Source organism: Cyprinus carpio, chromosome B12 (assembly GCF_018340385.1).
Source record: "Cyprinus carpio isolate SPL01 chromosome B12, ASM1834038v1, whole genome shotgun sequence".
Classification (NCBI taxonomy): Eukaryota; Metazoa; Chordata; class Actinopteri; order Cypriniformes; family Cyprinidae; genus Cyprinus; species Cyprinus carpio.
The window spans coordinates 21,901,327-22,045,505 of NC_056608.1; the positions used below are offsets into that span (position 1 = coordinate 21,901,327).

General features: G+C 34.6%; 6 protein-coding genes and 1 long non-coding RNA gene across 22 annotated transcripts in view; 3 read left to right on the forward strand and 4 right to left on the reverse strand.

Moving 5' to 3' along the window:
* Window positions 1–7,072, forward strand: part of kif5bb (kinesin family member 5B, b) — a 17,384-nt gene extending 10,312 nt beyond the window's left edge. Inside the window, 13 exon segments of the mRNA XM_042735948.1 lie at window positions 17–227; window positions 578–731; window positions 1,019–1,193; window positions 1,460–1,577; window positions 1,728–1,783; window positions 1,960–2,069; window positions 2,147–2,248; window positions 2,340–2,400; window positions 2,487–2,558; window positions 3,057–3,161; window positions 3,243–3,459; window positions 3,982–4,117; window positions 4,215–7,072. Of these exon segments, the coding sequence (XP_042591882.1) occupies window positions 17–227; window positions 578–731; window positions 1,019–1,193; window positions 1,460–1,577; window positions 1,728–1,783; window positions 1,960–2,069; window positions 2,147–2,248; window positions 2,340–2,400; window positions 2,487–2,558; window positions 3,057–3,161; window positions 3,243–3,459; window positions 3,982–4,112 (1,512 nt within the window). The 3' untranslated portion in view covers window positions 4,113–4,117; window positions 4,215–7,072.
* Window positions 7,073–7,773: 701 nt separating this feature from the next.
* On the forward strand, window positions 7,774–13,424 carry LOC109061563 (E3 ubiquitin-protein ligase TRIM39). Its single transcript, XM_019078665.2, has 6 exons — window positions 7,774–8,640; window positions 10,262–10,357; window positions 10,616–10,846; window positions 10,989–11,011; window positions 11,214–11,332; window positions 12,382–13,424. The coding sequence occupies exons 1-6, from the start codon at window positions 8,227–8,229 to the stop codon at window positions 12,915–12,917; spliced, it is 1,419 nt and encodes a 472-aa protein (XP_018934210.2). The 5' UTR covers window positions 7,774–8,226; the 3' UTR covers window positions 12,918–13,424.
* A 3,311-nt stretch (window positions 13,425–16,735) lies between these two features.
* dpysl4 (dihydropyrimidinase like 4) lies at window positions 16,736–30,716 on the reverse strand. 2 transcript variants are annotated; one of them, XM_042735949.1, is made up of 14 exons: window positions 30,303–30,716; window positions 25,962–26,050; window positions 25,003–25,187; window positions 22,240–22,404; window positions 22,020–22,081; window positions 21,380–21,460; window positions 21,190–21,258; window positions 20,999–21,119; window positions 20,739–20,895; window positions 19,536–19,677; window positions 19,117–19,287; window positions 18,736–18,915; window positions 18,406–18,577; window positions 16,736–17,283 (listed from the first exon to the last, which is right to left on the reverse strand). In XM_042735949.1, exons 1-14 carry the CDS (start codon window positions 30,645–30,647, stop codon window positions 17,192–17,194), a joined length of 2,031 nt encoding a protein of 676 aa, XP_042591883.1. In that variant the 5' UTR covers window positions 30,648–30,716; the 3' UTR covers window positions 16,736–17,191. The 2 variants fall into 2 exon arrangements, with proteins under 2 accessions (XP_042591883.1, XP_042591884.1); XM_042735950.1 differs by lacking the exon at window positions 30,303–30,716 and adding an exon at window positions 29,182–29,459.
* Window positions 30,717–35,036: 4,320 nt separating this feature from the next.
* On the reverse strand, window positions 35,037–75,976 carry LOC109107573 (janus kinase and microtubule-interacting protein 3-like). Of its 15 annotated transcripts, none has more exons than XM_042735955.1 (25): window positions 75,833–75,976; window positions 75,506–75,605; window positions 71,017–71,255; window positions 60,786–61,028; window positions 59,765–60,007; window positions 49,939–50,139; window positions 46,570–46,683; window positions 45,405–45,551; window positions 43,879–44,010; window positions 43,694–43,729; window positions 43,261–43,332; window positions 42,252–42,368; window positions 42,049–42,177; window positions 41,370–41,453; window positions 40,504–40,566; window positions 40,051–40,149; window positions 39,832–39,930; window positions 37,942–37,995; window positions 37,751–37,816; window positions 37,587–37,655; window positions 37,008–37,085; window positions 36,636–36,842; window positions 36,307–36,372; window positions 36,047–36,113; window positions 35,037–35,198 (listed from the first exon to the last, which is right to left on the reverse strand). In XM_042735955.1, the coding sequence occupies exons 3-25, from the start codon at window positions 71,149–71,151 to the stop codon at window positions 35,158–35,160; spliced, it is 2,562 nt and encodes an 853-aa protein (XP_042591889.1). In that variant the 5' UTR covers window positions 71,152–71,255; window positions 75,506–75,605; window positions 75,833–75,976; the 3' UTR covers window positions 35,037–35,157. The 15 variants fall into 15 exon arrangements, with proteins under 15 accessions (XP_042591889.1, XP_042591898.1, XP_042591888.1 ...); XM_042735964.1 differs by having other exon boundaries at window positions 36,047–36,144; XM_042735954.1 differs by having other exon boundaries at window positions 37,936–37,995.
* Window positions 75,977–76,978: 1,002 nt separating this feature from the next.
* Window positions 76,979–82,316, forward strand: bnip3 (BCL2 interacting protein 3). Its single transcript, XM_042735968.1, has 6 exons — window positions 76,979–77,273; window positions 78,688–78,856; window positions 78,957–79,035; window positions 79,984–80,090; window positions 80,214–80,363; window positions 81,350–82,316. Exons 1-6 carry the CDS (start codon window positions 77,231–77,233, stop codon window positions 81,390–81,392), a joined length of 591 nt encoding a protein of 196 aa, XP_042591902.1. The 5' UTR covers window positions 76,979–77,230; the 3' UTR covers window positions 81,393–82,316.
* A 1,070-nt stretch (window positions 82,317–83,386) lies between these two features.
* ppp2r2d (protein phosphatase 2, regulatory subunit B, delta) lies at window positions 83,387–105,551 on the reverse strand. Its single transcript, XM_042735969.1, has 10 exons — window positions 105,373–105,551; window positions 105,063–105,137; window positions 97,149–97,246; window positions 96,889–97,054; window positions 96,257–96,369; window positions 92,052–92,229; window positions 91,364–91,528; window positions 89,689–89,858; window positions 89,374–89,465; window positions 83,387–85,588 (listed from the first exon to the last, which is right to left on the reverse strand). The coding sequence occupies exons 1-10, from the start codon at window positions 105,380–105,382 to the stop codon at window positions 85,309–85,311; spliced, it is 1,347 nt and encodes a 448-aa protein (XP_042591903.1). The 5' UTR covers window positions 105,383–105,551; the 3' UTR covers window positions 83,387–85,308.
* On the reverse strand, window positions 93,787–94,611 carry LOC109099709. The gene is made up of 2 exons (XR_002019466.2): window positions 94,532–94,611; window positions 93,787–94,198 (listed from the first exon to the last, which is right to left on the reverse strand). It is a non-coding gene; the product is annotated as an uncharacterized LOC109099709 (long non-coding RNA).
* Window positions 105,552–144,179: the final 38,628 nt, after the last annotated feature.

The following is a 144,179-nucleotide window of genomic DNA, read 5'->3' on the forward strand; positions in this document are numbered from 1 at the left end:
AATCTTTGTGTTGTAGCTGCTGGCCTCAACGCGAAGGGACCATGACAACCTGCAGGCGGAGCTCACCCGTCTTCAGATGGAGAACGAGGCGTCTAAAGAGGAGGTGAAGGAGGTGCTGCAGGCCCTGGAGGAGCTCGCAGTTAACTATGATCAGAAGAGTCAGGAGGTGGAGGACAAGACCAAGGAGTTTGAAGCCCTGAGTGAAGAGCTCAACCAGAAATCTGTGAGGAGAAACTCGTCATTAAAAACACCATTTTCTTCACTATTGTTAAATTCACTTTCACCGAAATGTTGTACTCAAGTTAGATTCAAATCTTTAGAAAACACATACAATCTAATGTTGTTAATAGTGTTAATTATAATAATGTAAATAATATATTTATCATTAATATTACAGTAGAATTAATAAGTAAACTTTATTCTTAAACATTATTAAACGTTGATTATAATTAATATTACAAAAGATAAAACATTTATTATATTTCAAATTATGTAATAATACATGTAATGTGACAGGGTTGATTATAATTAATATTACAAAAGATAAAACATTTAATTATTATATTTTTGATTATGTTTTTTGTGTATATCGACTCTGAGCTGCAGAAACTGAAGGAAATGACCAACCATCAGAAGAAGAGAGTCACTGAGATGATGTCATCACTGCTTAAAGACCTGGCAGAGATTGGCATCGCCGTAGGCAGCAATGACATTAAGGTGAAAAGGCAAAAAACAAAGTTGTTGCATTAGCCTTTCTTTCACATCTATATTTACACAAACACACACACACATAATTTATAAATACATTTGTATATACATAATTTAAATATATATTTTATACATAATTTATATATTATATTTTTTCCCCCTTATTAAACTTTTTTTTTGTACCTTTAATATTTTGTCCTCATTTCTCCATCTCTTCCTTTGCACTCTTTTTTTCTCTTTGTCTTCCTTTGCACTGTTTTAACTCTTCGCCCTCCTCTAACCTCAATTTTTTCTCTTTCTTTCTCTGTGTGGGTCTCATTGATGAAGAGTTCACAGTGGCTCGTCTGTACATCAGTAAGATGAAGTCGGAGGTGAAGACTCTGGTGAAGCGCAGCAAACAGCTGGAAAGCGCTCAGGCTGAGAGCAACAAGAAGATGGATGAGAACGAGAAAGAGCTTGCAGCCTGCCAGCTCCGTATCTCTCAGGTAAATGCAAGAATGACAAGATAAAGCAAAAGTAGTTCATCCAAAATTGAAAATTGGCATTTACTCAGTCTTCTAACATTTCAAACTTGTTTTGGTTTCTTTTACTGAACGTAAAAGAGCGTTTACACAGCTCTTACATTTATTAGATCATTAATGTATGACTGTAGCTAAATGGAAACACCACATGCTCTCCGTTACAACACTAGCATGGCATTTACAGGAAGCTTTAAAAAGATCCTGAGATTTATTTCTGTGTTTGTCTACAGTATGAAGCAAAGATCAAGTCCCTGACAGAGTATCTGCAAAACATTGAACACAAGAAGAGACAGCTAGAGGAGAATGTTGACTCTCTCAATGAGGAACTGGTCAAACTCAGTGCACAGGGTACAAATACACACACATGCTCCTCCTCCTCTCATAAATGCGTTTTAATGCCCATAGAAAACACTGTGTGGCTCAGACAGACCAACTTTTACCGCCCTCTTGTGGTGAGACTGCATTGGGTGTGAAAGAAGTTTATTTTCTCTTGTGCAGAGAAAGTTCATGCCATGGAGAAGGAGAATGAGATACAAAGTGCTAATGAAGTCAAGGTAAGCATTTTATAACAACATATTAATTGCATATCAATGGTTTTTCCAGACATTTTTAGGTGAATGTGATAATATTATATTATGATTTCAATGTATTTTTTTTACAGTTTTTTATAGTTTTTTTTATTAAAATAGAGTTTGTGATTCATCATTTATTTCTGTGCATGATTGGACAGGATGCAGTTGATCAGCAGATTCAGAACCACAGAGAAGCTCATCAGAAACAGCTGAGCAGCCTGAGAGACGAGCTGGAGACCAAGGAGAAACTCATCACTGAACTGCAGGAGTAAGACATAAACATACACATCTTCAGGCACTCAATCAAGGCCACATGGGCTCATTTTTCCTGTTTTCTGGATTCAGTCAGAACCAGAAGATCATGCTGGAGCAAGAGCGCTTGAAGGTGGAGCATGAGAAACTCAAAACCACTGACCAGGAGAAGAGCCGCAAACTGCACGAGCTCACGTACGACATGCAATGAACACGTAGAGGTTTGAGTAGAAACACATACGCCAAATATTTGGTCTGGTATGCTAATGCTAAAATATGTTTACAGGGTGATGCAGGACAGAAGGGAACAGGCCAGACAGGATCTCAAAGGCCTGGAGGAGACAGTGGTAGGTCTTTTTCTTCAGTGCATGAAAGAGGTTTCTTGCATCTTCGTATGCATGTGTGCACGCTCTGATGTCTCTCTTCTCCTCAGGCCAAAGAGCTGCAGACTCTTCATAACCTGAGGAAACTCTTTGTTCAGGATCTGGCCACACGGGTGAAGAAGGTACAACCATTGCGTACACATTCTTCTCTTAATTACTCCAGATAATTAAATAGTTTCAATGTGGATATTTTTTGGAAATTATAATGACTTGAGTGAGGTAATTTTTATATTTTTTTGATTTTATTGTTGATGGTTTTATAGGTTCTTGTGTATAGATGTCTTTTTTTAAAAAACATTTTCTGTTGATTAATTTTCTTGTTTATTTTTGTTTTTTTTGGATTATTTTTTATGTTGTTTTTTTTCATTTTTTTTTTGTTATTATAATATTCATTTTTATTTGGTTTATTATTACTATTATTAATTTTATTTTATTTTTTATTGATTATCTTTATTGATTATCTTTCTTTATTGATTATCTTTTTTTTTATTCTTTTTTTTTTTTTAGGGCTAGTAGCCTTTAGTTTACATCACTGCCTTCAAAGCATCATAAATCTCCAGTTATGGCTTTATTGGCCACTCTCACACATGCCTGAATTATGCATTAACATATTTTTACAGAGCGCAGAGATGGACTCAGATGACACCGGTGGCAGTGCGGCGCAAAAACAGAAGATCTCGTTCCTTGAGAACAACCTTGAGCAGCTCACTAAAGTGCACAAGCAGGTAAACACACACTCAAAACATCACCATGGACGTCCTCTCAAAACACACATGCTCACTGTCGTCTTTCTTTCCTTTGTCCAGCTGGTGCGTGATAACGCTGACTTGCGCTGTGAGCTGCCCAAGCTGGAGAAGCGCCTGCGGGCGACAGCGGAGCGTGTAAAGGCTCTGGAGTCTGCACTCAAAGAGGCCAAAGAGAATGCAGCCCGTGACCGCAAACGCTACCAACAGGAGGTGGACCGCATCAAAGAGGCCGTCAGAGCCAAGAACATGGCCCGCAGAGGACATTCGGCACAGATCGGTTAGCATACACAAAATACTAAAACAGAGAAACCGTAAAAGTTGTTGAATGCTACAAAGATGTGTTTCTCACATCATTTTTTTAGGGATGTTAGTAGATTAAAATGATTAATCGCGGTGCATCTAATGATTTCTTTGAATTTAACAAACAACTTTTAAAACAACTTGTGGGCATCTTAAATGAAACTACTAATTATCACACACTATCAGCCTTTTCAAGTTGTTCCATCAGCTCAAATTATAAAACCTGTTTGACTAAATGGAATCATAATCTAAAGCTAAAAAATTGGAGTCTGTGCCCATTATAAACTAGGTGAAAAACGGTCAACTCTGAATGCCCAAAACTCGCAGACTTGCATTGATTCGTCCAGGATGGAAATCTGTGCACTAGAAGTCTTCTAGTGTATTCCAGCCTTCAGTCTTTTAGGAGCAATTTTTGATTGATAGATTTAGAAGACCAATTTAGTAAGCAATCAAAAGTTGTTTTCTGGCTTGATTAACTAGTCATTTCCTCCTGTCACAGCCAAGCCAATCAGACCCGGTCAGCCCCCTGTCGCCTCTCCCACCCACCCCAATGTCAACCGCTCAGGGGCGGGGCTCTTCCAGAACAACCAATCAGTGGGCATCCGTGGTGGAGGCGTAGTCAAACAGTAAAATAAGTGAGTACATGCTGCAAATAGGTCACATTGGTTATTAAAATGGAAAAGTAACTTTCTCCCTTTTCACCCTCTGTCTCTTCTTTCTCACTCTTTCCAGCTGTTGAATGCTGAATTTAACCCTAGTAGCCCCAGCTGAAGATGATATCACCCCAAAAAGCTGAACAGGCATTCCACAGCACGGAAGGGTTCAATACTATACATATGAAAATGAATATAAGTATATATATGTGTATGAAACATGAAATACTATCCCCGTCTGGGCTGTACAGATGTTCCTCCATTCTTATCTCTTATATCTTCCCTTTAAAAATATAAAGAAAACTTAAAAAAAAAAAAAAAAGAAGACGGGCTTTTTGCACCAGTGGACACGTGTGTAACTAGCGTGTATCTCTTCACTCTTGCACAGTAGGTTTCTGCTCACATCCTGCTCTCCACATCCCTCACTGTGCCAAGTTGAATGTATTACAAAATTAAAAAAGTAAAAAAAAAAGGCAGAAATTAATGAAAAAAGGAACAAAAAAAACAAACAAACTGCTAGCTGCATTATTTTAGCCTTATTTATGTACGTTCACATTTTGGGTTTGTTTAGAGAGTTAGCTTGTTCTCTCTTGCTTTGATACATTTCTGTTGAACATTTCACCTAAATACGTATGTTAAACACTAAAACTGAACTGTGTATATATGAACCATTGAACTAGTTTTTGTAATGATGGACATGTTCAGAAGAAAGATTTAAATTATGATGAAAGGGTCGTCTGAGAGTAGACAAACGAGATGCAGTTCGATGAAATGACAACGAAAAGGCTGCTTAATGTAGATGAATCTGAGCTGCAGGTATATTTAAAGCACTGTACGAACACAAAACGAGTAATCATTGTTACAGCATAAAGACCTGTGTGTATGTCACAGCCTGAGCTCTTAGATGAGTTGTAGCTAGGTTAAAAAAAACAATACTAATGTCATGTGCTCATTTCAATATTTATCTTCAGTTCTCACTGTTTAAACAGGTAGAGTTTGTCGTATCGATGCTGCTCTGTAGCTCAGTAATCATGTGTGTGGATTTTTCCGCGTAGTTTTTCCAACAATATTCCCAGGCAGGTTTGCGGTTACATTGTTTTTCATAGGCAGGGAACCAAAGCTTTTAATTTTAGAGATTGTTGTCCCAACAATGAACACTTACATTATTATTTATTCATCCACATGTCGTTCCAAACCTGTTAGACTTTCCTTTCATTCTACACGAAAGGATATCAGCACTTTTTAATTTTTACCAGGGTTTTTTTTTTTTTTTTTTGTAATTAAAAGGCATAGACATGGACATTTTCAAGCTCCAGAATATCACAAAATACCATTGAGATATTTTATTCCATGTCTTCTGAAATCAAATAGAAAATTAAAGTCATTATTCACTTCAGATCTTGCCCTTCATGCCTCTAAAATCTCATTAGCTTTGTCATTTGATTGAGATGTAATGCCATTTGGCGTCATTGACCTCAAACCTGCCACAACATGACTTTATGCATTATATGAGCAAATTAGTTTTTCATAGGTTGTCTTATTTCTTTGTTATTGCCGCCCCTTTTCACTACTTGTTTTCATTTTACAGAAAAGCTAAATTTATTAGGGTTTGGGACTGCTTGAGAGTGAGTAAATGATGACAAAAGTTTCATATTTGGGTGTGTTAAGCGATTCTTGACTGTGGAAATGAACACATCCCGCCCTTGTCCCCTTTAGAGACACCCTCTTAATGGTTAATTTTACACTTTGTATAGTGTAATTTTGTGTTTTTGTTGGAGCGAGGTTTGTGCAATGGTCAGACAGCCATTGAAGTCACAATATTCCTACACTCCTGAGTGTTTACCTTTTGATTTGATTTGTGTTTTGATACAGTTAAGTCCATTATAGGGTCCATATTTTAAAGTTTTGCGATTGAATCTTCAGTGGTTTGAGCATTGCAAACAACCCAGGAAACCCACACATCATTTAGTTCTGGCGATTGTGGTTTTGGTTGCCTTGTGATTTTGTGTTTGCTTATATAGACCTGCTGATTGGCTCTCTACAGTTCCAATGCTTTTCATTCAGCACAACGTTACTGCCTTTCATTGACTAATGTTAATGGGTGGGGCCTATTTGATGGTGGGTGGGGTTTATTTAATCATTTTAGGTCATGTTTTCATTTTGTTGCACTTGCGACTAGGTAATAAAGTTTTATTTATTTCTGTTATATTATAGAATAGGAATTTTGCTGTTCATTTTCTTTTGTTGATCTTTTTTAAGTTTATGACAAGTATATGTAGATTCCAGTGTACTTGGTTTCCATTGTCCTCTGTTTTTCCATGTATTTGGATCCAGATCCTACTAGGTGTCCTGTGTAAATGACTGTAGTACTGTAGTAGCAGGGGGGTATTGAAGATGGTGTTTTACGACCTTCTGTGTGCAATATGAGTCTGGTGTAGTGCAAGTTTCTCAGTACTGAAGAAAAGCGACGGAGAGCAATTGAAAACCGCACTCAACAGTCCTCCCATTTTATTTCATCGTTTAATGCTCATTTGTCTAACGCTTGTCTTGTTCGCTGAATTTAATCTTTTAAAAGCACTTTAAAATGTTACCATCTCATTTGAAAAACGCACTTGTTGAAAATGGAAATTTGCATCTCAGACATTGAATTCCTCACTGAATTTTATAATTATTGTTAATGAGGAGCTTCTGCAGGAGGTCATGTGATTTGAAGACTGTGTCATTATTGTTTTTTTGTATTTTGTTTTGCCTTGAATCTGCAAAACACTCCATTTAAATGGCTCTAATGGAAAGATGTAATGGTGATCAGAAAATGTGTACAGTTGGTTCTTCAGCGTGTGTAGATTGAATTGCTGTGTATATTTCCTTTAGTCGCTTACTGTAGGCAAGTTTTCACCCCTTGACATGAAACACAAATAAAGTATAGGGTAAAACACACTGAGTTTGTTTGTTTTTGCTCTTGAGAGTTGCATGACAAGCTGTCTTAAAATTATTATTATTTTTTTTTTTTTTGCTGGAATCTATCTTCCGGGAATGACCTTATGGTTGAATTTAGGGATTGTAAATGTTACATATTGCTGCAGATATATTATGAAAGATGTAGAACCACGTGTAGCCATATGTCCACAGGCTTATAGGAAAACAAAAATATTACTGGGACTAATTTCTCAAAATTACACGTAATTTAGTTACACTGATCAATGCATGAAAGGACCATATGGGTCATTTTATATAAAATATATATTTATGAAACTCTTTAGAACTTTAAAATGTTTTTTTTTTTTTTTTTTTTTTTTTAATATGTATTTGGGTAATAATTTTTTATTATTATTATTATTATTATTATTATTATTATTATTTATGGATAATTTTTTATTTGCTGATTTGCTTCTCAAGAAACATTTATCAATGTTGAAGAAAATTATATAAAAGCAGTTTTGCTGCTTTATATTTTTTTGAATCATATAAATTACAAATTCTTCAGGTTAAAAATACAGTGAAATCACTTGATGAAACCTTTACCTTGTACATTAAAAAAAAAAAAAAAAAAACGGGAAAGATTACACAATGAAAAATGACATTTGTTAAGAAAATATTATTCAGTAATGCTTTCTGTTTTCATTAAGTATTTTCACAAATGTTTCAGAAAGGACTTGGCAGATAAACAGATGAACACTTTGCTTCTGTCAGTGTGGTGAAATTTTGCACTGGTGCAGATGAATGTGATTCGGTTTTGACTGATGTTAGAGCACTTGAGGAAAGTGGTATCACTTTACGCTTTAATGCCAGACCCCCCCCCTCACACACACACACACACACACACACACACACTCTCACTAGTGACTCAGCAACAGACTCTTGCCCTACGATCTGCACCAAGTGAAACTCTCCACACAGACACCATTGCATATAAACAACTTGGAGCTTGCTTCAAAATAACTTGCTTATAAATAGACCATCAACTATCCAAACGGGGATTTCCTTTGATACCCAGTGCATAGCAGTGATTGTGTAACAACCAGAGAGCTGCAGACCAGACACAGAGCGAGGAAGGACATTTAGAAGACAACACCATCCAGAAAACTACCATAATGTCAGGCGATCAACCCTCTTCACCTTCCAGCGACTCCTTGTGCCCAGGCTGCCAGGGTGAAGGGTCGCTGCTGCTGCCCTGCGGACACACTCTGTGCCAGGCTTGCCTGCAGCTGTGTCGGGAGGAGCTGGGACAGGACGGGCCGGGCTGTACAGAGTGCTACGGCCGCGAGCTGCTGGACAGCGTGCTGAAGGGGCTGCTCGACTCGCTGTTTCAAGGGCAGCCGCGGCGGGTGGGGAACGGCGTGGAGGGCGGAGAGACGGCGGAGGATGGAGATCTGTGCAGACAGCATAGAGAGAGACTGACTCAGTACTGTATGGAGGACGAGGAGCTGATCTGTGATCAGTGTCAGGGAGCGGAACATGAAGCTCACGAGTGCGGCTCCATAGAAGAGGCCACAGAACACTGTAAGGTGAGAAATAGGTGCATTAAAACATACTTTAGCATTTGAGCTATTCAACATGAGAAGCTTTGAAAAGTGTCAGTTAAAATATTTTATAATATGATGATTGGAGCAAATGTCATCAAAACTTTGCATGATTCTAGTGATGACCTATACGTTGGCCAATACTTGGCCATTTTGAGTTTATCAGGCAATAAACAAAGGGCTTGATAAATCTTCCAATACTTTGCCATTTTGAGGTTTCAAGCATGTAATTGAGTGTAATCTTAAATGATTGTACCATGTCCACTTTTGAGTTCAAATTGTAATTGCAAATGTCTAGTAATATTATAAAATGGTTAAAAGACTATTAAAATATATCTTTAAATATTTATTTAAATAATGTAATATGTATTTATAAAATCGCATCCAAAATAAGTTTTTGTTTACATAATAAATATACACAACACACACACATTTTTTGTTTATATAATAAATATAATGAATGATATATTTTAAGAAAAATGGTACTTTTATATATTAAATATATTTATATATAATATACATTTTAAGAATAGAAATATATATGTAAATATTTTCAAAATATATGTTGTATGTGTGTGTTTTTATATATATACATAATAAATATGCACAGTACACACACATTATGTAAATAACTTATTTTGGATGAGATTAATCATGATTAATCGTTTGATAGCACTAATAATATATAGTTGATATTCTGATATTCAATTTTTATTATTTAGTGAATTTTGAGAAAATATTGTGTGAAAGAAGTATTTTATTTCACACAAAATCACATTCACATATGATAAATTGCTTGTGTTCCTCATTTGTAAGTTGCTTTAAATTAATGTAACTGTTAAATAAATACACATAAATAATAATAATAATAATAATGTCTTGTTAATATTATAACAAATATAACAAACTTTTTATTGTTAATATTATAACAAATATAACAAACTTTTAAATATAGTATACATATTTTATGAGTATTTTAAAATTGATATATATACTTTTAAATATTTCTTAATCATGAGTAAATATTGTGTGATAAATCATCTTCTAAATGAATAAATGTAAATAAATGTTATAGCTAGTGGCCGATATTTGGCCACAGTTTTTTTTAGATAATCATGTCTTTTAGTGATAGACCAATATATCTGCTTCTAGGCTGATTAATCTACCAAAATTTTGCCATATTAAGTTCTAGCATGCAATTTGGTGTAGTTTTGAGCGCAAAATGTTATGGGAGACTTGGTAATATATACATACATCTATATACACATATAAAAACTTATATATGTGATATAAATAAATACATTTTTATTTTTTTTGTTAATTTTGAGTAAATAAATGTATAACACAATTTTAATATATATATATATATAAATATATATATATATATATATATATATATATTTTTTTTTTTTTTTTCTACAGCAGTTTTACAAGTCATTTCTATTATTAACTAACTATTTTATAACTAAATATAAAAGAGTGGCACTAAATTGTAGGATTGAATCCCAGTAGGTTTTGGGTTCTGTTGTATCAATATGTTTTTTTTTTTGCATGCTGTAGTTGGAGATGAACAGCGAGAACTGACAGTAACTCACTTTGTTCTCAGAGGGAGGTGAGAGCAGCTCTCAGACCCCTGCAGGAGAAACTGGAGATGTTGAACACAGCCAAGCAGACCTGCCAGGAAACTTCAGAACACATCAGGGTAACATCTCAGAGTCAAAAGAACAACGCAAGCCAACTTTAACAGGATATTCAGGCTGTTTTGGGACTTTTGCATGTTTTAACAGAACAGTTTAAGAACTCAAATGAATTTTAATGGATAAAATGTAAGCACGACATGATACTGTTCATGTGACTATGCACTAGTTATTTAATTACTCTCTAACTACATTTTTAAACATTTTGCACAAACACATCAAGGTGGCAATATTTTCTGAGAGTCTCTCCACCCTCTGGACAGAGACAGGCCCAGAACACCGTGCGTCTGATAAAGGAGAACTTTGAAAAGCTCCATCAGTTCCTGCATGATGAGGAGATCTCCATGCTGAGAGCCCTGAGTGAGGAAGAGGAGAAGAAGAGCCAGAAGATGAAGGAGAAGATGGACAAACTGACAGATGAGATCATGACCTTAAGAGAAGCCATTAGTTCAACAGAAGAGGCCATGAGCGCTGATGACATGGCATTTCTGAAGGTAGCAAAAGAAATCTATATTATTTTTAATAGTATTGATTAAAAGAAACGTCATATTCCTTTGATTAAATATTTAGATATTACATGCATATCAACTCTGGAGCAGCACATTTTCTGAAAACTCTCTGATCCTTCTGTTACAGAACTACAAGAAGACTTCAGAACGGTAAAAATATCTGTCAGTCAATCATTTTATAACACTAAATAAACTGGTTTAGAGGTTTAGAAGCCTGTAGCCACAAGACTACTTAAACAAAAACTCCGTTGACATGTAACATTAACGTGAGCTGAATTTGTTGACTCTGGCTCATTGTCAGTTTTGGATGAACCTAAGTTTATCTGAAGAAGCTTCTCTGTTTCTGTCCCAGGATGGACTGCACTGTTCAGGATCCAGTGGAAATCTCTGGAGCTTTGATTGATGTGGCCAAACACATCGGCTCGCTCAAGTTCAGAGTGTGGGAGAAGATGCAGACCGCCGTCACGTACAGTAAGACAGTGGTCATGTTCGAGTTTATATTTTTGGAGGAGATGCAGACCGCCGTCACGTACAGTAAGAGCAAATAGATTAAACCTGTCACTGTACCCTTCGTCTCACAAACCCAGAATTTTGACGTGTATCTGGTTATACTGGTCTTTATGCATCCTTTAGTGGCGAGTAATTCTGGAATTGAATAAAGTTAAATAAAATAAAAGTTCCTTTATATTAGTTCAACAGTTCAATATTTCATGTTCAGATATTACTGCAGCAGAAGAGTCCATGAACATTGATATGGCATTTTTGAAGGTAGAGAAGCAAATCAAGAATATTTCCAATTATTTTAGTATTGACTGAAAGAAACTTCCTATTCTTCATATTCCTTTGGTTAAATATTTAGATATTACATGCAATGCAACACAATGCAATAAAAGAAATATACTCAACACTAACTCAGTTTCCTTTAAAAAAAAAAAAAGTTTAGACTGTAAAATTCTATGTTCAAAATGAACAAATACAGCGAAAATTGGTTTCTACACCATTTTCCCCCAATAAGTTACAAAGAAGTGGCAAGTAACACTTTAAATTGAATGTTATAAACACTGATCTTTCTGTTACAGAACTACAAGACATCACAACATTCTTTGGTGTGAGTAAATCTGTAATTGAAAATAAAATAAAATGCCGTATAATATACAGTATAATCAAAGTTTCCATTAAATATAAAAAGTGTCAGCTATATTTTGTTCAAAAGTAGCAAATACACTAAAAATATATAGTGTAAAAATCATTTTTCACAATTAATTACAAAGAAACAGCAAGTGATACACTGAATTAAACATAATATGCTGAAGTATAAAGACTGAATGGTCAGATTGTGCAGAGGACTCAACTGGCTCCTGTGGTCTTGTCCCGGTGGTCGTCTAGGAGTCTAGTTTCACAAACTAGAATTTACGTAGAATTTGCATTTTTGTTTATGAATATCCAGTTTTAATCACTTGCAACTGCCTCAAAACTGATCTTGCCAGTGACTAAACTCTGAATACCTTTCAAACCTTCAGCTCCCGTGATCCTCGACCCCAACACTGCAGACGTCTGCGTGGCTCTGTCTGATGACCTCACCAGCATCCGCTACACGGAGGAAGACCAGCAGGTCCCGGACAACCCCGAGCGCTTCTGCTTCTACGAGTGCGTCCTGGGCTCCGAGGGCTTGGGCTCCGGCCGGCACAGCTGGGACGTGGAGGTGGGCGACTGCAGCGAGTGGGCACTGGGGGTGGTGAAAGAAAGCGTGCAGCGTAAAGAGTGGTTCCCGCCGAGCCCCGAGCGCGGCATGTGGACCATCTGCCTGTACGGAGGAGAGTACCGCGCGCGGACGGCCACCAGCGCTCCTCTGACGCTCAAGAAGAAACCTCAGAAGATTCGGGTTCAGCTCGACTGGGAGGCCGGCAGGGTCATGTTCTCAGATGCCGGAGACAACTCTCTGCTCTACAAGTATAAGCACAAGTTTACAGAAAAAGTGTTTCCATATTTCTCCAACACATGTAAAAGACATCCGCTGCATATTTTAGCAGAGAAGGTGTCTGTGTACACAGAGTAACTCGACACATTTCATGATACACACTTTTCTGAGCCGGGAGGACTGAGGTAGTACAAGAATGACTTAAAGGGATAGATCACCCAAAAATGACAATTCTGTCATCATTTACTCACTCTCAGGTTGTTCCAAACCTGTACGAATTATTATGCTGAACACAGAAGATATTTTGAATGTGGGGAACCAATCAGCTGACAAAAGCTTATTATTATTTTTTTTTAAGTTAACAATTTTCATTTTTGGGTGAACTATCATTTTAAGTATACACTACCGTTTTTTAAGGAAATCAGTATTTTTATTCAGCAAGGATGCATTAAAATGATCTGAAGTAGCAGTATGTTTATTGTAAATTATTTTCTTTTGAACTTATCAAAGAAATCTGAAAAAAAAGTTTTCACAAAACTATTATTCAGCAAAAGTTTTCAACATTGATAAAAAATGTTTCTTGAGCAGTAAATCAGCATAGACTGATTTCTGATAGATTGATTTCACATGTTAAATTGTTATAATATTTTTTTACTGTTTTTTGTTTGTTTGATTGGTGTTTTTTTGTGGTTTTAGTTTATATTGTTGGTGGTTTTTTGTTTGTTTTAGTTTTTTTTGTGTGTGGTTTTTTATTTGTTTTACATTTTTTAAATGTTCACTTTGTCTTAAAGTAGGCTATACTAATATTCTGACATTTGGGATTTTTTTTTTTTTTTTTTTTAAGCATAAGACTTTACAAAAACATAAACTTTTTCAAGGCTGCATTTATTTGAACGAAACACAGTAAAACAGTAATATTGCAACATGTTATTACAACTTAAATAACCTTTTTTTTTTTTGTGTAAATTATAAATATTGCAACATTATTGCAACATGTTATTACAACTTAAATAACCTTTTTTTTTTTTTGAAATTTCAGCATCATTTTAGTCCTCAGTGTCACACTATCCTTCAGGAATCCTCTTAATATGATGATTTGCTGCTCAAGAAACATGTATTATCAGTGTTGAAAACAGTTGTGCTGCTTAATACTTTTTTTTTTGTGGAAACCATGATACTTTTTTTTTTTTTTCAGGATATTATGTTCAAGCGTTTATATGAAATAGGAATCAGTTACAGTAACATTATAAATGCCATTACTGTCACTTTTGATCAATTTAATGCATCCTTGCTGAATTAAACAGCATTAATTTCTTTCAAAAATAATCACCGACCCTATACTTTTGAATGGTTGTGCATCTGATAAATGACTAATTAGTACAAGGTTTGAGAAAATTCAAAACTTCTGAATACAGCTGAAGTATGACGTGGAGTTTGAGCATGTAATGTTTGTTGTTGACGTGGTCTTTGTGCTGAAGCTCTGTGAACTCTGAGTGAACAGTCTCTGATGACATCTCCAGCTGTCCAGCCTCATCAACCCCAGACCATGACACGTGTTTCTGGAGAAAACAGACACTCGCTCCCCTCGCCTGAGCACACAGAAGTCTCTTTACCTTTTCCTGTGATCATGACTATGCAAACTCGAGACGCATGCTTAGAGGAGAACCTTAGATTACGACATCAAGTATATTACCATCTGTAACAACTTACAACAGAAACTGAAGCTTTAATAGTATGTAAACAAGCAAATATCTGTAAATGTAAGATTCTGTTCAGAATATTAGATTGCTGCTTAAAATTGTGCAGTAAAAATAGTCTGCTTTTTTAAATGGAGGGTAAAACAACAATTTTGCAACAATAAAGTTTTCAAACATTGTGTTGCATTTTCATGATTATAACTTTGCCTATCTTTTGCACTTGACCTTCCATTTGCAGTGTGATGAATGATGTCATTACAGATTCTTTAATTGAATTAAAATGCAAAATCAGAAAACATGCAAACTACTGTATGCACATTGCACAATGCTAATATACAGGTACTTCTAATATATAAAAAAAATATATATAACAAAATTGACCAGTGGTTATTAGGAAAAACATTAGAGTTTTGGCAAACAAAGCTTGCTTTTAATAACTATTGCACTGTTGTAGTTGAAGTAAATACTACTACTACTAGTACATTTTATTATTACTTTAAAAGATGTTAATTGACATTAAATTATCATGGTCAAATAACCCCGCCCCTTGTGGTCACACAATAATCATGACAATAGAGACTTTTCACATACTGCAGTGCATTTACCTATATTAGTTTAACAAATGCTTTTTCAATATTTCAATAATTTCGATAACAAGTCTAACAAAGTTTTTATATTTTAATTTTTTTAATTATTTTTGTTGTTCAAATGTATTAACGTTTATAACACTATACATGGTGTTAGTTATAAAACAACAACAACAAAAAACCTAGTATATATATGAATAAAAATTATACATCAAAATGACTTCATGAAGCTCTTAATAACAATAAAACTATAAATGAATTATGAAATTGTCACGAAATTGCAATTTTTCTTTAAACTTTATTTTATTGAGGACATGCAAACCATGCACAAAAATGAAAAACAAAAAATATATTTACAGAATAAACACAAGAAGGTAGAAAAGACAATCCACCGATCACTTTCACCTTCACTGAACTTCACCTTCAACTCTGAAATATCTCACGAAAATTACCTTATGTCTAATATGGAGATTTCCAGCAAATACAGGTTAAGACTACAAAAAGACTGTTGGCAATTAAATGCATTACAGGAATATAAACCTCAAAAGAATTAAAAACGTTCATTTGGGTTCAAAAAGTGACTGTTCCTCACAGTAACACATTGACATGTGTTGATCTATAGATTGAGAGCACCAAACATTGTCTTAGAAACATACAAAAAATGCATCGCTGATTGCTGTGTCTGTGTGATGAGTCTTAGCATTCAAAACTAAACTGTAAATCATGAATGCAGTTAGAGGCAGAAGTCTACAATCCTTTTTTTTTTTTTTTTTTTTTTTGCTCTAGTCTCAGATATAACATGGACAAACCTAACAATAACAGTTTCTTTTTTAATATCTTAGCACTAAGACCATCAGTAGGTAGTTCTTGATTTTTCTTTAAAGCACAATGACAGAACACAATCTCTTTAAGATGAAGTGTCGTTTTTGCATCACTACTGGTGCAGAAAACTGTGAAAACCCATTTCCACCACTGAATAAAAGCTACTTGTGTCTTTCTTGCTGAATTCTAAGTTTATATTTAATAATTCTGAGTTTATGTCTCATAATTCAGATTTCCCCCACACAATTCCAAATTTACATCTCACAATTCTAATTTTATATCGCATAATTCAGTTTTATTCTCAGAATTCCAAGTTTACATCTCACAATTCTGATAATTCTGAGTTATTTTTTTTTCTTCAGAATTCCCAATTGACATTTCACAATTCTGAGTTTATATCGCAAAATTTAATTTTTATTCACTCAGAATTCCAAACTGACATCTCACAATTCTGGGTTTATATCTCATAATTAATTTTCCCCCTCAGAATTCCGAGTTGACATTTCACAATTCTGGGTTTATATCTCATAATTCTAATTTTTTCCTCAAAAATTCCAGGTTGGCGTCTCACAGTTTATACCTCATAATTCATTAGTTATCTAATATAGTATTCTTAGTATATCTATATACTGTATAGTATATCTATAATCCCCAGGATTTCATGTTATCTTCCATTACATTTTACAATTAAAATATATATATTCTTTATAAATTGTGAGTTTATATCTTGCGATTCTGAATTGTTCTCAAATTAAGCTGTTTTCAAAGTTAAATTCTTGCAAGTAAAAAGTCAGAACTGTAACATTTAAACTAAGAATTGAAGGTAAAAAGTCAATTGTGAGGAAAAAAGTTTTAATTTGAATTTTTAAATTTTATTTTGTGGCATAAACAGGCTTCCATAGAAAACACACTTCTCCTTTAAACGTCTCGTCTGAATCTACATGCCGCAGGAGGAAAGCACTGGTCGAAAGGCAGTACCAGAATGAGTTCAGTAGTTCATTCAGTAGTTCACAAACACAACAATCACTAGCCGTCTTTACGCCATCAATGCTACGCTAAAGCAGAATGGATTCTGGGTGACTCTGATAAAAGAGCATGCTACATTATGAGTGAGTCTGACCAGAGGAGAGGCAGATTATATAGTGAATATGAATTCATGGAAAGCTGTACTGAGTTGCTGCATAGCCTATTGGGTTGGCAGAGTGTATGGGTTTATTGGGATGAATATTTGCATGATTCAGGTAATATAAAACTGGAAGCCGGAGAAGGCGAAGTGGCTGCTGTTGGATCCCCTGGTGGACGAGACTCATGAGAGGGATGTGATATTGGATCGGCCTCCAGGTGGCGCTACGATCTTCTGTGACGTACGCCTGGGGATGTGGTCGTCCATTTGAGTGCCTTTGAGTGTGGAAAGAAAAAAAAAATGTAGGATGATGACACACAGAGTTCACTGTAATGAAAGCAGTGTCTGTAATGTCTGCATGAGCTCCAAATGATGTCTACTTGATTTAGGTCACAGTCAGAGACTCACAGATTACACATAACACTACTTTTTAAACAGCATTGTTCTGGATGTACATTATTCATTTTTTTTTCCTCCATATAGTTTTTTTTTTTTTTTTTTTTTTTTTTTTTTTTTTCACTAAATGCTTAAAGCCATAAACCAAACCAACAAGGTCCAAGATGAATCATTACAAATGCAAACGTCTTTTAGTGCTGTGAATGTAATCAAATAAAAAAAATAATGGTACGTACAATATAATACTATTGACTGTTATATGTTTTATATATTACAACATATTTTAAGTCCATTGGCACAGAAAGCTTTAGCAGTGATTTGTGTTTTTAAAGCCATTTTTATAAAACCTATTTGTTTCATGACCACAACAGAAATAGTTTTCTCATAATTAAACAATTCTCTTTTTCTTTTTTTAAAAATAATTTTTATTGTGATTTCAGTACCAGTCCCATTTACAAGGTGCTTAATTTCAAATGCTTAAACATAGCATGTATATATAGCAAATTAAATATAGTTAAAAGTAAATATTGCTAAATATCATATACAAAAAAATTATACTTTAAAATATAGTATAAATATAATTTATAATATAAACATACCAATCAAAAGTTTGAGGTTGGCAAGATTTTTACTTTTTTTTTAAAATTTTTTTTTTTTTTAAGTCTTTTATGGTCACCAAGACTGCAATTATTTGATCAAAAATACAGTAATATTGTGATTTTTTTTTACTTAAGATTTTTCTATTTTATTATATTTTAATACGTCACATGATCCTTCACAAATTCAAATATGCTGGTTTAGTGATCAAGAAATATTATAAGTAATTAATATATTATATTATAGTAAATATTATACAGTTAAACAGTTCAGTAAAAATAAATAAAACACATAATATTAAAATATATAAAAAAATACTTTGTGGAGGAAATGAATGGGATTTTTAGTTGTAGAACGTTGTTTTTTTACACTACAGCAAATACAGCTAAATCAAAGATGCTTACCAGATAAAGTGAACCCAGATTGGTGCAGATTTCTCGCTGGTCCAAGTGGGGTCTTTCCTGGACACGAGGGCCCTCTAGTGGTGGGAGTGGCTGGCACAGATTTGGTCATACTGATGACATCATGAACAGGGCCATCATAGTTTCCTCTAGGAACACCACGAGCATCAGCCATCTGCAAAATAAAAAAAGATTTAATTATGAAAGTGACCCTTGATAAAAAAAGTTTATTAATTTTTTTTTTTACTTTAAAAGTCTGTGAGGGAGTTAATCTGTTATTTGACCGCTGGGATGAGTGAGTCAGCATTCATAATCACACAGAGACTCTCTTACCCTGCCTCTGGCCTTGATCCTCTTGAAGACAAAGTCCGGATAGGCTTTTCTAGGGATGAAGCGGCCTGACCCCTCTGTCACACTGAGTTTCCCGTCCTCCAGAACGATCCTGCCCTGACTGATGACCACCACAGGGAAACCTCGGCACTCCATTCCCTCAAAGATATTCACCTCCACGGTCTGCAGCGACACACGGGTCAGAATAAAGACAGAGAAGGAGTTTGACATTTCACTTTGACAAAATTCCAACTGAATATCACACGGATTTAGACAGAATTGTACTGTAGTTTCCATTCTAACCAACAATGATGTGAGATAAATAAAAATAACATCATTAATGGCTTATCTTTTCTTCCCTGTTGAAAGATGAAATTCTCATACCAGGTTGTGAGATTTGGCAGAGAAGATTTTCGTCTCTTTTGTGTTCCAGATAACAATGTCAGCATCAGATCCAACAGCGATTCGGCCTTTCCGAGGATACAGGTTGAAGATTTTTGCAGCGTTTGTACTCGTTACCGCAACAAAATCATTCTCGTCCATTTTACCTGTTGCCTATGTGACAAAAAACATCATTGGAGACTGCTAATAAAACAATGATCTGTCACGTATGAATGGAAGTTGCAATCATATATGTATAAAAGTAGTTTTTCTGTGGTTTATGTTTGAACCCTGACCTGCAATTTCATGACATAATGGTTAATAGAGGATCAAAATGTTACAAGGAATTCAAACTTTAAAAGCTGTGTGGTTTACAGTGTTGAAATATACATCTTTTACAGAGACTGTATTTTGAGACCGACCACAGCTTTGTCCCAGACGATGCTCATACGCTCCTCGATGCCGTTGGTCCCCTCTGGGATGAGGGTGAAGTTGTCCTTTCCAACAGCTTTCTGTGCCGTGGTGAAGGTGCAGTGAGCGCTGGCTGTCAGCTGAAGATCCCCACTGAAACATCAGTTCATGACAGTCAGTAAGTATAATGCTTTCTGAAGACTAGAGGCCTGATTTTCTACACAGAGCATATTGGACTGCTTTGTGCACAGTTTACTGACAATGAACAAAAAAAAGTACAAAGAAGCAGTAAGATAATTTCTATAATGCCAAATGCAGCTGCGCAAAATAGTGCAAGGTTGCAAACAATCAGAGCAGATGATAATTAGGTGCGAGTAGGCACAAAATAGGACATGCTTTTTGGGGGGTGTTAAATAATGGCACAAATACCAGTAAACTGATGACCGCAAACCTTAGTAAATCACCTTGCATGATTCATTAACTACTTCCCTCCTATGAATTTAGCATCTTAAATGGAAACTGCTACAAATGCATATGCAATAAGGTCAGCATTGAGAGTTATTTTTAGCGCTGGTTTTTCACTTTCTTTAGTAAATCCTAATGGTAGTTTTTTAATGCCAAAAAAAGTTAATGCTGTTAAATCTGGCCTTTAATCTTCAACTTCAAAATATTTAAATAGAGTGCAATTAATATCTCTCTCTCTATATAATATGTATCATATATAATTATTATATTATGATACTTGTGTATATGTATGCGTGTACTGTAAATATTTGAGGTTCATATATATGACAATGTACGGTATATATAAATGTTACAAAATCTTTCCATTTCAAATAAATGCTGTTCTTTCGAACTTTCTATTCAACAAAGAATCCTGAAAAAAAATCATGGTTTCTACAAAAATATGAAGCAGCACAACTTTTTAGCACTGATAATAATAATAAAAAAATGTTTTTTGAGAACCTATTAGAATGATTTCTGAAGGATCATGTGACTCTGAAGACTGGAGTATTGGTGCTGAAAATTAAACTTTATCATCACAGAAATAAATTACATTTGAAAATATTTTAAAATCGAAACAATATTATTACTGTTTTTTCAGCATGTTTTATCAAATATTCACAGCCTTGCAAGAGGCGTACCGACCCTAATCTTTACATGTAGAGTATGTTGCAGAGAAGCTGGTATTTGGCCTGATTTTAGCAGCTCACCAGGACAGCAGTGAGCTGAGGTACTCCGGCGTGCTCGTATCAGGGCTGAGCGGAGGAGACATTACAAATGCAGCAGCTTTGGACCAGTCTTTGCTCCAGTAATGCGATCCGTCCGCACCCAGGCCGGCTGCAATTGATTCTCCGTAGATGACCATGCCTGGAAATGAATCAATGCACATGACACAAACATTCACCGCCTCTTCTCACTGTCTCCTTTGTCTTTCTGTTACAGTATTGCAGAATGCTTTCAACTCTCGTACCCTTTTTCCTGGCCTTGGCGATGACATCAGCAGCTGGTTTGCTCATCACCTTTGTGATGTAGAGAGGGCAGTTGGCCTGTTTAGCAATGGTGACGGCTCGATACACAGCCTCAGTCTCCACCTGGAGAAGAACAGCAGAAGTGATGCTGATGTTCACCAGATGTAGAACAGATCAATCCCATAAGACTAACCTCCTCCGGGTGACTCAGGACGTGTCCTTCTGGGCCAGTGATTCCCAGATCCAAAAGCTTCTTCTGTTCCTGAGGTTACAGACAGAACCAAGAATGCATTTAAGTATGGAGAATAAAGGGAACTGGTATATTTTATAAATGAACATAGTTGGAATCGAAATGCATTAGCAATTGAAGTGCTCTAGGTTACCTCCTCAATGATGTCACCGTTTTCAGCATGAACCTGTGCGATGGCACCCAGTTCCCTCATGGCACTAAACATCTCGTAGATCTACAGACACAGAGAGTGTTAGTTCTTGGGGACAGCATCTAGAAACCTACATTGCTAAATGTTCAAACGGTTTGGGGTCAGTAAGATTTTTTTCAGCAAGGATGCATTAAAATGATCCAAAGTGACAGTAAAAACATTAATGCTGTTAAAAGGATATCTATCTTAAATTCTGTTCTTTTAAACTTTCCTTTCATCAAGGAATCCTGAAATACTGAAAAAGGATATCTATTTTAAATTCTGTTCTTTTAACAACTGTTTTTGACATTATCATTAACATTAATAATAAAAATTGTTTTTTGAGCAAATCTGTATATTAGAATGATTTCTGAAGGATCATGTGACACTGAAGACTGGAGCAATGATGTCGAAAATTCAACTTTGCATCACAGGAATAAATTTAGTTATATTTTATAAGAAATCCTAATAGAAAATGGTCATTTTAATTTCAATGTTATTGTTTTTACTGAATTTTTGTTCTGACAGACGCAGCCTTGGTGAGCCTCATGCTTTTGAATTGTAGTGTAAACATTGTTCTCTTTATTTTTGGCATTTTATTTACCTGTGTATCAGAGCTCTGATATTTGTCCTTATAAGCCATGAAGATAAGAAAGGAGTTGACACCTAAAACAAAAAACAGAATTGTGTTTTTATAATGTCATTTATATTTTTGAGGCTGAATGCTGAATGTGTTTTTATTTGGTTAAAAATAAATCATAAGAAAACCTAGCAAAAACACAGAAAGCAAAAATATCAAAGGCACACCTGAAATCTCACATCACCTTTATCTTTGACCAGATGCTCCAGCTCCTCAAACAGCCCATCATGCCAGCGAGTGATGTCAATGTGCAGAGAGTAATCACAGCACGACCTCTTGTCCGCCGTATCCCTCCACTGGTCATACGTTGCCAGTAAACTAGTTCCCGGTTCAGGTACAGCATGGTCAACTAAAAGATGAGCAGAGCATACAGATTAAAAACATGCTTAAAAGAATGACAACTCTGACATTCAAGCTGTTCATTTCTGGATGAACCATCCCTTTAATAAATTTTAAAAAATATCAAAGACTGTTTTTTACATTTCTGAAAGAATAGCTACTTTTATATGTTTTAATTTTAATTATATTCTTAAATTTTAAAAGATTGTGTATATAAATTATTTTTTCATATGCTTTTTATATATTTTGTATATTGAAATTTGATTTTTTCTCTTTCTAATGGATCTCTTCCATATTTATGCAAAATACAGAGGAAGACACATTTTTTTAGAAATGCATGCAACATTTAATGCCATGAATTTATGACTTTTTGCTCTGATTTGAGACTTTTTTTTTTATAAGGCTTTCTTTTGTGGAAGGGCAAAGACAGACCTTTTTAAAGCCCAAAGAAACCCTGTGAAAATGGAGTAACTGCATGGATTTTGTACTTTAAAAACAACAACAGCAGAGAAATTTTTAACTGTGAAAATGGAGTAACTGCAATTTTATTCAAATAACCATTAAAAAGTAAAGATCATGCTCCATTGAAATTTCCTACCATAAATTCAAAACTTAATTTTTCTATTAATATGCATTTTTAACTTCATTTTCAACTTTAAAGGTCAATATTTAGATTTTTTTTAGCTTCCTCAGATTCCAGATTTCCAAATAATTGAATCTCGCCCAAATATTGTCCTATCCTAACAAATATGGAGACAGATTAATCTCAAATATAATTCTGCAAAAACAAATTCACACTGCGTAATTTCACATGCATCTAATTTTGTACACACAAAAAAAATTATGCTGAAAATTTTGCTTCACAAAATGCAATTCACTCGCAAAATTAAATTATATTTAAAATACATTTCACAATGCAAAACAACAATTCGTAATATACAACTGTGGACAAAAACCTTTTTTTAAATGCAGTGTCTGAATGTACAAACATTTAATGCCATGAATTTACTCGATTTGTGTTGTGTGCTTTTGAGATTTGCAGAGCTCTCTTTGGGTCTTCGTACTCTTTAGCCAATCAGATGCGAGCTTTCAATCATTCATAAGCCACCGAGAGGTGCATTCAAAGCACAGCACCTTTTGCGCAATATGATTATTAAACGGAAAAGCCTTTACATCAGTAAACCCATAGACAGTAAAAAAATGGACACAGCGACCCAATTGGAACTCAATTGAGACAAGTGAAGCCCATTTTTAAGCGTTTTTAGAACTTCCGTTTCTGATGCGCAGATTCAAACTAAGCTTGATGACATCAACACCCTGTCTGACAGATGTAAATCTTTAGTAGCTGTTCGTGCAAACTGCCATCGTTAATCTTGCAGAGACTGCGAGCTTGATCGGGCTGATTTATTTTATGTATAGTATTTTAAAATAACGCCAGGGCTTCTATGGGCTCTCTCTTGACGTCCCCCGATTGCCTGCGAGATCTGATGCACTCCAAGATGATTGGTTGAATGGTAAGCTCGCATCTGATTGGCTAAAGAGTACAACCCACGTAGGAAGAGAGCTCTACCAGGAAAGCCTCAAAACACACACACACAAATCCTGGATTCGTAGTTGATTATTTGTATTCAGCACTCGTACCATTTGAACATTCAAGGTTTTTGTGGACAGTTGTATATCTAAATTGTGTTTGATTTGTCTATTTTATGATATATAAATTTTATTTTGCGCATGTGCTTGCTTTTTGTCATATTTTTTTTTTTCACGCACGTGAATTTTTTTTTGTGTGTACGTGGATTTTTCATGCATGTGAAATTGTTTACGCATGTGTGAATCGTGTTTTTTGCGTGAATTATATTTGAGACTAATCTGTCTCCATAAACAAACCATACATCAATGGAACACTTATTTATTCAGCTTTCAGATGATGTATACATCTCAATTTTGAAAAAAAAGAAAATGGTCCTTATGACTGGTTTTGTGGTCCAAGGTTACAAATAGTTACAGTATTTTCAAAGGTAACTTGCTGTAAAAGTTCTGTATGTCTTGTCTTACTGATACCATTCACATGTCTGATTTACCGTTTACTTTGAAAAGTGCTATATATTTTAAAGTATTATGTTTAAAATGTTATTTACTCAGTACTAACTTCTTTCTTGAACTGTTGCCTAAAAGAAATATCACATAAAAATCTTGAGGGGGAAAATGTTTAGTGTTTATTTGTTAACTATCCCAAAAAAAACACAGATCGTTTAAAACTTCTCCATAAAGTCAAGATTTGTTTTGTGTTTCACTATTACTTGAAATGATGCATTTAAACCCAATGATTTCTGTGTCCTAAATGACTCCAGTACAGCAGCTTATCTGAGGAAAGTTGAGCAGATGAGAAGAGAACAGACAGTGACAGCTCTGTGACCCCAATTCAACTGATTTTATGAGACCCGACAAGCTCTTATGCCCTAATACTGTACAACACACACACTTTTGAGCAGAGAGCCTCCTCTCTGCCCCACTAGATTTCCATTCTGAGTTTAATGATCTGATGACTACTGTAAGTCTTCTTCTCTCTTCTCCTCTGTCCATATAAGATGTTGATGTAATGACATACTGATCATGGTGGTTCCTCCTGCTAGAGCAGCTCTGGTGCCGTGATAGAAGTCGTCTGCCGGGGTCATGCCCAGGTGAGTGGCCTGTAGACAGGTGTTCACATCGATGCCTCCCGGGATCACAATGTGCCCGTAGGCATCCACTGTCTTCACACCAGTTGGTACGATGAGGTTCTCACCAATCTGCCTGCATGCCAGAATAATAAATCAATACAAACTGCTTGGGATGTCCCTCAGCAAATCACCTTGGACAAAAGAATCAACTAAATGAAATGTAAAATATATATGATGTAATCAGGGCTGCCAAATTCAGGGCCTCGTTTAAACTGATGATGTGGGTTGCTTATTTCCTCCTCGTCAGTTAATGGATTAACTGAAAAGCATGTATTGAAATATTTTATATTCTACCAATGATAAAAAAGTTTTAATGAAAACAGATGTTGAGGTATTCATGTTTAAATTGTAAATAACGCATAACAGTGACTGTAAAATAAATATTCTAAGCATGTATCTGGCATGTTTTGAGTATTAATATTTTGGATAGGCAAATATAATTTAATATCAATAAAAATAAATATATAAACTAATTTTAATATTAAGTTTAGAATGTTTTTGGACTATTTTTGATTTTTCGTTTGGGTTATTTTTAAGTAAACCTGGCAGCCCTCGATATAGTATAAATGCAATAAAAAATAAATAAGCTACTTTTTAATGTAAAGTATAGAATGTTTTTAATGTTTTAATGGTTAATAGGCAGATTTTTTAAATAATTAAATCTTAACATTAAGGCTAGGGTCATTTGGCTATTTTTGATTTGCCTTTGGGCCAGTTTTGTTTATGCAGACCTGGCCACCCTGAACTTTATTGCAATTAAAATAAAAGTTTAAAAAACTAATTTTTAATGTAAAGTTTAGAATCTTTTTCTGGCCAAAGTGTAGTTTTAGAAAGAATGAAATCTTACTTAATGGTTCCATCTTCAATGTAAATGTCAGCATAAAATGACTGGTCATCATTTACGATTTTTCCACCTTTAATAATGAGTTTATCACTCTGTGGAGAAAAAAGAAGACATAAAAATGACTTTAGTGCATTGTGTTATTTCAAAAGTTGTAAGTGATGTAACTTCAAAGTGATTATTCATTGCAAATGAATATGCTGTTATCATTTGCTCACCCAGCCATGGAACATGAAAATTAAAAAAAGAAACAAATTTGCATATGCACATTTCTAACTTTAAAACAGGTTTGCCATCACTGACATCAAGAATTTGAAATATTCAGCTTCAAGATACACAAAAGATCATTACATTTAACTAAAATCCTTTGAATTTCATGGAAACCATGCTGACCCAGTTCCAGAGAGCTTTGGATGTAGATATAAAGTGATTTCAAAGCACAAAGAGCTGTATAATGCATGCAAATCCTCTTATGCAATATGCAGCGTTCTTTAAGGAGCTAATCAGAGAGTTTATATCATTCAAAAACCAGACATTTAAGAACCCAGACAGAGAGTACAAAAGAAAGATAACAGGCAGCTCCATTCATCTGTAACAACACTTTTCTATTTACTTTATTATTCATGCATGACTGCTGCTGTTTTGCATGAATTCATAGCGACTGATACTTTCCACTGTCCTTTTTTTGCATTTCTGATAATCCCAGTTACAGGAGACCAATGCCTGTTCACTCACCCCTAGCATGGATCTATGCCAGGCAACTGGGCTTGTTAGGTCACCCAGGCATGAAACATCATTCACGGTACTGTTAGACACGGCCAACCTCAACTCACAGCACAAAACCTAACTCTCACAAAGTCTAAACACAGACATGGCTAAATAAAGAAAGAAATAAAACAAACTTTTTTAGAATTCTGCTCAAGGGTATTTCACCACATTCACTGTGCCGGGGTGGTGTGCAACCCACAGAGCTTCACTTTAATGCAATGTGACAATTCCACGGGCGGCCCATCATTGGCACCACCAAAATCCCTGCCGAGCATTTCCGATTCTGGGCCACAATGTTGCTTGAGGAGAGACGAGACAGACAGCGAGTGGTCTGGGATGCAGCGTGTAACAACAGGACGACCCTTCATCTTACAGTACTGAATATCCAGAGCCTTTAGTAATGAAGTATAGGAGTGTACTATTAAACATTGCGTGAATATGCAATTATTCTTCTCAGTAATTTGTATCACTTGATGGTTTTTTTTTTGTAATGCAACCAAATCAAAGTCATGCTGAGTATGCGTGTTTCTGTGGATTGAATGTGGGTCAGACAGGGGACTCTAGCGGTCAGACTGAAATGCCAAATTGTGCAGAAGGGAATTGGATCCAATTTGGCTGTACTAACAGCGCTCTTTTCTGGGATTTCTCACTCCTGCAGTGCACATGGATGAATCCTTGCTTATTAACATTTTACTGTCTATGGGTCATTGTTACTGGCGAAGCATACACTATAATACCACATCACTTTTGTTACTGGAACCTGACATGGTCATGAACATATATATAATAATTTTATTTTAAATATAAAATGGTTTTTAAAAAAATAACTATGAAAAGTACGCCATATTGACCTCTACACATGGTTAAAAAAAAAGGTATTTTAATATTTAATTTGTAAAAGAATGTAAAAATGCTACAGTGAAAACCTGTTAATTGTCTTTAACATAACTTATTTTTTTATGACAATGTAATTGTCTATTGTAATTGTCATATACATGTAATTTTTACTGTAAAATAATGTTACATTTTTTTTAAAGGGATTTTAGTATAAATTAGTATATTAGTATCCATTTTAAAATATTTATTACCTTACTATATTTTATTATGTGTAACAAGGTAATGCATAACATTCATGGTAAAATATTCAAAAAGCAATTAATTAATGAAATTATGTAATACCCCTTAAAAATACCTACAAAAGTTTATTAAAAAAATACAATTAAAAAAAAGTGTAAAAGAATATATTTTATTCTTGGTCGCAGTTATGATCAGACATTACTTTAACACAGCTACAATAAAGTAACTATGGCTAAATAATAGGATAAATTTAACTCAGTGATGTAAGAAATACTATATAACAGAAAAAAATATTGTTTCTAATATAATACCAATAAAAATATATATAATTATTCCCATTGATCGATCTGTCAAAAAATCCAAATAAAATTAAATATTCTGTATTATTCCAAAATCACTTTGAATGCAAGACTGAATGGTTAAAAAACTGATAGTGTTAATAGAGTTTATATTTTCACTAACAGGGAAACTGTTAAAAAGTACATACAAAAGTTTTTTTTAATTTTTTATTTATTTTATTTTTTTTAACTAATGTAGTTAAACCACCTTGTAATTCATAGGGAATGGGAATTGCCCACACATTTGTTTTATGTGTAAACATTCCTGTTTTTGCCCTCAGTGTTATACTTGAACTGCCTTGTGTTACATTTACTGTATGATGTTTTGTGCGTGTGTGTGTAATGTACTCTGTCTTCTATAATTACTGACCACAGCTGCTGGAGAGGCCAATTTACTGGCCTTTCATTGTAGCCTATACTATTATTAGCATATTTTACATCAACAAACAGATTTTAATATCTAAAACGAGTTAGTAGCTACACTGGCATACAATGATATAGTCTGTAAAATAAACCTTTGCATTAATCAAAGTCCCATCCCATAATGTTTGCCAGGGGCCCGGGCTCATGGGCAGGGCCCCCAGACACACATCTAGGCCGGAGAAAAAAATTTCAACGCTCGCGACGTAAACGTAAAACGGCGTAAACGGTGCAACAACGCTATTAACGTATAAGCCAAAATTCGTATTTTATATTCATTAAGACGTCATACCGAAATTAGCCGACATGAATGAATAAAAGACACAATGGACACAAGAAACCGGGAATATGCCACCGGTTCCGCGGCCATTAAACACATTAACACTGAAGCAGCGTTTTCATCTTCATTTGTCACATCGTTGCATGCATTAGTGCAGCTCTTAAACGATCACCGGCTTTCTCAGCAGCAGTGTTTGGAAGACAGCAGGTTGTTGCCGGCGGAGGCTCACCCTTGACTGCACAATAAAACCATCATCATCCTCCTCCTCAACATCACTGTCTCCGTTACTGCAGCCAGCAAACACTCGCCGGTGCCTCGGGTTTAAATCGCTAACATTTCTTACCGTCACGCGAGGGTTGTTCTTCTTGCCTTGGAAAGACATGGCACCGGTCTGGGAGCAGCTCTGATTTCCGAGAACGCGATCCGGGAGGAGGATGGTGATGATGATGATGGTGATGATGATCGGATCTGCGCTCACGTCAGAATAAAGGCGCAGCGACCGGGCGCGTGGACGGGTGTCGCGATTCGAGGTGTAGTTTAATTTGAGATTACTGGGGTTCAATAGTCACTGTAGACAAAAGCCCTCCAGACCACCCCCCACCCTCTGTCTGTGTCTGCTCACCATCTGCTGCTTTAGTATTCACACCCCATCCTGCACCCAGGGCGAGGCGGAACCTACACAGCAGTCTACATACTTGTTCTTAAAAAAAATAAAAATAAAATAAAAAAATTACCTTCCACAAATTAACTCATTTAATAACTAAGTTCAGAGAGTATGTGTTTATTCTTTGGAGAATCCAGTTATAATAAATAAACAAGTACATAAAAAACTAATAAATACAATTTAAATGAATAAATAAATAAATACGTTTTAAAACTTAATGTTTTATATAATAGCCTATATTAAATTATTGTATTCTGTAATTTCCCACTTGTGACCAAGAAGTCAAAAATCGTTCTCTTTTCAGTAAAGTAGCATAAACTGTTAAAAAGAGATTTTTCTAAGTAAATAAAACAAAGGTTATTGTAGTAATTTTACGTTTAAAACAATGTGAATGCGTTATTTGTCGTTTCTTTTATTTTCTTTTTGTGTGGAATTTACTAGACATTTCAGAGTGTTTCACTATTTTCCCCCAGTGTCCCATGTTTGTTTGTGTTTTTTTATTTTGCCGTAGCAGTGTGTGTGTGTGTTGCTGATGTGTTTTTGTTTTACTGTGCAAGTGGGAGGGGTTAGGGTTAATGTGCATGTGGTACACACCATCACATATATATATGTTTTTCCACACTTATCACAACTTACGTGTCTGAGCCTCCTGTGATTTTATGACAAGTTTGCTTTTTTATAAAGCTTTGACACAAACATGTGAACCGGAATTAAACCAGTTATCATACTTTAAACTGTAGTGAGAGACGTATGAACTATACACTTTAGCACACAAGGATAGTTGCGACGGGAGTGATTACCTCTCGTCGCCCGTTCTGCGCGCGACCCGGTCCGGTGGGGTACACGAGGGTCTGACCCTGTGAGCTGCAGGACGGGGTGCGCTGCGTTTGACTCACGCTGCTGAAGTCACTCACGCTCGTCGTGTCGCTGAAATTGTCCCTCTGATCGTCCACTCGTCCCCGAGGGTTTCTCCTGGCAGAACTGGGGCTGTACGACTCAAAATTCAAGGTCTTGTTTTCGAAAGCTCCTTCGATGTTGCAGAACATCCCTCCGAACTTCACCCGGGGTTTAGGGCTGTCGGTGCCCAGTCTGGACAGCAGGGAACCCTGGTCATCCTCCTGGGAAAGGAGTCTTCTCTCAGCCATGGCTCACAGGAGAAATGGGAAGACTGTTTGAGGAATCTTTGAGCTGGTATTCCAGAGACACACTTCCACTGAGAGAGAGAGACAGGTGCTGTTATAGGAGCTGTCCAGAGCGTGGGCGTTGTGATCAAATTGAAATCCTCCACTTGCTGTCCAGAGAGGCGTGGTGCTGAAATCCTCCACTCACTGGATTAGCAAAGACACGAGCTCCCTCGAGATTAAGGTAAATCGATTATTTTACAAACATTTCTGTATGTGAGTATTTATAGTATGTCATTTTCTAAAAAGAAAGCGGGAGAGCAGTAGAATAGACAATCTATCCTTTTGGAACACAAATATTTAAATATTTTCATTAGTTTAGCATTGTACAAATATAAATATAAATTAATATGAGGTCATGAAAACTGCATGTATTGTGATATAAAAGTATAAGAGTGATAGAAAAATGTCATGTCATAAATTGTGACATTATTTTGACAAACTGACTATGCATTTAAAATAATACAAATAAATTGTTATAGGTTAAAGAGCAGTCTTTATTTATTAGTGTTGCATGAAAATCATATACACAAGTCAGCACCTTATATTTTAGGAAATCATATTGCATGCATGCGTGATTTTCAAACAGCATTAGTACTACTACTACTAATAATTATTATAATAAAAGGAAACTGCTCTAAAACCTTTATAAAATGTATTATTGCATTAAATGTAAACATGTTATTTTAAATGCAAGGTCAGTAAATCAAGATAATGACAATTTATGAAATTATAAGGTTGGTTCAAGTTTAAATTAATTCAACATCAAAACATTTGTTGAAAATGGTATAAAGGTTTTCAAAAACTATTAAACCAGCATGAACACCATAAATTGCACTGAACTTGGTGCATACATCTTAAACATTTTTTTTCTTTCTGTCATTCCCTTTTCTAAGTAATAGTATTTAGCCACATAAGTTCCCCTCAAATATCATTGATCATTGCTTGTCTACTGTTTATGGCATAATGCAGATAGAGGGTATAGTGTAAAACTATTGTTGTGATAAGAAATGCTTTAATATATATATATATATTATATATATATATATATATAATATATATATATATCTATATATATATATATATATATTATATATATATATATATATATACTAATCCTTCAGTGATTATAGGTTGTACTTGGAAAAAGTATGCTAGACATACCAAGTGCTAGCAGATGTCGTTTACAGTGTGTCTGGTCTCATCTGTGCATGTGGAGATCTGGGAAAGTCCATCTGGAGGCTTGAAGATGTGCCCAAAGGAGAGGACTCCTGCCCCATATGTTGAACGCCTCTGGGAGTGAGTGCGTTAAAACACTTTACAGCCGGAATGAATCATATAAAAGCACAATAGCTGCAGTCTAACAATAGCCTGAGGAAAGAGGGCTTGCATTTCATCTAATATAACAGATTCATTTCCATTCATACCTGACCAGAGAGATGATCTCACCACTTCTTACACACGTGGTATCTAAACAGATCTATAAAATATCATCAACTACTGTGCAATGAAACTGTGAAAACAGACACAATCAGTCATAAATTCATAACCAGTTTTAGTAGGAGAGTGCGTGTGAATAAACTAAACATGCTGTTTATTTCCATATCAAATGCTCTTTTTAAATTCACATCATGTAGCAAAAATGGGTTTTCCTGCATGTTTTACTGTTAAGCAGAACCTTCAAAGGCAGAGATCGTAAAAGACATCTATTTTCATTTCCTTATTTCTGAAAACACACAGGACTCCTGGGTATCTGTGAGCTGCAGCCCATATTCCGGAGCCTTCCGCTTCCTGGGTTTCTCTTTGATTGTAAGGCTGTGGCATTTCTTAGTTGCAAGTAACAGTGTAACAGTGAGATGGAAGAAGCAGCCGGAGGCAGAAAACCTAGATTTTACCACGGTCTCCTGTCCTCCTTTACTATCTCTCTCGTCCATGCCAGAGCTGAATTTTACCAGACAGGAAAGTATATGAGCTCAGCAACATGGCAGGTTCATAACATGATGAATTTCTATCAGTTTAGCCTCTTAAAAAAACACTCAGCTCACTATTGCTTTAAAACTTCTTTAATAATCTCTTAATATGTACTGCTAGGAACTAAAATATTTCTCTAGAAGTTCTGACAACTCAGACTTTACAAAACAGTGTTGCAAATTTGTCAAAAACCCTTATAATTGTAAATTATAAACTGCTCCGTAGCGCCCTCTACTGACAGAACTGTTGCTTACATTAAAGACCATCCGAGTCCTTTTAAAATAAAACCTCTTGGGCAAACAGATAAATTGAATTTGCATTCAACAAATAAAAATAATGATGATGATGATGATGAAAATAATAATAATAATAATAATATACACACACATATTTATAAGATCTACATATGTTATCTTTAGTATATCTAAATTATTTCAATACATAACATAAATATTATATATTTGTATTATTATTATTCTAAACAATATTAAAACATATATATATATTATATATATATATATATATTATATATATATATATCTATAGATACATACACACACACACTGATATGACCTCATTTGATGATGCTGCATTAGGTAAAAAGTTTTGTGATTTTGCTATTTTTTATGTTTTTGAAAGAAGTTTCTTGTGTTTTTATTGTTTTTATTTATTTTTTTAAAAATACAGAAAAAAAACTGTAATATTGTGAAATATTATTACAACTTAAAATAATAGTTTTCTATTTGAATATTCTTTAAAAAAATAATTTATTCCTGTGATGCAAAGCTGAATTTTCAGCATCATTACTCCAGCCTTCAGTGTCACATGTAACATCCAGTCTATCACATGATCATTTAGAAATCATTCTAATATTCTGATTTATTATGAGTGTTGGAAACAGTTCTGCTGGTCTAATATATTTGATGAATAAAAGGTTAAAAAGAACTGCATTATTCAAAATAAAAAAAAAAATTCTAATAATATATATTCTACTAATATATTTCCTTTACTATCACTTTTTATCAATTTAACACATCCTTGCTGAATAAAAGTATGAATTTTATTAAAAAAAAGAAAGAAAAAAAATACTGACCCCAAATTACTGACCAGTAGTGTATATGTTATTACAAATATTTATATTTTAAAAACATAGCTTTTTTTTTGTTTTTTTTACTTTTTATTCATCAAAGTATCCTAAAAAAGTATCACATGTTCTGAAAAAAATATTAAGCAGCAGAACTGTTTTCCACTTTGATAATGAATCATCATATTAGAATGATTTCTAAAGGATCATGTGATAATGATCCCAAAAATTCAGCTTTGCATCACAGAAATAAATGATAATTTAAAGTATAATAAATTTAAAAACAATTATTTTAAATTGTAATAATATATCACAATAGTACATTTTTTTTCTGTATTTTTGATCAAATAAATGCAGGCTTGATGAGCAGAAGAAACTTCTTTCAAAAACATTAAAAATAGTAATGTTTCCAAACTTTTTGACCTGTACGGTATATATATATATATATATAATTATATAATTATTATATATATATAATTTATTATGAATATATTAAACAAGTTTCTATAGATATCTATATATATATATATATATATATATATATATATATATATATATATATATATATATATATAAAGTACTGTATACCATATATAGTATTACTATTAAATTTTTTTATTATTGCTATTTATTATTTTAGAGTATTACTATATACAGCATATGTATTTCTATTTACCCGACCCTTAATCTTGAAAAAAATCTAGAAAAATAACTTTTAATTACTGTCTGTACTGCAATGACAGAAGTACTAATATATAATAAATATGTAAATATTTAATTGCTTTACGCACACAACAAAAACATATTCAAAGCATGTACAAGTCAATCAAGCTTACCTTACCTCGAGTTTCTGTTCAGAGGCACGTATGTACCCCAGAATCCTTTGTGTGGCTTTATTTTCAACGAACAGAAAAAGACGCAGAAACATCCTCTTAGTTTTTCAGTCTTCCTCTGAGAAATTTATTTGAAACACTGCTCCTGTACATTAGAAAACCAGACATAATTTTAATTCCAGGATTAAACTTTCAGTTCCACTTCTCTCAATGCACAGGAGCGGGCGAGCGCCACCACGCAAACACCAGACGCACTGTACCACCAGAACCGAAGCAGTGTGAGTGTAAACAGTGGGAGGAAGTTGAACGTAACACCTCTCATTCCATCAGGCTTCCAAAGGGAAGCAGCCTCCAGCACCACCTGCTCAGCAGGGAAAGGAGAGAGCGTTTCTTTTTTTTAGTGATTAATTTAATTACGCACGGAGGTAGGTCAAAGAAAGGTTAGTTAGGTAGGTGAGGATAAAAACAGTTTTAGTCCACAAGGATGAGAGCACCATATTCCATGTCCATGTTCCAGTGTTGATGTGAACATTGAAGTCTCGTATCAGCGCAGAAGAGATGGCTGGGACCACTGATGACACGTGTGTCACCCTCCTCTGGTACAGAAGAACACTTGAGGCCTGTGAGCTAAACAAAAACAACATTTACACTTAGAACCTGGTGACATCTGAATCAAAGATTTTTTAAATATTTTATTGAAAGAAGCCTCTGACGCTCAGCAAGGCTGCATTTATTTGATCAAAAATACAGTAAAAATATTAATATTGTGAAATATTACTACACCTTAAAATAATTGTTTTCTATTTGAATATATTTTAAAATGAAATTTATTCCTGTGACACAAAGCTGAATTTTAAGCATCATTATTCCTGTCTTCAGTGTCACATGATACTTCAGAATTTTGAAAATTATTTTCCCCCAGGATTATTTTTTTGTGTGTGTGTGTTTTTTTTTTTTTTTTTTTTTTGTGTGTATGTGTGTGTATATATATATATATATATATAGTAAAGATATATATATATATTAAATAGAAAGTTCAAAACAACAGCATTTGTTTTAAATAGAAATCTTTTGTAATGTTTTGATAATTTTATGCATCCTTGCTGAATAAATGTATTAATTTCTTTAAAATTTATCGAATCTTGATCCAAAAACCTTTGAATGTTAGTGTATAAGAAACACCACAAAGCTATTAATAGTCAGTCTTTAAATCTTTTTATACTGTCCTCAAACTACATAACCTTCAAAATGTTGTAAACTTTTAGTTATAACATTCAAAGTCTGTCTTCACAAACTTTCTTTATCTAGTTTATGATTTCACTGTAACAATAGCTGCTGTAACTATAGTATTCCGGTGTAGTTTTGTAATTTTGTTACATTTACAATTTCAGCCACAATGTTATTTTAAGTGGAAGAAGGGTGATACAGTATATAATTTCTTATAATCTAGAATGTATGAAGTTGTCATGTATTACCGGAGTCCACTGAGCCACATGGCACCGTTTCCTGCTTTCTGGAAGAGCTACGACCAAAGAATGAAGGCTAAAGAAAAAAATAAAAATAAAAATAAAAACTGAACATGGGAACAAAAACAAATGACAAAAAACAACACAACGGAACAAAGAGGAGAGAATAAATTAAACATTACATTTAGACTTGAGATAAAAACATTATTGGAGAAGATGATTGTGCTGACCTTGACATAAAATGATAGATGAGTGCTCTATATGATTACCTTTTCTTCTAGTTCCTTTATCTGCCTCTTCTGGGCCTCTATCCATTCTTCCAGCTCTTTTATTCTCTGTTGAGACAGGAAAAAAAGATCAGTCAGTAGCCACAGTAACAAAAGGCTAAAACTAAATACTGACGCTTTATAGTCACTGCAGAATAAGAAGTGTTTGTCTGTGTAAAAGATCATGCCATGATGCTAGAAATAGTTAAATGGTTATTTATACATTATATATGTGATTAAATGACCAGAATGAATACGAGACCAGTTAGTACTGATTTAGCATTTTAATCTCTTTAATATCTCTTTCACTTATATTTTCTAGAAGTACATACCACTTGAGCATGTTGTAGCAGTTCCATCCTCTCTCTGAGTATCTGCGCATCTCTCTCTCGTAATTCACTCAAGACCTGCCTCTTCCACTGATCCACAGCCTCTCTCAGCGAATCACGGTCCTGCTCGGTCAGCAGCTCGGACACCTTCCCACCCGTCTCCTCCTGCTGCAAAGCGTCAAACAGCATCGCCTCCAACTCAAGGATGCGCTGAGAGAAACACAGAGGGGTGTGGGCCAGAGATGGCATGCATTCACCACCAGGGGGCACAAGAGGGCAGAACTGCATCTCACAATAGAGTCAAACTCCTCCGCAGTGCTCGAGAATAAAGCATATGGATTATTGGCCATGTGTTATCTGATGTACAGTCCTTACCTTGTGTGCATGGTCCAAAGACTGCTTTCTGTAGTCTAATTCCTCGTCTAAATATCCTTTTTGTTTGCCAAAGAGCTCTTCGGAGGAAAACGACAAGAGGAAATAATCGTTTTGATGCAAAAACACCACATTAACAAAAGTTATTCTGAATAGATTAGTGAGTGATATTATTTTTAGTATTATTTTTAAATTCTATATAAAAAAATGTAAGCCTGTTGTTAGAACCATTACTATTTATTCAAAAAGAGGATATATTTTATTCATGTTATTAATTATACCAACCCGACCAAATTACCATTACCTTATTGTCAGAAATAAAAGAAAATAAAAATTGTTAAGTATCTGTATATGCAATGGGAATCTAATAAGAATCACGAAAAATCAACAGTAAAATGTTTGGAATTTGGGGGAAAACTTGTTTATTTATAAACATTACACATAGTATGCTTACTTAATATCTTACTTATAACATTAGAATTTATTTCTAAATAATAACTTATTATTTTTTTTTATTTGGGGTAAAATAAGTAAGAAGAGCTTATGGGAATTAAAGTGTGTAATGCATTTAAATGCATTTACCTTTTCACTTTCAATGTCCAACATTTTCTGTTGTAATGCTGATTTGGTGACTTCAATTTGCTCTAACCACTGGACACAAGAGACATCAAAATACAGAAACATGAAAGAATCATTAAAACGGCATGAAATTAACATGAAATAAAAATAATAATAAAAAAACATACCTTCTCGGCTAACGTTAATACTGTTCTGGCATGAATAACCACCACTTGCTCCTCGTTGGTCAGATTCTGTGCGTGTCATCCAATGAAAAGATGAGACATCAGGGACAGAGATAGAGTATGCATGTGTACTAAACACACCGAGGCATGTGTTTAAACACACACATTTACATATGAAATCAACATACACTTACGGCGTTATCCCCCAGGATATCGAGTTTCTTCATCAGCTCTGTGATCACAATGTCCTGTGGTGTGAGAAAGACTTTAATTGAGAGATATTAAACCACAGATTCTCCTCCAGACATCAGCAGATTAGATCTGTGCTGGATCACAGGCAGTCTGTTACATGTTTGGACTGATATCAGTTCCATCTGAAAAACTAAATTGAAAACTGCTGAAAAAAATAAAATAAAAAAAATAATAATCAAGAAGACCTTTAAAATAATTAAAACCTATTCAAATATCTACAGTAAGAGTTGTTTTCCTTGGCACTGGTTTTCCTCATTGTCTGGATTTTTAGATGATTATTAACTTAAAATATATTTTTATTATAATAATATATAATATCTTTAAATATCATAATAGCGTTATCATCACGCTATGTGGGGTAAGTTGTTACTATAAGAATCTGCTGTTTATTTGAAAAGGCACACCATATCCGTATTTAAAATGTGTTATAATGTATAACGTACTATAATATACATTTTTTTTTTAAAGATTTAATAATATAATTCTGAAAACATAATAAATTAGTATAATATTAAAACATTTTTTAAATGAAATATAAAATTATATATAAATTAAAAAGGAAAAGAATATCTCTATTTAATTGTTATATGTAAGATTATCTAAAAAGCTTTCTTTCAAAAGATAGAACAATTATAAAAACATAAGGTAACAATATTAAATAATTATTTAATAAAATATAAAATGCTATGTAAAGCAAAATATGTCTGTATTTAAAAGGAGTTATATAGAGCATAATATAATAGCATTTCTTTTAAAAAGATTTTATAGGTTAAAAAATTGTGAAAACATAATAAGGTAATGAAATATTAAATAATTATTTAATAAAACAAAATTATATATATAAATATATATATATATATATATATATATATAATATATATATATATTATATATATATATATATATATATATATATATATATATATTATATAATAAAAAAAACAAAACACAACACACACACACACACACACACACACACACACACACACACACACACACACACACACACACACATATATATATAGTAAAAAGGTAAAACATATTTGTTTTTAAAATGTTGTGTTACATGTAGTATAATATAAAAATATTTATTTTAACAGCTTTCAGTAATTTTTTTTAAAAGGTTAAATCATTATTAATAAAATATAATACACTATGTATATAAAATATGTTATATGTAGGATAATATAAAAACAATTATTTTAAAAGATTTTTAAAGAAGTTTTTTTAATGAAGTTTTTTCTAAATAATTTTTTTTTATTAAGTAAAACTATGTAAAGTATATTTAGAAAATATTATTTATTAAAATTATTAAAATTAAATTAATAATTAATAATATATGAATTTGTTAATTATTAATTGTCCCCATTATGGAATTTTGAAAATTATATTTCATGCAGTGTGTAACACAGCTCTAAGTGAATGAAAACGTCCTAAGTTTTAAATTTGAAAGTGTATGAAGTTTTTTTTTATAAATTTAAAAAAAAATTGTCTCTCAAAAGAAAGAGTTGTCTCTGAATCAATGAAACGAGTCATTTTTAAAATGAATCCCAAGCCATTTCATGTTGACATCAACATGATTCAATCATTTGGGAGTCATTGTGAAAGTGAGGTAAAAATAACTGCATATTATTAGACAATGCAAGTGTTTTCTGACCTTGCATGAATGCCAGTCTGTTGTTGGGGACTCCCAAAACCAAAATATGAACCTTTCAATACCCATAATAGGAGCACTTTAAAATCTTATAGTTACATAATACAACTTCCAACATGTGACAATAAGCCCTGGTCTCTCAATGGAGACATGAGGCATATGGTTCAGAGCAACTCACAGTAACACCCTCTGCCTCACAGTACAACTGCAGGGGACTCGTGCCCTCAGCAAAGTGGATATTCTGGAAGTTTATGGCTGGAGATCTTCTCTCTCTTTCCTGAAGGAAAAAAAAGAGCAACATTATTATTCTTCTGTTCCTGTAGGTTAAATCTGTGTCTGACACACTTACAAGCACTTGACACATTCTGGAGTAGAAAGATATTCAAGTCAGACTCACTTCAAGTTCAAGAATTCTGAACTCCAGGAGTTCGTTTTGGTCTTTTGCATCCTGAATTTCATTTTTCAGTCGCGTCTCCTCCGTGTCCATATTTTTAATCTAGGAACAAAAAACACAAAGTGTGGAGTAAAAAAAAAAAAGAAAAAAAAAAAGACATCTGACAGGAAAACTGTCTGTGAAACAAATGAGCTGCATTCACTGCCTGAAATCGGCTTCGTGAAATTAATTAAAACCACCGCTGAACTACTGAAAGAGGGTCATTTTGGGGTCATTCCTATAATCCGGTGCCTTTGTAACTTGAATAAAGAAGCCTTCTTTGTCTTTACACACAGTTTTCCCAAAGTCATACAGGTCAAACTTTAAAAGCTTAAACTGAGTTATTAATAAAAAAAAAACATGCTCTGATTGTGATATTAGTCTTCTATCAGTCTGATGAACATGAACGTCACCCACCTTTTCTACAAGCTCTTGGTTGCGTTTATACAAAGCTTGTTTCTCCTCAATCCACTTCATATCCTGAAAAATGCATATAATATGACAAAATTCAATGCTAGCAGATCTTATCAAGTAAAATCCTCTCCAACACTCTCCCAGACTTCATCTCTGATCCCAGAACAATTTCAGCTGCGCATGTACCACTCACAGCTCAGACTGATGTATGACCAGCCCTGCTCTCTAGCCGGCTTTCACATTCTCTTCACTCACAGAATATATGGGATTACTTTAAGGGTTGTCATCATGTGTGTGTGTGTGTTGCCACAAAATAAACCTCGATTTAGACTACAAGTGGCCCTCGGGTGGAAAAAAATATAAAGAAAAAAAATTAAGCAGAGATTCAAAGACTGCTGGAAAGTTATATTTAAAGTTATAAAATTATATTTCTTTCAATGGGGTCTGAAAGTTACAGAACAAAAGTTTTGGTTCGCTTTGTATTACATTCTGGATCCTTTACAGTGAATGGGTGCCGTCAGAATTAGAGTCCAAACAGCTGATAAACACATCACAACAATCCACAAGTAATCCACACCACTCCAGTCCAACAGTTAACATCTTGTTAAGTGAAATGTTGTATGTTTATAAGAAACAAATCACTTGTGGACTATTGTTTTGTTTTTATCAGCTGTTTGGACTCTCATTCTGATGGCACCCATTAAGTACAGAGGATCCACTGGTGAGCAAGTAGCATACTGCTAAATTTCTCTGAATCTGTTCCAATGAAGAAACAAACTCTTCTACATGTTTCTTTAATGGAATTATGCAAGTACAACTGTGCTAAATGTTATTTTGGAGTTCTAATGGTAACAGTGCTGGTGTTTTACCTGTCCCTGATGACTTAGAACACACTCCAGATCTGCTATTCTGGTCTGGTACCGGATCAGTTCGGCCTGAAGCTGCTCTCGAGTCTAAAACAGACAAACAATTATAATTTTTGCACATCTGTAAAGAAAAAGAAGAAAATAAATGCCATTTGTAAACCACTTTACTTTTTGTGTATTTGAGTAAACTATTATATTCAATTAAGAAACAAATGTAGGGCGGGACTTGATTTTAATTTTCAGAGTTATTATGATGTTACTCACAAGGGTGCATTTCATTTTAATGAAACAATTACAATGATCAAACATCTTGTTCTTTACAATAATGTGGTCTGTTTTTATTTCATGTTAATGTTTATTTCTTTTTATTTTTTTTTGTCTGTCTTTAAAAGTTAAACTAGGAACAATATGGGGTGGTGGGAGCAAATGTTTTGTGAATCTGGATTTTGTACCAAAGAGATATTATTACAGAAATGTAGACCAAGTGACCAGCAAAATGTCCTGTCACTCGTTGTGGTCAAAAAAGCTTGACACTCTATTGCATTTGCTGGTTATGACACTATATTGCATGAAGAATCAAATTCATATAATGAACTATACAGCCATCTGTTAATAGCTGAGATGTTGCTGTTCAAGTGAGTGAATATAAATGTTTCATGGCTGGGATGTTTAAATGATTTACCTTGAGCTCCTTCTCTGCATCAAACGTTCCTCCCACCTGCTCCTGCAGGAGCGCGTAAGCTCGCTGAAGAGCCTGATACTCCATCGTCAGCTGACGGAAGCGCAGCTCAGTCTCCTCCTTAAGCATTCCCTGAGCACAGAGAGACGACAGGTTTACGGTCATAGTTTACAGAGACACACAAACACAGCCAAACACACACGCACCTCTTCGAGGTCATCGTCTGGCGTGCAGGGTGTTCGGTCTGTGTGGTAGGAAATAGAGGAGCCGTCCGAGTCTATAGAGCCTTCCTCATCATAGCCAAAAAACGTCTCCACCACCGGCTATGAAGAGAATGAGAGAAAAAGAAATATAATAATAAAATAAATAATGATGTAAAAAAATCAAAATTAGCTCAAATTTAAAATAGCAACAAATACTTACAGAGAAAATAGGTTTATATTCTTCAAAAAATATATAATCTAAATATATTTCTTGATCGTTTCTGTGAGATCCACAGTGTTAATGTTCATTGTTTCGTAAATTAATATATTTAAAAAACAAAAAACAAATAAAACATCACTAGGATTAATCAATGGTGCAGTGGTGCTTAATCATAAAATGACAACACTATATAATAATTATATTTTTAGTACTAATATAAAAATAAATGCATATTTAATGCATGATTAAATTATATCAGTCAGTCAATAAAATATAAACAAACAAAACCTTAAATAATATTTTAAAATAAATGTTTCATACATAAAACATGATAATAAAATAAATGCATAATCCATGCATAATTATTAAAAGTATATGATTAGCGAAACTAAACAAAATATAAGCAAATATAAAAAAAATGAAATAATGCAACATTTCAAGCAAATATTCTATACACACTATGATTATAAAAAGAAATGTATAATTAATCTTAAAATGCATAATCATGAATAATGCAATGTATAAGGAAATAGTATATAAGATTAAGACATTACAGAATTATGCAGTAATGTAAAATAATAATGTTTTTATTTTATTCTTTTGATTTTTTTTTTTTTATATTATTATTAATGGGAAAACTACTTTATAAAAGGCCTTGTTGTTGTTTTTACTTTGCCAGAATGTTTGTGATTTTTTTCACCTTCATGCTTTTACGTGCACTTCTTTAAAAAAAAAAAAAAGTGTGTTTACAATGAATGGTGCATGCATAGTTCAGTCCTGATGTCTGCGTACCCTACAGGTTCTGAAGGGCTTCTTCCTGCGTAGGCTGTCCTGTCTCCTGTATCTCAGCAGCATGTCTCTCTCCTGAGAAACAAGATCAAAACAAGATTAAATTAAAGAACAAAACACATGAACTTGCATCACATTCTCTGTCATACATAAACATCTCATTTCTATTCTAAGTACAAGGTGCTGTTTCCACTACACTTCCAGTTTTACAGAAAAAAAGGAATGCATGCTGCTGTATTTACATTATGTCTGAACCTCACATACAGTACATTACTCACTCATTTCAGATGCTAATTTCATTCACCCTTTGAGAAAACTGATATTTTCGCAGACATTTTCATCTGGGTTTTGTTAGGTATCATGTACTGTGCTCATATGCAAAAACATATTTTAGCATTTCAAAGTGTGAATATTTCCCAGAAGCAAAATGACTCACTATCACACTCTTCACGTATCCAGCGGTTTCCAGCGCCTGGAAATGAAAACAGACCGATCAGAGAACAGCAAGACACAGTTTGCATGTATAATTACTTTTAGAAAATTGACCCCATGTAATTGAATTCCTAATTGTGGCTTTCAAAATACTTTCTTGTGCATCAATGTGAGAAGAAATGCTGATACCTTGGACAGTTCGTCGATTATGTTCTGTTGTTCCAGCACTTGAAGTCTGAGAAACTCAATCTCTCTTTCCTCTTGACTCTGATCAAGATCGTTCAGAGAACTGGGCCGGCGAATCGTCTCAGCCTTCTCTCGCTGCGAAACAAAACATCAAGTGACCGGATGTGTGCACAGAGACTGCGGACAGATAATTACTCATGTCTGAGGAGCTGTCATAATGATCAGATCATTTAGACACAAGCAGTAACAAGGCGGTGCACTTGCTTGATGCTGAACGACTCAACTGACAAATTCTTTACATGCAAACACGGCCATGTTACATAAAGATGCTTCAGTATTCAAAGCTAATGTTTTATGCACTTCATCTGAAAAGACTACTTCAGTATCAAACATATATAAACAGGTTTATGCAGTAGAATAGGCAGATGGATGCTTCTTTTGTCTAGGGAATCAATCAAAATAATAGTAATGTGCCTGAGCTGGAAATAGCCAATTATGTCTAATGACAGTGAAGCAGTTGTTGGATAAAAATTGATCAAAACAGAACTGGCTCGACCAGCCCCCTCAGTATGCATTTACTGCAATAACTACATTTCCAAGAGGAATCATTTTGATTTGTTTTTTTTTTTTTTGCAAAAGAGCAGGTGCATTTACTTAATACAAGCAATAAGACTGCATTAGCAAACAAAATACTGATGCCTTCAGGATAAGTTGGGGGCAGCAGGATTTATTATTTAAAAAAGGAAACATTAAATTGATGAAATGGAACAGTGAAGACTTCTGTAATGTTACAAATGATTTTAAATTCAAATAAATGCTTTTTTTTATTATTATTCAAAGTATCCTGAATGTATCAAGGTTTCCAGTAAAATACTAAGCAGCTCAACTGTTTTCAACATTGACAATAATAAGAGATGCATAGAAATGTATAATCAGTATATTAGAATGATATCTGGAGGATCATGTGACACTGAAGACTGGAGTAATGATGCAGAAAATTCAGCTTTGAATCACAGGAACAAATTATATTTTAAAAGATTTAATAATATTTCACAGTATGTCTGTTTTTATTCTCTAATTGTGACCCTGGAGCAGAAAAGCAGTCATAAGTAGCACAGGTATATTAGTAGCAATAGCCAACAATACATTGTATGGGTCAAAATTATTCATTTTTCCTTTATGCCAAAAATCATTAGGATATTAAGTAAAGATCAAGTTTCATGAAGATATTTTGTAAAATTCCAACCGTACATATATCAAAACTTAATTTTTGATAAGTAATTGCAATTGACACTTAAAATTGACACTTATGACTGGTTTTGTGATCCAGGGTCACATTTTTGATCAAACAAATGCAGCCTTGGTGAGTATACAACATCTGTTTAAAAAAATAAAATAAATAATCTTAACAACCCAACGCTTTTGGTAGTTTGGATTTCATTTAACTGTTTTAATCAACATCAGTATTTTAAGAATTGAAATTAAAAAGGGCTCATACTATGCAAATACAGATATGTTCACTTCATTACCATTTCAATGTTCTCCTGAGTGACAAAGTGCACTTTGTTCTCCATGCGTCTCAATGCATGAGCCAGCTCTTCATTCTTGTGGCTGAGACGCCTGTTCTTGTCCAGTAATGGCTTATACTGGCTCTCCGCTTCACGGAGACGCTTTAACTGGGCACAAACACACAGAAACAGAGGGTAACTAAAAAAATTTGAGGTGGCAAAAGCATGCAGTAACCCTAAATAATATTTAAATACTTAAGTATGCATGAATATCGTTCCTTTAGGAAGGACGGCTATACTAGTATTGATTTCAGAAAATACTTTTACAAATAAAACCTGCAAAGTTACTTATTTTGAACACAACACAATCTTTCAAAATGGGATCAAAGTTGGAAAATTTTATTAGTATTGATTTCAGAAAATACTTTTAAAAATAATATTTCAAAATGGGATCAGAGTTGGAAAATTTGTTTAAGACCTAAAATCTGTATTGTTGGTGAAATTGAATTGATTGTTGAGGACTGTATTGAGTGGTAAACTGAGTCTTAACCATTGCTGAAGGTTTGAGCTGCCATGTTTAAATCACTCTGTCTCTATATTGATCTATAAGACTGTCCGGGCTGAGAGGAGGAAACACTGAAGTCATTCATCACTGCTCACCACCATTACAGCGAACATTCACACTATTACATAACACATAGAAAGGCAAAAACACTCTTTAATACGGTATGATATTACAGTAAACATAATACAGATGACACACACTACATATACAGTATGTGCCCTTTTGTGCCCAAAGCAATCACTATTTGGAAAAGAAAATTTAAAATTACTTATAGCCATTTTTTAAGAAGGCTGAATTAGTTTTTGGAGAAAAGTAAACAAAAAATAGATAGATAGATAGATAGATAGATCTATAACAAATAAATAAATAAGTAAATGTATAAAGATTTTTACCATAACAATAAATTAAAACAGAACAAATATAATATAAAATAAAATGAATCTTTTTACCATGAAGTAAAATATTAAATATTTTTCCCATAACAATAAAATACAAAATAAATAAATATTTTAGCAAAACAATAAACAGAAAAGATAACAGAAAATAAATATTTTGCCATATATATATAAAATAAAAAAAATAATAATAATAAAAGAAAATTTCACACTTGCCCAGACTCACCAGTTCATTGCGTTCCTCCGACAGCAGTGCATTGCGGTCTTCTAGTTTGCGGATAATTGCACTCAGTTCTGCGATTTTCAGTTGGAAACGTCGAGCGTCTTTCTCATCCAACTGCTGCATCTGGAAAACAAACCAACTGCAGGTAACTGGAAAAAACACTCGTCATTCGTACATTTTTTTTAATGTTGATCAATCAATCAATCAATCTATCTATCTATCTATCTATCTATCTATCTATCTATCTATCTATCTATCTATCTATCTATCTATCGGATATTATATTTATCAATCTATCTATCTATTTTTTTTTTTTTTTTTTTTATCTATCTATCTATCAAACTGCAAGGCTTCCTTAAACATCTCTGACAAACATCAAAGTCTTGATATATATACACTTTTTATTTATTTTATTTCAATTCCATTTGGTGTTGCTGTATTTAGGAAATATTCCATTATGTCAGGTAACCGTAGAAACAGTCGGAGGAGGGAATAGAGTCAGAGTGCTCTGGCGTGGCCACATCTGACAAAGAGCTGAAAGGTCACTGATCAAATCCAGCTTTTCTCCTGCAGAGAAAATGAAAGCAGCAGCTCCACCACAGCAGAAGCAGACATCAAACCCACCCACAGCAACACAAATACAGCCAGAGACACGGATGTTCTGCTGCTGGGAAACAAGCCTCGGATAGAAACGCAAGACTGAACGTGTGAATACCAAGTGTGTGCATCCATGCGTTTCCTGATATGTGGGAAAGATCACACTCACGCTCTCACCTTCAGCTGTCTGCTCTCTGCTGCCTGATGACAGAGTAAAATGCCCATCTCACAGCTAAATCTATTTTTATAACTGTATATTTATATCATTATATATTTTACTAAACAACCCTAGGAGAGTTTAAACTCATTGGAGTTATAATTTTTTAAACATTAGTTTGCTGCCACACAGCTGCTTTAAGACTAAACAATGATTTTCTTAGTACAATTAATATGTTGATACACCACACAGGTGAAACAAGTCTGTTATACAGCGCTCAAATTATATTATATATTTTTAAATAATTATATTATTTGTCAAGGATGCATTATATTAATTAAAAGTGACAGTAAAGATACTTATCAAGTTACAAAAATTGCTATTTCAAATAAATGTTGTTCTTTCTGAAAGAATACTAAAAAAAGAATATTCAGCTTGATGAATGTATCTTGAGCAGCAAATCAGCATATTAGGATGATTTCTGAAGGATCCTGAGACACTGAAGACTAAAGTAATGATGCTGAAAATTCAGCTTTGCATCACAGAAATAAATTACATTTGAAAGTATATTCAACTAGAAACAGATATTTTAAATTGTAATAATATTTTAAATAATTGTAAATACTATTAAATTGCAACAAATGATAAAGAGCTGCTTTAAAACTAACACTGCTTCTCTCAGTAAGTTAATTTCACGATACACTAGATCTGTTGTTATGTGTATTATAGAGCTTTAATTTCTTTTGTGGAATTTATAAAAAATTAAAAACTAGACAAAATATATATATTAATAATAAACATAATACATAATAGACATAATAAACAAGACATATATATATATTATATATATATATATATATATATATATATACCCAATTTCTATATATATATATAGATATATATATATATATATTCCTACCCAATTTCTGTAGCTCAATAAGAAGCCTGGTGCAATCCCAAGAAACACAATTCCTTAAATGAAATTTAAGCTGCTTTGGATGAAATCCACTGTAAAGACTACGGATATTACAAGTTTCTTTGTAAGACTACAGAGAAAGATTTAAAATAGAATATATGGCAAACCAAACAGGCCCTTATTCAAGTCACAGCAGGAGACTCTGCAAATAAAGTTGTTTTAAATACATTTTTTATCATGTGTGCAGGGAAATGAATAAAAGCTCAAACCTAACAAGCACAAAGCCAAAACTGCCAGGCATTTGGCATTTAGAAATACAGAAGCTCATGCTATTAATGGTTTATTTAGGTGCAGAATATTAAGTTCAATTAAGACAATGATTATGGTAATGTTGTGTTTGGTTTGATCTTTCTTATACAAACATTACTAACATAGTGAATAGAAACAATATGCATTAAGAAGTTACTGCTGTTAATGAAAATCTGTCACTAATGTCAATAGAGGAGTTTGCGCAGGCAGTAAGAGGTGTAATAATGTGTGATGTAGGAAAGAACGGGACATTAGAGTCATGCTGTCAAGTGCGGGGATCCCGGGACAGATCTGTGTTTACTCCAGCAGATGAAACAAGCAGCTGGATCAGCAATATTTTCCTCAAACCCAGATCTATTATATTCATTGAACCTTTGCACAAAACTGTATTTACAATTACAACCTGTCAATTAATCAAACACCTTTTTAAGGGCCATACTGCACACTTTTTATAATATTTTCTTTTTCTTGAACTCAAACAAGGACAGTCTGCAGTGTATAAAGTTAATACCACATGCACATTAATGACCTTTTTGATGTTCTTACTGTAGATTGATTGGAATAAAAATCTTTTTAAAGGTTCTTCAAGGACTGATGCTGAATAACAGCATAGCTGATAAATATTAAACAGTAAAGTGCAACAGTCATTGACCACTTTTCCTATCGCCTTTGTTTCTGTAAGTGTTTTTCCCCTTTATTTTCTCCGTAGGCATTTCAAATATTTCCAATAAAAAATATAAGCCATTAACCCAAAACTAACCAGCTCCAAAATGAGTAACAAAAACAATGTTTTTGAAAGAGTATCCTATGCAAACCAAGGCTGTTAAAAAATACAGAAAAAACAGTAATATTGTGAAATATTATTACAATTTGATATAATTATTTTCTATTTGAATATATTTTTAAATGTAATTTAATCCTGTGATGGTAAAGCTGAGATTTCAGCATCATTACTCCAGTTTTCATTGTCAAATGATGCTTAAAAATCATTTTAATATGCTGATTTGCTGGTTCTTTAATTAACAGATACCTTTTGTAACATTATAAATGTCTTTACTGTTCATTGAATGGGTTTTTTGATTAATAAAAGTATTAATTTCTTTCAAACAAAACAAAACAAAACACAAAACACAAAACACAAAACAAAACAAAACAAAACAAAACAAAACAAAACAAAACAAAAAAAACAAAAACAAAATCTGTCTTGGAGACTTTACATGTTATTGCTCAAAAGCAGTTTATGGAGAATATGAATGAGACTTTTTGAAAACAGACTGTTGTGCTTTATTTTGCTCTAAATCTGGGTTGAGGAAAACGGATCCGAGCAGGTGAGCAGAATGAAAGCAGAAGTGCAGCAAGCGGCGAGGTTTAGTAATGAAGGAGAGGTGCTTACAGGGTTAGCTGTGTTCTCTGCTGCGTCCCCTGCAGTGGGTAAATAAGGGCCCTCTCGTCTGGGGCTGGAGTCTCGCAGCAGGGCCAGCTGAGTGTCTACAGCCTGTTTCTGCTGCTGTAGTTTCCACGTGTGGCCCGCCTGAGCGCTGAGCTCTCTCTCCAGCCCACAGACAGCACGCTCCTTTAGTTTAATCTCATCCATCTACAGGACAGAACACAGCAGAGTCACACACATTCTGCCTTAAACGGGACACAGTCGCAGTAAGTATATATAAAACATGACCGGCAGACCGCAGGAGGAAACACAGTTACCACGTTCACTCAGGACAGAAAATCACACAGCAGTCCAGGGTTATTTTATAATCACGGAGATATTGTTATAGACTTGATTTTGAATTAGTTTTTATTTTTATATTTTCCATTTTAGTTAGTTTTAGCATTTTTAATATACTACAAATATATATAGAACTAATAATATAAATATATATATATGTATATATATATATATCTATATATATATATCCTTAAATCGTATATATTCTTTTGTTTTGTCTTCATAGAATATTTTTATTAATTTTAAGTTTTTACTGTCAGTAAAAAAGGAAAGGAATTTTTTTGGTACATCTAAACTATGATTCACTAAGGATTAACTATGATATCAAAAATGAGACATTTTTAAATGTCATGAATATTGTCCTCCTTTGGCAACTATCTGAGCTCAATACACACACACAGCACACACACGGGAACAACACCCACATACAATAACAGCTGGAGGACCAATGTTTCTTATTAGGTATTTCAAGTAACAGAATTTTTATAGTTTATTAATGTAATTCATTAAGTCATTCATCCCCCCTAGGAACCATTCCCCCATTTAGTATGCTATTTTAGTAAATCAAAGAAAACTAAATGAAAATAAGAAAAATGTTGCCTTGGTGACTAGCTGACAAAAAATAAGAATAATGATGATATATTCCATATATTATATTCCATAAACATATGGAATATAATATATGGGATATAGGCCCTTTTCCCAGCTTATTCCAATAATATATAATCCAGTATCACAGAATGGGCTTTTTTTATTTTCTTTTTATGGTTTAAGTTTTAATCATTGGTCTATTTTTATTTGCATCTTTATTTCCCAAAATCCATAAACATGTCCTGTACAGGTTTATATGGGACCAAGGCTCATTTTTATGGATTTTTTCAGATTTTTTTTTTTTTTTTTTAGAACATCACGCCATGTAACTTACATGAAAATGAACCCAAAAGCGCTCAGTACAATACTCTGATGGTATCGGGGGTTGCAAGAATATGGCATTAGTTTAATGGTTTAGTCTAGGGCCACCATCAATGCTGGAAAGGTTTATCCAAGCTCTAGGAACAACATGCTGACCATCCAAACGTCGTCTCTTTCACACCGACCTTGCTTTTCCAACATGATTAGACTGTTTTTACTAATCATTACAACATCACATGGCTGTGTAGAAGAAGATACAGGTACTGAATATGGCCAGCCTGCAGGCCCCCAGACTTTCACGTCACCATAGACAACAGTTGGCCCTCATAAAGAGGAAGATGCGACAAAGAAGACCTAAGACAGTTGAGCAACTAGAAGCCTGTATTAGACAAGAATGGGACAACATTTCCTATTCCTATACTTGAGCAATTGTCTCACTCAGTCCCCAGACGTATATAATATATAGGAATATATATACAGTATAAATATGAATATGTACCAACTTTTTGAGATGTGTTGATGCCATGGATATAAAATACTTATTTTTTTCCCTTAAAATGATACATTAATCTCAGTTTAAACATTATATCATCTATGTTGTATATGAATAAATATGATATTTGAAACTTACACATCATTGCATTCATTCCACAACACAGTGTCCCAACTTTTTATATCGGGTTATATACACTACAGTGTCCCAACTTTTTTGGAATCGGGTTTGTATATATACATATATAAGTGCACCTTTAAGATTTATTTCCAAAAGCTGTCAATGGGGAAGAACTCATTTTAATACCTAAAGTGTACATATTAGTACCTTTTGAACAGTTTCAGCGGTCTTTTTTTTCTTTTTCTTAGATTGCATAAATGGTATAAAGTATAGGAGTCAACATGCAACATAAATCCTTGTAAAAGTGCTTCTACACACCTACACAACCTGTAGAGAATCAGGCGTTTCTGTGCTATTGGATGTGTTCTGACACTCAGAGCACGCACCACGTCTTTAGGAACAAAGTGATCCCATCGAACTTGTGTATCAGTAAGAGAAAGTATAAATCCATTTCATAAACTCCTCACAGCAACTAAACAGCAGCAAAAAGAAGCACCACTACAAGAAATGAACTGCGCTGCTTGCTTCTCTGCCTTGATGTTCTCCCTCTCAAATAAGCACATCCATTTATATTATAGCTACTGTACCAGTATTCAGTTCTCTGTGAGTGAACTATTAGACTTTTACAATTCCTTTTACGTTTGAACATGCAAATGGAAAATCTTTAGGCTGACCTTTCACAAATCACAGCTCTAATAAATCACCTAACTGGAAAAATGGCCTCATGTACGGTCTAGAAATAGTTCACACAGACATTGAACAGCAGTTCAAAAGAAGCATTACATTCCAGTTATGCACTGATTCAAACACTGCATAAGATTTCTAAAACCGGCATGGATATGGTAATTAGCTGAATATCTTTGACAGTTAAGTATAAAGTGTGAACTGATGAACTGATAAATTCTTTCAAACTCTTACTGAAAAGGAAGAGACTGTGGCTAGTTGTCACACTTTTTACTCCAGTGAATATTTTTCAGGTTTATTTTCAAAAATCTATTTTTGTACAGACACATATCTTTCTACAAAATAACCTAATGAATATTTATATCCGGAGAGAAAAGGTACCATTCACTGAATCGCACTCAACTTTAAAAACAAGAATAAAGAAATTAATGTTGCTGTTTTTTTTTTTCAAGCCAATCAATCAAACTTGACAATAAAGACATTTAAAATGTTACAGATGATCTTAATTTCAAATGCTATTCTTCTGAACCTTGAACCCTGAAGAAACCTGAAAAAATTACGATTTCCACAAAAATATTGCGCAGCGCAAGCCTGTTTCAATTCTGACTTCTTTCTTGCATTTCTGAGTTCACATCTTACAACTCTTACTTTGTTTCTCACAATTCTGAGATACAAAGTTGCATGGTAAAAATAAATACAACTCTTACTTTGTTTCTCACAATTCTGAGATACAAAGTTGCATGGTAAAAATAAACAACTCATAATCCAGAGGAAAAAAGTCAGAATTGTGAGATATAAACTGTAATAGGCACAATATGGTTTACTGTATTTTTGAAAAAAATAATAAAATAAAAAAAAATAAACGACTGCATTTTCACCAAAATTTAAACAGTAAAACAATGAAGAAACAAAACAATCAATGAAACAACAAAGACAACATTGTGACAACTAGCTATACTGAACATTCAAGCCCCCTCAGTTGAAATCTCTGTAGAAACACTATATATATATATTATTCTTCACCATACTGAAGAAGAATGAAAGTACACATCTTTTTATCTCTTTCTGGTGTTCAGCGACTCATTCTCTCTGTCAGGTGACTCACATTGACACGCCCACTGTAGGCGTTACCACGGTGATCAGAGCATCTCACAGGAACTCTCAGTGTGCGTCTATGTTTATCTGTGTTATATAAAGCGCTACATGGCTCGGTGGGAAAATTAGGTCCTGTTCACTTATATGGCATCCCTGCGGCTCTAGAGAAAGAAATGCCCATTACACAACACATTAGCATTTTAAACACACTGTTTCCAAGAGCTTCATGAATACGTTGATTATGATGTATGCCATTACACATGCCTCACTGTTTCCTTGTTGATTCATTGTGCATGATGAATTTATTTTAATCAAGAAATATCAGCCGTGGACATTCAGTATCCGGGCTCCGGGCCAGACCGCAGGGCTCCAGACCCGTGAGGGACGGACACCAAACTCCTGCCGGTGCGCTGCTTAACATGGATTTGAACACAGCAAGCCCTGCTGCTCAGTGGAAATGGCCTAATTTTTCAATTTTACTTCATCAAATGACATTATCATAGGGCCGTGCTTTGAATGTGAAGCCAACCAGCAAGAATATGCATTTATTATTACATATCATGCCTACTATACTTGATTCTGATTGGTTAACTGCAGCATTCTGGCTGCTAAACAGTATATTTGACAGTTTGCTGTGCTAGTTTCATAACACTCTCCAGTCTCTTTCGTCTCACATTAATAATTATAACTCAAATAATTATTTCATAAACATTTGAATTTTTTTATAATGATTTTTGTAATTTTTTTTGTTCTTTTTGTGAGTTGATTTGTTATGTTTTTGCACATAATGAATCCTCATTGGACTAAAACAATATTATATTAAACATCAAAGAAGGAGAGAAACCTTTAAATAATTTAGGTTGAGAACCATTAATTAAATGATAAATAATAATAAAAAAAACTATTATATACTATTATAAGTGCAAATACAGTTATTCATTTTTTTTTTATTGACACATTTGTCATCCTGTAAAAAAAAGGCCAAAAAAACATATATATATGCGCATGCACACACGTAAAGGCCATGTTTTTATGGCCTTTCATACAGGATGAGAAATGTGTCGATACAAATTAAATATATATATATATATATATATATATATATATATATATATTATATATATATATATATATATATATAAAACCTTTATATAATAATTTATTCATATTTTTATTAATGTAACAACAACAACAAAAATAATAACGATTATTATTATAATAAAAATAATCATCATCATGATAATTGTGGAGCATGCACCAACAAATATGTTTGCATATTGGAGATATGGTGGTATTGGTATTGGATAATGTCATTTTTAACTCACTTTTGTTGATGGGATCACTTCTGGACTAGTGTTACTGTGCATTGTGCATTACTGTTAACATAAAACTCGAAGAAGCTCACTTTTTTGTTTTTCTGAGAATATTTAATGATGTAAAGCCTCTCCAAACAATACACCAGGCTGATCCGAACTCCCTCAAATGGCCGAGGCACAGCTATCTCCTCAGAAAAGGCGGGACAGCTGTAATCCACCTTCCCTCGTGAGCGTCTGAGCCCGTCTCTAATTGACATCTCAACGCCTCAGACGACTGAGTCTATTTTTTATTTGTTGTGTTGGGTTTCGTTTTCTTCTATGTAATTATTTTTGGCCCCTTATCCACACACTCAATATTATTTACCCAGCCTTTAAACACGGTCCATTCACACTCACACATACTTAATAATCTGCAAGCAGAGGATTAATGCATTGGAACTATGAAGAGAGTCTCACTCCAAGTTTCCAAGGCACTAAAATAAATATTGCCATGAATTATTGAAGTTGATGTGCAATTTTCTACTCAGTATTACATATTAACATGCATTATTAGTTCTGCCATTACATCTGATGATGCTAGTGGCAGATATTACACACTTTATTAAACTCATAAACAAAATCTATCTTGTATAAAATGATAAGAGAGAAACTATGTTGAAAAATGTGACTTATGTTCACTTATGTAAAAACAGACTGCCATGTTGCTAAAGTACCATGGGGGGTTGGCAGTTTTGCCATATTCAGAATGTTTTTAACATGCTGCTATGAGCTTGCTAGAGTGTTATGGTTATGTGGCAGTTTACTGTAAAAATTATATTATCAGTAAGTCATGGCAGCTTATGTTTTAACATTACTTTAACTTATCAAAAAATGTTGAGCAATTTCAACTTCAGCTTTTTATTATTTCTTTTTTCAACTTGATTTTTAAGTCAGTTTAATGTCATTTCAATTCAAATGATTTGCACAACCAAGTTGATTATACTTAAAAATTCTAATTCAGCAACTGAATTAAAGCACTCAAATTAAAATAGATGGAATTTATTTACATTCTATATGATATATATGAATATAAATAACTAAATAAAAAATAAAAGTAAAAATAAAAGTATAAATGATTAATTGATAATAATTAAAAATAATTAATATGGTTGATATGTAAATGAAAATAAATAATAAAAATAAACAAAATGAAAATAAATGAAAAATAAAATCTTTCAAAAAGTGTAAAAACTCAAATAGATTTGCTGTGTATCCAAAAAGGAATTACATGCTGAGATACTAGCAATGTTCTTTTTATTATTATAAAGTGCAAAATACATAAATACATATTAGGTATTTATGTATTAGGTATAAAGTGGTATTTGGTTGATTTCTTTTTTGGTATTTATGTATTAGGTACCACCCCGTATTAGGTAGCTTTCTTTATTAAAGAGTCATTCTCATGTAAATATAACATTTTTTGAGAATTATAACTTTTTTGGAGAATATGCAATTTTTCAGTGTCCAGCATTCCCCTGTGGATTGCATCAGATGCCCTACCAACAATTTCAGTATTCAGTGTGTTCCTCACATCACTCTCAGAGTGTGTACTAACAACGCATATAAATGAACATACACCAAGGCCTTCCACATTCACATAATATGAGAAAATGACCTTGATTGATGTTTCACTTCAACCCAGACCAGAATAAATCCCATTATTTAATTTAACCGTGATCCAAACGTTTCTTTCATTTCAAATCACACAGGCACAGTGTCTCTCTCCTTCCATTCAGATCATTTCTACAGCCAGCTTGGCATCCTTTCATATGGTGCTGATGTCATCACTGCAGCAGACCAATCAGGAAACACCTTGTGTGATTCATCATTCTGCTATTTCATTCTTTCATTTTATTTTTTCTTTATTTTTGTTTAATGTTATTGCTATCTTCTTTTATTTTTTTTTTTTGTTTTGATGTTGGGTTGCTAGGACGTTGCTAGGCGGATGCTGGGTTGTTATTGACTTCTAGTAGGTGGTTGCTTGCATGCTGATTTTTTTCTTTTTATTCTACCAGATGAGAATCATAAGTCTGATTGCTTAGAAAACTGACATTAGACCTTTCCTCAAACAGCTGCATGGCTTGAGGCATCTTTCTTGTTGGTAACACAAACAGTGCTTGCCTCAGCAAGAATCTCTAATGATTGGCTTGCTTTGTTTTTTTGTTTGGGTGGTCTGTCCTGTCCACGAAGGACAGTCATGGACTTGTATCAGCAAACATGTGCGCACACACACAAGCCGTGTTCACCTTGGCATGCCCTGCCACCCTGCTCGCTAAACGTGATTATGTGATTAACATCCCCAGCCGGCCCTGCAATACAATAAATAATCTAAAGATCAATACATCCTCAACACACAACGATGAAGCAGGCCTCTAATCGCATACAGACCTTCTGCATTCACAACTCACCAGATAATACACCAGTAACATTTATTCAATAGCTCTACAATGAGTTAATAGAATGGTATAAGATTAGGGACAGACAAGTGGACATAAATGTTTATGGGGGTGAGAAGTACTACCAAAATCTAATATCATGGTAATAATATCATGTTTAATTTTTGGATTATTGGTTAGATATTTTGACTAGTAAACGACAGGTTGTGGGTTCAAGTCTCGGGTCGGCAATACCACGACTGAGGTGCCCTTGAGCACAACCCCAACTGGCCCCAGGCGCCGCAGCATAAAACCCCCACTGCTCCCCGTGTGCGTTCCACCGCAGCATGGGTTAAATGCTGAATTCTGAGTATGGGTCACACGTCTTGGCTGTATTCACGTCACTTTCATAAAAATTACTACAATATAACAAACGCAACTGATTATTATATAGCAAATATAGTATAAATATGTATGGAAAAACAAAAACATTATAATATATATAAAATTATATATATAGCAATATGTAGTATAAAAATTTAATGAAAAACAATATATATTTATATTTATTAATATAACTTTATATAATTACATTTCACCATAAATAAATATATATTAGGGGTTGACCGATTATCGGTATCTGAAATTTTTTAAAGCAAATTTGAACAAATTGGAGATATTTTAAAATCATTTAAAGAAAGTTTTTGTCAAAGCCTTTTTATTCTGAATTTTTTTCATTAATTTTCATTTTTACACTAGACATATAAATCAGTTATCAGTCCACTTGATTAGTAATAATCGATATCGGCAGTGGCCCTGAAAAACACATATCGGTCAACCCCTAATACATCAATTAAATAAAAAAATATATATATATTTTTGGCACAATTTTGTTCAATTGACTTGAATTCAATAGAATAGAACAATTTTCTATTTACTTGAATGACACATTATTTTTTTTATTATATTATTCATAGCAAAATATGTAAAAACAAGCATTGCTCAATGTTTTGTTGCTCTGTCATGTAAAAACGTAAACCTATAAATATATCTACCATATACACAGCTCTAAATATCCATACTTCTCAAAAAATAGTGAAACATCCTGCATCTTCTCCATCACTTGGGTCATCTCTACTACACATATCATCTATAGTCCTGACTCAGCGCTGTGCTGTCTTTCTCACATTTAGTAAGTCCTGAAGCGATATAGAGTAGATCGCTCAGCCACACGAGAGCGATCGATACCAGCAGCCACTGACTGCAGAGATATTTTCATACTCCAGGAAAAAACAGATGGCAAAAAGCCCAGAACAAGAGAGGCTCTGAAGGGAAGAAAGCAGCTTCACTTTAAAGTGTAGTACACAAGGACACACACTGCCATTTTGAGATACACACGTAAGGCTAAATATAAAATGTGAACCAACTGATATAAAACTTTGAAGCTTTAGTGGTGGATTTGGAGGGAAAATCTTTACTTTAAACCCCGCCTTAGAAACATTACTTGCCAATACTACCTTAGCAACTGTTGTGGCCCTCCATTTCAGACAACTTTTACGCTTTCTAATACATGTCTATGTACTGTAAAGCTTGTGTTTTCAGATCATCTTGAATGGATTTTGACAGAAATTATCCAAAGATACAGTACTGGAGCATTTGTACCCAGAGAGAACATAAGCAGCATTTTTTCTGCTATAATACACAGTGCATGGCAGGGAATTACACTCAGTTTCAACATCAGTAAAAACACCCACATTTGCTCCAAGGTAAATTATGGTTTCCTTGATACTGATTTGCAGTGTTTGCTGTTTTTAAATCACTTTACTGCATAATTTATTTATTTAAAGTAAAAACGTAAAACATAAAAATGTTTCATAATTCCTTCCAGCCCGCACAAGAATAATAGCCAAACACTTTATAAACACTGAAAATCAAGCTTTGCATTAAACTCTGTAGTTGAGGTGGCTTACAAAGCTTGTCTAAGAAAAAAATAGTCAAAGTGGACAGGGCTTAACAATTGAGGGGCGGGGCTTCAATAACTGATTTGAATTGAATGGAACTTGTAAAGCAACTTGAATTCTTACAGAAGTGTGTTGTAATCATTATGTGAATTTTTGCTAAATAAATGCAAGTTATTATTCCTTTCATCAAATTATATGACTGACCAATAGGAACTTTTCCAGTTTCCTGTTTCCATCATGGCAACACCCATGTGGTCTTCCCATGTAAACCGTGTGAAACTCTGCCAGTTAACAAAAGATTTTCTTTCAGCACATTAATTGCACAGACAGTCCCTGTGGAGAAACCTGGGGTAAGTGTTCTGTTCAACCAGAACAGCTTTTCTTATCAGCTGCCACCCAAGCAAGTATATATAAAGGTATGTATTTAGACTGACTGAGTCATTTACTGACAGATGAATTGGTTGATTAATAGTGCATGTGCTAAAGCGTATTACGCACCAGTCTGCGGATCTCTCTTTCACACTCTCTCTTGATGCGGTTGATTTCCTCCTGGTGGAGATGGTAGACGCTGCGGATCTTGGCGGCTTTGATCTTGTCGGCTTGAACGGCTACGCTTAACGCCTCCTCCATCTGCCTCTTCACCAGCTTCAGCTCGGAGATCTCCTGCAGCAGTCGCATGCGCTCCCCTTCGAAAGTCCTCCTGCACTCCTCTCGCGCCTCCGCCATCAGTGCAGTCTTCACCTGCAGCGGCAGAGGTAAATTATATTCAATATCGGTACGTTTTTCTAATATTAACAAAGTTCAATTCAAAACATCCAATATGTTTTTCTAATATCAACAGTTTAAATCAGTTATCATTTTTTTAATATTTGGAAAGTCTCTAAAAAGTGTTTAACAACTCCACTGACATGGACAGCTACTCATTTAATTAATTGTTTTGGCCAAAATCGTAATAGCAAGCATTTCAACTAACATAATATACTACTATTACTAATAATATTTCAATCATAGAATATTATTATTAATAATATGAATAATATCACTATTTATTATTATTAATATTGTAAACAGAATTGCCATTTTAAAATTCAGCTGCATAACACATACTAACAATAATGATGATAAAGATGACGACGATGATGAAGATATATTTCAAAAAGATATCTGTAAAAACATGGTATGGGTAATTCGAAAATCCCAGTATAATGGACAAATGTAATATTAAAAAAGATTATTTACTGATGTTATAAAATCTTAAAAGTCAGGCAAAACACATAATAATATTAATAATATTTTTATTTATTACTTATTATTATTATAATAACTATACCTATAAAAAATAAATATTATTTTCATAATGCATGCTTTTATTTTTTAATTTTAATTTAATTTAATTTTATTTGTATTGTGGTCATTTAGTATTAATGGGACACTGCAGCCATTTGAGGAACTGTAAATAAATGATAACCTCCGTAAATATAAAATTAACTACTTCATTTTACTTCCATGCCAATTGTACCTTATCGGTGGATCCATCTCTGAGGGCACTGACGAGCGCCTGGAGCCTCTGGATCTCTCCATCTTTGATCTTAATGACCCGCACCAGTTCGGACTCGTGCTGACGTAGGAGTGTTTCCCGAACACCGTGGAGCTCCCGAAGTTTCTCCTCGTGTAGTTTGGCTTTTAACTCAGTCACCACCACCGTGGACTTGTGCTGCTCGTGACGGACCTCCTGAGACTTCTCCCTTTCCAGCTTACTGACCTGAGGAAATAGATATGAACTTCACTAAAATAGAAGGGATCACTCTGAGACCTTTTGACAGACTTTAAACCCTGAAATCAAACAATGCATTTAATTGACAGTATGGTGCTATATATTTGCATATATTTGTAAAGTTGAAGGAATATTTTATATGTAGTATTCTAAAAAAAAAAAAACCATGGAATATAAATACTTGGAAACAATTTATTAAATGTGGTATAAGGTATAATGAACACTGAGTCATTGTTTATGCAATGCAACACTGCACTACAGCTGTGGGCAATGTTACACAATTCAGTGCAGTGGAGAATATATTGAGTGTGTCCTAAAAATAGGACAGTTATTGTGTCAGGACGTGACCCTACAAGGGGATTACATCAGGACATGTCCTCTCTGTTCTGACACAATGTGACACATGCTGCCACAAGCAAGCAATAGACAACAACGTTAGTAACAGAACAAAGACATGCCATCTTGAAATTCAGACACAAAGCAATATTTTAGGCCCTGCACTTATGAAACAGATATAGAAGAGAAGGTATTAGTGAATTAAAGGCAATGAGACACTGAAGGATGAAATTGAACCTACATCACTCACTTGAGCTCAATGTCAGCAATACATAACCTGAAAAACAGATCTGACATTTTTTTTTTTTTTTTTAAAGAGTATTGATTCTCAAAGGCAAAACTGATGCAGTTAAGAACATATTTACAGAAGAAACAGCATTAGAGGATGTACCAGAATTTGATAATAACTGCACTACGGAGGGCTCGACAGTGCAAGCTTTTCAAAATGTGTGAGATTTGTAAATTGAAGATAAATATTGGTTATTACTGGTATTTTGAAACAGTATTGTGACATGTAATATAATATATGCTACTGTATATGGCATTCAATTCAATGTAAACTCTTTTTGCTTTTATCTGGCCTGCCCTATCAAAGAAAAAAAGAGACTAAGATTATTATGTAACATTTGTGACCCTGGACCACCAAACCATTCTTAAGTGTCATTTATCCGAAATTGAGATTTATACATCATCTGAAAGCTGAATAAATAAGCTTTCGATTGATGTATGGTTTGCTAGGATCAGATAATATTTGGCTGAGATACAACTGTTAGAATATCTGGAATCTGAGGGTGCAAAAAAATTTAAACCAGAGAAAATCCCCTTTAAAGTTGTCCAAATGAAGTTCTTAGTAATGCATATTACAAATCAAAAATTAAGTTTTGATATATTTACAGTAGGAAATTTTCTAAATATCTTCATGGAACATGATCTTTACTTAATATCCTAATGATTTTTGGCATAAAAGAAAAATTGATAATTTTGACCCATACAGTGTTTTTTTGGCTATTGCTACAAATATACACCAGCGACTTAAGACATATTATTCAATATAACTGTTATAGACTATAGTTGTCACTAGTATCGGCTCAGTAATCAGTAAGCTTATTATTACTATTGTATTCTAATAAATTAAATCATTATTCTTGTAAATGTTTCCTTGTAACCCTTTATTAAAAATAATAAACATTATCAATGCGGAAGTAAACTCTTTTCTGGAAATGTGCGAGACTTCCGGTTTATTAGCCGCTGTAGGGAAATAACAAGAAGAATAACAAAGTGCAGTAAACGGTCAAAGGGTTTGCACTACAAACCAGTGTGTTCATAATTAATATGGTAAGAAACACCAGTTTGCAATATCAAGCAGCAAAATGAGCTGTTCTGTTCAGCTAAAAATAGCTGGAAGAATGACACCGGAAGCCAGACAGATTCAGTTTACAAATGCCCACTCTTACGGGAAAAAAATAAGGTGGATACAGTTTTTTATATGCTCCTAAATATTTCAACTTAGGATCACAAGCTCCTTTGGGAAAAAAAGTATGTGTCAAACTTTGCTATGACATTATTTTGCCAATTTTATCAAGAATTGTAAATCTGAGCACATTGACTTTTCCTCCACAAGCCACATAATTTTAGGTATATCTGTAGTACAAGCTGTGAAGAAGCTGAATACTTTCCTAACCCAATAAGCAGCAATAATAATAGACATGCTTGCCTTAGCAAACACCACTAAAAAAAGCTAGGTTGGAGTCTGAAGGGAAGTCTTTAATGTTGAGAGCAGAAAAAGTCTCTACTCCGCTGCCTTTTATAAATCTATCTCTGCTCGCTGGCAGCCAGATGGAGGCAGTAACCCTGATGTGAAATTATATGGCTGACACCACACCACCCTGGACCAGAACTGGGTCAGATGGTCGCTGGACACCTTGGCCTGTTTTCAAAGGATTAAAACAGCAAAGAAGTAATTTTGGGCCAACAGGGAGTTTGCATTTTAATGCAGCGTAAGAGAGCATGTGGAGACGATGTTCGAGTCTAGTGAGAGTCAGCGAGATCCCATTAGCCTCTGGTGAAGAACCAGCCTGCCGTGACCTTAAATTAATGCTCAGGGTTCAGTATCAGTTCATAGCGCTATTGACAGCATGTGATAATTTATCATTTTCAAAATGTAGTCATTTGAGGTGGTTTTTGACCAAGGGTTAGTGTGAATAATGGGAGATTGAAATGCATTTTATGAATAAATTCCTCCAAGCGCATCAAAAAAGTAATGTGACTTTGCACTATGGGACAACAAATCCTGACTAACCAGCAGACCGATCTTGTTCCATAGCATTTGAAATGTTGATATATGGTCAGTCGGAAATGCCCGAGCAAAGTCTATCAAAGTATTTCTGTATAATTGCCTCCCAGAACTGTTAAACGACTGCGTTCCCAAACATCAGCATCCACCTCTGAAAGCAATAACCGTATTAAAAATGAATATATTCAGTAGCTTCCCCTACTTTTTTTAGTGATGTATAGTGCCAGTTTATCAGGAAGTGACAATTTAGTTCTCTTTGACTCATTGGATGGAAACGGTGCTTGTTCGCAAATGTTTTGTGCAATATTCCAATTTTGCGCATAAGTTAAATTCGCAACTTTGGATGGAAACCTGGCTATTTTCTGACTTACAAAGTGTGTATTCAAAAATTTGAATTAATTTTTATCGTAAGAAATTATTAACACCATAAAAATAAAAAAGTACCGTTTTACTTTTATTTCTTTTTTTAACATTTCATACAATTTTATTTTATTTCATGAGTAAAGCAAAGGCAGTAACACAATTTTTCATTAATATGTTTAAAATATTGACTAAAATCAATACATTTATTATTATCCTAATAACTAGTGGTAGAAAAAAATGAGAGGTACTTTATTCAAAACTAGTTTTATACAATAATAACACTAATAAAAGGAGCAATGAATGAATGATCGATCAATCAATCATATAAATGGTATAAGAATAGTGTGAATGTTTTACGAGCTTCACTTTTCTTTACACTAGATAGACAGACAGACTGGTTTTATGAAAGGGATAGATAGACAGACAGACAGACAGACAGACAGACAGACAGATAGATAGATAGATAAAGACTAGTCAAGCTTCACATTTCTGCTTTTAAACCCACTGAAATTATTTTCAGTGGTAATCAACGTTATACCACAAATGCTGTGAATTAACTCATATTCACCCAGAACAGATCTTTATTTAATGCAAAATAATACATTACCAAAACGGAGCAGTTTATCAGAACAGACTGTGGCACATTATTTGTAATGTGGCCTCTCTATCACAGCAAGATAAAGGGCAAAAAAAAAAAAACAAACCGAATCGAATCGAACCAAGCCAAACCAAACCAAAAACAAAACAAAAATGTGAAGGATCCACAAATGGCCGTGCACTGGAGACAGGGTTGCACTAGGTTGGGAAACTCTTTTATGCCAGTCTTTGATGTTTGAAGGAAACAATAAAACAACGGCATAGAAAAACATCAAAAACATCTGAATCTCAGTCTTCCTTCCCTGACAGACATCATCTTGACATTTTGCTCTGAGGGAGACTGAAACAGGGGTCAGGAAATAGGGGAGGGAAAAAAAAATATTTAATGGAAAAAGTGGCCAAAAAAAAAGCAATTTTCTCAAAAAACACAGACCTCTGTAACATAAAATTCTCTCCCATGTACATAAAAACCATTTCTAAAGCTGCAAAAATGACTTATGACCAACATATGACCAACTACATGTGCATATCAGCACCTACAGTATTCAGTACAAATTTATCCTACAGTTTGAACTACAACAGTATGTGTAGGTTAACCAATCAGAACAGACTTAATTTGCATATATTCAAAGGTTCAAGAGCAAACACCGCCTGTTTATTTCTAATGGTCAGGAAACAGCCATGAACTTTGACTCTTTGACTCATGAAAACTCTTTAGAAGAAAAAAAAAAAACAACCTTAAACTATAACCAACTATTAACTAATTTGATGATGCAGACTCAGAGTTAAAAAAATCTCAATAAAATAAAAATAAAGATTTTTCAAGTTTTATATTTGTATATAAATCCGCTTAACAAAATAACAAACACATTCAAATGTCAAAGGTTTTTGTCAACAATCTACAAAGGATTGAAAAAATATGTTCAAATACTCAATTTAATGTCAAAAACCTTTGCATAAGCGCAAGTTTATGAATAAATAAATGAGCTTTTTCATAAAATCTGTAATTTTTGTCAGTTTAGATAAACAGTTTATAAAACATCTTTGTCATGTTTGTATTTTTTTTCTTATATATATATTTTTTAATAATTCTAACCCTGAAATCAGGATAAGGCATAAAATAATGTCTTCATAATCATCCATACATGTGAGAAACAGCAGGAGTTGAACAAATACTTTTAAACAGATTGAGAGGAAGACAGAAATCATGTCTTTGTCTCAGTTTTTCTGGTGATTAAAGAATAAAACAAGACTTCACCTTGCAAATGGTTGTCGAAAGCAACATTGCTACAAAATGCACGTCATTTTTTGTGAAAAAAGTATGAAGTGCTACAGCAAAACAGACATTTTTGGAATAGCATCCAGAAATTAGCAGGAAACAAGTATTGGATTTCATTCAGCAGATACGGTGCATTTCACAAGAAAAAAAAAAAATATATATATAGGGTCAAGTAAAGCACATTTCTCACTCATAATAGCAATGTGTGTTTCAAAAGAATATGATTTTTTATTTAGTGTAAAGTGAAGTTGTTTTTATTTACAGATGGAGACATGCCGTGTGAGACACCAGCACCGTCTCTTCCGTCATACATGAAGAGTATTGTTCATTCAGGCCTAACAACAGTAGAGACGGCTCCCATGTCCCCTCTTACTGTCAGTCTAAGGAAGCCCATCACAATAGCTGCATTGATGCACGCTGCTAGCAGCAGTCTGACGGCACATCTATGAGAATCTGACAGTTCTCACACAGTGCTATCTCTCCGTCACTGTGCTCACCAAAACCACATCTTTATTTTCATGGGTGTGCATGCTGACGGCCTGAGAAGCCTGTACGTTCACTGTTCATCTCTGAATCACATGCCAAGTCGAAGAAATCATCTTGTGCTTGAAATTGTGGTGTTTATATAAGAGCACTTAACTTGAATTGCATCTTACAATTACCATAAAAGGGATAGTCGGGGTTATTATTATTGGTGACTAAAAACATTAAAATATTTTTGTTCACTGAAATAAGGCTGAAATAAAATATAAATGCAAGAAATATTTATACACACACACACACACACACACACACACACACACACACACACACCACACACAGACACAAACACACGGACACACACACAGAGAGACACACACATGCATGCAAGCAAATATTTTAAAAGAAAATAAGTTTAATGGGAAAAGAAAAAAAAACTCAAAACGAAAATAAGAAGTGGTAACTAACTGAAATAAGTTTGGGATGCAGCACTAAAACTACTAGGAAATATTAAAACAGAAATAAAAATTAATTAAATTACATTTAGAAATTAAAGCATCCAAAAAATTTACAAAAACTATAATTGTTTATAAATAATACTATAATAACCATGGGTATAGTTATAAATAAAAAGTCAGTCATTAGTTTTACTCATCTGCATGTCACTCACAAAAGGAGAAATTTAAGATTGTACTGGTCACTCTTTTCTATCCAATAACAATAAATTGAAACGAAAGCTTTAAAGCTTCATAAAAAGACATACAAGCACCATAAAACTAGTCTAAAATACTAATTTTGTGCTATATTACAAGCTTTGAAGCTTAGTCACTGAAAATCTTCCCTCCAGTGAGTTGATGATTCACTGAGTCATCGAGTTGAACTTGACGAGCAGATCAATCTGATTCATGAATGAATCATTCATATGAGGTTTTGTGAATCAGGTTAACTGATTCACTGAAAAGATCTCACTCAATATATGATTTGTTCACAAATCACACATTTAACTTTCCTTTTCACTCTAAAATACTTCAGTCCTCAATCATTTCAGTGCCATTGAAAAGAACATGGAAACAAATCTCAAAAAAGTCTAATTTTGTGTTCTGTGGAAACAAGAAAGTGTTTGGTACAACAAGGATGAGTAAATAATAACCATTTTTATATATGGCTGAACTTTACAGTCATAACCATGTGTTGTTTTCTCCAGGCTCTCTGTAAATCTAACATGATCCTCAGAGACATCACTCATTCACACGCAGGCCAGAATTCAAGATTCACTTTTGGCTATTTAAAAATAAAAAAACACTCTTTGTTTATCACAAATTATGAATAAATTCCCTCGCTTTCTCCCCAATACCTATGGCCTGAAACACTCCTGAACATTGCATTTCATGTTCCTGCAATCAGAAAAGCAATTTTACAGAAAACAAGGTACAGCGGTGTGTTTGACTTTCGGGACCGGCAGTAATTGGCTTGTTAGAGTGTTTTCTCAGTTCTGCAGTACAAGGGTCAGAATACTAAAATAAAGCTCTCCCACAGCTGAAGGATGTTCACAGGGAGAAAAACACATTATTCCAGATAATTTACACTTTACTTTTAAATCAAAGATCGTACGGCATCAGCAAGGAGAATCAGATAAAAGTCCTGAATATAAACAAGGACAACAGCAGGATCTCTGTAGGTATGTGCACAGAATACACACACACACACACACACACACACACAGTGAGATAATTGAACCTCATTATTCTATCCGCTATACATTGTCTGATAGCACTTACAAAATCAGTCCAACATTTTCTTAGTGCTAGCAGCATTAATATAACTGTGGTTGATATTATGATGATTAATTAGAGTAATAATGATGTACCTTGTGACTGCTTTAAACGATTCAGATGATGAAAGGCTCAAGAAGAAGGGTTGGTACATTAATATCCTGTGTGATATTTAAATGTACAGTACAGAATCATTTCTAAGCATGAATGCTCGTTGGTGGCCATCAGTACTTTCTGGAGTCCTTTCTGGCAGCACCTTGCTGTCATTTATTTTCATCCTGACGTGTGTATTGATCTTGAGAGCCACTGCAGTATATACACACATACTGCAACTTATTGAGCGGACACAGAAACACATACATGGGGTGAGAGGTGAGAGGTACGATCACAATTATATATCACATCCAATATATTTGAAGTTTTTGAGCGTATACTGAAACTTATTGAGCGGATATATCAAGAATGCAGCAAAGACTGTAATATTATATATATGTGGTATTATATTTTATACAGTTAAATTAAAACATGCATTTTTTTCCTGGAAATGTGCAGAGCTGAAAAATTCAGCATGTTCAAAGGTTTGAGTGCACATGATCCTTCAGAAATCATTCTAATATGCTGACCAAAGAACATTTTTTGAAAAAGATACGCTGCAAAGATAGTAATTTGTGGTATGTGGCAGCATTTTAATCCAGGATTCTGTATAAACGAATTTAATTCCTGAAATTGCAAAGCTGCATTTCAGCAAAAACATCCTTTGTCAAAAACCAGATCCTTCAGAAATATTTCTAATATGCTGATTGTGCAAAAACAAAATGAACAAAAACAGATACGATGCTATAGTTTTTGTATTAAGCAGCATTTTTTTAGGATTGACGAACATTCAAAGCCAATATACTGTAAATTGCATATACATAAAAGCTGTAAAATAGCATTCAAATATATTCAGTCTATGATGATACAAAAACAAAAATGAACAAAAACAACAGAGCTATAAATGTTATATTTCAAATGTTCTTTTTTATTTATAAAAAATATATACTTCATGTTTTATTATCATGTCATTAAATGATAAGAAACAACAACTAGTAAACAATCTCTCTTTACTTTTGAGTTTTACATAGGCTGGCCTAATGATGTGTGACTTAAATCTTTACATATATCCTTTATATTTTACATGCATCATTTGCAATCATTGTGCATAAGAATCAGCAAACCTTGATTATGAAACAAGCAGCCCTTGCGCTACCAACGACAGCAAACCAACATTTATGAATCGAAGTTTCAAAAGCCTACGACAAAAGACTATTTGAACTTTTCCCAAACTGTGAACCTCACTGTTTTACAAAATACTTTTAATAGCATTCTGAATTATTCTCTAGTATCTTTTCCATTTGGCTCTCATTTTTTTTTAATGATTTATGAGCAGGTTTAGATCACAGGTTTAACCTAGTACATAGTTTTTCATCTCCGAGAATGTCTTCAGTTCAATGTCACAACAGAATAACTGAGACATTAGTGCATTTTGCTCATATTCGATCAAACAAATGAAGTGTTTGTATGACAGTGAACAGAGGTTCACACCCATCTGTCAATCATCAGGCCATGGATGGTTTGGATACTCTAACGCCTCTTAAACACCATCTTCACCCTTTGAGATCAACAAGACAGTCAACAGACATAATGGACTAAGCTAGATCATTTCCCCCTGACCTGCAGTCAGTCACAAGCTAGCCTGACATTGTTTCACCCTCATTTAACACTGTTTCCCAGTGCTAATGAAGCCATAAAGCAGCTAACAGCACACGCGCAGCCACTTAAAGAAAATAAGCCCAATCCATAAAACATTTGAGGGATTGAATTTTCTCAAGTGCTTCTTGCATGAAATCAGGGTGCTCTGCTTGTCAAAAAAATTAAATATATATTTATGCTCCAATAAATAAATGAATAAATAAATAACAAAAGATTGTGCGTAAAGAGATCAAATAATGATAATGAATAAATTATATAATATGAAAGTGTTTTTATTTTGGGGTGAATATTTGTTTAAGGCTGGTTTTAAACCAAATGAATGTTTGAATGTAAGCGACTACCGTTCCAAAGTCTGGGGTCAGAAAGATTTTTTTCATGTTTTTGAAATAAGTCTCTTATTCTTACCAAGGCTGCATTTATTTGATCACAAATAAAGTAAAAACAGTAATATTATTACAATTTAAAAGAACTATTTTCAAGGTAAATATATTTTAAAATGTAATTTATTCCTGTGATGCAAAGCTGAATTTCCCTCATCATTCCTCCAGTCTTCAGTGTCACATGATCCTTTAGAAATCTTTCTAATATGCCAATTTACTTATATGCTGCTTAATATTTTTGTGGAAACCATGAAACAGTTAGGATTATTATAACAACATATAAAGTCTTTACTGTGACATTTGATCAAATTTCATGTATCCTTGCTAAATATTAATTTTCCAAAATGTCCAAATTTCTATAGTATCCACAAACTTTTTAACGGTAGTTTATATCAATTACAGATTCATACAGCAAGTACTACAAATAACAAATATTTTGTCCTAGGGACTGTGAAACATTGGCTCTGATTCTTCCATCCACAGAGAACAAGAATTAAAAGGCAATCGTTGTGACAAAAGAAGATGAAGTGACAACAAAGAGACTGAACTCTAGAGAAAATAAATCTTTCAAATATACAGAATGAAATGAGGTCAACATTAAAAACTGCCAGATGCCGCTGAGAAGCCATTTCCAGCCTGAATGTAGTCAAACTACATAATACAGAAACAAAATAATACATCTGAAATGGAGTCGTTTAAACAGTATACAGCTCTAGATTCAAACCTTGGTTTTCTCCTGCTGCAGTTCAATTTGGATTTCGGTGAGTTTGGCCCTCAGCTCCTCATTGGCTGCCTGCAGTGCTGCCATGGCATCAGGCCGCTCCCCTTTGCCCCGCCCACTTGGGGGTTTCTTGGACATGTTGGGCGGTACTCCACAGGCCACGCCCCTTTCAGGGATGACCTGAGTTTGTGAACGGTCAAGATTGGTTTCCGTTTGTTCCTCAGCTACATCTTTCCACCCACCTGCAGTTCACAAGAAAACAAGGATTTAAAAAGCTCACCGAGAGTTTGACACTTTCACTAGAAGAAAATCAGCTTGAAATACAAATAAAAAAAGCCCATTACTTATTTTAAATTTGAAATTTTTACAGTTATGATGGGTGTGTTGTATTGTTTTTATTGTTTTTCTATTTTAATGGAATTAATTTTTTAATTTTTTAAAATGTATTTTGTCATCTTTTAGTACCACACTAGATGACATTAAAGCTAACAGAAATGGACTAAAAGCCACAAAATATTTGATATTAATTCAAGTTTAAAACCAACACAAGACATCTTTTACAATAACTTTAAATCCAATAAGGTTTAAAATATTTGATATTCATCTTTTACAATAACTTTAAATCCAAATTCAAGAAAACTGAAAATTTGACACTTTAATATTTGCAAGTGAACAGTCATCCAAAATATCTTAAATTGTGTTCCGAAGATTAACAAAGCTTTTATGTGTTCGGAACAACATGGGGTTAAGTGATTAATGACAAAATTTTCATATTGTGATGGCGTTACCCTTTAAAGTCAACATATACTCAATTAAGACCCATTTTTACTTTAGATGCACAATCTTGGAACAATTAATTTATACATTTTATTCTTATTTGGAATAAATGAAGAAAATGTTTTTTTTTGTGTTATATGTTGATATTCGTTTGTTATGATGTTTTATGTTGTTTTGTGGTTTTAATTTTGGTTTTGATGATTCGATTTTCACAATCCTATCACTTTTAGACATTTAAAAGCATAAGAATATTGAAGTAAAATGGGTTGCAAACTGAGTTGAATGTTGACTTTACAACAGAGAAAATGGTATTAGTGCCATTTATTGATTAAGTCACAGGCTCACAGTTCAGAAAACAGAGACACATGAGCTGAATACCAAATGAGAGTCTGTTCTCTGCCAGATAAAATTTTAATACAATTTATGATTTCCCCCTTAAATATAAACATAAATACATATTATCTGAATAAATATTGTGTAAATAATTTTCTGTAGCCATTGCTCTCTAGAGAGTGGTAACAGTGTTATAAATAATTGAATACTTTATAGAGAAGTTCCCCTTTATCTGAGGTTTAGTAAGATCTGGCAACACTTTTGTGGAGTTCATAATATATTATTAACACCGTTGCCTTGCTTGTCAAGTCAAACTGAAGTGTAATTTTGTGCTTTTAACAGGCAGCACCTTTCTCTTTCATATCCTGACCTGTCACAAACGTGAGGATCATCTTAACTAGAAGAGATAAGTTTCTATAAGCACTGGGAATAATCGCTGTGACATCACACAAATGCTAATCTCTGTTGGCCAGCACTGAATGGTTAATTCCTTCATTTAAATTATCATTGATTAATTAATGATAAAAGCCTCTCATTATAATAGTGATTTTTATCTCTTGTATAAACATCAGATTATGTACTAATTGACATTGATTGCCCTTTTTCAAGTGTTTAACACTTTATTAGTAAGAAGGCTGTGAGAGTAACTGGCTGGCGTCTTACTTCTTTTGCAATAAAGCATTCTTTTCTGAGACTACCTGACTCCAGTTTAATCAATAAATGAACTCAAATCACATCTCAATTGACAGAAATTAAATTAAGTGAAGAGCAAATGGAGCCAAAGTCTCCTGCTTCTCATAACCTCACATCTTCTCTATAGTTTCAGAGGAGATCTCAATGTGCTCCAGTTTGCCAAGATACAAAAGTTTGAAATCCAAATGTATTCTAATCAACTGATCTAAGCAGTATGTCAACAGTTGAGGTATTTTTTTGTGTTTTATTTCCTCATGGAGAAACATCTCAGACAAAGTTTTTGTAGCCCATTGAGCAATGAAATAGCAAACTTTGAGCACCAAAAAGCGCTTTATATTAAAAAGACCCACTTGTTGTTTTAGCAGTCTAGATTCTGGAAAGAGAAACTGGAAGGTTTTCTCTGCTTACCACTATTACAAATCCTAAATCCACATCCAATCCCCACAGAAACATCTTTTCAGCTGTATATTTGACTGATCATCTCAGCAGACCAGAGATGAGAAGAATCTAGCAACATGCCAACTGGCTTGTAGATTACAGATAATCGGAAAAGGACAAAATAGGACAGAAAAGATCTCTAAAACATCTTTAAGTTTAAACCACTTTTATAATCGCAAAAGAGCAATTACACATATGTACAAGCATTTTTAAGTAATTTGTTTGATTTGAAAGCACTCAGTTTACCACATTTTTATTGAGCATGTAATCACATCAGAGATGCACTTTGCAAGTGTCTCCATTAAATCCTTGAATACTTTTGTACTTTGTGGCTCCATTCTAGACACAGCAGCACAGCTACTGCATGTCTGAATCACTTTTGACATTTGACAGTTGTTATATTTTAAAAACAGATAGTTATTTGAAGAAGCATTATAGTTTACTAAACACTAAAATACTAAAAACAATACAGTTTAATAGATAATCATCCTGAACAAGTATCAAATTGTGTTTAAATTAAGCATTAGAACTAGTTATAAACTACATAATGGCCAGATTGACAATGATTTTGAAATTTAAATGAAAATCCAATAACCAGTTTCAAAATGTACTTATAGCCTTTTAACTGAATAATTACATTTTATAAATGTATTTTTGCAATCCTGTACTGAAGTAGGCATCTCTAACTTCATTCTTTAACATAATCTCACTTTAGACGTGATGAAAGACACCCTTCAGCTTTGCCCAGTTGAACTGAACACATTATGTGGATCATTGGGTAAGATAACGGCACTTTTCACACATAAAACAGCTATAATGACAGCTCTGAGGTACAGCTCAATTACTGTCCGCCTCAGCCGGATCTCTTACTAAATTCTCATCACCTTATCAAAGCTAAATAAATATCACAAGCTGTTTCAGATACAGATCTGCTATTGTCTAATGCTAATTCAACACTGAGTCTAAGCTATGTAAAGATCATAACGGGTCAGAAATCCCATATGAGTGGCGAACATGACAGATTTTTGAGTGAATTGTTTCTTTAAAATTCTGGATTTGAGATTACTTGAAGTGTCTAATCGGAGTGAATTTCAGTGACTCAACAGACTTTATGCAATATGCTCTAAAATGAATGATAAAAATGTCTAGCTGCTCTTAAAACTTAAACGGTTAGTTGACTAAACATTTTTGTTACTTGAAATAAAAAACATGATCTGAAATAAAATAAAACAATTTTTTTCATTCATTTTTGTTTAAAATCATAAAAAAATGTATAAATTATGATGTAAAACTATATGGACATTTAAAACAAAACTAAAAAAAAAAGACAAAAATGCATAACAAAACCAAGAAATTAAAGTGAAAACAGAAAATATATAATATAAAAATTAAATCTAATTCAGATATTTACAAAACATATAACAGTATATCAATGATACTAAAATAACACTAAATCTGAATTATTATTGCATATTTACAGGTTCCTGACCTGGTGCAAAAGTATATGCAAGCAAGCATATTCACCATCATTGATTAGTCTATTTAAAAAATATTTGCTACTATCATTTGCATCCTCTCCAATTATATAAAGCAACCTACTGTAGAGGCTAAAACAACACACATTTCTCATGTTATTATAAGTGAATCAACATCATGCAACCTGTTTGTAGAAAACTCGTTTTGAAAGCGACATCTAGTCAATATCCATGCCTTCTTTCAATTATTTGCATCACAGCCAATGCTTAAAACATAAATCTATCCATGTGCATTCATATTTTGTTGCTTATACCAAAACTTCCTCTAAAACTCTCTCTAAACCCCCTCATCTGAAGTCAACGAGTTCATTCCTTTAGGCTGCCAAACACATGCTCAAAAAAGATGCACATTTCGTCATCCTTCGCTTGCATCATAAATACAACCTATGCAACCCGTGCTGTTTCTCTGCCAGGCTTTTGAAGAAAATAAACGTCAAGCAGAACAAGCCTCTTTGCATCACAGATGGCCCTCTGAGAACATTTCAACAAACGTCCCAGTGGGCAGACGCCAGCCTGTGGATGTTATTCCAACCTGCGCAAGCGAGGCTGTAGCTCCTACAAGCATCATTTGATCAGTATCTCCCCTTTTGCACTGGCTTGCATTGACAGCTCTGACAAACATCCCAGCAGGCTGATAACAGGATCATTATATGGTAATGGCACGCTTGATGCCACCCTGCTAGAAAGGAATTCAATGCATAAAGATTGAGACTCACCTTAAGTGCATGGTTTGAGTTGTGATGTTGTTTTAGTCTGCAGGGTTTATCCAGGGAGCTGCTGGTCTGCCATCATTCCGTGTGATTCACAGCACATGCTCTGAAACGACAAGGGATGCATGTTGTCATGCCCTGAATTCCATGCAGAAGATGCTTAAATCCCTTTAGAACCGAGCCGCTTGTGGTCTGCACAGACAGCTGGATCCTCAGCAATACAGACGCCGGATCACCAGGATGGAATAACATAAAAATGGAAGAATGGGAGGTAGCTACTGCATGTTAGAGGAGAGATTTTGAAGCAAGAGATGTTTGATTCCTCGCACTTACCATAAACACTCCCTCACCATCCCTGATGGAGAGTGAGGGATGATGCCGGCAGGAAGGAGGAGGGGAGGATGGCACACACACACATATGCGCAGGCGTGTGCACATGCATACACACTAGGATCTGGCAGTTCTGCGGGATGCGTGAAGCCGGGCTTCTATCCTGGGTTGATATTGTGAGAGAGACAGAGGGAAAGACAGCTACTGTAGCCGCCCGCTGGACAATGCACTGCAACTGCATCTCAGTCCCACAGCATCACGTCATCATCCAGCCTATGTATTAAATAACAACCAACTACACACATGTGGGCCGTGTTACTCCACTCGTTGCATAGCTCTTGTTTTTTTTGGAAGTGATTCAGGATTCACACAGCATGCTGCTCCTTCCATATGGTTGCTGACTGAAACTGCATCATTGTGCATGGCTTAAATAATACTTCAGAACAATATCATCATTCAAATGTAGTGCTGTGATTTATCCTCCAGCCCTGGAGATGGCAACGGAGAGCTAAGATAGAAGGGGAAAACAATGAAATGACTGATGTTAAAGGTGCAGAGCTTCATTTCTAGGCCACTAGTGGCACTAAACAGAATGGAAAAAAATAGTTCCCACCTGCAGTTATGACAGAGTAGTAATTCCAACAGCTTCATTTCACTGGTTGAGCAATTGTTGAGTGCAATAAGTCATCCAAGGAGGCCTATAATACCTGGAAAGAGATCTGTTAGCATATCTCCATTTCACACTTTTAACTGAGATGAAAAGGTAAAACAATTATTATTATTAAATTACATTACACATTTAAATCCTATACCTGTTAACAGATTAACTTTAGTAGTCCTAAAATGCTAAAACTACATATAACGAACACACTAAAAATAATCTAAAACATAAAGGTTCAAGCAGAAAATGAAGCAAATTAAAACGACAATTTTACAATAAAAAACAACAATAAATGTCAAATAAAAACAGAAAGCCTAATAAAATAAATACTACAATAAACCTGTTGTGAACCTTTGTTTGGACCACTGACCTTGAGGAGGATTTTGTACAACCTGGCAACAACTCTGAGGAGGATTCAGGCAATCTGGCATCCCTCGTGCCAGGGTGCCAGTATTGTTGTCGTTCTGTTTGCCCTATATTTCCCTCCAGAGCACAGCCGCATGTTGCGTCACCACCAGCTGTGTGGATTCATGGAATAAGATCCCAAACCACTTCTGTCACATGAAACCACATGCTGTTTACTGTACTAGACGTGCAGAATATATAAATCAGAGCCGTTCTCATCGACAAAGCAGCGCGCGGATAACACTGCGTTTCTGTATCGTATCGACTCTTGATTAAGGATTTATACGGACGCGAATCATCCTCTTCGGGCTGTTTTGTCAGTCAAGGGAGCTAAAATGTCGATTGAAAAACAAAGTGTGTCCGAGGAAAACCTTCAGGGTATGTCAAAACAGCTCAAGTTAATGTTCTTTTATGCATGATTCTACTCAAAACCACATTCATAATAGCAAAATGTATTTTTTTTTTGTATATGTCAGTAATTAGACGATGATCGTTCATGTCATGCATCAAATTCCAGTTTCACATACAAATTAAATGTGGCTTGTTAAGATCTAACGTTATAATCTGTGGTAAGAAGAAGCAGGTGTGTGCAAAAACACAGTAATGACGCATGTGGTCTGCAATAATAAACATGGAAGCTACACGACGTGCGATTTATGAACGAATGATTCTTTAGAGCCGGATCTCTTGAATGATTCATTCAGGAATCGAACTGAACCAATCTCGAGTCTGAATCGCAATAAGATAAATTAACAATCGAATCTGATATTTTCCGGATGTGTCTGATTCATAACCCGAGAAGATATAATGTGTCTGATTCATAACCCGAGAAGATATATATATATTTATTTTTGTAAATGGAAATAACCTTATCAATATAACGTACACACACACAAAATACACACACACACCACACCACCACACACACACACACACCACCAACACACACACACACACACACACACACAAAATAATAAAAATAAATACATGTATAAGTCACCACGGAATGGCGCAAAGAATCACTAAACCAGTGTAACCGGTTCTTTGAAACGAACCGTCTGAAAGAACCGATTCACAGAAAGGAGTCTTCATCACTACTTCAGAGAGGTGGGGTTTACACAGCCTAATTTTATTGGATGCCGAGAGAAAAAAATATTTGACATCATGAGCTATTCATAGCCAGAGCTGTGTTTATTTTTTCTCTGACTGCTGCCTTGAGTCTCAAGTGCTGGCATGTTCTCTGTTTATCTGGATATTTTGGGCGCTGTGTTATGATCACTGATTCATGCCCAGCCCAGTTTTCAATGTCATGTCGATAAAATATGCATGACACGTTATGACATGTGATGCTTGCAATACATTGATTCTTAAGAAGGCCAACAATAGGTGAGTGCACAAGATTAAGTGTACTAAACAGGAACATTTGCAAGCAGTGTCTTGCATACTTATATAAATACAAACAATGCTGCTGCATTATGAGATTGGGGGGCTTTAAAAAAAAAAAAAAAAAAAAAAAAAAAATAATATAATATATATATATATATTATATATATATATATATATATATATAGCGGTACACACACACACACACACACACTATACACATATATATATATACACATATATATATATATATATATATATATATATATACCCCCTACTTGACGGTCTATATATATATTTTTTTTTTAACATTTATATTATAAAGAACTTCTAAAAAAAGCTTAAAAACTACAGCAATTAAATCTTCATGCATCACTAAAGACCTAGATGCTATTTGGTTTTACTGCAGGTTCCTGGGTGGAGCTGCATTTTAATAATGGAGGTGGCAGCACTCCTAAAGGAGGTTCTGAGGAACAGTCTGCCAGCACCGCCCCAAGCGGAGACCTGGAGAAGATGCTGCTGGATGCTCAGCACGAGTCTGGCAGGAGCAGCTCAAGAGGAAGCCTGCCATGTGACAGGTCAGTACAAGCAGACTTTAATTTAGTGCATGAACTGCACACAAGATGTTAGTTTGATAGGATGAGCATGTTGTAATAAATCTTATAATGTTCTCACCAGTCCTCCAAGATCCCAGACTCCTTTGCACTTGCGCAGGGGCTCCGAGGTCCACAGCTCCGGAGGAAAGAACAGCTCACAGGTAGATATTAGCAGCACATATTACCTTGTCATGACTTCATTAAATTCTACTAAAACAGGTATACTACTGTTATAAATTCTTTATAATGTACGATTCAAGTTTACCATGGTCAAGAAATGTAGAATCGTCAGGAAATATAAAATAGCGTTTTTTAGCCCTGAAAAAAATTGTTAATCTATATTAAAAAGTAAAACATATTTAATAATAAAGTAAAATAATAATAAAATAGGATTAAATATGAAATATGCATTTTGGCTTGAATCCAATTTTAATTTAAGTGCCTTTAATTACTTAGTACTGACGTTTAAATGATTCAGTGTTTAAATGGTCAAGAAAAACTTAGACTTAAGGAAATTTAAAATAATGGTTTCTTAGCCTGAAATAAAAATAAAAACAGTCATAAAATATTCTATTAGAAATATGGATTTTTTATGGTTCTAAAATTTTGGACCCACTTTTATTTATTTACTTACTATTAAGAGATTTTAACATCCTAGTATTAACATTTAAATGATTCATTTGATACAGTGCACTTAATGTACATATGTGTTTCCACATTTTCCTTATCTTAAAAAACAAAACAAAAAAAAAACTGAATGTAATTATATAATTAATATGATTACACTGTTGACCCACCCTTAAACCTACCATACCACAAAACCTGTCCCTAACCTTAATCATAACCTCATCCCACCTAAATAGCAGCAAAGGTGTTTTTCAATACAGCATGAACACAATAAGTGCACTGCTCTCAACAATCCATGTTTTTAACAGAAGTACACTGCATTTAAAAACAGCCAAAATGAGGTGGGACCTTTTTTTTTTTTAAGTCATGGCTATTTATTGTTCAAAATCACTTAAGCTCAATGTAATTATCTGACTTTATAAGATGGCCAATAAAATTACTAGAAACAATAGTTAGTCTAATTTTGTTGTGGTCCGGTTTAATCAGAGGAAGACTATTTGGAGAGGAGAAAAGAGGTGGAGATCCTGATGAAGAAAAATGCAGACTGGATCTGGGACTGGTCGAGTCGACCGGAAAACCTGCCGCCCAAGTACCTAAACCTTGAGAAAACATACTGTTTAATACTCTTAATGAACCAGTTTAGCATGAAAATCATCTCTTTATCATAGTAATGAGTAAGATCAAGCAGATGACACAGTAAATGTGTTTGTAGGGAGTTTCTGCTGAGACACCCGAAGCGTTCCAGCACCCTCAGCATGAGGAACACCAGTGTGATGATGAAGGGAGGAATCTTCTCCGCAGAATTCCTCAAGGTTTTCCTGCCCTCTCTTGTCCTTTCACACATCCTTGCTGTGGGTCTCGGGTGAGTCAATTAAACAAACAAACCAGTAACTTGTGGAATAATTCAGTTGTTTTAATTATATTTAATTTTTGTTATTTTAGTACTTCGACCTTTTATGAAAATAGAAATGGCAACTAGCTGAAATAAAATACTTTTTATATTTGATTTCAATTAATGGCAATATTTATGGTTTTAGTTTAAACTAACAATAATAACCCTGATTGTTTTGGCAGCTTACTGAAATAAGTTGAAGTTGAAGTACAAAAATGACAAATTATATACAAATAAAATAGCTATATAAAAAAGACAAAACAATACAAATGACTAAATAATAAAATTATTAAAATATAAAATAAAATAAACTGGAAATATAAAAATACAAAATTCTAAATATTAATATACTATATAGACATATAATAACTACATGGTCAGGTCATATTAATTGTGCCTCTCAGACAAAAAAAAAAAAAAAAAAAACGGGCCCCAAGCCATATCTAGGGAATAGAATTTAGAATAGAGCTGTGGGTGGTTTCTATTGACTTGGGCCAATAAACAACCACCCAAAACATGACAGGCACACCCTAGCAACCACATAGCAATAAACTAACAGCCTCCCACAACTTCACATTTTTTTCAGAAATTCCAAAATCAAAGATTATCAAATTCAAAGCATTATTTTATAATTATTTATCAATATTGATTTTAAAATCCTAGATATGGATCCTTTTATAGTGACAAATCCAGGGTTATTTTTGAGTCAGCAGTGGATGCAGTCTGCATGCTAGCGCTCCACAGGGGTTAGCATGACTTAGCAGTTTTCCGCTGATGGCTCACAGCTCTGCTGACACAAAAACAATCCACTGATTTACGACTGCTTTCAAAGCAGCCGAGAATGGAAAAACCAACCTGGAGGAGAAAGTTGAAAGTGCATCAAATGCATGTTATAGTACAGATCCTAAAATGACCACCAATGCCACGTCTGATTATTAATAATTTTGTCTTTTCAGGGTGTACATCGGAAGGCGCATTACTACTTCTGGCACCTTCTGAGGGAGCAGGAAAAGCCAAGAAACAAGACAAATCTCATATATGCACATCCACCATCTCAGCTGCTTTGTCGTGAATCAGTGCTTGTGTAGACGCAGATAGGACGAGGTCACGTGACACATTTCCTTTCACTGCCTCGCTTTCCCCTTGTGTATTCCACTGGCCTTTCCCATAGTTCCTCTCCCATAATGCCAGTCCATTCCAGGGCTATCAGCACAGGGAAGGCCATGCTAGACTTATGGGCACATGCCGGATAGAATTAGATAATGCATCCTCATAATTTTGTATTAACTCGTACCAAGACTACTGAGAATATTATGAGAGGATCATAAAATAAGGGAAATTAAAGTGCTGGATCTCCAGTGTAACTGCAGACTGTGAATTGGGAAGAGATTTAACTATCTACACCATATCAAAACAGGGATTGTATGTGTATCTTATAGTACATCTCAACATTTGATGATATAACAATATAGCACTTGTTTTACCTTGTCACCATTTCTGTGTTTCTTGAGGTAGTTTCTGTATTTATGATGTTTCAGACACCAAAAACAGACTTTTGCTTTGGGAATCAAGCTGTTCACAGTATTATACAATTAAGCAATGGTCTTTAGTAAATACTAGCCACAAAGTTGAGTACCATATCAACACTTTTCTGAATGTCGATTGAAATCACTATTAAATGTCCAATATAAGCTGCAAAATTGTTGAATCAAGTTTGCCTCACCTGAACTGCAATCACAGATGTTCTTCGTTTTTCTGAAGGGTCCGGGTTTCAGCCGAGATTGCCTTAAAACTGTTAATGAATCAGGCAGGAGTTTAAGGGAAATTGTGTAAATCTGTGCATGTTCTGTAGTCTCTAAAAATTGTATTCAGTGTGTGTCAATAGTGGTTTTGTATCAACAAATAAATGTCTGCCAACTGTAACATCTCTCTTGGATTCTGTCTTCATATTACAGGATACTCACATTTACACTATCATTTATAAGTTTGAGGTCAGTAAGATTATATATATATATTATATATATATATATATAATAATATATATATATATATATAATCTTTGAAAGTAAATTAAAGACTTGTTTGTTGTGTTACGAAATATTTCTATTTCAAATTTGAACATTCTATTCATTAAAAAAATATATCAGTAAATATTATGCAGCACATTCGTTTTTAACATTGATAAATGTTTCTTGAGCAGCATATTAGCAAAAGCTGATTTCTGAAGGATCTTGTGACGCTGAAGACTGGAGTAATGATGCTGAAAATTCTGCTTTGCATTACAGGAATTAATTTTAAAATATATTAAAATAGAAAACAGTTCTTTTTAGCGCTGTCAAATGATTAATTACGATTAATTGCATCCAAAATAATTTTTTGTGTACTTAATATACATGCGTGTTTATTATATTTATTATTTTATTTTTTTTTTTTTTTATTTTAATGTATATTTTTTATATTTAAAAATTTGTTTATATATTTTTATACACTATTAATTATATGAAGATAAATATATACATGTAAATACAAGTACATATTTTCAAAATACATACTGTATGTGTGTATATTTATACACAACAAATATACAAAGCATACACATATATTATGTAAACAAAAACTTATTTTGGATGCGATTAATCATGATTAATCATTTGACAGCACTAGTTCTTTTATATTGGAATAATAGTTCAAAATATTACAAATAAACTCAAATACTCAAATAAAAAGACTTCTTTCAAAAACAAAATTTTGCCTACCCCAAACCTTTAGTGTAGTTAGATATACTTGCACACAATTAATTGTGACTTCACATGCCACTGAACCAAATTTAAGTTTTATAAGTTTATCATTACATATAGTCACATACTTTTATAGAAGGCAACGTATAAACAGTATTTACAGCACAATAAACAATATGCTACTTCTCCATCCCAAAAACCAAATTTGCTAAGGTCACCTGAAATCATTTGAATAAGTGTTGTCCAGTGTGTTGATTCAGATAAACACATTTAAAATTTTATTTAACTTTGGTCAAAAATAATCAAACAAGTGTACACTTTCACAATGTTAGCATCATCATCATTTAACAAGGAACAAGGTCTGTGAGTACGTATCCGACCTGTCAGTTCCCAGATTTAAAGAGCGTCACAATCAGCTAGAACAACAACAACTTTGTATTTGTCAACCGTTAAGTTACGTTTGTCATTTTGACATCAGTTTGGCAGCCGCATGTCAAAATTCAGCAGCACACAAACTGTATGTTGTCACCGGTTTCTTTAAACCGCATCCTGATGCGAGATAAATCCATTTAGATCAACTCCCGCACGACGTACGTCTCTTTTGCGCGCAAGGAGCATCTCGACATCAGGATGTGATCCGTTATCTTTGATTGACTGGAAGAAAGCCAGTTTTGTCTCAAGAGGCACTGAACACATCGGTTTTGATTTGAGTGTTCTGCGACGGTCGTCACCGACCGTACGATATCTCGTATATTAGTGTCCAAATACTAAGCCGCACAAACCATAGCAGCACATGAATGGACAAATGGAGTGCTAAAATAAAAAATAATGCATGTCGAAGATAGCTGGGCGTCGTATGGGCAACAGGTTTTCGAGATCATCTAGTCCTCAAGATTACCGGTTGAGGATTGTTATAGGACATACAGACAGACTTAAGGCGGTAGAATCCCTTTACGAAGTAAAAACAAAAGAAAAATGTAATAAAATGAAAACTCTAAAGCGAAACAGACGGCAATACTGATGCTTTTCATGGCCAATGTCCTCAATCAAACAGTGCAACTGCAAATTCAAGTAGTACAATACGGAGATTTGCTTCCCAACTGGAACATTATGAGGGAATTGCGTTTTCTGGCTTTTTTAGACTCGTCCAACATGCAAGCAAATGCTGCGTTCATAAAATAAAAAATCGGGCCATTTTGTTTTCGTGGAAAGTCACATCAATCGCCAAATTTCAAATGTTTTGAATGGAATTCCCCAATAACGCTGCAGGTTTGGGTTCAGCAGGATGATTTCACATTTTAACCACTGGCGCTCCAGATCTACATATGCAGATTACATGCAAATATAGAACGTAAAAATCATACATACCTGCTCATAATGTAAAAACGCTTTCTCTTTGTAGTTATGTTACTTTTATTAAGTGGTTTGACACCAGATGGTGTAATATATAGATACAGTCAGTGAGTAGATATTATTATGCATGAGAAAACAAGAAAAAAGTATAAAATCAAAACAGAACAAAAATAAAACCGAATGAAAAAAAAAAAAAAAAAAAGTCCACTGACCAAAATGGAGACCTGTTTTAAGTGCTTAAAAGGTAGAACATGAAGGCCTGAGAGTCTGGCCAGAGGAAGGAATGTTAACAGGCATTAAACAAGCGCTCATGAAGGCCTGTATTTCGAACAGCGAGTACATACGATTGACAGCGAGACGTTACTCATCCTGGTGCGTTTCCATACTTTTGGTCGTCAAATCATAAAAACGTAAGGCTCAGCCGAAAGACGAATACATGTATGACTTTTGCGAATGCTGATTGATGTCGGTTCCGTCGCTGGAGAGTTGGTTGATATCGGCCTTTTCTTGTTTTTTATTTTGGTTTGGGGTCATTGTGAATTACTGACGCCTTCCCAAAGAGGGATTTTTTCCCCAAAATATATAGTCTGTCTCTCAGCTTCCTGCTTAACTAGAAGTGCTTTGCTTCATTGTCAGGTTGATAACAGGGCCATATTTCTCTTACAGATTTAACGACTAGGCTTATCATTGCAAAGTACGAGATTTCTTGAGCGTCCTCCGACCTGCGCGGGGGTGGGGGGGGAGGGGAACGGGGAGGAGGGGATGTTTCTTTTTCTTGATTTATGTTTCTTCTTGGTTTTTAAATCACTCTCTCTCTCTTTTTTTTAATTAACTTTGTCCTGGAATATATACAGGTTGTTGGTGGCGGCCACAGCTATGACGTTCTCTTTCGGGTGCCAGGCGGTGTGTAGGATCTTCTTGTTGAAGTCCAGGCTGTCCACGCTGATTTCGTCTTTCTTCCGTTTGCCGCCCGTGCAGACTTTGCGGGGTTTGAGCATGGCACGGGGTTTACTGTTCTCCCTCGACGCCTCCAGTGTGATGTCCCTGCGCGTGTTCCTGTCGAACATCCTAAAGAAATTGTTGTAGGAACCCGTCATAATGGCACTGGGAAGGATGGAAATGCAGGGGCCGATGAGATGAAAGAAAAAAAGAGAAAGGAAAAAAGATTAGCTGTCAATTTGTTGCAAATAATAGGACACAATCAGTTTCACCAGGCTTTTGAATTTTTTTGTTGTTGAGAATTTCTGCACCACTGTTTTCACTTACATACAAGCAAATCGCAATGCACTTAAGCTACTTTTTGTATCTGCATAATAGGTTGGAAACAGTTTTTAGATCTTTTTGTTTGTATCTTAAGTATTAAGCACTTGTTTTGATGCAGGATCAAAAATCTGATTCACAGGTGGGAGTACTTCTACCAAACTACTGGTTTCAACTATTTTGATTCAGTTGAAAAAACCTGATTCAGTGATTCTTTCAATCACATCATTTGTGTTCAAGTACCACTTCATCAATACCAAATCAGAAATAAAATCCTGTTATCATATAGGATAAACACTATTATTATTATTAAAGTAAACAGTATTACAATTGTTCACTTTTAAACCTTATAGAAGATTTTAATAAAAACTGGATCAAACACTCAAGCAAGTTGCTTCCACTATTTCTCTCTTTTTCTTTTTCTTATTTTTTTTTTTAAATAAGGGCTGAGTGGTTTTATCCATCAAAAAAAATTCACAAGAAGGTCGAGAGGTCCCAGATCGCAAGCACATTCGGCTGATTCCTGGTGAAATGTGGCACTGTCAGCTCAGTCTCGGCATCGGTGGGAAGATAATGGACCAGAGCTGTGCCGACTGTGCAGAACACTTCTGACTGACAGACGGCTTTTTCTCTATGAGTCTATCTCGGTTGAAAGCTCCGCACTCTGTGTAGTTGTGTGTATCTATCTTTGGCTCAAGTCCGTTTTGTCACAGGTAACGCTGCTAGCACTAGATTAGATTTTGACTGTTCAATCCTGACACAAATCTACAGTGTGCACGTGCGTGAGAATGTGATGTTCTTCTACTGTCTATGACAGCTTTTAGGTGCGTTATTGGCAGCGCCACCCTCTGGTTACATGAACGCATCGCCATCACATCAGCACCAAAAACATGGAGAATTAGTCAAAAAAAATGCACAGCTTTATATATATATATATATATATTATATATATATATATATATAATATATATATAATATATATATATATATAGATAGTATATATATAACACACACACACACCACATATAATCATACATATATATATATATATATAATATATATATCACAGTGTTACATTTAAACTACAGTGTTACATTTAAACTATATAATTTTGCCAGATTGTTTTAACTTCCCAAAACTGGTATAACATACAATATTTTTTTATTAGGCGCCCCGAGCACCGATGGTGTGAGGACCCTCTTGTATCTGGCTTTTGTTTATTATTATTATTATTATTCTTCTTCTTCTTCTTCTTTCTCCAAAATGAATCGCATTTTTGAGGGCTTAAACATGCTCGAAAAGTCCTGAAACTTTGCACACAAGCGTCAGACCTGGTGAAATTTCGTCTGATATAGGTTTCAGAAGGAGGGTGTGGCAAAATGGCTCGACAGCGCCACCTATCGTAAAAAAAAAATCAACAGCCCTCGAGCTGTGTTTCACCGTACATGCACGAAAATTGGCACACATATGTAAAGCATCAGTACCTACAAAAAAGACTCTTGGAGCAATATCCGAAACCCAACCAGGAAGTCGGTTATTTTTAATTTTATGAGCAAATTTTGCATCATTTTTTGTCATTTGCATGCCTTGTATTTTACGAACTCCTCCTAGAAATTTTTTCAGATAAACACCACATTTGGTATGCCTAATCTAAAGGCCTTTGCGATGTTAAATTGCGAAGATCTTGAGTTTTCGTTAATGGGCGTGTCCGTGGCAGCCTGACGAATTTCGATGATTCGCCATGAAAAAATGAAGGATTTGCTATAACTCAGACATACAATGTCCAATCTGCCACAAACTTCACATGTTTGATAAGACTCCTGACCTGAACAGATTGATATGCCCATATTCAGTTATAGTCATAGCGCCACCTACTGGCAACCAGGAAGTGACATATTTTACGCCGTAACAAACTACCCCGAGAAATTTTATGACATATATATTTTTTTTCAGTCACTCTATTCTAAAGGCCAGTGCGATGTTAAATTGTGATGATCTTGAGTTTTCGTTAAAGGGTGGGTCCATGGCGCGGTCACAAAGTTCGATGTCTCGCCATGGGAATAAAAGTTATTGTAACTCAGGCATTAAATGTCCGATCTTGCCCAAACTTCACATGTTCGATAAGAGTCCTGGGCCTGAACACATCTGAAGGCCAATTTTCCATCGGGTGTGGCAAATGCCTCGATAGCGCCACCTATACACTTTCAACAGAGTGCGCCTCGAGCTACGTTTCACGTACATGTACAAAAATCGGTACACACATGTACACAGCCCAATACCTACAAAAAAGTCTCTTGGTACGAAAATTCAAATCCCAACAGGAAGTTCAGTTTATTTTGAATTTTCTCTGCAAAATTTTGTGTCGTTTTTGCCATTTTTTCAGGGGTTGTACTTTAACGAACTCCTCCTTAGAGATTTATTCAGATCAACACCAAACTTTGTTCAGTGTAATCTAAAGGCCTTTGCGATGTTAAATTGCGAAGATCTTGAGGTTTCGTTGAAGGGCCGTGTCTGTGGCGGCCTTACAAAATTTCGATGTGTTTCGCCATGAGAAAGGAAGTTGCTATAACTCAGACATACAATGTCCAATCTGCCCCAAACTTCACATGTTTGAGAAGACTCCTGACCTGAATATATCTACATGCCAATATTCAGATATCGCTATAGCGCCACCTGCTGGCAACAGGAATGACATGTTTTACGCCGTAGAAACTACTCCTAGAAATTGTATGACATTTTTTTTTTTTTTTTGGTCAGTCTAATCTACAGGCCTTTGCGATGTTAAATTGTGAACATCTTGAGGTTTCCATTAAAGGGTGTGGCCATGGCGCCGTGACCAAAGTTCGATGTCTCGCCATGGGAATAGAAGTTATTGTAACTCAGGCATAAGTTGTCCGATCTTCCCCAAACTTCACAGGTTCGAAAAGAGTCTTGGCCTGAACACATCTGAAGGTCATTATTCCACTATAATCATAGCGCCACCTGCTGACAACAGAAAATGGCTTATTTTTACACTAATTTAAACATGCAATGTCCAATCTACACCAAACTTTTAAATATTTGGAAAGAGTCATGGCCTGAAGATATCTAAAGGGCCAATATTCAGTTATAATCATAGCGCCACCTGTTGTCAATAGGACACCTCATGCCTTATACTAACCTCAAACATTCCATGTTCAATCTGCACTAAATTTCATATGCTTGATAAAAGTGCTGGACTGAAGAAATCTACATGACAAAATCCAGTTATCAACTCATAGCGCCACCAGCTGGCAGCTGGAAGATTGGCACATAGAAATGACTTTGACATATTCCTCTTATATTTACCGCATTAAAAGCATATTTCTCGCTGTTCGCTGTTTTACAAAAGCCACCCGGCGGTGGTGAGCCCGGGTGCGAGGGCCCGTTCATCGCTGCTTGCAGCTTTAATTATTATTATTTTTACTTTTATTATATTATTAATTATATATTAATTTCATATTATTTTGCCAAAATGTTTATCTTTCCTGCACAGGTAAAAAATTTTTCTCTATATACTATAATTAAAAAATATATACTTTAGAAGTACTTGGAACTGGGGAGGGTAAAATTCTGCGCGAATGCAGAATCCACCTTTATTAAATACGCACCTGTCTGAACCGTTCCAACAGCACTCAAACTTGTCGAAAATGCAGTCGTTCTCGTAAAGAGAGCATAACTTGCTACGTAGGTACTCGTGTACCTAAAACAGAGGAGCACAAAAAATGTGAATCAGCAACAAAAACTAACAAAGAAATGGTCATATCATTTGCAAAATTACATTTAAGTGACGTGAGAGACTTTGGGCAGGTGCCGGCAGTATTTGAAGAATGTATTAATTGAAGACGTGAAACACCATGTTCTGAAAACATGACAGTACACGCTCTGGAATGTCAGCTGTTGCAATGATAAGATCTCTACTGTACCTGGTAGGTCTCTACGGGCCGGTTCTCCATATTCAGGTCCCAAACCTTAACGGAGAGGTAATCGCGGGTCATCATGTATCGACCGCTGTGGCTGAACTTGACATCAGATATGGAGGAGATGATTTCTGAGAAGAACGACCGACTGCTGGGATCTTCAGGTTCCTCAAAAACTTTGGACGAACAAAAACACAATATTTTTGATGACATTTCAGATTTGCAGCAGAAACATTAATAGCTGTTTGAATAATAATAATAAAAAAAAAAACGTAAAAACCAGCACATGAATATTACCATTCAAAAGTTTGGGGTCAGAAAGATTTTTTTTTTTTAAAGAAATTAATACTTTTATATAAAGATGCATTAAATTGCAAAAAAGTGACAGTAAAAGACATTTATAATGTTACAAAATGCCCTTGGAGGGGGAGGGGCTGCTTTCAAAAGATTCAATGAAATGTTCTTTTGTCCCAAATCAGCATATTACAATGATTTCTGAAGGATCATGTGACACTTAAGACTGGTGTAATGATGCTGAAAATTCAGGTCTGCTTTACAGGAAAAAAAAAAAAAAAAAAACATTTTAAAATATTCAAATAAATACATGAACATTTTTTTACTAAATGCTATTTTATATATTTGAAAGTTTTATATTACTTAATGATAATAATAATAATAAAAATAATAATAATAAAAGAAATAAAAAATATTTACGATTATAATATTTCACAATAATACTGTTTTTATTTTTAAAGCAAATAAATAGTCTTGGTGAGCATAAGTGCCTTCAATCAAAAACATCTAATCCCAAGCTCTTATCCCATATATATTCCCATTGGGGGGGATTTGTGGCCTAGTGGTTAGAGAGTTTGACCCCTAACCCTAAGGTTGTGGGTTCGAGTCTCGGGCCGGTAATACCACGACTGAGGTGCCCTTGAGCAAGGCACTGAACCCCCAACTGCTCCTCCTCGGAGGCGCCGCACCATAAATGGCTGCCCACTGCTCCGGGTGTGTGTTCACGGTGTGTGTGTGTTCACTGCTGTGTGTGTGCGCACTTTGGATGGGTTAAATGCAGAGCACGAATTCTGAGTATGGGTCACCATACCATGTCACTTTCACTTTCAATGCATTTGACTTGATCTTCCCATTTCTAGTGTGTTGATTTTACCTTTTATAGTAGTGTATAATGGAGATGAGATTGCCAAATGCCAAAATGTTTATCTTAAAATAAATCATACTGTCACATTTCCTTTTTGTAAAGAATCATTTGGAAATTTAATACTAAATAAAACAACAAAAATAAAGGACTGAATTGCATATATAACACTTAACAGGTAAATATCAAAATAAAAGGAATAAATTGGATATATAATGCTTACAGTCCATTAATTCCATCCAAACACTTCAGTTTTATGCACTTGCATTCAGTTTTGTAACTAGTGGATTTGAATAGTGGAAGTAAATGATGAGAGTTTGCCTTTTTGGTCTGGAGTGAGGTCCAAGTTGAGAACAGAGCGCTCGATAAATTACATAATCCATTGATTACACAACACAATACCCTGCTGACATTAAACAGTGGCAAAAACAGTCAAAACGAGAAGTTTCCACTGCCTTTTAGTGAGAGAAAAAAATAGACAACTAAAAGAAAAAAAAAAAGACTGGACTGACTTAAAATACTCACATTTGCTATGTCTATCGCAGAGCGCGGCGGCCCTCATGTCACAGAGGCGGATGGTTCCTTTACTACTGCTGTATACAAAGACGTTACACTGGTGTGGGTGACACTCGGCCGCCGTTATCACCTCCGTCAGCTCCTCCATATTAGCTGGTTTTATATCTACAATGTCTGAGGAGGGAAAAAGTAAAGGAAAGCAACAGAAATAACTTCCAACACACTTTTAAAGTCACTGAGCTGTGTCAGAGATGCAGGCCTTGGTCATTCCATGGGGACTCGGTTTCTGAAGAAATGGTTGAAAAATACGACTGGAGCTGATGGGGTCTCTTTAAATATATTCAGATTGGCCAATGTCTTAATCCACACATACTAAAAATGTGTATGTTTTGCAGTAAAATACAATTGTTCAAGGGGACATATTGTATTGTGAACCTATTGCAGTCTAAAAGATGAATATATTAGACCATATAGACGCAACTATATTACCTCTTCACATGCATAGAGAATTTTTACATAGAAGTCTTAAAAGGTACATAAAAAAAATTAAAATAAAGACAAACAAAAACAGGTATGTGGAATATGGGTTATGAAAATTATAGTACAGACATTCATAGGAAGACAAATTCAGATCAGGCACGTTTCAATAAAAAAGAGGGGAAAAAAAATTTTACTTCACTGACTGCGTAAAGGATACTAAAACTTCTATCTGTGATTTCTAAATGCCAGAGGTTTATTCTGAGGTCGTCTGCAGAAAGGTATGTTTCATAATCACTATTTACTGAAATGGAATTGATGTGATATGTATGTGCATTAGCAAATATTCTGCGTGGGCTTGCTTCCACCATCAAGTCCATCGGCATCAGCACAGGAACCTGCGAAACAACCAGAGAGTTACGTAATGAAATATTAAGCCAAGAAAAAACACACATTTAAATTAAAATAAATTATCTGGAATATTTTCTTTAACTCCCCCTCTCAAATTTTAAGTTAATAATTATATAATTTAACAAATTTGCAGGTTCTCTGATATTGGTTAATGGAAATGGTCAATGGACAAAAATAAAATTAAATCTGTAGTAAGCACAGTAGTTTCTTCTGCTCATCAAGGCTACATTTATTTGATCAAAAATACATGGAAAAATGTAATATTGTGAAATATAATGTAAAATAAAGTTTTTCTATTTTAACATACATTAAAATCGAATTTATTCCTTTGATGCAAAGCTGAATTTTCAGCATCATTACAGTCTTCAGTGTCTATCGTGTGACACTTTATACTGGAGTAATAGCTGATGGAAATTCAGCTTTGCGTCACAGAAATAAGTTATATTTTAAAGGATATTAAAATAGCAACCATTATTATATATTGTAATAACATTTTGCAAGATTACATTTTTTGATCAAATAAATGCAGCCTTGATGAGCATAACAGACTTTAAACATTACAAGTCTTACTGATCCCAAACTTTTGACCGGTAGTGTGTATATATAAGGGGTGTAATGCTTCACAAAAATCACGGTTCGGTTCGATACAACCATAGACTGTATAAAAACATGGACGTAGTGTCCGTGACGTCACCCGTAGATTCCTGAAGATTGTTTTAAGCGCAAAGTGGGCGATCACCATCTTGGCAGCGCGTCACTCCCGGATAATCGAAAATGGGCAAAAAGGCGGGTGCTGGTTGCTGAAGCCACGCCCACCTAGCGTGACAGCAGTGTCAGCAGCGGCAATCCACCTGTCACTCAAGTGGCCACGCCCTTAATTATGCGGAACTTTAAGGCTTAATATAATATAAACGGATGAGTTATAAAAAAAAAAATTCACCCCCTCACAGTTGTCATGAAGGGCAAAATTAGCTATATAGAACAAAATCATTTTCTGAACCAGGCTGTAAACATTTTTTTTCTGCTGTAAATTTGGGCATTTTAACATGGGAAGTCTATGGGACTGACTCTCTTTTGCAGTCATACCCTAGTGGCCAGTCGATGAATTACAGGTTTAGTCACTTCCTTGTTGGCTTCACGAGAGAGAGCGGGAGGTTGCCGCTTTGGATACAACACATTGGTTTCACGGTTCGGTATGTTTTTGATACAGCAAAAAGAAAGAAATGTCAGAGAAATTTCCTTGATTTTTACACTTTTTTTAAAATGTATTTATTAAAACAAACAAAGTATGATTTTTTATTTATTTTTTTTTTTTACTTTGAACAATGATGGAGCTATACTTGACCCATCTTCTGGGGTGTCTTCTTAGCAGCATATAAAACAAAAACCTCCTTATAACCAAAACCAAATAGCTCCTTATAAAAAAAAACAAATAAGGAACACATGTAATACTGTAGTAGTTATAAACAAATACAAAGAAAATCATTTTGTTTTTATATGGAACTCAGTGTTTTTACTCAATTTGTAAGTTTTTTTTTTTTTTCTCAGAAAGACGAGAGTGTCCACATTTTCTTCAGACAGCACAGATCTGCTTGATGAGAATGTCACTTGCAGTGAAAAACACCCTCTCGCTAGGGACAGATGTTCCAGGCACAGCCAGGTAACACCGTGGGAACATGGCAAAATGAGGGTATAAGTGCTCGTGTGCTTTCTACCATTTCAGTGGATCTGCATCCAAGGGAATACAGTCCACTGCCCTGAACAACTGCATTTCCCCCTCTGCCATTCTGGCCACAGATTTGGTGCTTGGCTCATGGTCATGGGTCATGAACAGGCCTCCAAACAGCTCAGTCATGGCCAATTTCTTTTCTTGTGGAGGTGATGTTGAGGGCTCCAAGCCCACTGTCTGAGTCTCTATGGAGGTGGCTCTGGCTCCGTGGTGCCTGTGGCTTGGCCCTGGAGAAATATAAACAACAATAATAATCTTACACTAGTAAAATTAAATGACTAGGTGTTGGAAATCATGTGTAAACTCATTTCTTCTAAGACTTTGACTGATTAAAGAGTCGTGAAGAAAATGCTCATAACCCATAGCTCATAACTACAAAAGGTTAGTATTAATCACACATAGGAATGTCATACACAGGCACATGAAATACAACAATACACAACAGATTATAAAGAACACAACATCAAGATGTACTCACAGTGTCAAAAATATTAAGATAAAAACATAAGTATGCAAATAATTAATCAAAAACATAGTAAGCAGCGAAATATAAATAGTACCTGTGGTTCAGTGCTCACAATCTCTGTGGTGAGAAGATCATAGACTCTCAGGCCAGTGGGAGAATCAGTGTAGCAGTGAGCATTAGTCAGTGGGATAGTAAGTGTAGCAGTGTCTGCTGCAGGTCATTTCTGAAAGCAGTTTTGACATCCCTCACTGCCGGGCTGTCATCATCAGACAGTACCATGGATTTCAGGATCGTCGTTTTCATAGGCAGGACCACCGACGTGGATGGAGAGGACTCAGTTTTCAGGGGTTTCAAAACTGTGATGACACGTCATTTTCAGACAAAGTCACAGTGTCACATTTTTCTTCCCAGCTTTGCCTGTCATTGCAGAATACACTGCTGTCTGCTGCTCAATACATCTTTCAATCATATCGTAGCTTGAAATCGATCTAGTTGGTATATCTTGGATGAGTTTGTGAATAGGAAGCTGCAGCAACTCCTGTTTTGTCTTCAACACATGGGCAGCTGTTGTGCTTCTGTGAAAGGAGGTCACAACCTTTCTGATCTTTGCCAGGAGGCGAGAGATCTGCTGCACTGCCATTGCTTTCTGAGACGCTAGATTAATGGCATGGGCAAATGGCATCCAGCAGCTCCAACAGCATTAACTATATTCCACTGTCAGCAGTCACAGGAATAGGTACATTCGCTCGCTCCAGCTTCCACTGCTTCGGTCATCCCTTTGGCCAAATCCTCACTCGTGTGACTCTCAAGGGGGTGTTTTCATCTCCCATTCAATGGTAAGGTAATGTGCCGTTACAGGTAGCTTTGTGTAGCCCTTGACGTCCAGCTCTCTGATGTCAGAGCAACCGCTAGTGCTTCGGCCAACTGGTTCTCTATTTGGGCCTTTGTTTTTTTTTTGTTTTTGTACAAGGCAGGAATAATGGTCTGGCTGAAATGGGCTTTTGAAGGAATAGTGTTTCGGGGGACTCAATTACGTTAAAGGTGCTGTAAGTAAGTTTTTAACTGTACTAAAGCATAAACATACCATAATATGTTTGCAGACATTTAAGAAACATGCTAAGTTAACATACTTGTTTATCTGAAAAATAATGCTACAGTTAGTTATTCTCCTTTGAAAATGTGCGTTTCCGGGCCGGAATGTCGGTCTCTGTTTTGGTGTCTATAACCCGCCCACTGCCAGTTTACCCAGCTGTATTTCGGCACCCCGGGTTGCCAGTTGGCAGAAAACACAATGCGTTTCAGAAAGTCTCGTACCGAACGGTTCAATACGAATACGTGCGACATTACACCCCTAATAAATATTTTATATATATTAGTACTGCCAAACGATCAATCACATCCAATATAAAAGCTTTTATTTACATAATGTATGTTAATGTATATATATTAATGCACACACATACAGCATATATTTTGAAAATATTTATATATATATATTTACATATATATATATATATATATATATATATATATATAATATATTATTATATATATATATATTCATATAAATGATATCATATATAAATATTTAACATATAAACGTAACATTTTTCACCCAGCATACACCCACTGACAGCTGGGTGTATACTGTGCATTTACATCACATGGCATGTACTCTACAGACTACAAGTTCTGGAAACATCTGACTTTAAATCTTATTAAATATGTATTAACTAAAACCCTGTGCTTCACTGCGCAGCTAACCTTCACTGGCTGCACTCAACTCAAAATATCATCCGAAGAGAAGCGGCAGACTAACCCGTAGTGTTGTGATTCGAAACGGATCTCGCAGTCTTCCGTCTTCATCTTTAAGGTTGTATCCTTCCGCTCGTTTGTCCCTTTCACTGATCTTCCATAGTTTGATGGTTTTATCTTTTTGAGAAAACAAAACAAAAAGAAAAACAAGTCAGTAAGAGAGAAATTGCATATCCAAAGCTAGTTTCTAAAACCTAGTGAGAGGAAATGAAGCCAAAAAGCACCCACATTTTCCTTTAATCAGAGCAAAATACGTCATTGTCTGTCTAGGTAGGCAGCTCAGATAATTTTGAAACAGCTATAGATACACCACCATTCATAAATTTGGAGTTGGTAAGATTTTCTTTTTTTGTTTGTTCTTGAAAGCCTCTAATGTTCACCAAGGTTGCATTTGATTGATGTAAAAATGCAGTAAAAACAGTAATATTGTAAAAAATATTAAAATGTTAAATTTTTGCAGAAACTTTTTTCAAGGTTTTTTTGATGAATGGACAGTTTAAGAAAATGTTTTTTGAAATATAAATCTGTTATAACAATTGTCACTTTTGATCAATTTAAGGCGCCACTGTTAAAGAAAAACATTTGAATGGTGGTGTACAAAAAACAGAAGCAAAAATCACAATAGTGTCTTCATACCGTTTGCAGAAAGGAGAAAGTGTGCAGCATTCTGTTGCGGGAGCCATCTGATTTTATTGATCTTCTCCTCGATTTCTAAACTTTTCAAGTAATCAAACTCAGGCTCGTGACTCTGAAAGGTGCTGTACACGTTGTATTCCCCTCTTGAGAGCAGGCGGTTTTTACTCTATGGAGAGAAACAATGAACACTTAAGTAAATGCATCAAATCACACTTCCTAAAAAAAAATTAAATGCAATAAAAATCTTTGGGTTGCATCACCTCCTGTTCTCGCTGAAATATGACGACTCTTCCCCCTTTGTCTCCTGTGGCTAGTAACTCCCCCGAATAGTTAAATTCAACAGTTGAGATAATGTCCGCTGCATATCCGAAAGGAAGAAAGATAAGACAATTATTTACTTCATACATTAAACATGCACAGCTTTAACAAAGTAGAAAGCTTTGACACCAAAATTAACTTTCTAAATGCATGTTTTTGATCTTATTGTGCAAGACTAATCATTGCACATCATGCCAAAGACAAATAACGTTTGTCTTTCATTAAATATTCATTATTCATGACTCTTCTTCATGCATGCTTACGTTTAGATGTTTCAAGCTCAAACCGGAGTTAAAACAAACCTATATTCTGAATCTGTCATATATTCAACATGCACGGCTTCGGCTCTGACGCCAAAATTGATCCTAAATGCATGTTCCTGGTCTTATTATGCAACACTGATTTGCCAACATATGCAATATTCAAGTCTCATTTTCATTCACATTTAAGTGTAGATGTTTTAACTGAAGTAAAACAGATCTATGCTCAGTGTGGATCATTTCCTGCCGCTTCACCCTTCTGATCTCTCGCTCGGGGGAGAAGGACACGGACAAACAGAGGCTTGATTCAGTGTTCCTGAAACAGAACAATCAGCTCAATGAAGACAGAGACGCACACAGGCCTGGGCTTCATGTAGCCGAAGGATCACACGCCATAAACACAGTACAAGAGATAATCAAACACTGAACTGAAACAAAACTACTGGCCATTTGGTTTCTTCACTGTGGATTTGTTGAGGAAACTCTGCATCAGGTGAAAAACACTGATGAGTGATGAATTAAAATCAGAGCAAACCTAATCAAATGATCCAGCAGGGACTTCTGTCTCAGTTCAGAGCTGGTTTTGGCTACAGGTTTTGTTTAAAAAAAAACAAGCATGAATAATAATAATAATAAAAAAAACATTATGTTTTGACGAACGGCAAAATGACTCTGTTTTCAGTTTATACAGAAACAGCACAGTATACTGTTGAGTACCATCAAAGCCAATGTGAGAATATCGTTTACACACCCCTGTAACTTTGTGTGTGTGTGTGTTTTTCTTTTTTTTGAACATGAGAGCTGAATCCAGACATAACCGACTAACCTAACACAAAATAAATGTACCACATCAAGCCTGGAAAACACACTTTAACATCCAAATTAACCTGACTTGGCATCTTTATTTTATGTCAAGCTGATTTTTATTTACTGTATTGGTCAGTTTATTTTAATAAATAATGGATAAAACATCAATTTATAAACAAAATGTGCAAACTATTTTATTTTAGAAAGACACAGAGAAATAAAGTGGCTGGTGTAGCTCATGTTTAAGAAGCTGAACTATTGCTGCAATGAAAGTTAATAGGCACCAAAGTTTTCAGTTTCTCCTTCCGTAATAAATTAAAACTGCTCATAACACAACATTAAGGTGAGAAAATGATGGTTTGCATGTATTCAAATAGATTAATAGCATCCTGAAGCTCAAAAAAAAAAAAAAAAAAAAAAAGAGATGAAAGCAAACCAAGGCATCAATTAGGATATAAAACTAACAGAAATCCAGGGTGGAAGGAATCAGCTAATGAGCGACACACAGGCGGTGGCCTCGGTCTCTGTCCATGTGTGTGTTCTGGACCGTCTGTGTCTGATTAATCAATCTCTAGTCACACCAGTGACAGCGAGTAATCTGATGACTCACAAACATCAGCGGGTGAACATCACGAAACACAACAAGAACATGGCCGGTCATATTTCAACATCAACATAAAGATTATTCTGCATACAGAAAATGAAGGCTTTACTGATGACCACTGCAAAAACATTTTCCTCTTAACTTCCTGTTACATTACTGTTCAAGTCATCACCACTTAATGACAGCAAATAAGATGTACACAAATTAAATCAGCTTTTACGCAATCAATTGAATATTAAAAAAAAAAAAAAAAAAAAAAGTACTATATATTTACAAAAAAAAAAAAAAAAAAGAATAGCATGTTATATGCAATATTAGTTACAATTTAATGAACGCCAATAAAATGACCACGTACACCATTCTATTCAATATTTGAAACATTAAATATCTGCATATACTATATTCTCATTAAAAATACTAATATCATTGTTATTTTTATGTAATAATAATATATAAGGATAATTTCAACAATAAGAGCTACAATTTAATGAATGCCATTAAGGTTAAAAAACTAATATTTATCACCTTCTTAAATAATATTATTTTTTTTATTAATCAATACTAATACTACTAACTACTTACAATTTCATGAGCACACATACGATTGCACAAATTGACAACTGATACATTTCTATACTATACAAAACACAATTAAAGTGCCCTTATTATGCCATTTTTAAGGTTGCTAATATTGTTTTATGAGTCTCCTAAGAACCTAAGTTTTCTCAAAAAAAAAAAAAAAAAAAAAAAGATTTAATTTTACTTCATTTCTAACTGGTTCGTAAACGATTCCTGCAAACCAGTTCAAAGAATCAGTCTCTCTAAACCCCTCCTTTCCGTGAGCTCTCGCTGCTGTGATTGGTCAGATGATGCAGTCCTTTGTGATTGTTATTCTCTTTTAAAGTGTGTTTTGTGTGCGAAACGCTCGCTGCCATGACAGAATGACAGTCCTGGAGACTGGTCAATACATAGAAAAGATGGTATGGATTGGACTTTACCAATGAGCAAGTTGGCGACGTAGAATGTGGGCGGACATTATGCAGATGTGTTACTTTGTGACGTACAGCTGTAACAGAATAAGAATTGAATTCCTGACGACTCTTTTAGGCGATTGCGAGCTGATTCTTTTTTTTTTATTTGATATACCATAACTTTATTTATCGTGCACTGTTAGCTTCACAAACAGCTACATGACACACTGCATGAAAGGTAATATTCAAAAAGGCATAGTAGGAGCACTTTAATATTATTATTATTATTGCTATTATTTATATTATTCTATACAAATCAACAACAGTTATTACCAGATACCAAAAATCTAAATATATCTTATAAATAGTTATCATGATCTTACAGTAATGACTGCTTAATTATGGTTTAATTGTCATAATGTACAAATTGAAAACATCTTATCGGTCCTAAAAACAGTGCTTCATTTTATTTCTGCAAAATATACGCACTATTCCCCCCCCCTCCTAAATTTTGGGGTTTAAGGTGACCTGAACATGTTTTTGTCAAATTCAATCTAGCGTAAAGAGACATGGTCAATAACCATCCTGATTTTTCAACCTGTGATGTGCATCTGTAAACAACGCAAGTACAGATAGAGAGGAAACACCACTGTACTGTACCACAACACAAACCAAAACAGCCGCAGCAGCAGCGAGGGAAGCGTAGGCAGGTACTGTGACCACCTCGTAAATAAACCATCCGAGCAAATATTAACAATTAACATCCACATCGGACATCAGCCACAACCTCCAGCAACATCAGCACCTCCCAAAACCAGATCAAATTAGAGCATCCTACAGTAACCCAAACGGCACGTTACATCACCGAGGAGTCCCTTAGCGCTAGGAAAAAGCTCAAAAACAAGCGGAGCACCCAGCGTGAGAGGCAGACGGAGATAAACACACATACCCATCCTGAAAGGTAGAGAGAGGCCATAATAGCACAGTCCCAGGCTGTGGCTGTGAGCAGCGCACACAAGACAGCAGAGGAAGATTTAAGAGCCTGGGAGTATCTGCGGTATGGACAGCGCTGGCTCGCCCGCAGGGAGGGTGAGCGAGGGGTGCCACGCGGCCATGTTGGACAGGTAAGATCGTGAGGGAATCCCTCCAAACAACACGAACCCTTCATGTGAGATCCTGACTGAATTACAGCCTTATAAACATCCACATATAACTTTAAGGAAGTTTGCACTGCAGTCCTTCCCACAAACAAATGACTCACTTCCTGTCTTTCAGGGGTAGAGAAACAGCACACAAGCAACTAAAACAATATATTCACCATGATTGAAAAAATTCAACTTTACATAATATCCATGACATTTCTGCACAAATATACACTACAAAATGTTATTGACTACATGCATCTGTCTCTCTCTCTCTCCCCATCTACACACACACTAGGGGTGGAAAAAAAACAACAAAAAAAACAGCATAGTATTGCAATATTTTCTGTGGAAATACTGTATCGATACACGTCCCCATCCATGCATGCATGTACACCTATTTTAGAAGACACCCAAAACAATATTAGGAATAGGAACCGTAAAAATGGCATAATAGTGGCGCTTTAAATCGGATGTAAGACTGTGTTTTATTTATTTTAATTTATTTAATTTTTTAATTATTTTTATTTATTTTAAATTTAACAGTAATTTACTTTCAAATGCCCCAATTGCTGAAGGGTCTGCATAACGTTTTTGAACAAGTTCAAGTGGCATTGTTCAAAATACCTGTAGTAGCACAGCAGTGCATACCTGTTTACATTTAGACTGTAATACAAATAATTGAGTTTGCCAGGTGCATACATGTATGGCAGGTTTTCATGAAAGTGTTGGTCAGTTTGTCTGGTTGACAATCCCATTCTGCACTGCAGCAAAAAAACTGAAGTGAGATAAACTCAGAATTTTTTATTTTTTTATTTTTTTTAGTTAAAACAGATGTTACCAAAGTTTTCCTTTGGGGACATAATTTGAAGTTGGAAAAAGTTAATAAATTACAATATATCATAGCATATATTGCTGTTTCAAGGTATATTTTTGCATACTTTATTTTTGCACTGAAGTCTGGCATACCACCGTGCAAAACACCTTATTTATACCTAATTGATGAGTCAAACAAGCAAACGAGAGTCAATATGAACCCTATTATGAACCCTATTTTCAATAAATCATATGCAACAAGTTAAGGCTGATTTATACTTCTGCGTCGGACCTACGTCGTAGGCTATGTGCCAGTTTTCATTTATACTTCTGCGTCGTTGTCCGCATTGAGGTGCAATACACATGCAGACCACTAGTCCGCAGTGTTCCCGGGCATGTTGCTGGTGTAACCCGCAGTACCACGACAAAAGCTGAAGAAGCAGCGGCTCGTCAGAGAAGCATTATAGCCGTGATGGCAGCAAATAAATATCAAATCATTAAATCATTATTTAAAACTACAAAAAGGAGACAACAACAGAACAGGAGAAGATGTCATTCTTTCAATCTCCACAAGGATTGTACCATGGCGGAAATCTACAGATGTATAATGCTATGTAGTATTATAAATGATAAGACACTTGTTCTTTGCTTTGTTTTATTTTATATAAGAAGGTGTAACATTAAAATATATTAAAGATATAGAGGGAGGGGCTCAAGCAGACCAATCACAGCGCTTGCGGTCCGCGTAGAATTGACACGCTGTTAGATTTTTGGAGAGGTGCACGTCAGGCTACGGCGTAGGTTTGACGCAGAAGTATAAATTGGGCTTTAATAAGGCTATAAGAACAGCTTATGCTCGGTTTCCTGCTCTAATACACACAAAACCAGCAAAAACAAAACATCCACTAGAGAGTGCAGAGAAAACCGGAAGTCTTCACACTTAGGAATTACTTAGATGGCAAGGAGCCAGCGACCATCTCAGAGCTGTTTATTATGCTGAGTGTGAGAAAGTCAGAGTACATTTAATTCTATGTTCGCATCCTGCAAGCACACAGTCTGAAGACCTGCTAAAAATACACACAATATGGACAATATTGTTTTGAATCCAAATTCGCATGCATCCTTATCACTACAACTCAAAATTCCATTTCCGTAGACTTCCACGGAAAGAAGGATTAGGCTATCGCTCGGAGCAATCACACCTCACATGCTGGTGAAACAGTGATCTCTAAATAACCTTCTCTACCACATAAGGGCCACTTGGCTCAGATGATATTACACCAGTCAACATGTGTCCGTTTCCTAGAAATGCGTTTTATTTTTCACAGAGGGCAAAGCGGAGAGCTGCAAGAGGCAAAAAGGATAAAAAATCAGCTGCCAGCTTACAAAATACAAGCAACTAGGATATTAGATACTTTTGATTTTTCATTATACTTGCTTCAAATGTCTCTGAACTGAATAAAACAGCTACATTTTGTCTCATATACAGTGACAACATTTGATATCTTTAGCAAAATAATGTAAAAACTAAATGAAAGGCAAATAAGAACGGACAATCTCAACATTATATTAAATCTCAATTTGCCTTTCTAGACTCACAAGCACATCTGTATTCCCAAACCCCCTGTAAAGCCTCAATGACTGATCTCTGGATGGAGCCGAGCGCACCCTCGGACACGGCACATGGATAACGTGAGCTGGTCGGACCAGTTGGACATGCTTTCCGCTGTTTCAAAGGCAGGATGTGCTTCCCTACAGGAGCCCCAGAAAACAGCAAAAACGTTCACTGACGCGCCCACCAGCAGACCAATCCATCAATCCACAAAGTGCCATGCCATCATAATACATTTTGATTTGGATTTATTACTACTACTGTACTATGAACTACTGTTCATGGGATTAAAAACTCGCAAAATAGTTTGACGAGCATTGCATTCTTTCTCACGGAGCCATATTTCATACTGAAACTGACATATTGTTTCCTTTTTAAAAAAAACAGCCAATTATCTGCTACTTGTCAATGAAAGTCTGACTTCAGGCAAAAACATTGTTTGTTTTTTTGAACTCGTCAATTTTTGAAATTTAAGACCATTTTGCTTCCGAAACATCATCTTTCTTAACGTCTAGTGTAAAGAAAACACCCAAAAATTTCCATCTTACACTTATTGAGTTTTTCTGTTTTAATTACAATAAATATCTTTAAAAGTCAAAAATGCCCAATTCTGCAGAACTTACACCAAACTTTAAAGGTTTATTACTATCTATATTCCAAAGACTTTTACAGACATTTTTGTTCATATATCACTTGCTTTATTCATGTAACATTTTATTTCTTAAAACATGGTAAAAATGTATTAATTTACTGGCTGTTGACAGTATTTTCCTGCTTTATAGAGTGATCTGACATCTGCCAACAAAATAAAAGCAATTCTAACCTGGCCTTGTGAAAAGGCATGTAAATTAGTGTTATTTTTTTTAATAAGATGCATCATTTGCATACTTAAAATAACATTTCAGAAAATATGTAATACAAATGTACAGCGAATAATCAACTAGGGAATTATGGTTTATTAGTTACATTTTTGCCATATTCTGCTGTTGTAACTCACCTTAAGCAGTATAAAAGGGGAGTGGCATCCTCATTCTTGAAAGCATTTGATTGGACAACAATTTGGACACGCCTATGAGTGCAACTCGAGTCATCAAAAATTGTGCTCTTTTTTTTCCTACCACAGAAACCTCAAATTTTGATTGAACTCACTATTTCATGTCCATTTAATTGCACATGTATGCATATAGCTTATGCATTTAATCAGGATAATATAAAAAGTCTATAAATTCGATAAATTAAGCGGTCTGTGTTTATTTTATGACAATGACCAACTGCCTCTGTGCATTATTCCTAACACCTATTAAACTGAATCATTTAGCAGGTGGTTTAACCCAAAGCGACTTAATAAAAAACATCAAAAGCATTCTGTCATACATGAGCCAACAATATTAACCGCACTGCAATGCAAAGTTTCAAGCACCAGAGGATCTGTCCATTGACTTCCCTCCATAAACATTTTTTGAAGAGTAATTACGAAATTTGGGCTGAGCATGTATATTTCCATGGATCTGTGACACTCCGGCCTCCATCTCTTCCTATCATTCCTTGCTATGCACCCTTCACTACACAGAACTCCTCCAATGTGTTCATCACTCATGCATACTCACCCAAAGGTGGTTAAGACAAATGCAAGCAGTTATTTACCTTCTGCAACATCTTCATCTATGGCTCCTTTGACCTGGGAGAAGCACCACTGGAAATCATTACCTCCACCAACCCCTGCAACAACAACAACAACACAAGTGCATTGAAATGCATGCTCAGATCAGCCTCCCAGAAGCACTTCATTATGCAGAAGTCAGAGCTCTGCCAGCCCGAGCATGCATACTGAGATAGTGCAGTGGATGTGGGTTTGATTTAGTGTCAGTTAAAGGGGGCTGGTTTGATGTTTAGGCCGCACTGCTGCCGCTCGCGCCCCCGCCTACCAACACAACCCCCCGCGCGGCGCGTTTACCTGCCATCATCGCCTGTGCCTGTGCCTTGAGCCTTCAGTGCGGCTTATCCTGGAGCTCAGCCGGGCGGACAGTGCAAACGAGCGCGGAATGAGAGCGAGCGGAGGCGAGCGGGATCTGCCCGTGATTTGGTTTCGCTTCAAGATGGCGCACGCTGCCCGTCGACATGACACAGTGACGTCATTTAACCAAGCGAGCCGTGCGCCCGGCGCGTCGTCGCTGCGCAGAGGTTTGCGCAGACGCTGTGTGAGTTACGCAAAACCAAACGCCCTTGTTTTGTTTGTTTATTGGTTGGATGAATGGATGAGTGTCAGGTGAAATGTTATACTGCTGCGAATGTAAAAACCTTAAATCCCATACTTTTAATCTCTCTTGAGAACAGGTCAAATTATGCAAAAGTGTGAAATATTATGTAATTGTGTGTACTATAACATGCTATGACATGAAAAAGAAGAAGTGTCAATTTCTGTTACTGGAATATTCTCCACAACATGAAATATCATTTTGAAATGTGGTGAAAATGACAATTGTTAATGAATATTAAGAGATTTAAAAAGGGAGAAAACGGAAATGCATATCATTAGACAATATTTCTAAAGTGTAAGTAAATTTATTACAAAAGACTATATCTTATATATTATACACAGAAACACACTATAATAATTAATCAAATTATTAATAATTATTATTAATAAAATTATTCACTAAAAAATATTGATATTTTAAAATTCTTATACATATATATATTATATATATTTTTACATTATATATATTATTATAAAATAAACTTTAAAGAATATTGGTAACCATAGAGTTGTGTATATATTATATATTTTAAATATATATATATATATATATATACTTTAAAGAATATTGGTATAAGAGTATATATATAATATATATATTTATATAATTGAATGTAAATATATTATATTTTTTATAATAATTAAATGTAATTTAAAAAGTCATATTGTATTATACTGTAAATGGAGGGATAGTGCACTCATAAAAAGTTCCTATATATAAATGCTATATGGAATAGTGGGGACCAGCAACTGTTTATTTACCAATTTTATTTTAAAATTTACCCAATTTATTAAAACATATTCAACAGAATAAAAAAATAAAATATATATAATATATATATATATATATATATATATATATATATTTGTTGACTGGCAATACAAATGACATTCTGTCCATTTTTCATGAAAACAAACCGTCAGTATTTTAATGCATTTGAGAGTTTACGTTCATATAGGCCTACATCTCAGTAAAACTGTTCAATGAATTAAATGTTTAAAATTGATTTAAATTTTTAAATAAATCCTCAGTATATATAATGTGAAACTCTTCTCTGAGTATGATGACAATATATTTCAGTAGTGTTTTATGGCTATTTCATAGCTGCGCCACATGGAGGAGCCACTATATTTGTGTGAGAATGAGAAGAAAAGTTTGAAAACAGATTTAGGGTTCCTTATAATGGTACAGTATAACAACATCAGCAGTCTGTTCGTTGTTCAGAATTTGAGCAGGTTAACACATTTGCAAAAGCTTACCCATTACTCCTGCAATTACCTCTTAACTCTTAATAAAATCAACAAGTAGCCTAAATGTGTAAAGCCAATTTAGCATTCATATCAAGTCTCTACCTTACTGTATCTAGTTTCTTTGAGGAAATCGCATTGGGCTCTTCATTAAAAAACATAAATAAAGCATACAGAATAATATCAAATGAATTATTTATCTGTTTGCAAGACCCATGTGGATATGGCAGATGTCTGTAAATCAATGTTTTACAGAGAGCAGCGCAGGACAAAATTAGAGTGTATTTCAACAGAGACATCCTGCAAAAGGGAGTCATTACCCTGAACCATTATCCCAGCTCCAAAACACATCGTACCGCACTGCTAATGAGAAACTGAATAAGTGAGCAGTGATTTGAAGTACACATGAGCGCTTCTCTACCACCTAATTAATGCAGAATATGTAATGAATTCATTGGTGATTTATTAATTAGCTACTGGCCAGCAGTAATCTGCTCTGCTATTCCTGTGTGTGTAATTCAGAAGATTAGGCTTTGTTTATATTTACATTAACATTCCACAAAGCTGACGGATCCTCGTGAATATTAATGTAGAAATAGTTTTTTATTAATTTTTTTCCTCTGTCCACCTCAGAAACACTGGGAATATGTATTCACGTGGTTTATTTCTCTGAAATGTATTATTTTAGGGCTTTTATTGGTCACATTTTAGCTACAAGCTGACAATCTATCTGCGATGACGTTTTCAGGTCTGAAAAGGTCCAGTGAGGTTGATTGCCACCCAAACCAATCACAAAATGCAGTAAATAAGGTGATAGTGCATTAGCACCCTAATTTAGTAGGCCAAGATTATTTACTGTAATAGAGAAAGCTTTAATGACCAGCAGATGGCAGTCTTTAAATATAAATGGACTGTTTTTCTTTTTAATAGACTCTAACTCAAGCCAGCAGTCAGACTTTAAATGCAGCTACACACTCTTCATCACATCCAGCACTGTGTAAACCGTAATGTGTATAATGCGTCTGGCCAGGCGGCCGTATAGGCATCAACAGTAATTTAGGGGTCTGAGCTGGCTTTCAGCGGCCTGATTTACTACAGTGTCTAACATATGCAGTGCTGCTTGTCTGCAGATAAGAGGCAGGCGGAGCATTTTGTTGTGGTTGCTTAACATAAGATTATTGTTCACATCATCTGTGCAGCACAGGCAGAAATCTAATCAAGTCCTACAGAGTGATAAAAAATGACACAAAACTGACATTTATTTCTGAAGTTTGTTCCTGGCACTTCATATTCTTCGACAAACAAAAATATCAAATACATATAATAAGAATAAGAATAAAATTATTATGAATGTATATTATAATATATATGAGCATATATATATATATAAAAAAAATCTGAAGGATCATGTCACTGAAGACTGGAGTAATGATGCTAAAAATTCAGCTTTGCATCACAGGAATAAATTACATTTTAAAATATATTCAAATAGAAAACAGATATTTCAGATTGTAATAATATTTCACAATATTACAATTTTTACTGTATTTTTGATCAAATAAATTAAGTATTGGTGAGCATGAAAGTCTTCTTTCAAAAAAAAAAAAAAAGAAATCCCAGACTTCATTGGTCATTTTGCACATTTTTCTAGCTATTCAATCCACTTTAATATTAATATTAGGCCCAATATTAATTATTTGAACTAGATTTTAAGCACATTTTAGTTACATTCGTACAGTGAACAGTGTAAGTGTTGGGTAGTAAGGCCTATACAGTAGATGCCAGAGAGAAATAGAAAATGGGAAATGCTATTATGTTATATAAGGGAGTGTTTCTATGTCCTTTAATGAAACAAACACTTTGAAAATGAAAGCCTTTGCCAGTGATGTGGGGAGCAGCACAAGCTTTTAAGTTTAATAAACTTAATTAAATTAGTTCAGAAATCACACTGAATATGCCGGCCACTTAGAAAGAGGAAGAAAAACCGGCCTTCATCTCACTCACCTAATTATTTAGCCTTTATGAGCTGACTACAGACGTAATGTAAATTACACCACTTATACTGCATGAAAGCTATTTCTCATAATTCTGAATACACATTAGCTGGGACGTGTTTCTTTCAAGCGCTCATAAAGTCTAGTTACTGTTGTCATTGGATCAGTATCTTTGAACATTATGGGCCCTATTTTATTGATCTAAGCGCATGGTCTAAAGCACACGGTGGAGGTGCACTTAGGGCGTTTCCGAACCTACTTTTGCTAGTATAAAGACGGGAAAAATGGTCAAGTATAGGTCTCTGCAGGAAAGTAATGGGAGTTACCAGATCAGGGTGTTTTTAGACCATGATACATGACGTCATAGTGATGGTAGGTTTAGGGATGGGGTTAGGTAAGGGGTTCATTTTGATTGCATGATTTAGAAACACCCAGCAGTTTGAAAACACCCACATGGTCATAAACGCCCACTTTTGCTCTGCAGAGACCTAAGTCTCAAAATGGTCGGCGCTCCCGGCACGTGGTCTAAAAGGGTTGTCCCTATTCTCTTAATGAGTAATGGGTGTGCTTTTGGGCATAACGTGCAATAAACCAATCAGAGTATCATCTCCCATTCCTTTTAAGAGAGAGCTGCGTTCGCGCCATGGCGGATTCGCTATATTTAAACGGCGGAATTTTAAGGTCACACAGACTGAAGGCGTCTCCAGAAAGCAAACGGACCTGCTCATGCGTGAGCAAATATATTTAGGTAGGCTAATTCTGATACACACAATGACTATCCATTATGACATGTATGACATTTTTATATTTATGTAGCCTACACAATAATATTAATTTTGTAATCCTTTAATTTTTAATATGTGGCATGTTTCTGTGCTGCTGCGCGTCCCTGTGTGTAATAAGGACCCGCCCAGAGGCGCATTTTCTACTAACACGCTCTTTAAATAACAAACAAAAAATATGTAAAAAAATAAATAAATAAAAATTCAAATAAATAAATATTGCGCCATTGACTTTAGACTTTAGATGAGGTTAGAGTTGGTCAATGGCAGTCAGTTCCTCAAAATAGCAACGCGCCGGAACAAACCTCTTTTTTAGACCATGGGTGCACAAATGGGCGCAAATGCATTTGCTATTTAAACAAGGCAGCACAGGACGGGAAAATGAGAACTGTGTCGGGCTGAAACTAGCAAAAACACTTGCAACGCATTGCGCCGGGTGTATGATAGGGCCCTTTGTCTGTCTCTTATTCATGCTATTCATAAAATCAGATGCTCAGTCATAAGATTTAATACTGTAAGTACCACAAATAATAAGATAGAAATAAAAAGAGTCCTTGGTGACCCATGAGGCTTAGCTCACTTGTTTTAAGCCTAACTTATGGATGGAGAAATATTACGGTAAGAGGACCTGTATTTTAGCCTGAAGCAACAGTGTGAAGATAAATATGTCCTAATGATGGATTTGTATATTACAAACAAGTAACGTTTCACATAACAAGATGTTAATTGATGGACTAGAGTGGTGTGGATTGCTTGTGGATTATTGTGATGTTTTTATTAGCTGTTTGGACGGCACCCATTCACTGCAAAGGATCCATTGGTGAGCAAGTGATGTAATGCCAAATTTCACCAAATCTTTTCTGATGAAGAAACAAACCACATCTTGGATGGCCTGGGGATCATTCAGTTTTAATTTTTGGGTGCACTGCTCCTTTTAGAATTTAAAAAATTTCATCACAGCAACTTTTGTCTATCAGAAGACAAGTATCATGTACTGCTGCAGCAACAAGTGTGTTGCTCCTTCATTTTCTTCTCTCTCTGGTGACCATCCCTTCTTTTATCTTCTACCCCTTTACTCTGATTTCATTAGTTACATTGATATTCAGCCCTACTTTTCCATGTTCATGAAAAATTAATAGCACTTTTTTTCACTGAACTATTTATACGCAGATCAAACTGAGTCATGGGAGTAATGAGAACAGGCCTTTTAAACTTTAGAATCTCAGCTGAATAAACAATTGAATCGCAGAATCTCTGGATAAAAACCCAAGCTATCTCTTCAGGACACCAGAAAAAAAAAATCTAAATACAACTTCATCCAGTTAATAAATAATAAATGCACCAAAGCTGTTGTACTTTCTCCTGCTGCCTACATAGGGAGCCGTCTTCCAAGACTGCATCCTAGCCATCAGCAGCTCTCTCTATGTTTTGGAACAATGCTTTTGTATTATGTTTGGTCGAGACATCTCACTAGTGTTCAGGACGAGCAAGAAGAGATTGATGTTTGTGATTACATTGTGTTGATGTGATGGCTCTACACGGCGGGAGAGAGAAAGCAAGCGATGATTCGTCACAGCAAGAACAACAATAACAGGCACATGACATCACCTTCAAATTAAAGCAGAACATTATTGAGCTGGGATGATCAGACACTTAGATGTCATAACAGTGGTTTACAGTGAGGACATGCAGCATGCTTGGTTCAAGAACTGTTACGGGCTTAAAAAACACAAACGCTTATTTGTCTGGCTAGTGCTTAAGGGTTTACGTATTTACTGAACTTTTACACTGCACCAATATCATAGTAAATCAGCTCCCTGGGAATTGGTTTACCTTAAATTTTGTGCCTGGTGTACTTTGTGGCTAGTAAGGGCTTGTGTCCCAGTGCAAAACACAGGTTTTTACTGCATAATCAGATATTGACTGGAATATATACTGTGTATATATATATATATATATATATATATATATATATATATATATATATATATATATATATATATATATAGTATATACTGTATAAAGGAATTTTTTTTTTATTTTATTTTTTACCCATATTTTCCAATTTTCACTTCATTGCATTGTGTTTTAGAGTTAACAGAAATGTCCGTAAAATAAATAGATAATGTTGTGTGTAATGAGTAATGTATATGAATTATTTAATGACTTTATTTATTTAATAATAATAATAATTGTTTTTGTTTTTGTTGTTAAAACATGCTTTATTATTATTATTATTTTATCAATGATATAGAATAATAAATATAAAATATATACATTTATACTATTACTAATTATTATTATTATTATTATTATTATTATTATTATTATTATTATTAATTATTATTATTATTACTATTGTAATGTAGTAGTAATAATAGTAATAATAATATTATTATTATTACTGTTGAAAACAATAACATGCTTTTTTGTCATTGTTATTATTAATATCGATGAAAGTTTAATTTATATAAAACATATAGATATATTTTAATGTAAAATATAGATGTGTATTATAAAATGATGATGATAATAAAAATAAAAAACATGCTTAATTATTAAAACACTAGTAATGAAAGGCTAATTTATACTAAATATATACATTTATAATAATAAATGAATAATTATTAATATTATTATTATTACTGTTAGTAATCACAACAATAGCATGCTTTATCATTATTATCGATGAAATGTTAATTTGTATAAAATATTAATTTATAATAATAATGAAACATGCTTTATTATTAGAACAGTATTAATGAAAAACTATATATATTTATATATATATATATATATATATATATATATATATATATATATATATGTATATATATATATATATATATATATATACACATTTATAATAAATATATAATAATAATAATAATAATCTCAATGCTTTTGTTTGTAAAATTATTTTTATTGAAAATGTGTAATTTACTTAAAAATATATACATTTATATTTATTATTAGCTTTAAAATGACACAATACTCCCATTATTCATTACATAAATATATTTTCAATAAAAAAGTGAAAGATTGAGGCCGTTTGTAACATTGTTCTGTTCTTTATAATGATGCATGTGACATGTATACAAAATTGTTCTGTCACAATAGACTACACGAGAAATTACTGCTGACAAAAAGCCTTGGAATAATGTTGTTGAATTATTTAAGGAATAACAAATGCCGATGCTCCGCGTTCATCCCCCCAGTGCCCTTTCCAGGGGTGTAAACCAGCCGACTCAACACAAACCTGACTGGAGCTCCTTCCGTATGCACCGAGGCTTGGGATGTAAATTGAACAACAACTGATTGCTGACCTCCCAAAACAGTTCATTAGGAACTTGTTTGAGTTTTGCAGACAGTTTAGGTTGAGCACTTTTATCAGCTTAATTGTTTGTATTTCCAGCCAAGCGTGTCGGAAATACATGGAAAAATCAAGGCTGATAGGTCGGAATGACCTCCCATCTGCCCTACTGAAGAGTGTTATTATCCTCGTGTAAACACTGCAAACCCCAGCACTGATTGACACATCTGTGTCTTACACAAAGACTAAGAACAAGAGCTGTAACATATCTTGTGATTAGGTTTGTCCCTTTGGGTTTCCCTGCAGAGCCAAAGAATCTATGAAAAGCTTTGAACTTTGATACAATAATGCAAGACTGCCATGCTAATTTAATTATAAGGGAATAGTTCACTCAGAAAGGAGAATTCTGTCATTACTTACTCAACCTCAGCCTTTTTTCTGTGTAGCTTTCTGTCTTCCTCAACTACTTTTACACAGCTACTTCTGTGGTGACTTTGGAATAATAAGAGGTTGAGTAAATTATTACAGAATTTTCATTTTTGGTTGAACTATTCCTTCAGGAAACTCATCCTCCATACATACATTTATAGGGTAAAAGCTTTTAAAAACCATAATAATACCTCCAATTTAAGTGCACTGACAACATTTCTAACATTTCTGATTTTCAGATGACCGAGTTTTCTCACTGTCTGGATGCTTGTGGTGGCCTTGGGCATTCTGGAGTCTGACAACTCTATCTGAACATGATTTAGGACACCTTTTCCTTTTTAAAATTGAGTTGAACTATGTTCAAAACTTATGACTGCAATTTTCTTCATTGTCACAATGTAGTTTTCATAAGCATAAGCTCCATAAAATGCCTGAAGTCAGAGAACATGTTATGACTTTTGTACTCCTGAGGCTGTCGGATGCATTTTAGGACACCTGGCATTTGGAAAGTGTCCTCTGGCTTATCATAAACAGCATTAAACTGGCACAGCGGGTAAAGACTCTATCATAGTAATTAATCTGCTGTCTGATGGTAAGAAGAACAGCAAACTTTATCCAATTAAGTCTATTGATGTGATTTACAAAGGTCAGAGTGATAGAGAAATAACAACAGCAGTCAGGGTTGCCGAGTGTGAAGTACATGCCCAATTTTTGCTCCTCCTTTTTCTCCTTATATACTGTAGCTATGTGCATCCACCTGAATGGAAAAAAAAAAAAAAAAAAAGTAAAAAAAAAAAAAAAAATTTTGCTGGAAAGATTGTCTGTATGTAATCACGTAAAAAGTGTCTCTATTATGGGTAATGAAAGGTTCATATTTTGGTTTTGGGAGTCCCCAACAACAGGTTGACATGCATGCAAGGTCGAAAAACACTTTCATTGTATTATATTATGCATTTATTTTTTATCTTACAATCTGACGCTAAAAGAAATAAAATTGACAGGCCCAATTAAACTAGGCTCTCTCGAAGTGTATTTTTTTTTTTTAGTACGCTCTAATTTATAACTTTAGACAGTATTGACAAAACTTTACTTACATATGAAATATAAAACAGTAAACAAATTCTGTAGCAGGGGCTACAGACCAATATTAAATTGCAATTTTGATATCTGAGTAAATGATGCCTCATGCCTCGCTTCACTATTGATAATGGAAAATGAATCTTCTTTGCAAGTGTAATTTTACTTAAGTCTATAGCTAAAATGACCATACCTTTAGGGTGTGGACCATACCTTTAGACTCTTTGTTTTCTTCCTGTTATGCATCCTGCTACTTACTTGTCATTATGCAAATAATTAAGTTCTAATGATTAGAGCTTAACCAGAGCATATTTCAGAAAGTCGATGGAAGTTACAACACAGGCACATTTGAGTTACAGAGCTAAAAAAAAAAAATACAGTAAAACATGAATAACCCCTGCCCTTTTAACAAAGTCTTTATTAACAGACTCATTTAAACATTTTGTGAGACTATCAAGTTGTGACTTGTTGAATATTGGGAGTCTCTTCCCTTTGAGTTTTTAAATTACAGCACGCAAATATTCTGACACAGCAGTTTATGACTCTTTGATATTGCTATTCATTTTCAGAAGAAGTGAACCAGAGAGATCTATTTGGATCGCAACGCTTTGCTGACTTCCATTCATTATCATTTGTTCTCCGGGGCTTGTTGATTAAACATGTTAATGCTGAACGATAAGAAAAAGCCAGAAATACGCTTGCAGGAAAACAGTGAAACCACACAGCTCACATCAAGCTAAAACCCATAGTAATAACGAGGCTTACATCAGCTTACATTAACGCTGTGGTGCTGCTGACAAACTTTAACCCCTGCAATTAATTGCTCGTTCCCGCCATACACGGATTGCACCGGGTGTCTGAGCCCCTATCTGGAGCCTGCAGACCCCAGTGCAAAAGCAAAGAGTGATTTTATCAGCAGGCTTACTCAGTCACAAGCTCAGCTAGCTTTCGCCCAGTAATACCATGCGACAGAGTGATTTAATGCAGTAAGGCTGTTGTCACTGGCTCCTAAATGAAAGTTGACAGGATCATGGGGTCTTCCTTTGCCTCCACAAACTGCCTGCAAGAGGAAATCAAACACACAAAGTGATAGAAAAGCTAACAACATTAAATACTCACCATGAGGTTGCCTTCTGAAATGGTCTACTCTTGAATTACCCAACTGGCGTTAGTGCCATGCTGACAGCACGTCTGATTGGTAGTTATACTGTAAGACCTCTCTCCCAGCCTGACTGCTGTAATTCCAAGGTGATTGGTTTGTGTTTGCCTGGCTCAATAAAAAATTGTTAATATATAAACTTGTTACGATAGCGATGTTTCAGTCTCTTGAAATGTCAGACCCACCACTCCTAACACTAATCTAATAAGCACCTCGTAATTAATCATCTCGGTAGTTAATTAATTGAAAGTTCTCTGTGATTTATTGGTGAAGAGAGAAAGTTCACAGCTTATGTCGTTGCACAAACATAGAAAGGTAACACTTTATAATACTGGGGCCTTGTTTATAATACTATTCTTAATTTTAAATAATTAGGTCAGTAGGCAGAGAGTACATGGATCCGTTGTTTATGTTGTTAATGCTTTGATCTGAAGGTAAACAATGTATCTGCGTACATACGTTGTTTACGTATGTGATACTCTCCAAAATGGCGCCAGGGTGACAATGAGGATACGAATTATTGAATAGTCATTATTTTTCTTTTCTTTGTGCACGAAAAGTATTCTCGTAGCTTCGTAAAAAATATGATTGAACCACTGATGTCACATGGATTATTTTAATAATGTCCTTGTTTCTGGACCTTGATTGTGTTAGGATCCTTGCTGTTTATGGAGGGTCAGAGAGCTCTTAGAATTCATCAAAAATATCTTAATTTGTGCTCCAAAGATGAACGAAAGTCTTACAGGTTTGGAACAACATGAGGATGAGTAATTAATGACAGAATTTTGATTTTTGGGTGAACTATCCCTTTATAGAAAACTTCTTGCCATATCAGTGCAAGTAAAATATATGAAGTTTGTAGTTAATATTTATAAAGCAACTCAAAAATCTAAGCTCATATGTAACTCATATGTATGTTTAAAGCTATTGATTCTAAAGCTTATTTATATTGCATATTCATATTTTTTTATTAATTTAAAATAAAAACTTAATAATTATTATTAAACTAAATTTTTTTTTTTCTAAAGCGTAAAATTGAATGATGATTTTATTTACTTTTTTTTAATAATTATTATTAAACTAAATTTTTTTTTTTTTTTTAGGTGTGTGGTAAACTGTGGAAATTACTGTATTGTGTCCAGTATTTGCTGAAAGCTGATTGGTCAAATTTTGTTTTGAGATCTCTCAACCAGATCAGATCTCTGAGCCATCTTACTTGGCTAGCCAGATAAAATGCCTTCATGGTACAGGCCCTAGGTGTAAAAAAGGCCTAATAAAGATTGATCCAGCTTGTCACATCTAGTGTAAAGTACACATAGAATGACTATTGCAGCCCATTTCACATATGTACTGTATGTGATTATATGATGTATTTCTGAAGGAAAGCGGAGAGTCAAGTTGATTTAATCTATTAAGAATTGATTAGACTGTGAATACTGATCCGGGAAGTGAGTTTAGAGTGGATTTTTGGAGGGTCCTGAAACACCACTTTTGGGGAGATTTTATATTCAAGTCTTAATTTGAAAAGCAAGTTTAAAGCAAGAAATGTATTCTAATCAGTTTTGATTTCATGCTTAGTTACATAGTTTTTATGCCCTTTGGAAAACTTTCAAGAAGTACCAAATATTTTGTACACTCAAAAATCCAAAAAGCATACAAAAAAAACATTGTGTTATATAAGCTGGTGTAGTCAAGTTTGAGCCATCATAAACACATCTGTGGAGGCTTTGTTTTGTGATCAGCTTTCTACTGACATGCTGTCTCCAAACTTATTCACTTCTTGCTCCCTGCAAAACTTTTTTGAATTTCTCTGAATTCAAAACAATGCATTCCATGTTGATGGAGGACACACATATCAGAATAAACTCACATAGCATTAATTGATTGACAGCTCTTATATTTTTTCAGTCACTTACTTCAGACTTGTTCCTCATACCATTCATCTTTTTGAGCTGTAAAAGAATATATATTGTAAGTGTTTTAACACAGATAATTATCCCCTATTATACTTTTAGCTTTCAAAACGTCATACTTTGTACCTGTGCATCACCCCAACATATCCCAGAGCAACATCTCTATTGGAGAAGATTAGCAAGTCGTTCCCCCGTGAGATCTAGCCTGTGGCATACTGCTGTGCTTGATCCAGTGCAGTCGTTTTTTGTGTTTGGTTTAGTATGCATCTCCTGTCGTGATGGAGCACGCTTCAATATGGCCGCAGAGCAGAGACAGCGAGGGCCAAGAGCTTGTTGGCACCAAACAATCATCTCTCAAAACTCAACAGACTGTTTCTCAGCCAGTGCTGTTTAATTGGCGTGTTGTCGACCCTCTAAGTGCAAAGGTTCTGCTAACAGAAACTACACGTTTATTAAACTTTCCTCAAGTTTGAGATATAGGCAGTGTCCAATTCTGCGTTCACCTGTCTCACCTTTATTTACAGGTAGGCGAGTGCTCCATCATGCTCAGTGAATGGTGTAGCAATAGAGCTCTAATGATTCCCAGCGCCTATTAAATCAATGGATATTCACTCCTGGGAGTAAAATACACTGGAAAGAGACTAGCAAATGGTGCTCTATTAAAACCCAGTGACAGAACACAATGAGTGAGAATTATGGGAAGTGCAAAGCTAGCATTTATAAGCAATTCTGTCAATTCATCTCATATTCCAGAGATGTTTGCAAATGAGCAGGAAAAAAGTGCAAGTATTTCAAATTTGCATGGCTGTTTCCTATGAAACATAACATTAAAACTGACCAAAGTAAGACCTCATCATTATCAAATGTTTTTTGTTAAATGAACCCACATGATCTCAGTTATTTACTTGAAGTAACCCCAAAATATGAGGTTTATATGGAAGCCCATTTCCGCCAATGAATAAAAAATAACAAAAAGGTTATTGCGACTTTTTAACTCACAATTCTGGTTTTTATTTTTTCGCAATTGCGAGTTATAAAGTCAGAATTGCAAGATATAAACTTACAATTAGGACTTTTTTTTCTAAGAATTGTGATATAAACTCACACTTGTGTTATAAAGTCAGAATTGCGAGATATAGTCACAATTGCAAGATAAACACTTTTTTTCTCACAATTGTGAGTTTAAATCTCGCAATTCTGACTTTACTTCTCAGAATTGCGACTTTATGTCTCGCAATTGTAAGTTTATATCACGCAGTTCTGAGAAAAAAAAAAGAGTCAGAATTGTGAGTTTGTATCATACAATTCTGAGAAAAAAAAGTCAGAATTGTGAGATAAAAAAATCACAATTACCATTTTTATTTTTTATTCAGTGGCAGAAATGGGCTTCCATAGGTTTACGCCATCTTTGCATGTGCATTGCAATGTTTCAGTTCTTGTTGTTTTAATTCCTTTTTAAGTTTAAAATAACTTACAAACACAGTTTCCACATGCTGTAAATGGAAGACGGAGAGTTTTACCTCTATTCATAATAAAATTTATAATGCTTTTGTAGAACTGCTTTCAAGTTCATTTATTCAGTCTTGCAGTGTGACTCCTTCACTTCATGGAAAGAGATTTACTTGGAAACTAGATGGGAGTCTGACTGCTGACAACATCCTGCGGTGTGACACGCTAAACTCCATCTAAAACTACTTGTGCACAAAAAAAATAAAATAAAAAAACAACAACTGAAAACTGTGTGCACAATAATTATAATGCAATTTGAAAAATACTGTACGCTACTGACTTCAGTAACAGTTGGCTATTCTTGCCAAACTCTGCAGCAGCTTGGCACACTACTTTGAATATGTGTCCTATAGCAGTCTTCCAAAAAGGCTGACTTTGTCAGGTGAGAAATGGAAACAACAGGGTAAATTATATACAGCATGTTTTGAGATATTGTGATAAAAATGCAGTGGAGTCGCAGAGGCAGGAACAACTATTTGGTGTCATGATTCAATTTTCAATTCATGCTCATAGCTCTCTCTCTGGCTGAGAAAAAAACAAACAAACAAACAAAAAAAAAACACTGGTTTTGAAATATAACAACAGTTATTTGGACATCCAGTATTTTGTTCTGCCATATAAAGTTATGATGCCTATGATATCTTTTTAAACTCTTGTTTGTTAGTTTAATGTTTACATGAATAACAGAAGCTGTGACCGATAGCAGTTGCATGGCTGAATGCAATACAAATATCTTAAACATTAATAAAATGTAGATGCTTTATTGAAATGCACATTATTTCAAAAAGTTATTCCTGCTGAAAAAAATATCTTAAAGCAAATTAACCTGGTTTGCTGGTTTAAAACATAATTTAGGTACCATTTTAACTCATAATCATATAAATTCACACAATACATATTTCTGACAACTAAAATAGTAGTGAAGCATTAAAGCAATGATATTACTTTAATGTGTTCTCATATTCAAGATGCATTATAACTCTACTGGAATGCTTAGTTTTGGCACATATAAATTTTTCTTAAACCAAAAGATGTCCCAGTAGTTTGCCTCTATCAGTCAGTCCTTTTACTAATGACTGTCCTGAGGGGGCAGCTCACATACGTGGCTGTCCTACATTCAGATACGAGCAAGGACAAAATCAATAGCCCTCACTACTAGAGGTAATATCTCTCACAAACAAGACTTGATTTAAGATCAGAATAAATTCTCTGACATTACGACACAAAACGACCTACAATTGCCTTTATAAAATATGAAAGTCTTAAACAATTATTCCCTTTTAGAAAATGATTAAGATTGAAAAACTCACCGTGAAACCTTGGCACAGTCTGCATGTAAACCGCTTCCTATTTTAAACTCCTATATGGACACGCAGTGTTGTTGAGCACAGAATTAATTGTTTTTCATTGACTCAGTCATTTATAGTAAACATTTAATTAAACAAATCTTTGGGGTACGTTGATAGCGAGGGGAATTAAGCCAGAATGCTGTGTGCCAGTACAAAAGTCCATTATAAATGAAGCATCGGGGGTAAAGAACTACTAATTGCATCGTAAAACTGGGCAGTAGTGATATGCTGCTAACTGCAATAGATTTGTCATAAAGAGAACACGCATAATAAAGCTCTTAGTTCCAATATGTGCATGTCAGTATGAATGTTATCGTCCCAAAGCTTTTTAGACCTTTTTACAGAAATAAATCAAATAAAAAATATTAGATTTATATTATTTTTATATTTTTTAATGACCAAACCTAGTACAGATGCAATACCAATGCAATATGATTATTTTGATTGAAAGAAACTTGTTTTTTGATTAATAATATAAAATATTATTATTTTGATTGAAATAATACTTAATAATAATAATAATAATAATAATATTATTATTATTATATAATATTATTATTATTATTATTATTATTATTACTATTCATTTTTTGGGACTATTAGGTTTTTTGACATTGATAGTTCCATACTTCAATATGAATATTGATAAATTATTGTTTGCTTTCAAAGGACTTGTAATATAGCACACAATTTGTATAAGATCTACTTGCATGAAAAATTGATTCTCTCGTGTTCACTGAAAAAAAAAAAAAATTTGATTGGCCCCCATAGCTCAATAAAATATGCCAGAGCACTAATAACGTTTTTCAGATATCCCCACCTACAGCTTGAGCCACTTTTCCAGATCCTGGTTTCATTCATTTAGGCTTATTTTGTCAGACATGTTTGCTTGTTTTTCTAACGAGATCTGGCAACACTGACTTGACTGTTTACTTGTTCTTTTCACAATTGTGATGCGGGACTGAAGTATCTGCAAGAAGCACTCACATCGCCACACATGAACCAGTAAATACACTCTAATGGATTTGTTTGAACTACTATGGATGCACAGAAAACTAAACCAATCTGATCTCCCCAAACTCAGAGGCGAGATTTGATTCTCAACCAGCTTTCAGGACTCCTGCCCATTAGTGTTGTTTACCTTAATACCACCAGACACATGCCTGACATCTTCTTGACATCAGCTTCATTCGTTTCACGTCTCCAGACATAAATGGGCTCTCAAAGCTGCCCAATTATCATGCCCTGCACGTGGTGTCAAGGGATACAACATATTTTACTCCACATTTTAACCCACATTGCATCAGCTCTTGAACAGCTACTAGATTCCAGCACAGGCATTAAACGGCCCTAATCATGTGATAAACTCTGTTTTGATCACAGTGTGCGATAATAATCAGAATCAGTGTGAATTTTCCAATTTTAAATGAATAATTCACCTAAAAATGAAAAATCTCTCATTATTTATTAAACCTGCTGTTATTTTTCTTAATTTTTGTATCTCTTCTCCACACAACAGGATCCTTGTTTTCAAAAAGAACACCTTATAAGAACGATAAACGGAGTACAATTGTCTGTATACAAATGACTCACAGAAAGCTTTCATATGACTTCAGAAGACACAGCATACTATAGCATATAAGTATAGCATTTATAACTTTTACATTATTTTATTTCCAGAAGTTTAATTTGGGAGTGAACTATTCCTCTAAAAATGTATAGGATCTGATGTTGCAAAACAGTATTTTCTACATGTTCAAACTGTCTTTCTGTTGTATCTTTGAACCTGCGTTATGTCATGTTATGATGTGCATATTTATTAAATGGTTTCTATTGTAAATGTGATGTAGACCTGAACAATATAGTTCAGTGTGCTGGGAACATAAGAACTTCTAAAAGACGAAAGAGGACGAAACACTGAAAGACGCACTTAAAATCAGTCCATTTCATTCTGAGCTACAATTTACTGAAGCTCTTTTAGAACCAACTGCCGACCTTGCTGATGTCCTTTTTTTTTTTTAGAGGAAGAAAGGGTTGATTATATTTCTATGTGAAACAGATTAGAAGATCATTTTAGCAATATTATCCATTTATGTCAGGAGGAACATTATCCAGCAACCAGACCACTTATTATTATAATGAAACATTGCCAAATCATATTGTATGTCCAGAAAAAGAACTTCAGCTAACTACATTGTGTTAAAAGAGTTTGCAGATAAACCTGTATTGTGTGACCTTGAGGGACACATGGATATTGGATTATTGGTGCACCAACAAAACTGGGTGCATATAATTATAAATGTATTTATTTATTTGTTTGTTAGCACAAATCTTTACATTTTTAATCTTACAAAGAGAAACACAGTATATAACTTTACAATGGTAGCACAACTTACAGTATGATAGACAGCATTAACAATATATGTAAACAAATCAGACCTTTTTCATCCCAAGCGGCTGTTTCTGTAAAGATAAGAGCAAAGCTGACGGGTCATTGAAACCCAGAAAGCTTTGAAAACAAACTGGGGTACTGAACATCATTTTCACTAGAGAACCACTATACTTTAAAGGTTTATCACGCCATAATGGCAAATATAAACACACACACAAATTACCTTTTAAATGTGTGGCTGCTTTTGAAAACAAATCCGAATGCAGTGCTGTTGTTTCTTGGGTTTTCCCACAAAGAAGTCTGTCAGAAAAATAGAATAATGCTTATACACAGCTTCAACAAAAAGTTAGGGAACTAAGTAAAGGCAAGAACATCTCGACATTTCCGGCTCCCAGCCACATCCAGACCAGCCATTTCAAAGACTTCTCTGAAGCCACGGTATGCTCAGTGCTCAGAGATGTTTTTCTGCAGAAATGTTTGGGCTTTGCACTGTCCCCACAAAGCCCCGGTGGAGCTTTTAAAAGGATGCATGCTGGGTATGAGAGCTGACCATCCTCGAAGACCTTTGTTAAGAGCATCCTAGGATGTTGCAGTGCTGGGAAACATCAGGATAACAAACAGTTGTTCCTGAAAGCTCAAAATGCTCATTCAACGAAAAAAGGATTGGCTGGTGAGACCATGGGATTCGTCTCACTGTCTGTCAGAGAAAATGAAAGCAGCTTCACTAAAATACATTTGACTGCACTGCCTGAGACAAGAACAATGTTTTCTTTGATATATTATTCCTTCTAATAATAATAGAATCAAAGATTTTTATACTGAAAAATCCACCCTGCTTTCATGTAAATATTAAAGGGTTAGTTCACCCAAAAATGAAAATTTTGTCATTAATTACTTACTCTCATGTCCTTCCAAACCCATAAGACAAATTAAGATATTTTTGATGCATCCCAAGAGCTCTCTGACCCTCCCATACACAGCAAGGGTACTACCACGATCAAGGTCCAGAAACGTAGCAAGGACATCGGTAAAGTAATCCATCTGACATCAGGGGTTATTTGTTGGAACCACAACTGTTTCTGAGGTACTACATTGTTTGGTGGAAGAATACTGTTTTTATTAATATCATTACACATTATTTTCTTTGTTTACTACTTATATGGAATAACCATTTTATAAAAGCAAGCCCCGTGAAGCCGGGGTTTACAGTGAATTTATAACAGCTAAGGGGCCTTGTTAGGCACAAAGCGAAGCAGACCCCCTAAGCTGTTATAAAACTTAGCTGTTGTAAACCACGGTTTCTTGGGGCTTATTTCTTTATTTTTGGGTGAACTATCCCTTTAATATCTTGAAATTATTGCCCATACTTAATGAATATTTCATCCATACTTAAGTGAATAGTTTACTGTTTACTGACCCCCATATCGTTCCAAACCCATAAGATTTTTGTTCATCTTCAAAGCAAAAATTATACATTTAAAGGATTTCAATATTTAAAGGATATTAAAAAAATTAGCAAAAAAATGTACTCACCCTCAGGCCATCCAATATGTAGATGAGTTTGTTTGTTCATCGTAACAGATTTGGGGAATTTTAACATCACTTGCTCACAAATGGATCCTCTGCAGTAAATGGGTGCCGTCAGAACTAGAATCCAAACAGCTGATAAAAACACCAAAAATTTACAAGTAATCCACACACTTCAGTCCAAGCAACAATTTGAATTTAAAAACATCTTGATGGGTTTGTTTATCACAAACACATAGCTTTTTTGCTTCACAAGATGTTAATTGATGAACTGGAGTCACGTTTTAATCAGCTGTTTGTAATCTCATTCACTGCAGAGGATCCATTAGTGAGCAAGAGATGTAATGCTAAATTTCTCCAAAAATGTTCAGATGAGGAAACAAACTACATCTTAGATGGCCTAAGAGTAGTTAAATGTTCAGCAAATTTGCACAGACTTAATTTAGGATTAAATTAACATTAAATATGGTAAACGGAACCTTAAACATGCTTGTTTGACACACAAGAGCCAATAAGATCTGTTCTAGCATGTTATCCAAGCACATTGGAGCTTCTGCAGAAACCAAAGAGGCTTGTTCCCGCCATCAAGCAAGCATGACCCTTCGAAGGCCCACCCCATAGAAAAGTTAGAAAAATCTCATCATACCAGTGGAAGCAGATAACGGCAGGAGTTTCTTTGACTGATATCTGTCTTCTCTCTGTGCCTTCCTCAGTGGGAGAGGCACATTAGGAGATGAAATCTCCCTCTTGATGGGATGAAGAAAGAGAGGGATGACCCAGTAATGATATCTTGACTTAAGTGAGAGCGATCACTCACTTTGGTCCACGTGCAGTGCTGAGAACAGCGAGATTACTCCTCGTGATCTTCCAGAGCCATATTTATGACAAACATTTGTCTTTATTCTCCGTCTTTAATCCTGTAGAGTTCACTTACATGGAGAGGAAGGTCTCAGGATAAATCCCGATGTGAAATGTTAATGTGTACTCTGCACTTAGAAAGAGAGCATGTGCTTCATGCTATGCAAACATGACCTTATTAACACCAGGATTCCAAGATAACATCTGAAATATGAGGCCTTTTGGAGGTGCACAAGTACAAGATCAAGCAACAAGCAAAGAGCGCAAGGGTTTGAATCACTTTTCATTGGTTTTGATCAAGTAGAGTGCAGGGGAGTAATGAACTAAAAAACAATGTAACTAGATTTTTCAGAGGCTTAGATGTTTACAAAGCAGTATAGCTTCTCCAGCAGCAAGCTTTTTTCATATTTGTATAACAAGTGTATTTTTAAATAAATGTCAATAGTAAAATGAAAGAAAAAAAGACAGAAATGTCATGTTTATTTAGACAGTTCATCTTTTTGTGAACTGTTTGACATGAACACATTTTTTCCTTCAAATGGTTTAAATCAAGATGTTGACATGGTAGACACACATATACTATGTAAACAACAAAAACTTTTATTTTGGATGCGATTAATCGCGATTCCAAGCACCATTCCAAACCTGTATGACTTTCTTTACTCTGTGAAACACAAAAATAATCAAAGAATCAAAATCATGGTCCAGTGTTGTTTCAGTGATGTTTACGAACAAAAACAGTTGAAACATTCTTCAAAATACCATCTTTTGTTTTCCACAGAAGAAAGAATGTCAGAATAGAATGTTTTGATTTCATAGAACTATCCCTATAATTGAACCTAATTAGATATTTTAGCTTGAGTACATGACTACTTTTTCAAAAGAGCAGCTTGACATTAATTCAGCTACTTTAAATTAGTTGCTTGTGTACAAGAAGATGACGTCAAGAAGATATATCTTCCCCAGCTCTGATGGTGTAACTAGCCTGCTTGTCCAAACCACGAGAGAATCAGTTTAACATTTGCAGAGCAAAAGCCTCTTGATACTCCTGTTCATAGGTGCACAAAGGAATGTTCATAAATATCATAATCTGCGTGTGTTAGCCTATCAAAAGAGTTACGTATAAGAGTTTACGTCATTGCCCGCTCATCTATAACGCGGCACGCAGATAGTCTGGTTCTTTCTCTTTCACGAGAGGTGTGTGACTGTCCCAACGGAAAGGAGAAATGACCTTCCTTTCCTTTTCATATGGAAATGTTTTACAGCTACCATCATGAGGGCTTAATGGAGCGTGTCTATTTGATCTAAAGCTAAGCTCAATAGAGTCACTCACACCGGCAGTGAATAATCTCCACCATTTTCCCTTCCTTCATATTTCTCCTATTGCTGCCCAGAATGCCTCTTCATGCTGGAAGCACTAAAAAGAGGACAAGCATCTCTATTACTTTGTTCGTATTAAGGGTTAGGATTCTGAACAATCTTATTACCTGAAATATTAAACATCAGCGTAACAATTGTGCTATGGACATGATGTTTCTTGAGGAGAAGTGTTGGATTACTTATTTATTTTATCTAGAGCTCAGTGAAGCCTGTTTTTGCTGCTGAAAAAAAAAGCTAATTGCGACATCTCACAATTCTGACTTTTTCCCCCTCAGAACTGCATGCTATAAAGTCATAATTCTGACCTTGTTTTCTCAGAATTGCAAGATGTAAACTTGAAATTGTGAGCTATAAAGTCAGTTACGTTATAAAGTCTGAACTGAAAGATATAATACTTTTTTATAAGACTTTGTTATTTGCAGGATATAAAATCGCAATTGTGAGCAGTAAAGTCAGAATTACGTAATATAAGTTGCAATTGCGTGTCTATTCAAATTCAAGTCTAAAGTCAGAATTGCTAAGTAATATAGTACTTTATAATAAGTTTTTTCTCAGAATTACAAGTTTGTATCTTTATAAAGGAATTGTGACTTATATAGTCAGAATTGCGAGATACAAACTGACAATTGGACTTATAACTCACAACTGCGATTTTATATCTCACAATTCTGAAAAAAAAGTCAGAATTGTGAGAGTTTATATCTTGCAATTCTGAGCAAAAAATTCAGAATTATGAGGCTTTTTAATGTTATTTTATTTATTTTACTTTGTTTTAGTTATTTTAGTACTTCAAGCTAAACTAAAATGAGAAATTTTGCCCTTAAAAAAGCTTTTTTATTATGTAGTGCACTGCATTCATATCATACCCGTTTAGATAAATGTCCATCTAAATTAAATGATAATACCAGTAAATGACTTTATGATGCACAGCAAGATGTCATATAGCCTCATTTAGAAATGCCAAGACTGGAGTGGAATTTGATTACAGGACCATAAAGCTATAATTTATGGGATAATAATATAGCTCTTTGGATTTCTGTCCTCGGTCTTCAATGCATCTTCCACTTATGCTGTCACCTGAAGCTGTGATGACAAGAAAAGGCAAAACAAATGATTACAATTTGATCACAAACTACCGCACTTCTTGTTTGAAGGTCAGTTTGGGATGTAAATGCACTCATTGTGTTGCTTTTCAAGGTACTATTGGATTAACACACAGCTTCTATCTGTTCTCAAGCACTAATGATTTCACAACAAACAACTCCATAAAATACCCCCAAATCTGCAAGAACAGACAAAATTATGCATACAGTTCCTCCATGTTTCCTAAGCAAGACAAGTTTGTTTATAAAGCACATTTCATGCACAAAAATATGATTTGAGGATATTTACATAAAGGCATGCTAATGAAAATAAGACATGGTCACATAAAGGTCATGTTTTATGATTATAAAATAAATAAAATGCACTTAAGAAGCTTATTCTACCAGATGACGTAATGTAGTAAGGTTAATTTATCATTAATATTTTGACAAATTAATTTAGTTACCACAAGCACATTTTTACCACAATGTACCACAAGCACATTTTAGGTTACATAACAGAACAGTTTTTTTTTTTACAGTGAGAATGAAAACTGAAAAAGAGGTAAAGAAAAAGGTTGATTTAAAAATGAATTAAAATGCATAATAAGCAAAGAGAACTACATTGAAATAAAGCACACGCTGATCATCTGAGCTCGAGTCACAGTGCGCTTCAGTGTTCTTAGCATTCCCGCAGGATTCCCTTAAGCAAGCATCATTTGTGTCAGTGTGAGATTTACAGGGTGGGAGGAATATCATTTCCATATAAATGTGCAAAATCATACACTTCCACTTCCGGAAATTACACAAAATCTGCACGTAATAGTGCGACTGAAAATGAAGCGATGGGAAATAAGCCATATCCATTTTTGCATATTTCTTTTTGCATTTTCCTTAGCATCTCATTTTCTAGCAAAACATTAACCCCAAAATGCAAACAACCAATTTCTAGCTATATTCTAGCTATATATCTATATTTTCAATATTAAGTGGTCGTGTAGTCCAGTCAATTTGGAAAGGATGAGAGTATTTTCTTATTCTTTTTATTTATTTATTTTTTATTATTATTACAATTCTTATTATGAAAATGCTTGTTAATTTAATATTATTGCATTATTGGACTACAATGTACTGATTTCACACAGATTATAGCAATTTTCCAAATATTTTTTGGGGTATTTTTGTACTTTTTTGAGGATTCCCCATTGTTACACTTGTGGGTTTCCCAGTCAAAACATTTAAAAAATTGCTTATAAAGTTATGCTATATTATTACTAAATATAGGATTCAATCTTTTTATAAGCTGTTTTCTTCCAAAGAGCACAGGTTTTATATTTCTTTTTGGAACTGGTTGGTTGTAGGCTTTAATGATCTGAACATATGCACCTTTTGAGTGAATATTGCCAAGATTATCCTTATATTATATCCTTATAATATTTTTTATATTATAAAATTTTTTTGTGTATAAGTTCAGATCAATGAGACCTATGATCAGTCAGTTCCATACAGAAATACAAACCTGTGCTAATTGAAAGAAAGGATTGAATCCAAGATTTAATAAGAGATTTACAAGCAATTTTTTTGCTCAAATTAGGTCGAGGATTTTCAGCACAGCACAAGGGTTAAATCAATTTAAAACTGAAACATGCATTAGTGACAAAGTTGATTTTTGGAACTGACACAAGGTGGGATTACCATTTATCACTATAATCAGCTGCCAATAATCTCAAATTGCCAAATTTCAGACAATTAATCGGCCTGGTCAATATGTAACAAGTTTATTCTTTATTCTTTTCTATGCTTTTGCCTTCGTAAGCAGTACTTTGATATGTAAATCGTGCATGGTCACTGGTCATTATGGCAGTATAATTTACAAAAATAAAAATGGCACTTCATGTTAAAAAAGCTTACTGATCTAAAAGAATTCAAGCCTTTACTCCAAAGTCATTAGTTGTTCCGGTCACACATTTTTTTTCAGTGAACATGCTCTCAGTAAACCCAGCAAAGAACTGAAATGAGTTCAGTCTGTTCCAGTCTATAGTAAATGGAAAACTGGAGAGATGGCCTAAATACAGGCGAGAACAGAGAGAAATTCCCCATCATAAGATCCTAATCCTCAGAGAAAGTTCCAGAGAAGTCCTCTGCCACTCTCCACTTCTCTCGCTCAAGCCAAGACAGGCTGCAGAATCCAGGGTACCGGCGCTGTGGTGCGGAGATATGTTTGTTTGCTGAGACACATTAATAACATCTTCACAATCTTTTCTCATCTATGTCAGTCTGTCACACATCTCCGTCTCTCTTCTCTGATTCAATTCTGTCACAGAGACTGGGTGACTGGAATTAGCGTGTCACACCGAGGTTGTAGGCCAGGATTACTTTTCCCAAAGCACAGTCACACATCGTCGCTTTTCTTGAAAGAGAAACAATGATCCAAATGCCTCTGTGAGGAATGTTATTACTGGAGCTGTCAACTGATTTGAAATTTGAACCTAATTCTTCACATTTTGCAATATCTGTTGACCAGAGCCTCAATATGAAGATCATTAAGCGACATTATCATGGCAGTAAAGCCGTGATAAACAAAGTAAATTAAAAGTAAAATATAAAATATTAATAAAATAAATGAGTATAAATATTTATGTTTTTAAGTTTTCAACAGTTTGTATTATGATGTGTGTAAATTTGTGATATGTAAAACAAATGACCTTTTTGTCTCACAAAAGTTTTTTCTTTTTTGAGTTTTGAGTATTGTATGAATTGAGATTTTTTTGTAATTGAGAAAAAAAAAACAACTAAAAAAATTATCATTATTATTTTATTTATTTATTTATTTATTTAATGGGAAGCAAAATAAACTTAATTTAATATGTTCTTGTGTCAGTGTCTCATGGGCATGATTAGTTATTTTATCACATTATTTTCCTTCTAATTAATTGCACAAATAAACATGTTAAGCGGACAGCTCTAGTTATTAGTGCTATTGCAGAGGCCTGTGTGAGTCTGGCTGATAAACCGCGAAAAATAAATAAATAAAAAAAATTCCTCTGATAGCAGATGTTTATTGGTTACCCTGGCCTCAGCTGGAGAAGAGGAGGCTCTGTAAATTTGCTCATTCTTTTCGCTTTCCTCTATTATCCAGGTGTCTCAATATTTTCTCCTCCTCCTCCGCGCATATCGTTCCCTTTGTGCAGCATGCATTGATGCATTGTCTGCGGCCAACTGTTAGCACACCATCTTCCCGAGATGGATGCCGTCCTGTACTGTGTTCGTGAATAAGAGCAGATGCCCTTGGGAAGCTACAGAAGTTACTGAAGAAGAAGAAACATGGTTCTTTGTATCAAAAGTGACAACTCGAGGTGCCACGGGTCACACCGGTTACACAAGAAACATACAGTTTTCATTAATTCATAGTGTTACTGCGCTCGTAATCCTCTCCGACGGCACTGTGGCTAATCACCATAATGATATTTCAAAGAGTCAATCCCTGTGGCCCTCCACCTGCGGCTCAAGACGTGGAACAACTTTGCTAATTAAAATGCTGCCTGAAGTCAAGCCAATACACTCCACCCTGCTTTAGTTCAGAGAGTGCTTCAATTATGGTCATTAGCATGTTTTAGCTCGCCTTAATCCATAGCATCTTGGATTTAAATGTCTGGTCAACCGAGTAAGCTTATATGAGACAAGTCCTGAACCATTAGGCACCATAAGTGCATTAGCATTCAGCTACAGTAATTAGATCAAGCTCCCAGGGTTTTCCACATCCCTTACTGGAATCTGAGAAGATCTCAAGGTCTGAAGGTCATTTTCTTCAAATGCCAATTAGGGCTGCACGTTAATGATTAAATGGTTGATCACAATTATTTTGCTCAAAAGATAGAATCATGATTATTAATCATGAATATTGTCATCTAATTTTTTTTATTTATTTGACATCGGAATGATTACACTCTCACTGCTTTTCACAGATGGTGGATTTAATCTGAACAAACAGCATTCTCAATAGAGATTGCTAACTCCAACATAGGAGATGTTTACATGACAATATTTTCAACTAAAAATGGAAAACTTTATGCATTTAGGCTGTTCATTTACATGAAAGCAGCATTTTGGGGCCCTGAAAATGCAAGTGAAAGTTTTTAGACTGAAAGTTTTTGAAAACGATACCATTATCTTCTCTGTGTAAGCTATGAAAACATCATTTGTTAAAAACAGTTTTATGTCATGCACATACATATCACATCTTCAGTCTATAGGAATGTGTATGTGTGCAGGCAAAGTGAATTTCGCGGATTCGTATGAACATGGATTGTTTTGACAATGTTATCACCAGTACATGAAATGTTTCAAAAATGAAAAGGAATGTTCCATTTTTAGACTGATCATTGTTGTATAAACATACCCTTACATATTTGCCAGTATTTTCAGAGCTTTATCTGTAACGTAGAGACAAAGCGTATCCATGGTTGCACATTTTGGGAAGACTTTTTATAATCTGAAGAACCTTCTTTCGCCACAAAGAACCTTTTGTGAAACAGAAAGGTTCTTCATATGTTAAAGGTTATGGAACCATTTAGACAAAAAGGTTCTATGGCATCGTGAAGCACCTTCATTGTATGTGTGTGTGTGTGTGTGATGCTCAGTCGTTATTGTATGATGCCCAGTTTTTCCTCTGTTACTACTTACAAAGTCAGCAAGTATATGGTAGCTTGTGTTTTAAAATCTGTTCAGATTTTAAAAGTCATGTAGCATATTCCAGCCTTAACTGATCATTTTATGGAAGACTTGGAAACCCCAGCAGCATGAAAGTAAACTTCAAGTGAACAAACTATACTTTATTGGACCTGAAGGGAAATTTGTCTTGGACAAAACACTGTCAAAATCATTTTTATTATTTGTTCTTATTTATATCATACTGAGCAGTACATCTTATAAAAAAGCTTTAAAAGAATCATAGAAAAAGAGCCATCAGAGACCTAAAACACAACACTGGCATTTATCTGTGCCATGTTATTTAGCATGCTCTCCTTCACACTTCCTCACATGAATATTTCAGAATGCATCTCTTACAAGTGGACAACTCTCAACCCTTCTCGCTGTTTGAATGCATTTCCCACTGAGCCATGACGTTCTCCATCTCTACCTCGACTCTAGACTGTCTTTATGCTTTTCTAAAGAATTCCAGGCCCAAGAGCCAGTGGGATACCAGCCAGCTGCTTTTGTGAAGAAGGGAACAGCTGTGTTTCCCTGCATGTCATAGCAGTGCTCCAGCTTTCTGGGTCAGGTGGATGGATGGAGGGATGAGTGAATGAAAGAAGGGGGGCAGCAGGTAGGCTTGCAATTTCCCTTGGTATCTGAAGTCTTAATTTTCCACTGCCTGGCATACGGCCCAACCGAATTCAACACATAATTGGCAGGTGCTGTGAAAAACTCATACTTGTATCACTTTCTAATAGTTATGCATAATTGTTGGGGAGTGACTAGCTAACTTAACTACATTTTCAGTTGCATGATGGAAACTCAGCTGCTTTCACACTAGAGCAACCATTCCAGTAACAAGCTACAAAAATTACTGTAACATAGAGTGATCTCATCATAGCAATTCCAAGATGAAGAGTAGTTCTAGCACATATTACATCATACATAAATTGATTTCTTGATATCTGCACTACTGTTCAAACATTTGAGGTCAGCTTTTTTGACCTTTCTATTCATCAATAATAAAAAAAAAACACTCTTTCCACAAAAATATTAAGCTACACAACTGTTTCAACATTTATAATAATAATAATAATAATTTTCTATTCATCAATAAAAAAAAAACACTTAATAATAATAATAATAATCCTCTCACCATCGGTGCTCGGGCCCTAATAATAATATTTGTTGTGATGATAATAATAATTTTGTTGATTTGTGAAGGATCATGTGATACTGAAGACTGGAGTAATGATGCTGAAAATTTAGCTTTGATCACAGAAATTAATTACATTTTAAAATATATTCAAATAGAAAACAGTTATTTTATAATGCAATAATATTTCACAATATTAATATTTATATTGTATTTTTAACAAATAAATGCAGCCTTGGTGAGCATAAGAAACATTCAAAAGCTTAAAAAAACTTACCGACCCTAACCTTTGATCGGTAGTGTACACTTGAAAAAAAAAAAAAGACAAATGACAAAATGGTTGTCGGGGGTTGGCCTTTGATAATTATTACAAACTGTATCATCACAAAATCTAATTTACATGAGGAGGATCACAAGCACAAAATCGAAACTGATTAAAATCACTAGGAATTATGTCAGAGTTATTGAATATGAAATGAATATGAATATGAAGTGTCTCTTCTACTGTGTGTGTCTGTACATTTCTCACTGAGTGCTAGTAATAAAATAAAGTGATGGCACTGTAAGCAAATAAATAATAAAACAGAAATTTTCAACAGGTTTCATTGCATAGTCATCACAATCTGACTCTAATATAAACGGCACTCTATTAATATGGGAGTGAGACAAAGAAATTTCTGGTGAAGTCACAGATCTGGCTATATCTACAGAAGATGAACATTAACTGAGAAACACTCTCTCAACAATACACCATGACTCATTCTTCTCAGTTTTATTGTTGTTTTCTCTTTCCGGATCTCTCTTCTCTCTCACTCCATCAGTTCCCCACCTCTTTGCTTCCTATTTTTCTGTTGTTTTTTGGCAATCTGTTTGTGTCATCCAAACACACACACAAGCTGTACATCACTAATAGACAGCTACAGGTCAAGATTCTCTACAAAAACACTCTTTAATTGTGCTTTTTATAACAAAACGACCTTAATAGCTATTGCTGTGAAAACCAGAAATGTAGCCTACTACGTAGCCCACTATGCTGTGAACAATTTTTCTTGCAAAACAACAACAAGGATTTTTCTGTTACAAAAATACAGATAAGATTAAGTTTACAGATTCTCTACAAAAACACTCTTTAATTGTGCTTTTTATAACAAAACGATGATGATCTACCATTTTGGGAGATGATTTTTGGTAATTTAAAGATTTCAATTTAAATTTTTTTTGCTGGCTTATTATGCAACTGCGTATGAAGAAAATAAAGAAACAAACCTGAAAAACACAGAATAAGATTTCAAAACTAATAAATCCACGACTGTAGTAGTAGCAGCAGCAGCAGCTGTATTATTAGATCCACAAGAGGATTTTCCTGCTGAAGTTCACATGCAACTTTAAATTATTACATACTGTAGTTAATATAGCATGAAAAATGTATTTATACCTACATAATGCCATACTTTCTAAAGTTAGAATATGTTTTTATGCTCCTATTGTTTAAGCTTCTGAATAATTTCACCTCCATTTGGCAGTGTACAATTTTGAATAATAATAATAATAAAAATAATAATATACCCATGTCAAATATCTACAGAGCATTTTTTTATGGATGTAGTTGATGCTTGACAGTTATATTATGTGTCATGTACAACGGCCACCTGATTTGACCTTTATTCCTAAAGGCAATAAAAAAATAAATATATAAATATTGTATAAAATAGTATAAATAGTATACAGTGTGCTGCCTTGGTTAATGTGGTGTTGTTTAGTTTCATTATTTTCTGTTTGCCCATGCTGTGACCTTTCATACCGCCACACAATGTCACTAAATAAGCTCAGACTCCTGCAGTGGCTTTTCTGACATCACCCTGTCAATATTAGGTGTGCGAGAGCTTCACATTAATGCCAAATAACTCTCATCAGTTTCCCCAGCTCCATATAACATCTGTATTTCTCAACATATCTTAACTCTCAACACCTTAAGACATCAAAAAGACATTAATGCATGCATGCATATGATTCATGAACACACTGTCCGCCTAATTCTATACATTTTATTTAATATATTCAAAGTTGCATTTTAAATCATATTAATAAAATAATTTAAGATTAAAATCATCTGATGGTACTGAGGGTGTCAGGTCACTTTTGGTGTCAGTACATATTTACTTCTGTTACTTTTCCCCCTCCTGTCTAATCTGTAAAAAAAACCTTTTAGTCAGACTTTCATGAAACAGTATCTTAAAAGTGGATGTTGAGTTACACTGGGATATTTGTGCATCGCTGTGGTACAGTGTGGGCCTTCTTTGTTCCACATCATTGCTCAGCCATAAGATAACATTCATATCTGACAGCGGTATATCCACTACACGTGAGAGCAAGCGGAGCAATTCATATCTGACAGCGGTGTGAGAGCAATCGCCGGAATTAGACCTGCTACACTACAGATTTACCCTTATGTCAAGATCAATTCGAGGCATTCGGACTGTTTTATCGAATTAGTAATGCTCTGTTCTTCTGCAGGTGAAACAACAAAGTCAGTGGCCTCAGAACAGTAATAGGAACTGATGGATTTTTGTTTGGATGAGTTATTTTCTATATTTGTCAGGCTATTCAAACAGATATGCAGATTTAGTAAAAAAAAAAAAAAAAAAAAAAAAACATATTATACGGACATAATAAATACTGCAAAATACTTTTAAATACATTTTCAAGGCTTGGATTAAATATCCTGCTAATGCAACTGCATCAGTCTTGAAATATGACTTGGCATAATCAATTTCTGTCAAAAATCACTTTAAAATGTAAAAATGTAATAAACCATGACTTTTAGCTTACAAGAAGTAAAAAATTAACATTTACATATGCAAAATATATACACATTATACGTAAAAATATATTATATTATATTATATTATATTATATTATATTATATTATATTATATTATATTATATTATATTATATTATATTATATTATATGTGGGAAAAAAAAATCATTGTTATATTTTAAGTAATTAATAATTTCCACTGGAATACATTTTTTTTAAATTTAAAGTTGCTTTTTTAAAGTCCAAATGTACTTTTGGTCAAATCTCTGTTCAGTGTATCAAATAAAATAAAACAGTAAAAATCTGAACCATAAACTGAAATAGTTTCTGAATCAAATCACTGTCAACCCAAAGATTCACATCCCTATAAATTCAAAGAAAACACATGCACAGTTGTTGAAATAGCTATAATAAGTTTGGGCTTTTAGGCAGTTTAAGGCAAAACATTCGACCATTTGACAGGTTGTTAAAAGCCTGACAAAGAGGAGAGCATAAACAGAAGCTTCAATAATGAACGAATCTCCTCCAGGTCATATCTGTGTGTCTGAAACCAAACATAACCCTTTTATTTACGTAATTATAGAAAACACACTGAACTTGATTCTTCTTTTAAAATGCTCATGAAAGAGTCTGTATTTTTGAAGTCCTGTTTTTGTGCTGCAGCAATCACACACTTCACCTTTAAATTACTTTTTAAAGGATTGCTATAGATTTTTTTTTTTTTTCTATTTAGGAGTTATGCAATACTTTATTCTAGCAGAAGCATCTTCAGAAATTTTGGAATAGCACTATTGTTTGCAGATTGTCAACTTGCACAAAGCCACTTACTGTGGTCCTCCCTACCAAAACAACATGGCACTGAAAATCCTCACACACTGGCACTGTGGAAGCCTGCGGCCAAAGCTGCTGGCCGAGTGATTGATGACACTATCAGGACCCAAATTTACTCCCAGGCAGATGCATCTATTGTGCCCGGGTCCAGAAAAGGGCCAATTAGGTGAGGCGAAACTCTGAATATTGCTCTGTATAATCTGTTAGTGTCAAAGGGATTTATGTATTGTAAACGCATATGGATATAATTGACAATACCGTATGGTCTTATGTATTTTAAGATGCAGCATGACACAAGATTTATTGCCTGTATCGCACTGATACTCCATGCAACTAATTGCTGTAACTTTGTGGCTGCGTTTCTCAAAGTTGGTAGTGTATTTTTGGCTTTGCAGAACATTAAAGTAATGAAAGAAACCATTTCTCATTTCTGCGCACATTCTGAATCACTTCAGATGTAAGGAGAAAGATAATCCATACCAATGCATATCAAAGAAATATGTTTGAAACGCAGCAGTGCAATTCTAACATATGCAAACCCGTAATTCTTAAATCCCCCGTTTCTGAGGAGTCTCCAAAAGAGAGCCTGTCACCTTCGGGTTGATTTTCAGCATGAATCTGTAATATAATAGAGGCGGTGTTTTAAATCTGTGCCAGTGGGCTAGTGTTATCCATGAATTAACGGTTATTCAGCCAGATATCACTGGCTTTTGATATGAAAGGCTTTAGTCTGTAATCTCAGACAGAGCTTTGAAATAATAGAGTAGAATTATTCAGTATCTGTCTCTTGAAAAACTCAAGCTTTTAATTAGAAAGATCAGGTGCAATTGAGACTTAAATCAGTGAGACAGTTGTATGTTGTCTCAGTAGACGTTTGTATGTAAAGATGTGGCTTTGTACAGAAAATCAAGTGATTCTTGGGTTACCACAACGAAAATTGTCTTTGATAATAACAGCCGAAAATTATAAAATGGTGAGCTACTACCAGTGCTGGGTAGATTGCAAATTGTAGTCTGTTGTTGATTGCAAATTACATTACAAAAATTTTAGTTCATAATGTAATCCACTGCATCACACATTTAAGGTAATATAATCAGATTACTTTTTGATTACTTTTGACCTAACTCGTCAATCACATTGATTTAAATAGGATAATCGTGTACCTTATTGATATAAAAATATAAAGAGAAAGAAAATATATTCCATTTGTTATTATTAACAACATTAAGTTGCTTTAAACATTACATTACATCAAGGTTTCATGAAAGAACTAGCAATAAATGTATTGCTACTGTGTAAATAATATTTAATCATTTAATCAATTAAAAGTAACTGTAGCATTATTATGAGTATTTTAAATTGTAATATAATCTAATTACAATTACTTGAGTTTTGGAATCTGATTACACCATCCAGATTACATGTAATCAGCTACTAACCAGCACTGGCTGCTACAAACATGAACATTCTGAAATGTAATTCACATCAATATGGTAATTAATTTACACAGAACAGACTCCAAACCCCAAACTGCATCTATAAACTGCTTACATCTGAATTAATGTTTGACAAATGAATAGAAAGTGTTGGTTAGTCTGTCTCTGCATGTGGGTTGATAAAAAAGGTTTATACTTTATAGTCAACATGTTTTCCTGATGTGTGACATGCAGCAAAAATAGGTTCAGTGATATTCTACTCACAGTGGTGCTTCTGGGACGCAGCACCACACTGCTTGTGTGGACAGTGTGAACGCTGTAAAATGTTAATATAGGGACCAAAATAGATACATGCCACTCACACGTAGCAGATGCAGAATGTGTGAAACAGGCCAATAAAATGAGTGGAAAAATACATAGATTTAAATCGAAAGAGGGACTTGAGCAATCTAAGGACCAGAACTAGACTGGGGCAGTAAGTACCCACCTAGCAACCATCTAGAACACCTAAGCAACTAACTAAAACCTATTGTAAACACATTTACAGCTGAAATGCTCAGGTAACCACTATGAACACCTTAGCAATATGCTAAAAACCACCATAAACAATCTGGTGACATGCACTTAGAAACAGGCTAAAACATTAACTGTATAGCAACACCCTGACAACCCCCCTGAACACCCTAGCAGCATAAAACCCACTGTAAACACATCATTAACTGTATGACAACACCCCAACAACCACTCTGAACCCCCCAGCAACATAAAACCCCACTGTAAACACATTGGTAAATGCACAGTAACACCCCGACAACCACCCCGAATACCCCAGCAACATAAAACCCACTGTGAGCACACTGGTAACTGCACAGCAACACTCTGACAATCACTCTGAACACTCTAGCAACATGCTAAAACAACTTTAAACACACTGGTAACTGCATAGCAACACCGTGACAACCATCCTGAACACCCTAACAACAAGCTAAAACAACTGTAAACACACATTAGAAAATATAGCATAATGGCATCAACATTTGAATCCTTTGCATGTTCAAACACCACTTCAGAAAATGTTTTAGATGTAAAAATCTAGTTCATTTTGTGAGTAGTTTTTTGGGGTCTCTACTATATTATAATGGAGTCTGATTCAACACTGATTTAATGCTTAAAATTTACAAAAACAATTTGCATTGTGCAGGCTTATAATATCACTGATATGATCTGAAATAAATAACAAAGGACTGTAGTGTAGAATATAAAGGATGGTTACGTGGATTAGCCTGTAGAGTGTTGGTGGAGTTCATCTGACATGACCTTGCCAATCGTACAGCATTGTTCCTGTGGATGTATAGACTCCGGGTTATGTAATTATTTATCTGCCTCTGTGATTCTCTTCTCTTTAAATCATGTCTTTCCTTGTTCTTTCTGTCCTTCACTCTCACTCTCTCTTGTGCTTCACTGACTGCCTGCAGACATCCGAAACTAATCAGTACGGCCAGCACACAAAAACAGCTTCCTTGAGTCAATCACAACGTATTGCGTTTCCAATAGAATACAATAGGAAGTTCAGAAAATGTATGCATTATTGGACGGCACTGGGGAATGTCAATTTCAAATGTAGCATGTTACAATATCGTATTACAAATGATAAAAATAAGGATGTGTAAAATAACATTTTTTATAGCTGAGTAGTTAGTAATCTCTGAACAACTACTGTAGCAGACTTAGTTGATTAGGGCTGATTTAGAGGTACATTTCTTGAGTTCAAAACCAATCAGACAACAACAGAATGGAAAAGAGTGCAGCTCATGACTCATTCATATAAAATTAACTGATTATGTTACATTAATCAATTTATCGAGTTGTCTTAAATGAACAGTTCACCCAAAAATTAACATTTGCTGCTACAATTACTCTCCCTCAGGCCATCCAAGAAGTAGGTGACTTTTTTCCCTTTAGTAGAACTAGAATTTCAGCTGAAAACATTGTCCTTTATGATTAATAAACTGCAAGTCAGTGGCTACCGGAACTGTGAGACTCTAAAAAAGCATATCAGAGAGCACAAAATTAATACTTGTGGCTCCTGACAATATTTTGAGGTCTTATGATGCAGAATGGTTGGTCTGTGAAAGAAACAGTTACCAGTAATCCATTGCATCAGGCAAATGGTCTAGAGTGATGTGCCGTTTATGAACGAATCATTACTTTGAGCTGATCCTTTTTAGTGAATTGGATTAACCAGTTCACCAAATCAGGCTTAACTGTCTGAAACAGTTCACGGTTCAAACAGCACAGACCTTACTCAATAAAAACTCACTTTCAGACATCTGACAGGCACTCTGACTCGAAATGAGCCAAAATACTGACATGTATTTATAAATACCAGTGTATATGATCCTATGATGGATTTGTGGCAACTTATTTGGTGCTCCGGTTCCTCCAACAGCAAACTGAACCGAGGGCAGATGAGCCAGTTATAATCATATGCACAAACACTTGAGTGAAGGGGTGAAATTAAAGTTTTTATGGTTTTTCATGGTTTATGTAAAAGGCGAGTTGCATAAATTCACTTTATATGCTTTAGACATGTAAAACATCTGAGTTTCACATTATCGGGTGCTTTAACAATGTAATTGTGTATATTTTACATCATTGCACGATTACCTAAATTAATTGGTGAATCAGTTTTTTGAACCAGTTCATTGAAACTGTAAAAAAAATAAAAAAATAAAAAATAAATTGCAGATTCCCCCATTGCCTGAGGCTCTGGATGACAGGTAATAATGTTGTAAATAATGTTTCTTGCACACACTGATCGTTTCACTTCATAAGACCTCAATATATCATTAGGAGCCACAAATATTAATTTTGTGTTCTCTGATATGATTTTTTTTTTTTTTTTTTACTTTCAAAGTGCTGGTAGCTGTTGACTTCCATATTATGAATCACAAAGGACCATTGTACTGTTCTACTGAAGAAAAAAAAGTCACCAAGCAGCAGAAAAACAAATTTACAAACTACATGGCTCCTAATTATTTTCTACTTTTCATGCACAAACACAAAACCTACACTGAATTTAGCAAAGCTTGAGTTTCTAGAGTTTCCATTGGCAGTGACTTGTGAAAAAAATGAGAAGGAACTGTGAGGGAGTTATGTGGCATGAGGAGAGACCCCCAAATCCTGTTCAGCACAGCTCCATCTGTGGGCTGCCTTTAGGTAAAACCTACCTTGCATGTTATTATTACTTTTTATTATTATTATTATTATTATTATTATTATTATTATTATTATATGAATTATGCATAGAATATTTAAGTTGCGCATCCCTTTGATATTTATGAAATGGGTTGCCTGAAGACAGCATAATACACTTCAAGGCAAATGTTCAGAGCACAGACACACCCCAGGTGTAGCCATTACAAAACTGAGCAACTCGATGTGAAGACAATATATCATGTTTGTGATTTATCATGGCATGCTTTGAATCCGATAATGCTAAGACAGATGCTTCCATTAAGGGAAGCACAGATGTTTAGAAAGTGGTATAAATGGGATAAACATAATAGTCATTCAACACACATGTTAACAAAAAACAAACAAGCTCTTTGTGACAGCAATTAAAACATGTACTGTGTCTGAAGATCATCAAAAGCTGTAATTAAATCTGTCCTATATAGAAGCCAACATACACAGCAGCAGTGCACATATCCACTTATGTATTCAGATACTAAGTGCATAATTAATAACAATTAGAGAAGCCAATGATGTTCCCAGCAGGGGACCAATATGGCCCAGGCATAAATGTCAAGAGAAAGGAAAAAAAGGCCACTTTTTATTTGTATTTTTTATTAGACAAGGCAATTGATCCAGTCTATGAAAACAAAACCTAAAGGTTAATTAGTCCTTCCAAACAAGCTTTTTCTCATTTTTGAAATTGCAGAACTAATGGTGGTGAGCAGAATGGTATGTTTATTATGCAAATGTGAAGGCTTTTTATGTAAATGAAACTTATTAGCAGTGCTTGCTAAGGCAAACATCACTATTACTATTGCTCATGTAGGGATTTGAACTAACCTCTAATGTAAATACTAAAGTTTTATAATAAAGTAAATAGTTTACCCAAAAGTTTGCTGAAAATGTACTCCCCCTCAGGCCTTCCAAGATGAACATGAGTTTATTTCTTCATCAGAAGAGATCTGGAAAAATGTAGCCTAATATCATTTGTTCAGTGTTTTTTTTTTTTTTTTTTTTTTTACTGGAGAAAGCAATTTTATGGAAAGAGGACTTGTATTTTTGATGAAAGAAACAGTTTGAAGTAAAAAAAAAGAAAAAGAAAAGAAAAAAAAATAGAATCTTGATGAATAGGTGTATTGCAAACACAAAGTTCTTCACTTCACAAGATATTAAATGATGTACTGGAGTGGTGCGGATTATTGTGATGTTTTTAGCAGCTGTTTGGACTTTCATTCTGATGGCACCCATTCACTGCAGAGGATCCATTGATGAGCAAGTGATGTAATGCCAAATTTCTCAAAATCTGATGGTGAGAAAATTTAAAGGCAAATTTCCTTTAATTATAAAACATAATAATAAATTCCTCAAATCAAATATTTTTGTTGAGGAGAGGTGTCCTATTTCTTTAAGCAACTGATGATAAAAGAGGTCTAGAAAAAAAAATTAAACCAGAAAATAATGCATTCATAAAAATGATTAGACCAGAGCCATATAGTGACCAGAATATCACAGATGGCTCTTTTGACTCCACCTAGCAACCATGCAGAACACTTTAGCAACTGCACTGCAATGGCCTGGCAACCTGGCAAATCTTTGCCACAGATTTTCTGTTTATAGCACCAAAAGCACATCAATCCAGAACCATATAAGGTCAAATTTAACTTAATTTAACTATATTCAACTGTCTCCTTTTTTCCCACCCAGAGAGAAATATTATCAGAATTTACGTCTTGAGCTCCATCTTCACCTGTTAAAAGACTGTACGATGTAAAGCAAAGGTGATTATATGCATGCTTCCGTTAAAGAGCATTTTTAAAGTTCTTACAGTGGCAATCTTTCTTCTGTCATGAATATTTGATTGGGTTTACATTCAGGCCAACAATGATGGGTTTCATTTCATATTTCATTGTGATTTTTCCCTGGATACCAATGCTCCAGAAAACTGATTATCTCTCTATATCAGGACACAGACACCGGTTTTATGCTCATAAGTTTTTGATGATGCTTCTTTATGCATCAGATCCTCCACAAATGCTGTTGAGATTCGTTTATCTCTGAGCAAATCCTGAGAAGTTGAGACCAGCCTGAACATATGTTGTACTGGCTTTATTCACACAGGACCATCCTCCTCTTACGGGTATTCAAAATGCATGGGGATATCATGTATTTAAACTAGCCTAGTCTTACATAATGTCTCATTTTTTCCCCAAAGGGATTTAGTAGCAAGTAAAGTAGATATCCACAAGTAGATATAGGTAACCTTCAATTGTTTCCTTAAAGAGCACTTTTTTCCTGGTTTAACTCATAAAAATTAGTT

Coding starts and splice junctions, on each gene's coding strand:
- LOC109061563 (XM_019078665.2), top strand. CDS start 8,227: ATGTCAGGCGATCAACCCTCTTCACCTTCCAGCGACTCCTTGTGCCCA. Junction 11,012..11,213: donor TACAAGAAGACTTCAGAACG/GTAAAAATATCT, acceptor TTTCTGTCCCAG/GATGGACTGCACTGTTCAGG. Junction 11,333..12,381: donor GCAGACCGCCGTCACGTACA/GTAAGACAGTGG, acceptor TCAAACCTTCAG/CTCCCGTGATCCTCGACCCC.
- dpysl4 (XM_042735949.1), bottom strand. CDS start 30,647: ATGGCTGAGAGAAGACTCCTTTCCCAGGAGGATGACCAGGGTTCCCTG. Junction 21,461..22,019: donor ATCAGAGCTCTGATACACAG/GTAAATAAAATG, acceptor CTGTGTCTGTAG/ATCTACGAGATGTTTAGTGC. Junction 19,288..19,535: donor TCGTCTGGGACAAAGCTGTG/GTCGGTCTCAAA, acceptor TTTGTCACATAG/GCAACAGGTAAAATGGACGA.
- LOC109107573 (XM_042735951.1), bottom strand. CDS start 71,151: ATGTCCAAGAAACCCCCAAGTGGGCGGGGCAAAGGGGAGCGGCCTGAT. Junction 46,690..49,938: donor CAGAGAACACAGCTAACCCT/GTAAGCACCTCT, acceptor TTTGTTTTCCAG/ATGCAGCAGTTGGATGAGAA. Junction 41,454..42,048: donor ATGCAGAGAAGGAGCTCAAG/GTAAATCATTTA, acceptor TGTCTGTTTTAG/ACTCGAGAGCAGCTTCAGGC.
- bnip3 (XM_042735968.1), top strand. CDS start 77,231: ATGTCGATTGAAAAACAAAGTGTGTCCGAGGAAAACCTTCAGG. Junction 78,857..78,956: donor GGAAGCCTGCCATGTGACAG/GTCAGTACAAGC, acceptor TGTTCTCACCAG/TCCTCCAAGATCCCAGACTC. Junction 80,364..81,349: donor ATCCTTGCTGTGGGTCTCGG/GTGAGTCAATTA, acceptor TTGTCTTTTCAG/GGTGTACATCGGAAGGCGCA.
- ppp2r2d (XM_042735969.1), bottom strand. Junction 96,370..96,888: donor CTTTCTCCTTTCTGCAAACG/GTATGAAGACAC, acceptor TTTCTCAAAAAG/ATAAAACCATCAAACTATGG. Junction 92,230..96,256: donor TTCGAATCACAACACTACGG/GTTAGTCTGCCG, acceptor GTTGTTTCGCAG/GTTCCTGTGCTGATGCCGAT.